Source organism: Phalangium opilio, unplaced genomic scaffold (assembly GCF_054372755.1).
Source record: "Phalangium opilio isolate 3A_F unplaced genomic scaffold, DU_Popi_V2 ptg000019l_1, whole genome shotgun sequence".
Taxonomy (NCBI): Eukaryota; Metazoa; Arthropoda; class Arachnida; order Opiliones; family Phalangiidae; genus Phalangium; species Phalangium opilio.
This window is the reverse complement of record NW_028324152.1, coordinates 7,595,780-7,739,958: the sequence shown is the minus strand read 5'-3', so window position 1 is coordinate 7,739,958 and position 144,179 is coordinate 7,595,780. Positions and strand designations below refer to the sequence as shown.

Below are 144,179 nucleotides of genomic sequence, written 5' to 3'. Positions count from 1 at the left end.
CATCCGGGAGCGGTGTTGTGAGGCCTCAGATGTGAAGTAAAAAGTCAAAGTTTTACCTCAATACCTGACGAAAATTTAATTTTTGGGCTTCAGTGGCGCAATGGTTAGCGCGTTCGGCTATTAACCAATAGGTTGGTGGTTCGAGCCCAATCGGGAGAAGTGTTGTGACGTCTCAGATGTAACGTAAAATGTCGGAGTTTTTCCACAATACCTGACGAACATTTAATTTTTGGGCTTCAGTGGCGCAATGGTCAGCGCGTTCAGCTGTTAACCGAAAGGTTGGTGGTTCGAGCCCGCCCGGAAGAGGTATTGTGTGGTCTCAGATGTAGCGTAAAAAGTCAAAACTTTTCCACAATACGTGACAACCATTTAATTTCTGAGCTTCCGTGGCTCAATGGTTAGCGCGTTCGGCTGTTAATCGAAAGGTTGGTGGTTCGAACCCATCCGGGAGCGATGTTGTGAGGTCTCAGATGTAGCGTGAAAAGTCAAACTTTTTCCATAATACGTGATAACCATTTATTTTCTGAGCTTCCGTGGCTCAATGGTTAGCGCGTTCGGCTGTTAACCAATAGGTTTGTGGTTCGAGCCCACCCGGGAGCGGTGTTTTTGGATCTCAAATGTAACGTAAATAGCCAAATTCTTTCCACAATACCTGACGACCATTTAATTTTTGGGCCTCAGTGGCGCAATGGTTAGCGCGTTCAGCTGTTAACCGAAAGGTTGGTGGTTCGAGCCCAAACGAGAGAGGATTTGTGGGGTCTCAGAAGTAGCGTGAAAAGTAACTTTTCAACAATACCTGACAACCATTTAATTATTGGGCGTCCGTGGCGCAATGGTTAGCGCGTTCGGCTGTTAACCAATAGGTTGGTGGTTCGAGCCCATCCGGGAGCGGTGTTGTGAGGTCTTAGATGTGACGTAAAAAGTCAAGGTTTTTACACAATATCTGACGAGCATCTAATTTTTGGGCTTCCGTGGCGCAATGGTTAGCGCGTTCAGCTGTTAATCGAAAGGTTGGTGGTTCGAGCCCACCCGGGAGAGGTGTTGTGGGGTCTCAAATGTAACGTAAATAGCCAAAGTTTTTCCACAATACCTGACGACCATTTAATTTTTGGGCCTCAGTGGCGAATGGTTAGCGCGTTCGGCTGTTAACCGAAAGGTTGGTGGTTCGAGCCCATCCGGGAGCGGTGTTGTGAGGTTTCAGATGTGAAGTAAAAAGTCAAGGTTTTACCTCAATACCTGACGAAAATTTAATTTTTGGGCTACAGTGGCGCAATGGTCAGCGCGTTCAGCTGTTAACCGAAAGGTTGGTGGTTCGAGCCCTCCCGGGAGCGGTGTGGTGACGTCTCAGATGTAACGTAAAATGTCAGAGTTTTTCCAAAACACCTGACGAACATTTAACTTTTGGGCTTCCGTGGCTCAATGGTTAGCGCGTTCGGCTGTTAATCGAAAGGTTGGTGGTTCGAGCCCATCCGGGAGCGGTGTTGTGAGGTCTCAGATGTAGCGTGAAAAGTCAAACTTTTCCAATAATACGTGATAACCATTTATTTTCTGAGCTTCCGTGGCTCAATGGTTAGCGCGTTCGGCTGTTAACCAATAGGTTGGTGGTTCGAGCCCAAACGAGAGAGGATTTGTGGGGTCTCAGAAGTAGCGTGAAAAGTTGTAACTTTTCAACAATACCTGACAACCATTTAATTATGGGGCGTCCGTGGCGCAATGGTTAGCGCGTTCGGCTGTTAACCAATAGGTTGGTGGTTCGAGCCTATCCGGGAGCGGTGTTGTGAGGTCTTAGATGTGACGTAAAAAGTCAAGGTTTTTACACAATATCTGACGAGCATCTAATTTTTGGGCTTCCGTGGCGCAATGGTTAGCGCGTTCAGCTGTTAATCGAAAGGTTGGTGGTTCGAGCCCACCAGGGAGAGGTGTTGTGGAGTCTCAAATGTAACGTAGAAAGCCAAAGTTTTTCCACAATACCTGACAACCGTTTAATTTCTGAGCTTCCGTGGCTCAATGGTTAGCGCGTTCAGCTGTTAACCAATAGGTTGGTGGTTCGAGCCCACCCGGGAGCGGTGTTGTGTGATCTCAAGTGTAACGTAGAAAGCCAAAGTTTTTCCACAATACCTGACGACCATTTAATTTTTGGGCTTCCGTGGCGCAGTAATTAGCGCGTCTAGCTCTTAATCGAAAGGTTGGTGGTTCGAGCCCACCCGGAAGAGGAGTTGTGGGGTCTCAGATGTAGCGTTAAAAGTCAAAACTTTTCCACAATACGTGACAACCATTTAATTTCTGATCTTCCGTGGCTCAATGGTTAGCGCGTTCGGCTGTTAACCAATAGGTTGGTGGTTCGAGCCCACCCGGGAGCGGTGTTTTTGGATCTCAAATGTAACGTAAATAGCCAAAGTTTTTCCACAATACCTGACGACCATTTAATTTTTGGGCCTCAGTGGCGAATGGTTAGCGCGTTCGGCTGTTAACCGAAAGGTTGGTGGTTCGAGCCCATCCGGGAGCGGTGTTGTGAGGTCTCAGATGTGAAGTAAAAAGTCAAGGTTTTACCTCAATACCTGACGAAAATTTAATTTTTGGGCTACAGTGGCGCAATGGTCAGCGCGTTCAGCTGTTAACCGAAAGGTTGGTGGTTCGAGCCCTCCTGGGAGCGGTGTGGTGACGTCTCAGATGTAACGTAAAATGTCAGAGTTTTTCCAAAACACCTGACGAACATTTAACTTTTGGGCTTCCGTGGCGCAATGGTTAGCGCGTTCAGCTGTTAATCGAAAGGTTGGTGGTTCGAGCCCGCCCGGAAGAGGTATTGTGTGGTCTCAGATGTAGCGTAAAAATCAAAACTTTTCCACAATACGTGACAACCATTTAATTTCTCAGCTTCCGTGGCTCAATGGTTAGCGCGTTCGGCTGTTAATCGAAAGGTTGGTGTTTCGAGCCCATCCGGGAGCGGTGTTGTGAGGTCTCAGATGTAGCGTGAAAAGTCAAACTTTTTCCATAATACGTGATAACCATTTATTTTCTGAGCTTCCGTGGCTCAATGGTTAGCGCGTTCGGCTGTTAACAAATAGGTTGGTGGTTCGAGCCCACCCGGGAGCGGTGTTTTGGGATCTCAAATGTAACGTAAATAGCCAAAGTTTTTCCACAATACCTGACGACCATTTAATTTTTGGGCCTCAGTGGCGCAATGGTTAGCGCGTTCAGCTGTTAACCGAAAGGTTGGTGGTTCGAGCCCACCCGGGAGAGGTGTTGTGGGGTCTCAAATGTAACGTAGAAAGCCAAAGTTTTTCCACAATACCTGACAACCGTTTAATTTCTGAGCTTCCGTGGCTCAATGGTTAGCGCGTTCAGCTGTTAACCAATAGGTTGGTGGTTCGAGCCCAAACGAGACAGGATTTGTGGGGTCTCAGAAGTAGCGTGAAAAGTCGTAACTTTTCAACAATACCTGAAAACCATTTAATTATTGGGCGTCCGTGGCGCAATGGTTAGCGCGTTCGGCTGTTAACCAATAGGTTGGTGGTTCGAGCCTATCCGGGAGCGGTGTTGTGGGGTCTTAGATGTGACGTAAAAAGTCAAGGTTTTTACACAATATCTGACGAGCATCTAATTTCTGGGCTTCCGTGGCGCAATGGTTAACGCGTTCAGCTGTTAATCGAAAGGTTGGTGGTTCGAGCCCACCAGGGAGAGGTGTTGTGGGGTCTCAAATGTAACGTAGAAAGCCAAAGTTTTTCCACAATACCTGACAACCGTTTAATTTCTGAGCTTCCGTGGCTCAATGGTTAGCGCGTTCAGCTGTTAACCAATAGGTTGGTGGTTCGAGCCCACCCGGGAGCGGTGTTGTGTGATATCAAGTGTAACGTAGAAAGCCAAAGTTTTTCCACAATACCTGACGACCATTTAATTTTTGGGCTTCCGTGGCGCAATGGTTAGCGCGTTCGGCTGTTAACCAATAGGTTGGTGGTTCGAGCCCATCCGGGAGCGGTGTTGTGAGGTCTCAGATGTGACGTAAAAAGTCAAGGTTTTTACACAATACCTGACGAGCATTTAATTTTTGGGCTCCCGTGGCTCAATGGTTAGCGCGTTCGGCTGTTAACCAATAGGTTGGTGGTTCGAGCCCATCCGGGAGCGGTGTTGTGTGATCTCAAATGTAACGTAGAAAGCCAAAGTTTTTCCACAATACCTGACAACAATTTAATTTCTGAGCTTCAGTGGCTCAATGGTTAGCGCGTTCGGCTGTTAACCAATAGGTTGGTGGTTCGAGCCCATCCGGGAGCGGTGTTGTGAGGTCTCAGATGTGACGTAAAAAGTCAAGGTTTTTACACAATACCTGACGAGCATTTAACTTTTGGGCTTCCGTGGCGCAATGGTTAGCGCGTTCGGCTGTTAACCAATAGGTTGGTGGTTCAAGCCCATCCGGGAGCGGTGTTGTGAGGTCTCAGATGTGACGTAAAAAGTCAAGGTTTTTGCACAATACCTGACGAGCATTTAGCTTTTGGGCTTCCGTGGCGCAATGGTTAGCGCGTTCGGCTGTTAACCAATAGGTTGGTGGTTCAAGCCCACCCGGGAGCGGTGTTGTGTGATCTCAAATGTAACGTAGAAAGCCAAAGTTTTTCCACAATACCTGACAACCATTTAATTTCTGAGCTTCCGTGGCTCAATGGTTAGCGCGTTCGGCTGTTAACCAATAGGTTGGTGGTTCGAGCCCACCCGGGAGCGGTGTTGTGGGATCTCAAATGTAACGTAGAAAGCCAAAGTTTTTGCACAATAAATGACGACCATTTAATTTTTGGGCTTTCGTGGCGCAATGGTTAGCGCGTTCGGCTGTTAACCAATAGGTTGGTGGTTCGACCCCATCCGGGAGCGGTGTTTTGAGGTCTCAGATTTGACGTAAAAAGTCAAGGTTTTACCTCAATACCTGACGAAAATTTAATTTTTGGGCTACAGTGGCGCAATGGTCAGCGCGTTCAGCTGTTAACCGAAAGGTTGGTGGTTCGAGCCCTCCTGGGAGCGGTGTGGTGACGTCTCAGATGTAACGTAAAATGTCAGAGTTTTTCCAAAACACCTGACGAACATTTAACTTTTGGGCTTCCGTGGCGCAATGGTTTGCGCGTTCAGCTGTTAATCGAAAGGTTGGTGGTTCGAGCCCGCCCGGAAGAGGTATTGTGTGGTCTCAGATGTAGCGTAAAAATCAAAACTTTTCCACAATACGTGACAACCATTTAATTTCTCAGCTTCCGTGGCTCAATGGTTAGCGCGTTCGGCTGTTAATCGAAAGGTTGGTGTTTCGAGCCCATCCGGGAGCGGTGTTGTGAGGTCTCAGATGTAGCGTGAAAAGTCAAACTTTTTCCATAATACGTGATAACCATTTATTTTCTGAGCTTCCGTGGCTCAATGGTTAGCGCGTTCGGCTGTTAACCAATAGGTTGGTGGTTCGAGCCCACCCGGGAGCGGTGTTTTGGGATCTCAAATGTAACGTAAATAGCCAAAGTTTTTCCACAATACCTGACGACCATTTAATTTTTGGGCCTCAGTGGCGCAATGGTTAGCGCGTTCAGCTGTTAACCGAAAGGTTGGTGGTTCGAGCCCACCCGGGAGAGGTGTTGTGGGGTCTCAAATGTAACGTAGAAAGCCAAAGTTTTTCCACAATACCTGACAACCGTTTAATTTCTGAGCTTCCGTGGCTCAATGGTTAGCGCGTTCAGCTGTTAACCAATAGGTTGGTGGTTCGAGCCCAAACGAGACAGGATTTGTGGGGTCTCAGAAGTAGCGTGAAAAGTCGTAACTTTTCAACAATACCTGACAACCATTTAATTATTGGGCGTCCGTGGCGCAATGGTTAGCGCGTTCGGCTGTTAACCAATAGGTTGGTGGTTCGAGCCTATCCGGGAGCGGTGTTGTGGGGTCTTAGATGTGACGTAAAAAGTCAAGGTTTTTACACAATATCTGACGAGCATCTAATTTCTGGGCTTCCGTGGCGCAATGGTTAGCGCGTTCAGCTGTTAATCGAAAGGTTGGTGGTTCGAGCCCACCAGGGAGAGGTGTTGTGGGGTCTCAAATGTAACGTAGAAAGCCAAAGTTTTTCCACAATACCTGACAACCGTTTAATTTCTGAGCTTATGTGGCTCAATGGTTAGCGCGTTCAGCTGTTAACCAATAGGTTGGTGGTTCGAGCCCACCCGGGAGCGGTGTTGTGTGATATCAAGTGTAACGTAGAAAGCCAAAGTTTTTCCACAATACCTACCGACCATTTAATTTTTGGGCTTCCGTGGCGCAATGGTTAGCGCGTTCGGCTGTTAACCAATAGGTTGGTGGTTCGAGCCCATCCGGGAGCGGTGTTGTGAGGTCTCAGATGTGACGTAAAAAGTCAAGGTTTTTACACAATACCTGACGAGCATTTAATTTTTGGGCTCCCGTGGCTCAATGGTTAGCGCGTTCGGCTGTTAACCAATAGGTTGGTGGTTCGAGCCCATCCGGGAGCGGTGTTGTGTGATCTCAAATGTAACGTAGAAAGCCAAAGTTTTTCCACAATACCTGACAACAATTTAATTTCTGAGCTTCAGTGGCTCAATGGTTAGCGCGTTCGGCTGTTAACCAATAGGTTGGTGGTTCGAGCCCATCCGGGAGCGGTGTTGTGAGGTCTCAGATGTGACGTAAAAAGTCAAGGTTTTTACACAATACCTGACGAGCATTTAACTTTTGGGCTTCCGTGGCGCAATGGTTAGCGCGTTCGGCTGTTAACCAATAGGTTGGTGGTTCGAGCCCATCCGGGAGCGGTGTTGTGAGGTCTCAGATGTGACGTAAAAAGTCAAGTTTTTTGCACAATACCTGACGAGCATTTAGCTTTTGGGCTTCCGTGGCGCAATGGTTAGCGCGTTCGGCTGTTAACCAATAGGTTGGTGGTTCAAGCCCACCCGGGAGCGGTGTTGTGTGATCTCAAATGTAACGTAGAAAGCCAAAGTTTTTCCACAATACCTGACAACCATTTAATTTCTGAGCTTCCGTGGCTCAATGGTTAGCGCGTTCGGCTGTTAACCAATAGGTTGGTGGTTCGAGCCCACCCGGGAGCGGTGTTGTGGGATCTCAAATGTAACGTAGAAAGCCAAAGTTTTTGCACAATAAATGACGACCATTTAATTTTTATGCTTCCGTGGCGCAATGGTTAGCGCGTTCGGCTGTTAACCAATAGGTTGGTGGTTCGACCCCATCCGGGAGCGGTGTTTTGAGGTCTCAGATTTGACGTAAAAAGTCAAGGTTTTTACACAATACCTGACGAGCATTTAACTTTTGGGCTTCCGTGGCGCAATGGTTAGCGCGTTCGGCTGTTAACCAATAGGTTGGTGGTTCGAGCCCATCCGGGAGCGGTGTTGTGAGGTCTCAGATGTGACGTAAAAAGTCAAGGTTTTACACAATACCTGACGAGCATTTAACTTTTGGGCTTCCGTGGCGCTATGTTTAGCTGAATTCGGTCAAAAATTTCTCCAGAAAAAAATTCATTCAAAAAAGTACCGAAAAAATCGCAGGTTTTTCTTCTTCAAGACACAAAATCCGTGAATACGATTTCTTATTGAAAATTGAATTTTAACAGTTTTTTGAATGAATATCGTTACATTGCTTGAATTAAAGCAAAAAGTATAAAAATAATGGTTTCAATGAATATATTTGAAAATAGTGAAGAAATACTCAAAGTATGCTTCTTTGGCCGTGAAACGTCGATTTTGAAAATGTTATTAAAAAGCGAGGTAAATTTTTAATTATTGTTCAATCGAGATGAAATCACTTTTAATGAGTGTTTTATAGGGAATTAAGCTGAATTTGGTCAAAAATTTCTCCTGAAAAAAATGCATTCAAAAAAGTACCGAAAAAATCGCATGTTTTTCTTTTTCAAGATACAAAATCCGTGAAAACGATTTCTTATTGAAAAATTTAATTTTAACAGTTTTTTGATTTAATATCGTTACATTTGCTTGAATTAAAGCAAAAAGTATAAAAATAATGGTTTCAGTGAACATATTTGAAAATAGTGAAGAAATACTCAAAGTATGCTTCTTTGGCCGTGAAACGTCGATTTTGAAAATGCTATTAAAAATCGAGGTACATTTTTATTTATTGTTCAATCGAGATGAAATCACTTTTAATGAGTGTTTTATAGGGAATTAAGCTGAATTTGGTCAAAAATTTCTCCTGAAAAAAATGCATTCAAAAAAGTACCGAAAAAATCGCATGTTTTTCTTCTTCAAGATACAAAATCCGTGACAACGATTTCTTATTGAAAAATTTAATTTTAACAGTTTTTTGATTGAATATCGTTACATTTGCTTGAATTGAAGCAAAAAGTATAAAAATAATGGTTTCAGTGAACATATTTGAAAATAGTGAAGAAATACTCAAAGTATGCTTCTTTGGCCGTGAAACGTCGATTTTGAAAATGTTATTAAAAATCGAGGTAAATTTTAAATTATTGGACAATCGAGATGAAATCACTTTCAATGAGTGTTTTATAGGGAATTAAGCTGAATTCGGTCAAAAATTTCTCCAGAAAAAAATGCATTCAAAAAAGTACCGAAAAAAATCGCATGTTTTTCTTCTTCAAGATAAAAAATCCGTGACAACGATTTCTTATTGAAAAATTGAATTTTAACAGTTTTTTGAATGAATATCGTTACATTTGCTTGAATTAAAGCAAAAAGTATAAAAATAATGGTTTCAGTGAACATATTTGAAAATAGTGAAGAAATACTCAAAGTATGCTTCTTTGGCCGTGAAACGTCGATTTTGAAAATGCTATTAAAAATCGAGGTACATTTTTATTTATTGTTCAATCGAGATGAAATCACTTTTAATGAGTGTTTTATAGGGAATTAAGCTGAATTTGGTCAAAAATTTCTCCTGAAAAAAATGCATTCAAAAAAGTACCGAAAAAATCGCATGTTTTTCTTCTTCAAGATACAAAATCCGTGACACGATTTCTTATTGAAAAATTTAATTTTAACAGTTTTTTGATTGAATATCGTTACATTTGCTTGAATTAAAGCAAAAAGTATAAAAATAATGCTTTCAGTGAACATATTTGAAAATAGTGAAGAAATACTCAAAGTATGCTTCTTTGGCCGTTAAACGTCGATTTTGAAAATGTTATTAAAAATCGAGGTAAATTTTTAATTATTGTTCAATCGAGATGAAATCACTTTCAATGAGTGTTTTATAGGGAATTAAGCTGAATTCGGTCAAAAATTTCTCCAGAAAAAAATTCATTCAAAAAAGTACCGAAAAAATCGCATGTTTTTCTTCTTCAAGATACAAAATCCGTGACACGATTTCTTATTGAAAAATTTAATTTTAACAGTTTTTTGATTGAATATCGTTACATTTGCTTGAATTAAAGCAAAAAGTATAAAAATAATGCTTTCAGTGAACATATTTGAAAATAGTGAAGAAATACTCAAAGTATGCTTCTTTGGCCGTTAAACGTCGATTTTGAAAATGTTATTAAAAATCGAGGTAAATTTTTAATTATTGTTCAATCGAGATGAAATCACTTTCAATGAGTGTTTTATAGGGAATTAAGCTGAATTCGGTCAAAAATTTCTCCAGAAAAAAATTCATTCAAAAAAGTACCGAAAAAAACGCATGTTTTTCTTCTTCAAGATACAAAATCCGTGACAACGATTTCTTATTGAAAAATTTAATTTTAACAGTTTTTTGATTGAATATCGTTACATTTGCTTGAATTAAAGCAAAAAGTATAAAAATAATGCTTTCAGTGAACATATTTGAAAATAGTGAAGAAATACTCAAAGTATGCTTCTTTGGCCGTTAAACGTCGATTTTGAAAATGTTATTAAAAATCGAGGTAAATTTTTAATTATTGTTCAATCGAGATGAAATAGCTTTCAATGAGTGTTTTATAGGGAATTAAGCTGAATTCGGTCAAAAATTTCTCCAGAAAAAAATTCATTCAAAAAAGTACCGAAAAAATCGCATGTTTTTCTTCTTCAAGATACAAAATCCGTGACAACGATTTCTTATTGAAAAATTTAATTTTAACAGTTTTTTGATTGAATATCGTTACATTTGCTTGAATTAAAGCAAAAAGTATAAAAATAATGGTTTCAGTGAACATATTTGAAAATAGTGAAGAAATACTCAAAGTATGCTTCTTTGGCCGGGAAACGTCGATTTTGAAAATGCTATTAAAAATCGAGGTACATTTTTATTTATTGTTCAATCGAGATGAAATCACTTTTAATGAGTGTTTTATAGGGAATTAAGCTGAATTTGGTCAAAAATTTCTCCTGAAAAAAATGCATTCAAAAAAGTACCGAAAAAATCGCATGTTTTTCTTCTTCAAGATACAAAATCCGTGACAACGATTTCTTATTGAAAAATTTAATTTTAACAGTTTTTTGATTGAATATCGTTACATTTGCTTGAATTAAAGCAAAAAGTATAAAAATAATGGTTTCAGTGAACATATTTGAAAATAGTGAAGAAATACTCAAAGTATGCTTCTTTGGCCGTGAAACGTCGATTTTGAAAATGCTATTAAAAATCGAGGTACATTTTTATTTATTGTTCAATCGAGATGAAATCACTTTTAATGAGTGTTTTATAGGGAATTAAGCTGAATTTGGTCAAAAATTTCTCCGGAAAAAAATGCATTCAAAAAAGTACCGAAAAAATCGCATGTTTTTCTTCTTCAAGATACAAAATCCGTGACAACGATTTCTTATTGAAAAATTGAATTTTAACAGTTTTTTGAATGAATATCGTTACATTTGCTTGAATTAAAGCAAAAAGTATAAAAATAATGGTTTCAGTGAACATATTTGAAAATAGTGAAGAAATACTCAAAGTATGCTTCTTTGGCCGTGAAACGTCGATTTTGAAAATGCTATTAAAAATCGAGGTACATTTTTATTTATTGTTCAATCGAGATGAAATCACTTTTAATGAGTGTTTTATAGGGAATTAAGCTGAATTTGGTCAAAAATTTCTCCTGAAAAAAATGCATTCAAAAAAGTACCGAAAAAATCGCATGTTTTTCTTCTTCAAGATACAAAATCCGTGACACGATTTCTTATTGAAAAATTTAATTTTAACAGTTTTTTGATTGAATATCGTTACATTTGCTTGAATTAAAGCAAAAAGTATAAAAATAATGCTTTCAGTGAACATATTTGAAAATAGTGAAGAAATACTCAAAGTATGCTTCTTTGGCCGTTAAACGTCGATTTTGAAAATGTTATTAAAAATCGAGGTAAATTTTTAATTATTGTTCAATCGAGATGAAATCACTTTCAATGAGTGTTTTATAGGGAATTAAGCTGAATTCGGTCAAAAATTTCTCCAGAAAAAAATTCATTCAAAAAAGTACCGAAAAAATCGCATGTTTTTCTTCTTCAAGATACAAAATCCGTGACACGATTTCTTATTGAAAAATTTAATTTTAACAGTTTTTTGATTGAATATCGTTACATTTGCTTGAATTAAAGCAAAAAGTATAAAAATAATGCTTTCAGTGAACATATTTGAAAATAGTGAAGAAATACTCAAAGTATGCTTCTTTGGCCGTTAAACGTCGATTTTGAAAATGTTATTAAAAATCGAGGTAAATTTTTAATTATTGTTCAATCGAGATGAAATCACTTTCAATGAGTGTTTTATAGGGAATTAAGCTGAATTCGGTCAAAAATTTCTCCAGAAAAAAATTCATTCAAAAAAGTACCGAAAAAATCGCATGTTTTTCTTCTTCAAGATACAAAATCCGTGACACGATTTCTTATTGAAAAATTTAATTTTAACAGTTTTTTGATTGAATATCGTTACATTTGCTTGAATTAAAGCAAAAAGTATAAAAATAATGCTTTCAGTGAACATATTTGAAAATAGTGAAGAAATACTCAAAGTATGCTTCTTTGGCCGTTAAACGTCGATTTTGAAAATGTTATTAAAAATCGAGGTAAATTTTTAATTATTGTTCAATCGAGATGAAATCACTTTCAATGAGTGTTTTATAGGGAATTAAGCTGAATTCGGTCAAAAATTTCATTCAAAAAAGTACCGAAAAAATCGCATGTTTTTCTTCTTCAAGATACAAAATCCGTGACACGATTTCTTATTGAAAAATTTAATTTTAACAGTTTTTTGATTGAATATCGTTACATTTGCTTGAATTAAAGCAAAAAGTATAAAAATAATGCTTTCAGTGAACATATTTGAAAATAGTGAAGAAATACTCAAAGTATGCTTCTTTGGCCGTTAAACGTCGATTTTGAAAATGTTATTAAAAATCGAGGTAAATTTTTAATTATTGTTCAATCGAGATGAAATCACTTTCAATGAGTGTTTTATAGGGAATTAAGCTGAATTCGGTCAAAAATTTCTCCAGAAAAAAATTCATTCAAAAAAGTACCGAAAAAATCGCAGGTTTTTCTTCTTCAAGACACAAAATCCGTGAATACGATTTCTTATTGAAAATTGAATTTTAACAGTTTTTTGAATGAATATCGTTACATTGCTTGAATTAAAGCAAAAAGTATAAAAATAATGCTTTCAGTGAACATATTTGAAAATAGTGAAGAAATACTCAAAGTATGCTTCTTTGGCCGTGAAACGTCGATTTTGAAAATGCTATTAAAAATCGAGGTACATTTTTATTTATTGTTCAATCGAGATGAAATCACTTTTAATGAGTGTTTTATAGGGAATTAAGCTGAATTTGGTCAAAAATTTCTCCTGAAAAAAATGCATTCAAAAAAGTACCGAAAAAATCGCATGTTTTTCTTCTTCAAGATACAAAATCCGTGACACGATTTCTTATTGAAAAATTTAATTTTAACAGTTTTTTGATTGAATATCGTTACATTTGCTTGAATTAAAGCAAAAAGTATAAAAATAATGCTTTCAGTGAACATATTTGAAAATAGTGAAGAAATACTCAAAGTATGCTTCTTTGGCCGTTAAACGTCGATTTTGAAAATGTTATTAAAAATCGAGGTAAATTTTTAATTATTGTTCAATCGAGATGAAATCACTTTCAATGAGTGTTTTATAGGGAATTAAGCTGAATTCGGTCAAAAATTTCTCCAGAAAAAAATTCATTCAAAAAAGTACCGAAAAAATCGCATGTTTTTCTTCTTCAAGATACAAAATCCGTGACACGATTTCTTATTGAAAAATTTAATTTTAACAGTTTTTTGATTGAATATCGTTACATTTGCTTGAATTAAAGCAAAAAGTATAAAAATAATGCTTTCAGTGAACATATTTGAAAATAGTGAAGAAATACTCAAAGTATGCTTCTTTGGCCGTTAAACGTCGATTTTGAAAATGTTATTAAAAATCGAGGTAAATTTTTAATTATTGTTCAATCGAGATGAAATCACTTTCAATGAGTGTTTTATAGGGAATTAAGCTGAATTCGGTCAAACATTTCTCCAGAAAAAAATTCATTCAAAAAAGTACCGAAAAAATCGCAGGTTTTTCTTCTTCAAGACACAAAATCCGTGAATACGATTTCTTATTGAAAATTGAATTTTAACAGTTTTTTGAATGAATATCGTTACATTGCTTGAATTAAAGCAAAAAGTATAAAAATAATGGTTTCAATGAATATATTTGAAAATAGTGAAGAAATACTCAAAGTATGCTTCTTTGGCCGTGAAACGTCGATTTTGAAAATGTTATTAAAAATCGAGGTAAATTTTAAATTATTGTTCAATCGAGATGAAATCACTTTCAATGAGTGTTTTATAGGGAATTAAGCTGAATTCGGTCAAAAATTTCTCCAGAAAAAAATTCATTCAAAAAAGTACCGAAAAAATCGCATGTTTTTCTTCTTCAAGATACAAAATCCGTGACACGATTTCTTATTGAAAAATTTAATTTTAACAGTTTTTTGATTGAATATCGTTACATTTGCTTGAATTAAAGCAAAAAGTATAAAAATAATGCTTTCAGTGAACATATTTGAAAATAGTGAAGAAATACTCAAAGTATGCTTCTTTGGCCGTGAAACGTCGATTTTGAAAATGCTATTAAAAATCGAGGTACATTTTTATTTATTGTTCAATCGAGATGAAATCACTTTTAATGAGTGTTTTATAGGGAATTAAGCTGAATTTGGTCAAAAATTTCTCCTGAAAAAAATGCATTCAAAAAAGTACCGAAAAAATCGCATGTTTTTCTTCTTCAAGATACAAAATCCGTGACACGATTTCTTATTGAAAAATTTAATTTTAACAGTTTTTTGATTGAATATCGTTACATTTGCTTGAATTAAAGCAAAAAGTATAAAAATAATGCTTTCAGTGAACATATTTGAAAATAGTGAAGAAATACTCAAAGTATGCTTCTTTGGCCGTTAAACGTCGATTTTGAAAATGTTATTAAAAATCGAGGTAAATTTTTAATTATTGTTCAATCGAGATGAAATCACTTTCAATGAGTGTTTTATAGGGAATTAAGCTGAATTCGGTCAAAAATTTCTCCAGAAAAAAATTCATTCAAAAAAGTACCGAAAAAATCGCATGTTTTTCTTCTTCAAGATACAAAATCCGTGACACGATTTCTTATTGAAAAATTTAATTTTAACAGTTTTTTGATTGAATATCGTTACATTTGCTTGAATTAAAGCAAAAAGTATAAAAATAATGCTTTCAGTGAACATATTTGAAAATAGTGAAGAAATACTCAAAGTATGCTTCTTTGGCCGTTAAACGTCGATTTTGAAAATGTTATTAAAAATCGAGGTAAATTTTTAATTATTGTTCAATCGAGATGAAATCACTTTCAATGAGTGTTTTATAGGGAATTAAGCTGAATTCGGTCAAAAATTTCTCCAGAAAAAAATTCATTCAAAAAAGTACCGAAAAAATCGCAGGTTTTTCTTCTTCAAGACACAAAATCCGTGAATACGATTTCTTATTGAAAATTGAATATTAACAGTTTTTTGAATGAATATCGTTACATTGCTTGAATTAAAGCAAAAAGTATAAAAATAATGGTTTCAATGAATATATTTGAAAATAGTGAAGAAATACTCAAAGTATGCTTCTTTGGCCGTGAAACGTCGATTTTGAAAATGTTATTAAAAATCGAGGTAAATTTTAAATTATTGTTCAATCGAGATGAAATCACTTTCAATGAGTGTTTTATAGGGAATTAAGCTGAATTCGGTCAAAAATTTCTCCAGAAAAAAATGCATTCAAAAAAGTACCGAAAAAAATCGCAAGTTTTTCTTCTTCAAGATACAAAATCCGTGACAACGATTTCTTATTGAAAAATTGAATTTTAACAGTTTTTTGAATGAATATCGTTACATTTGCTTGAATTAAAGCAAAAAGTATAAAAATAATGCTTTCAGTGAACATATTTGAAAATAGTGAAGAAATACTCAAAGTATGCTTCTTTGGCCGTTAAACGTCGATTTTGAAAATGTTATTAAAAATCGAGGTAAATTTTTAATTATTGTTCAATCGAGATGAAATCACTTTCAATGAGTGTTTTATAGGGAATTAAGCTGAATTCGGTCAAAAATTTCTCCAGAAAAAAATTCATTCAAAAAAGTACCGAAAAAATCGCATGTTTTTCTTCTTCAAGATACAAAATCCGTGACACGATTTCTTATTGAAAAATTTAATTTTAACAGTTTTTTGATTGAATATCGTTACATTTGCTTGAATTAAAGCAAAAAGTATAAAAATAATGCTTTCAGTGAACATATTTGAAAATAGTGAAGAAATACTCAAAGTATGCTTCTTTGGCCGTGAAACGTCGATTTTGAAAATGCTATTAAAAATCGAGGTACATTTTTATTTATTGTTCAATCGAGATGAAATCACTTTTAATGAGTGTTTTATAGGGAATTAAGCTGAATTTGGTCAATAATTTCTCCTGAAAAAAATGCATTCAAAAAAGTACCGAAAAAATCGCATGTTTTTCTTCTTCAAGATACAAAATCCGTGACACGATTTCTTATTGAAAAATTTAATTTTAACAGTTTTTTGATTGAATATCGTTACATTTGCTTGAATTAAAGCAAAAAGTATAAAAATAATGCTTTCAGTGAACATATTTGAAAATAGTGAAGAAATACTCAAAGTATGCTTCTTTGGCCGTTAAACGTCGATTTTGAAAATGTTATTAAAAATCGAGGTAAATTTTTAATTATTGTTCAATCGAGATGAAATCACTTTCAATGAGTGTTTTATAGGGAATTAAGCTGAATTCGGTCAAAAATTTCTCCAGAAAAAAATTCATTCAAAAAAGTACCGAAAAAATCGCATGTTTTTCTTCTTCAAGATACAAAATCCGTGACACGATTTCTTATTGAAAAATTTAATTTTAACAGTTTTTTGATTGAATATCGTTACATTTGCTTGAATTAAAGCAAAAAGTATAAAAATAATGCTTTCAGTGAACATATTTGAAAATAGTGAAGAAATACTCAAAGTATGCTTCTTTGGCCGTGAAACGTCGATTTTGAAAATGCTATTAAAAATCGAGGTACATTTTTATTTATTGTTCAATCGAGATGAAATCACTTTTAATGAGTGTTTTATAGGGAATTAAGCTGAATTTGGTCAAAAATTTCTCCTGAAAAAAATGCATTCAAAAAAGTACCGAAAAAATCGCATGTTTTTCTTCTTCAAGATACAAAATCCGTGACACGATTTCTTATTGAAAAATTTAATTTTAACAGTTTTTTGATTGAATATCGTTACATTTGCTTGAATTAAAGCAAAAAGTATAAAAATAATGCTTTCAGTGAACATATTTGAAAATAGTGAAGAAATACTCAAAGTATGCTTCTTTGGCCGTTAAACGTCGATTTTGAAAATGTTATTAAAAATCGAGGTAAATTTTTAATTATTGTTCAATCGAGATGAAATCACTTTCAATGAGTGTTTTATAGGGAATTAAGCTGAATTCGGTCAAAAATTTCTCCAGAAAAAAATTCATTCAAAAAAGTACCGAAAAAATCGCATGTTTTTCTTCTTCAAGATACAAAATCCGTGACACGATTTCTTATTGAAAAATTTAATTTTAACAGTTTTTTGATTGAATATCGTTACATTTGCTTGAATTAAAGCAAAAAGTATAAAAATAATGCTTTCAGTGAACATATTTGAAAATAGTGAAGAAATACTCAAAGTATGCTTCTTTGGCCGTGAAACGTCGATTTTGAAAATGCTATTAAAAATCGAGGTACATTTTTATTTATTGTTCAATCGAGATGAAATCACTTTTAATGAGTGTTTTATAGGGAATTAAGCTGAATTTGGTCAAAAATTTCTCCTGAAAAAAATGCATTCAAAAAAGTACCGAAAAAATCGCATGTTTTTCTTCTTCAAGATACAAAATCCGTGACACGATTTCTTATTGAAAAATTTAATTTTAACAGTTTTTTGATTGAATATCGTTACATTTGCTTGAATTAAAGCAAAAAGTATAAAAATAATGCTTTCAGTGAACATATTTGAAAATAGTGAAGAAATACTCAAAGTATGCTTCTTTGGCCGTTAAACGTCGATTTTGAAAATGTTATTAAAAATCGAGGTAAATTTTTAATTATTGTTCAATCGAGATGAAATCACTTTCAATGAGTGTTTTATAGGGAATTAAGCTGAATTCGGTCAAAAATTTCTCCAGAAAAAAATTCATTCAAAAAAGTACCGAAAAAATCGCATGTTTTTCTTCTTCAAGATACAAAATCCGTGACACGATTTCTTATTGAAAAATTTAATTTTAACAGTTTTTTGATTGAATATCGTTACATTTGCTTGAATTAAAGCAAAAAGTATAAAAATAATGCTTTCAGTGAACATATTTGAAAATAGTGAAGAAATACTCAAAGTATGCTTCTTTGGCCGTTAAACGTCGATTTTGAAAATGTTATTAAAAATCGAGGTAAATTTTTAATTATTGTTCAATCGAGATGAAATCACTTTCAATGAGTGTTTTATAGGGAATTAAGCTGAATTCGGTCAAAAATTTCATTCAAAAAAGTACCGAAAAAATCGCATGTTTTTCTTCTTCAAGATACAAAATCCGTGACACGATTTCTTATTGAAAAATTTAATTTTAACAGTTTTTTGATTGAATATCGTTACATTTGCTTGAATTAAAGCAAAAAGTATAAAAATAATGCTTTCAGTGAACATATTTGAAAATAGTGAAGAAATACTCAAAGTATGCTTCTTTGGCCGTTAAACGTCGATTTTGAAAATGTTATTAAAAATCGAGGTAAATTTTTAATTATTGTTCAATCGAGATGAAATCACTTTCAATGAGTGTTTTATAGGGAATTAAGCTGAATTCGGTCAAAAATTTCTCCAGAAAAAAATTCATTCAAAAAAGTACCGAAAAAATCGCAGGTTTTTCTTCTTCAAGACACAAAATCCGTGAATACGATTTCTTATTGAAAATTGAATTTTAACAGTTTTTTGAATGAATATCGTTACATTGCTTGAATTAAAGCAAAAAGTATAAAAATAATGGTTTCAATGAATATATTTGAAAATAGTGAAGAAATACTCAAAGTATGCTTCTTTGGCCGTGAAACGTCGATTTTGAAAATGTTATTAAAAATCGAGGTAAATTTTAAATTATTGTTCAATCGAGATGAAATCACTTTCAATGAGTGTTTTATAGGGAATTAAGCTGAATTCGGTCAAAAATTTCTCCAGAAAAAAATGCATTCAAAAAAGTACCGAAAAAAATCGCAAGTTTTTCTTCTTCAAGATACAAAATCCGTGACAACGATTTCTTATTGAAAAATTGAATTTTAACAGTTTTTTGAATGAATATCGTTACATTTGCTTGAATTAAAGCAAAAAGTATAAAAATAATGGTTTCAGTGAACATATTTGAAAATAGTGAAAATTTCGGTACACTTTTAAATGCATTTTTTTCTGGAGAAATGTTTGACCGAATTCAGCTTAATTCCCTCTAAAACACTCAATAAAAGTGATTTCATCTCGATTGAACAATAATTAAAAATGTACCTCGATTTTTAATAACATTTTCAAAATCGACGTTTCACCGCCAACGAAGCATATTTTGAGTATTTCTTCACTATTTACAAATATATTCACTGAAACCATTATTTTTATACTTTTTGCTTTAATTCAAGCAAATGTAACGATATTCAATCAAAAAACTGTTAAAATTAAATTTTTCAATAGGAAATCGTTGTCACGGATTTTGTATCTTGAAGAAGAAAAACATGCGATTTTTTCGGTACTTTTTTGAATGCATTTTTTTCTCGAGAAATTTTTGACCGAATTCTGTTTAATTCCCTATAAAACACTCATTGAAAGTGATTTCATCTCGATTGAACAATAATTAAAAATTTACCTCGATTTTTAATAACATTTTCAAAATCGACGTTTCACGGCCAAAGAAGCATACTTTGAGTATTTCTTCACTATTTTCAAATATGTTCACTGAAACCATTATTTTTATACTTTTTGCTTTAATTCAAGCAAATGTAACGATATTCAATCAAAAAACTGTTAAAATTAAATTTTTCAATAAGAAATCGTTGTCACGGATTTTGTATCTTGAAGAAGAAAAACATGCGATTTTTTCGGTACTTTTTTGAATGCATTTTTTTCTGGAGAAATTTTTGACCGAATTCAGCTTAATTCCCTGTAAAACACTCATTAAAAGTGATTTCATCTCGATTGAACAATAAATAAAAATGTACCTCGATTTTTAATAACATTTTCAAAATCGACGTTTCACGGCCAAAGAAGCATATTTTGAGTATTTCTTCACTATTTTCAAATATAACCACTGAAACCATTATTTTTATACTTTTTGCTTTAATTCAAGCAAATGTAACGATATTCATTCAAAAAACTGTTAAAATTCAATTTTTCAATAAGAAATCGTTGTGACGGATTTTGTATCTTGAAGAAGAAAAACATGCGATTTTTTCGGTACACTTTTGAATGCATTTTTTTCTGGAGAAATGTTTGACCGAATTCAGCTTAATTCCCTATAAAACACTCATTGAAAGTGATTTCATCTCGATTGAACAATAATTAAAAATGTACCTCGATTTTTAATAACATTTTCAAAATCGTTGAGCCCTCCCGGGAGCGGTGTTGTGACGTCTCAGATGTAACGTAAAATGTCAGAGTTTTTCCACAATCCCTGACAAACATTTAATTTTTTGGCTTCCGTGGCGCAATGGTTAGCGCGTTCGGCTGTTAACCCATAGGGTGGTGGTTCGACCCCATCCGGGAGCGGTGTTGTGAGGTCTCAGATGTGACGTAAAAAATCAAGGTTTTTACATAATACCTGACGAGCGTTTAACTTTTGGGCTTCCGTGGCACAATGGTTAGCGCGTTCGGCTGTTAACCAATAGGTTGGTGGTTCGAGCCCATCCGGGAGAGGTGTTGTGAGGTCTCAGATGTGACGTAAAAAGTCAAGGTTTTTACACAATACCTGACGAGCATTTAACTTTTGGGCTTCCGTGGCGCAATGGTTAGCGCGTTCGGCTGTTAACCAATAGGTTGGTGGTTCGACCCCATCCGGGAGCGGTGTTGTGAGGTCTCAGATGTGACGTAAAAAATCAAGGTTTTTACATAATACCTGACGAGCGTTTAAATTTTGGGCTTCCGTGGCGCAATGGTTAGCGCGTTCGGCTGTTAACCAATAGGTTGGTGGTTCGAGCCCATCCGGGAGCGGTGTTGTGAGGTCTCAGATGTGACGTAAAAAGTCAAGGTTTTTACACAATACCTGACGAGCATTTAACTTTTGGGCTTCCGTGGCGCAATGGTTAGCGCGTTCGGCTGTTAACCAATAGGTTGGTGGTTCGAGCCCATCCGGGAGAGGTGTTGTGAGGTCTCAGATGTGACGTAAAAAGTCAAGGTTTTTACACAATACCTGACGAGCATTTAACTTTTGGGCTTCCGTGGCGCAATGGTTAGCGCGTTCGGCTGTTAACCAATAGGATGGTGGTTCGAGCCCATCCGGGAGCGGTGTTGTGAGGTCTCAGATGTGACGTAAAAAGTCATGGTTTTTGCACAATACCTGACGGGCATTTAGCTTTTGTGCTTCCGTGGCGCAATGGTTAGCGCGTTCGGCTGTTAACCAATAGGTTGGTGGTTCGAGCCCATCCGGGAGCGGTGTTGTGGGATCTCAAATGTAACGTAGAAAGCCAAAGTTTTTCCACAATACGTGACGACCATTTAATTTCTGAGCTTCCGTGGCTCAATGGTTAGCGCGTTCGGCAGTTAACCAATAGGTTGGTGGTTCGAGCCCATCCGGGAGCGGTGTTGTCAGGTCTCAGAAGTGACGTAAAAAGTCAAGGTTTTTCCACAATACCTGACGAACATTTAATTTTTGGGCTTCCTTGGCGCAATGGTTAGCGCGTTCGGCTGTTAACCGAAAGGTTGGTGGTTCGAGCCCATCCGGGAGCGGTGTTGTGACGTCTCAGATGTAACGTAAAATGTCAGAGCTTTTCCACAATACCTGACGAACATTTAATTTTTGGGCTTCCTTGGCGCAATTATTAGCGCGTTCAACTGTTAATCGAAAGGCTGGTGGTTCAAGCCCACCCGGAAGAGGTGTTGTGGGGTCTCAGATGTAGCGTAAAAAGTCAAAACTTATCCACAATACGTGACAACCATTTAATTTCTGAGCTTTCGTGGCTCAATGGTTAGCGCGTTCGGCTGTTAACCAATAGGTTGGTGGTTCGAGCCCACCCGGAAGCGGTGGTGTGGGATCTCAAATGTAACGTAGAAAGCCAAAGTTTTGCCACAATACCTGACGACCATTAAATTTTTGGGCTTCCTTGGCGCAATTGTTAGTGCGTTCGGCTGTTAACCGAAAGGTTGGTGGTTCGAGCCCAACCGGGAGCGGTGTTGTGAGGTCTCAGTTGTAACGTAAAATGTCAGAGTTTTTCCACAATACCTGACGAACATTTAATTTTTGGGCTTCCGTGGCGCAATGATTAGCGCGTTCAGCTGTTAATCGAAAGGTTGAAGGTTCGAGCCCACCCGGGAGAGGTGTTGTAGGGTCTCAGATGTAACGTAAAAAGTCATAACTTATCAACAATACCTGACAACCATTTAATTTCTGAGCTTCCGTGGCTCAAAGGTTAGCGCGTTCGGCTGTTAACCAATAGGTGTGTGGTTCGAGCCCATCCGGGAGCGGTGTTGAGACGTCTCAGATGTGACGTAAAAAGTCAAGGTTTTTTCCACAACACCTGACGACCATTTAAAATCTGAGCTTCCGTGGCTCAATGGTTAGCGAATTCGGCTGCTAACAAATAGGTTGGTGGTTCGAGCCCACCCGGGAGCGGTGTTTTGGAATCTCAAATGTAACGTTGAAAGCCAAAATTTTTCCACAATAACTGACGACCATTTAATTTTTGGGCTTCCGTGGCGCAATGGTCAGCGCGTTCAGCTGTTAACCGAAAGGTTGGTGGTTCGAGCCCATCCGGGAGCGGTGTTGTGACGTCTCAGATGTAACGTAAAATGTCAGAGTTTTTCCACAATACCTGACGAACATTTAATTTTTGGGCTTCCGTGGCGCAATTATTAGCGCGTTCAACTGTTAATCGAAAGGCTGGTGGTTCAAGCGCACCCGGAAGAGGTGTTGTGGGGTCTCAGATGTAGCGTAAAAAGTCAAAACTTATCCACAATACGTGACAACCATTTAATTTCTGAGCTTCCGTGGCTCAATGGTTAGCGCGTTCGGCTGTTAACCAATAGGTTGTTGGTTCGAGCCCACCCGGGAGCGGTTGGTGTAGGATCTCAAATGTAACGTAGAAAGCCAAAGTTTTGCCACAATACCTGACGACCATTAAATTTTTGGGCTTCCGTGGCGCAATTATTAGCGCGTTCAACTGTTAATCGAAAGGCTGGTGGTTCGAGCCCAACCGGAAGAGGTGTTGTAGGGTCTCAGATGTAACGTAAAAAGTCATAACTTATCCACAATACCTGACAACCATTTAATTTCTGAGCTTCCGTGGCTCAAAGGTTAGCGCGTTCGGCTGTTAACCAATAGGTGTGTGGCTCGAGCCCATCCGGGAGCGGTGTTGTGACGTCTCAGATGTGACGTAAAAAGTCAAGGTTTTTTCCACAACACCTGACAACCATTTAATTTTTTGGCTTCCGTGGCGCAATGGTTAGCGCGTTCGGCTGTTAACCCATAGGGTGGTGGTTCGACCCCATCCGGGAGCGGTGTTGTGAGGTCTCAGATGTGACGTAAAAAATCAAGGTTTTTACATAATACCTGACGAGCGTTTAACTTTTGGGCTTCCGTGGCGCAATGGTTAGCGCGTTCGGCTGTTAACCAATAGGTTGGTGGTTCGAGCCCATCCGGGAGCGGTGTTGTGAGGTCTCAGATGTGACGTAAAAAGTCAAGGTTTTTACACAATACCTGACGAGCATTTAACTTTTGGGCTTCCGTGGCGCAATGGTTAGCGCGTTCGGCTGTTAACCAATAGGTTGGTGGTTCGACCCCATCCGGGAGCGGTGTTGTGAGGTCTCAGATGTGACGTAAAAAATCAAGGTTTTTACATAATACCTGACGAGCGTTTAAATTTTGGGCTTCCGTGGCGCAATGGTTAGCGCGTTCGGCTGTTAACCAATAGGTTGGTGGTTCGAGCCCATCCGGGAGCGGTGTTGTGAGGTCTCAGATGTGACGTAAAAAGTCAAGGTTTTTACACAATACCTGACGAGCATTTAACTTTTGGGCTTCCGTGGCGCAATGGTTAGCGCGTTCGGCTGTTAACCAATAGGTTGGTGGTTCGAGCCCATCCGGGAGAGGTGTTGTGAGGTCTCAGATGTGACGTAAAAAGTCAAGGTTTTTACACAATACCTGACGAGCATTTAACTTTTGGGCTTCCGTGGCGCAATGGTTAGCGCGTTCGGCTGTTAACCAATAGGATGGTGGTTCGAGCCCATCCGGGAGCGGTGTTGTGAGGTCTCAGATGTGACGTAAAAAGTCATGGTTTTTGCACAATACCTGACGGGCATTTAGCTTTTGTGCTTCCGTGGCGCAATGGTTAGCGCGTTCGGCTGTTAACCAATAGGTTGGTGGTTCGAGCCCATCCGGGAGCGGTGTTGTGGGATCTCAAATGTAACGTAGAAAGCCAAAGTTTTTCCACAATACGTGACGACCATTTAATTTCTGAGCTTCCGTGGCTCAATGGTTAGCGCGTTCGGCTGTTAACCAATAGGTTGGTGGTTCGAGCCCATCCGGGAGCGGTGTTGTCAGGTCTCAGAAGTGACGTAAAAAGTCAAGGTTTTTCCACAATACCTGACGAACATTTAATTTTTGGGCTTCCTTGGCGCAATGGTTAGCGCGTTCGGCTGTTAACCGAAAGGTTGGTGGTTCGAGCCCATCCGGGAGCGGTGTTGTGACGTCTCAGATGTAACGTAAAATGTCAGAGCTTTTCCACAATACCTGACGAACATTTAATTTTTGGGCTTCCTTGGCGCAATTATTAGCGCGTTCAACTGTTAATCGAAAGGCTGGTGGTTCAAGCCCACCCGGAAGAGGTGTTGTGGGGTCTCAGATGTAGCGTAAAAAGTCAAAACTTATCCACAATACGTGACAACCATTTAATTTCTGAGCTTTCGTGGCTCAATGGTTAGCGCGTTCGGCTGTTAACCAATAGGTTGGTGGTTCGAGCCCACCCGGAAGCGGTGGTGTGGGATCTCAAATGTAACGTAGAAAGCCAAAGTTTTGCCACAATACCTGACGACCATTAAATTTTTGGGCTTCCTTGGCGCAATTGTTAGTGCGTTCGGCTGTTAACCGAAAGGTTGGTGGTTCGAGCCCAACCGGGAGCGGTGTTGTGAGGTCTCAGTTGTAACGTAAAATATCAGAGTTTTTCCACAATACCTGACGAACATTTAATTTTTGGGCTTCCGTGGCGCAATGATTAGCGCGTTCAGCTGTTAATCGAAAGGTTGAAGGTTCGAGCCCACCCGGGAGAGGTGTTGTAGGGTCTCAGATGTAACGTAAAAAGTCATAACTTATCAACAATACCTGACAACCATTTAATTTCTGAGCTTCCGTGGCTCAAAGGTTAGCGCGTTCGGCTGTTAACCGATAGGTGTGTGGTTCGAGCCCATCCGGGAGCGGTGTTGAGACGTCTCAGATGTGACGTAAAAAGTCAAGGTTTTTTCCACAACACCTGACGACCATTTAAAATCTGAGCTTCCGTGGCTCAATGGTTAGCGAATTCGGCTGCTAACAAATAGGTTGGTGGTTCGAGCCCACCCGGGAGCGGTGTTTTGGAATCTCAAATGTAACGTTGAAAGCCAAAATTTTTCCACAATAACTGACGACCATTTAATTTTTGGGCTTCCGTGGCGCAATGGTCAGCGCGTTCAGCTGTTAACCGAAAGGTTGGTGGTTCGAGCCCATCCGGGAGCGGTGTTGTGACGTCTCAGATGTAACGTAAAATGTCAGAGTTTTTCCACAATACCTGACGAACATTTAATTTTTGGGCTTCCGTGGCGCAATTATTAGCGCGTTCAACTGTTAATCGAAAGGCTGGTGGTTCAAGCGCACCCGGAAGAGGTGTTGTGGGGTCTCAGATGTAGCGTAAAAAGTCAAAACTTATCCACAATACGTGACAACCATTTAATTTCTGAGCTTCCGTGGCTCAATGGTTAGCGCGTTCGGCTGTTAACCAATAGGTTGGTGGTTCGAGCCCACCCGGGAGCGGTTGGTGTAGGATCTCAAATGTAACGTAGAAAGCCAAAGTTTTGCCACAATACCTGACGACCATTAAATTTTTGGGCTTCCGTGGCGCAATTATTAGCGCGTTCAACTGTTAATCGAAAGGCTGGTGGTTCGAGCCCAACCGGAAGAGGTGTTGTAGGGTCTCAGATGTAACGTAAAAAGTCATAACTTATCCACAATACCTGACAACCATTTAATTTCTGAGCTTCCGTGGCTCAAAGGTTAGCGCGTTCGGCTGTTAACCAATAGGTGTGTGGCTCGAGCCCATCCGGGAGCGGTGTTGTGACGTCTCAGATGTGACGTAAAAAGTCAAGGTTTTTTCCACAACACCTGACGACCATTTAATTTTTGGGCTTCCGTGGCGCAATGGTTAGCGCGTTCGGCTGTTAACCAATAGGTTGGTGGTTCGAGCCCATCCGGGAGCGGTGTTGTGAGGTCTCAGATGTAACGTAAAATGTGAGAGTTTTTCCACAATACCTGACGAACATTTAATTTTTGGGCTTCCGTGGCGCAATGATTAGCGCGTTCAGCTGTTAATCGAAAGGTTGAAGGTTCGAGCCCACCCGGGAGAGGTGTTGTGGGGTCTCAGATGTAACGTAAAATGTCAGAGTTTTTCCACAATACCTGACGAACATTTAATTTTTGGGCTTCCGTGGCGCAATTATTAGCGCGTTCAACTGTTAATCGAAAGGCTGGTGGTTCAAGCGCACCCGGAAGAGGTGTTGTGGGGTCTCAGATGTAGCGTAAAAAGTCAAAACTTATCCACAATACGTGACAACCATTTAATTTCTGAGCTTCCGTGGCTCAATGGTTAGCGCGTTCGGCTGTTAACCAATAGGTTGGTGGTTCGAGCCCACCCGGGAGCGGTTGGTGTAGGATCTCAAATGTAACGTAGAAAGCCAAAGTTTTGCCACAATACCTGACGACCATTAAATTTTTGGGCTTCCGTGGCGCAATTATTAGCGCGTTCAACTGTTAATCGAAAGGCTGGTGGTTCGAGCCCAACCGGAAGAGGTGTTGTAGGGTCTCAGATGTAACGTAAAAAGTCATAACTTATCCACAATACCTGACAACCATTTAATTTCTGAGCTTCCGTGGCTCAAAGGTTAGCGCGTTCGGCTGTTAACCAATAGGTGTGTGGCTCGAGCCCATCCGTGAGCGGTGTTGTGACGTCTCAGATGTGACGTAAAAAGTCAAGGTTTTTTCCACAACACCTGACGACCATTTAATTTTTGGGCTTCCGTGGCGCAATGGTTAGCGCGTGCGGCTGTTAACCAATAGGTTGGTGGTTCGAGCCCATCCGGGAGCGGTGTTGTGAGGTCTCAGATGTAACGTAAAATGTCAGAGTTTTTCCACAATACCTGACGAACATTTAATTTTTGGGCTTCCGTGGCGCAATGATTAGCGCGTTCAGCTGTTAATCGAAAGGTTGAAGGTTCGAGCCCACCCGGGAGAGGTGTTGTGGGGTCTCAGATGTAGCGTAAAAAGTCAAAACTTTTCCACAATACGTGACAACCATTTAATTTCTGAGCTTCCGTGGGTCAATGGTTAGCGCGTTCGGCTGTTAACCAATAGGTTGGTGGTTCGAGCCCATCCGGGAGCGGTGTTGTGAGGTCTCAGATGTGACGTAAAAAGTCAAGGTTTTTACACAATACCTGACGAGCATTTAACTTTGGGCTTCCGTGGCTCAATGGTTAGCGCGTTCGGCTGTTAACCAATAGGTTGGTGGTTCGAGACCATCCGGGAGCGGTGTTGTGACGTCTCAGATGTAGCGTAAAAAGTCAAAACTTTTCCACAATACGTGACAACCATTTAATTTCTGAGCTTCCGTGGCGCAATGGTTATCGCGTTCAGCTGCTATTCAAAAAACTGGTGGTTTGAGCCCTCCCGGGAGCGGTGTTGTGACGTCTCAAATGTAACATAAAATGTCAGAGTCTTTCCACAATACCTGTCGAACATTGAATTTTTGGGCTTCCGTGGCGCAATGGTTAGCGCGTTCAGCTGTTAATCGAAAGGTTGGTGGTACGAGCCCACCCGGGAGAGGTGTTGTGGGGTCTCAGATGTAGCGTAAAAAGTCAAAACTTTTCCACAATACGTGACAACCATTTAATTTCTGAGCTTCCGTGGCTCAATGATTAGCGCGTTCGGCTGTTAACCAATAGGTTGGTGGTTCGAGCCCACCCGGGAGCGGTGTTGTGGGATCTCAAATGTAACGTAAAAATTCAAGGTTTTTCCACAATACCTGACGAACATTTAATTTTTGGGGTTCCTTGGGGCAATGGTTAGCTCGTTCGGCTGTTAACCGAAAGGTTGGTGGTTCGATGCCAACCGGGAGAGGTGTTGTAGGGTATCAGATATAACGTAATAAGTCATAACTTATCCACAATACCTGACAACCATTTAATTTCTGAGCTTCCGTGGCTCAATGGTTATCGCGTTCGGCTGTTAACCAATAGATTTGTGGTTCGAGCCCATCCGGGATGCGGTGTTGTGAGGTCTCAGATGTAACGTAAAATGTCAGAGTTTTTCACAATACCTGACGAACATTTAATTTTTGGGCTTCCGTGGCGCAATGATTAGCGCGTTCAGCTGTTAATCGAAAGGTTGAAGGTTCGAGCCCACCCGGGAGAGGTGTTGTGGGGTCTCAGATGTAGCGTAAAAAGTCAAAATTTTCCACAATACGTGACAACCATTTAATTTCTGAGCTTCCGTGGCTCAATGGTTAGCGCGTTCGGCTGTTAACCAATAGGTTGGTGGTTCGAGCCCATCCGGGAGCGGTGTTGTGAGGTCTCAGATGTGACGTAAAAAGTCAAGGTTTTTACACAATACCTGACGAGCATTAAACTTTGGGCTTCCGTGCCTCAATGGTTAGCGCGTTCGGCTGTTAACCAATAGGTTGGTGGTTCGACCCCATCCGGGAGCGGTGTTGTGAGGTCTCAGATGTAACGTAAAATGTCAGAGTTTTTCCACAATACCTGACGAACATTTAATTTTTGGGTTTCCGTGACGCAATGATTAGCGCGTTCAGCTGTTAATCGAAAGGTTGAAGGTTCGAGCCCACCCGGGAGAGGTGTTGTGGGGTCTCAGATGTAGCGTAAAAAGTCAAAACTTTTCCACAATACGTGACAACCATTTAGTTTCTGAGCTTCCGTGGCTCAATGGTTAGCGCGTTCAGCTGTTAACCAATAGGTTGGTGGTTCGAGCCCATCCGGGAGCGGTATATTGACGTCTCAGATGTGACGTTAAAAGTCAAGGTTTTTCCAAAATACATGACGACCATTTAATTTTTGGGCTTCCGTGGCGCAATGGTTAGCGCGTTCAGCTGCTATTCAAAAGACTGGTGGTTTGAGCCCTCCCGGGAGCGGTGTTGTGACGTCTCAAATGTAACATAAAATGTCAGAGTTTTTCCACAATACCTGTCGAACATTGAATTTTTGGGCTTCCGTGCGCAATGATTAGCGCGATCAGCTGTTAATCGAAAGGTTGGTACGAGCCCACCCGGGAGAGGTGTTGTGGGGTCTCAGATGTAGCGTAAAAGGTCATAACTTTTCCACAATACGTGACAACCATTTAATTTCTGAGCTTCCGTGGCTCAATGGTTAGCGCGTTCGGCTGTTAACCAATAGGTTAGTGGTTCGAGCCCATCCGGGAACGGTGTTGTGAGGTCTCAGATGTGACGTAAAAAGTCAAGGTTTTTACACAATACCTGACGAGCATTTTATTTTTGGGCTTCCGTGGCGCAATGGTTAGCGCGTTCGGCTGTTAACCAATAGGTTGGTGGTTCGGCCCCTGTTTGTCGTAGAGCCGAGATATTAAGCAAAATGTTCGTCAACTTTGGTATCGTCTCACTTATTTTTATTATGTTACTTATGATTTTTGCACTAAACTTTGGAGGCTCATAACTCTTGTTCTACAAGAGATACTGGGATCTCCTTTGGATATGTTATAGTACTCTTTGCTCCCCATACAAGGATACTTTAAACTTGAGGCTACCGCAATATCGTCGTCAACTTATTTTTTGTCTCACTTATTGTTAGAAGGTTACTTTTGATTTTTGAAAATAAATTTTGCAGGCTCGTAACTCTGTTTCTACTGGAGATACGGGGATGTCCTTTGAGTATGTTATAGACCAATTTGTCCTTCATATAGCCATACCAAGTATTAGGGCTACGACAAACAGTAGTCGAGTAATTAAGCTAATCGTAAACAAACAAACCCCCTCCATAGGAAATACATTAGACTAAATTCTGGAGGCTCGTAACTCTGGTTCTACCAGAGATACGGGGATGTAAATAATGTGACCTTGACACAAATGTTCGGATAATTATAAAAAAAACTTCGCGGTTTCGAACCTGTGGCCTTCCGGGAGAGAGGCGGATGCGATAACCGCTACACTAAAGATATGTTATTATTTTTAATCGAAAGAACAGGGTCAAGTAATTAAGCAATACGTGAAAAAACAAACCCCTCCATAGAAAATGCATTAGACTATACTTTGCAGGCTCCTAACTCTGTTTCTACTGGAGATACGGGGATGTCCTTTGAGTATTTTATAGTCCAATTTGTCCCCCATCTAACCATACTAAAAACATTGAGCTACGACAAACATTGGCCGAGATATTAAGCAAAATGTTCGTCAACTTTGGTATCGTCTCACTTATTTTTATTATGTTACTTATGATTTTTGCACTAAACTTTGGAGGCTCATAACTCTTGTTCTACAAGAGATACTGGGATCTCCTTTGGATATGTTATAGTACTCTTTGCTCCCCATACAAGGATACTTTAAACTTGAGGCTACCTCAATATCGTCGTCAACTTATTTTTTGTCTCACTTATTGTTAGAAGGTTACTTTTGATTTTTGAAAATAAACTTTGCAGGCTCGTAACTCTGGTTCTACCAGAGATACGGGGATGTAAATAATGTGACCTTGACACAAATGTTCGGATAATTATAAAGGTCTTTGCATGTTCCAAGCAAAAAAAAAACTTCGCGGTTTCGAACCTGTGGCCTTCCGAGAGTGAGGCGGATGCGATAACCGCTACACTAAAGATATGTTATTATTTTTAATCGAAAGAACAGGGTCAAGTAATTAAGTAATACGTGAACAAACAAACCCCTCCATAGAAAATGCATTAGACTATACTTTGCAGGCTCGTAACTCTGTTTCTACTGGAGATACGGGGATGTCCTTTGAGTATGTTATAGTCCAATTTGTCCCCCATCTAACCATACTAAAAACATTGAGCTACGACAAACAGCAGTCGAGTAATTAAGCTAATCGTAAACAAACAAACCCCTCCATAGGAAATGCATTAGACTATACTTTGCAGGCCCATAACTCTGTGTCTACTAGAGATACGGGGATGTCCTTAGGATATGTTATAGTCCAAATTGTCCCCCAATAACCTTACTAAAAACTTTGGGCTACGACAAACAGGGGCCGAGTACTTAAGCAAAACGTAACGAAACAAACCCCCTCCATAGGAAATGCATTAGACTATACTTTGCAGGCTCGTAAATCTGTTTCTACTGGAGATACGGGGATGTCCTTTGAGTATGTTATAGTCCAATATGTCTCCCATCTAACCATACTACAAATAATGAGCTACGACAAACAAGGGCCGAGTAATTAAGCTAAACGTAAACAAACAACCCGTCCATAGGAAATGCATCAGACTATATTTTGCAGGCCCATAACTCTGTGTCTACTAGAGATACGGGGATGTCCTTAGGATATGTTATAGTCCAAATTGTCCCCCATCTAACCATACTAAAAACATTGAGCTACGACAAACATTGGCCGAGATATTAAGCAAAATGTTCGTCAACTTTGGTATCGTCTCACTTATTTTTATTATGTTACTTATGATTTTTGCACTAAACTTTGGAGGCTCATAACTCTTGTTCTACAAGAGATACTGGGATCTCCTTTGGATATGTTATAGTACTCTTTGCTCCCCATACAAGGATACTTTAAACTTGAGGCTACCTCAATATCGTCGTCAACTTATTTTTTGTCTCACTTATTGTTAGAAGGTTACTTTTGATTTTTGAAAATAAAGTTTGCAGGCTCGTAACTCTGGTTCTACCAGAGATACGGGGATGTAAATAATGTGACCTTGACACAAATGTTCGGATAATTATAAAGGTCTTTGCATGTTCCAAGCAAAAAAAAAACTTCGCGGTTTCGAACCTGTGGCCTTCCGAGAGTGAGGCGGATGCGATAACCGCTACACTAAAGATATGTTATTATTTTTAATCGAAAGAACAGGGTCAAGTAATTAAGTAATACGTGAACAAACAAACCCCTCCATAGAAAATGCATTAGACTATACTTTGCAGGCTCGTAACTCTGTTTCTACTGGAGATACGGGGATGTCCTTTGAGTATGTTATAGTCCAATTTGTCCCCCATCTAACCATACTAAAAACATTGAGCTACGACAAACAGCAGTCGAGTAATTAAGCTAATCGTAAACAAACAAACCCCTCCATAGGAAATGCATTAGACTATACTTTGCAGGCCCATAACTCTGTGTCTACTAGAGATACGGGGATGTCCTTAGGATATGTTATAGTCCAAATTGTCCCCCAATAACCTTACTAAAAACTTTGGGCTACGACAAACAGGGGCCGAGTACTTAAGCAAAACGTAACGAAACAAACCCCCTCCATAGGAAATGCATTAGACTATACTTTGCAGGCTCGTAAATCTGTTTCTACTGGAGATACGGGGATGTCCTTTGAGTATGTTATAGTCCAATATGTCTCCCATCTAACCATACTACAAATAATGAGCTACGACAAACAAGGGCCGAGTAATTAAGCTAAACGTAAACAAACAACCCGTCCATAGGAAATGCATCAGACTATATTTTGCAGGCCCATAACTCTGTGTCTACTAGAGATACGGGGATGTCCTTAGGATATGTTATAGTCCAAATTGTCCCCCATCTAACCATACTAAAAACATTGAGCTACGACAAACATTGGCCGAGATATTAAGCAAAATGTTCGTCAACTTTGGTATCGTCTCACTTATTTTTATTATGTTACTTATGATTTTTGCACTAAACTTTGGAGGCTCATAACTCTTGTTCTACAAGAGATACTGGGATCTCCTTTGGATATGTTATAGTACTCTTTGCTCCCCATACAAGGATACTTTAAACTTGAGGCTACCTCAATATCGTCGTCAACTTATTTTTTGTCTCACTTATTGTTAGAAGGTTACTTTTGATTTTTGAAAATAAAGTTTGCAGGCTCGTAACTCTGGTTCAACCAGAGATACGGGGATGTAAATAATGTGACCTTGACACAAATGTTCGGATAATTATAAAGGTCTTTGCATGTTCCAAGCAAAAAAAAAAACTTCGCGGTTTCGAACCTGTGGCCTTCCGAGAGTGAGGCGGATGCGATAACCGCTACACTAAAGATATGTTATTATTTTTAATCGAAAGAACAGGGTCAAGTAATTAAGTAATACGTGAACAAACAAACCCCTCCATAGAAAATGCATTAGACTATACTTTGCAGGCTCGTAACTCTGTTTCTACTGGAGATACGGGGATGTCCTTTGAGTATGTTATAGTCCAATTTGTCCCCCATCTAACCATACTAAAACATTGAGCTACGACAAACAGCAGTCGAGTAATTAAGCTAATCGTAAACAAACAAACCCCTCCATAGGAAATGCATTAGACTATACTTTGCAGGCCCATAACTCTGTGTCTACTAGAGATACGGGGATGTCCTTAGGATATGTTATAGTCCAAATTGTCCCCCATCTAACCTTACTAAAAACTTTGGGCTACGACAAACAGGGGCCGAGTACTTAAGCAAAACGTAACGAAACAAACCCCCTCCATAGGAAATGCATTAGACTATACTTTGCAGGCTCGTAAATCTGTTTCTACTGGAGATACGGGGATGTCCTTTGAGTATGTTATAGTCCAATATGTCTCCCATCTAACCATACTACAAATAATGAGCTACGACAAACAAGGGCCGAGTAATTAAGCTAAACGTAAACAAACAACCCGTCCATAGGAAATGCATTAGACTATATTTTGCAGGCCCATAACTCTGTGTCTACTAGAGATACGGGGATGTCCTTAGGATATGTTATAGTCCAAATTGTCCCCCATCTAACCATACTAAAAACATTGAGCTACGACAAACATTGGCCGAGATATTAAGCAAAATGTTCGTCAACTTTGGTATCGTCTCACTTATTTTTATTATGTTACTTATGATTTTTGCACTAAACTTTGGAGGCTCATAACTCTTGTTCTACAAGAGATACTGGGATCTCCTTTGGATATGTTATAGTACTCTTTGCTCCCCATACAAGGATACTTTAAACTTGAGGCTACCTCAATATCTTCGTCAACTTATTTTTTGTCTCACTTATTGTTAGAAGGTTACTTTTGATTTTTGAAAATAAACTTTGCAGGCTCGTAACTCTGGTTCTACCAGAGATACGGGGATGTAAATAATGTGACCTTGACACAAATGTTCGGATAATTATAAAGGTCTTTGCATGCTCCAAGCAAAAAAAAAACTTCGCGGTTTCGAACCTGTGGCCTTCCGAGAGTGAGGCGGATGCGATAACCGCTACACTAAAGATATGTTATTATGTTTAATCGAAAGAACAGGGTCAAGTAATTAAGTAATACGTGAACAAACAAACCCCTCCATAGAAAATGCATTAGACTATACTTTGCAGGCTCGTAACTCTGTTTCTACTGGAGATACGGGGATGTCCTTTGCGTATGTTATAGTCCAATTTGTCCCCCATCTAACCATACTAAAAACATTGAGCTACGACAAACAGCAGTCGAGTAATTAAGCTAATCGTAAACAAACAAACCCCTCCATAGGAAATGCATTAGACTATACATACTAAAAACATTGAGCTACGACAAACAGGGGCCGAGATATTAAGCAAAATGTTCGTCAACTTTGGTATCGTCTCACTTATTTTTATTATGTTACTTATGATTTTTGCACTAAACTTTGGAGGCTCATAACTCTTGTTCTACAAGAGATACTGGGATCTCCTTTGGATATGTTATAGTACTCTTTGCTCCCCATACAAGGATACTTTAAACTTGAGGCTACCTCAATATCGTCGTCAACTTATTTTTTGTCTCACTTATTGTTAGAAGGTTACTTGCATTTCCTTTGGACGGGTTGTTTGTTTTAGTGTAGCGGTTATCGCATCCGCCTCACTCCCGGAAGGCCACAGGTTCGAAACCTCGAAGTTTTTTTTTATAATTATCCGAACATTTGTGTCAAGGTCACATTATTTACATCCCCGTATCTCTGGTAGAACCAGAGTTACGAGCCTCCAGAATTTAGTCTAATGGATTTCCTATGGAGGGGTTTGTTTGTTTACGATTAGCTTAATTACTCGACTACTGTTTGTCGTAGCTCAATGTTTTTAGTATGGTTAGATGGGGGACAAATTGGACTATAACATACTCAAAGGACATCCCCGTATCTACAGTAGAAACAGATTTACGAGCCTGCAAAATATAGTCTAATGCATTTTCTATGGAGGGGTTTGTTTGTTCGCGTATTGCTTAATTACTTGACCCTGTTCTTTCGATTAAAAATAATAACATATCTTTAGTGTAGCGGTTATCGCATCCGCCTCACTCCCGGAAGGCCACAGGTTCGAAACCGCGAGGTTTTTTTTTTTTGCTTGGAACATGCAAAGACCTTTATAATTATCCGAACATTTGTGTCAAGGTCACATTATTTACATCCCCGTATCTCTGGTAGAACCAGAGTTACGAGCCTCCAGAATTTAGTCTAATGTATTTCCTATGGAGGGGTTTGTTTGTTTACGATTAGCTTAATTACTCGACTACTGTTTGTCGTAGCCCTAATTCTTAGTATGGCTAGATGGGGGACAAATAGGTCTATAACATACTCAAAGGACATCCCCGTATCTCCAGTAGAAACAGAGTTACGAGCCTGCAAAGTTTATTTTCAAAAATCAAAAGTAACCTTCTAACAATAAGTGAGACAAAAAGTAAGTTGACGACGATATTGAGGTAGCCTCAAGTTTAAAGTATCCTTGTATGGGGAGCAAAGAGTACTATAACATATCCAAAGGAGATCCCAGTATCTCTTGTAGAACAAGAGTTATGAGCCTCCAAAGTTTAGTGCAAAAATCATAAGTAACATAATAAAAATAAGTGAGACGATACCAAAGTTGACGAACATTTTGCTTAATATCTCGGCCCCTGTTTGTTGTAGCTCAATGTTTTTAGTATGGTTAGATGGGGGACAATTTGGACTATAACATATCCTAAGGACATCCCCGTATCTCTAGTAAACACAGAGTTATGGGCCTGCAAAGCATAGTCTAATGCATTTCCTTTGGACGGGTTGTTTGTTTACGTTTAGCTTAATTACTCGGCCCCTGTTTTTCGTAGCTCAATGTTTTTAGTATGGTTAGATGGGGGACAAATTGGAATATAACATACTCAAAGGACATCGCCGTATCTACAGTAGAAACAGAGTTACGAGCCTCCAGAATTTAGTCTAATGTATTTCCTATAATCCAATTTGTCCCCCATCTAACCGTACTAAAAACATTGAGCTACGACAAACAGTAGTCGAGTAATTAAGCTAATCGTAAACAAACAAACCCCTCATAGGAAATACATTAGACTAAATTCTGGAGGCTCGTAACTCTGGTTCTACCAGAGATACGGGGATGTAAATAATGTGACCTTGACACAAATGTTCGGATAATTATAAAAAAAAACTTCGCGGTTTCGAACCTGTGGCCTTCCGGGAGTGAGGCGGATGCGATAACCGCTACACTAAAGATATGTTATTATTTTTCATTGAAAGAACAGGGTCAAGTAATTAAGCAATACGTGAACAAACAAACCCCTCCATAGAAAATGCATTAGACTATACTTTGCAGGCTCGTAACTCTGTTTCTACTGGAGATACGGGGATGTCCTTTGAGTATGTTATATTCCAATTTGTCCCCCATCTAACCATACTAAAAACATTGAGCTACGAAAAACAGGGGCCGAGTAATTAAGCTAAACGTAAACAAACAACCCGTCCATAGGAAATACATTAGACTAAATTCTAAAGGCTCGTAACTCTGGTTCTACCAGAGATACGGGGATGTAAATAATGTGACCTTGACACAAATGTTCGGATAATTATAAAAAAAAACTTCGCGGTTTCGAACCTGTGGCCTTCCGGGAGTGAGGCGGATGCGATAACCGCTACACTAAAGATATGTTATTATTTTTAATCGAAAGAACAGGGTCAAGTAATTAAGCAATACATGAACAAACAAACCCCTCCATAGAAAATGCATTAGAGTATACTTTGCAGGCTCGTAACTCTGTTTCTACTGTAGATACGGCGATGTCCTTTGAGTATGTTATATTCCAATTTGTCCCCCATCTAACCATACTAAAAACATTGAGCTACGAAAAACAGGGGCCGAGTAATTAAGCTAAACGTAAACAAACAACCCGTCCAAAGGAAATGCCTTAGACTATGCTTTGCAGGCCCATAACTCTGTGTTTACTAGAGATACGGGGATGTCCTTAGGATATGTTATAGTCCAAATTGTCCCCCATCTAACCATACTAAAAACATTGAGCTAGGACAAACAGGGGCCGAGAAATTAAGCAAAATGTTCGTCAACTTGGTATCGTCTCACTTATTTTTATTATGTTACTTATGATTTTTGCACTAAACTTTGGAGGCTCATAACTCTTTTTCTACAAGAGATACTGGGATCTCCTTTGGATATGTTATAGTACTCTTTGCTCCCCATACAAGGATACTTTAAACTTGAGGCTACCTCAATATCGTCGTCAACTTATTTTTTGTCTCACTTATTGTTAGAAGGTTACTTTTGATTTTTGAAAATAAACTTTGCAGGCTCGTAACTCTGGTTCTACCAGAGATACGGGGATGTAAATAATGTGACCTTGACACAAATGTTCGGATAATTATAAAGGTCTTTGCATGCTCCAAGCAAAAAAAAAACTTCGCGGTTTCGAACCTGTGGCCTTCCGAGAGTGAGGCGGATGCGATAACCGCTACACTAAAGATATGTTATTATTTTTAATCGAAAGAACAGGGTCAAGTAATTAAGTAATACGTGAACAAACAAACCCCTCCATAGAAAATGCATTAGACTATACTTTGCAGGCTCGTAACTCTGTTTCTACTGGAGATACGGGGATGTCCTTTGCGTATGTTATAGTCCAATTTGTCCCCCATCTAATTATACTAAAAACATTGAGCTACGACAAACAGCAGTCGAGTAATTAAGCTAATCGTAAACAAACAAACCCCTCCATAGGAAATGCATTAGACTATACATACTAAAAACATTGAGCTACGACAAACAGGGGCCGAGATATTAAGCAAAATGTTCGTCAACTTTGGTATCGTCTCACTTATTTTTATTATGTTACTTATGATTTTTGCACTAAACTTTGGAGGCTCATAACTCTTGTTCTACAAGAGATACTGGGATCTCCTTTGGATATGTTATAGTACTCTTTGCTCCCCATACAAGGATACTTTAAATTGAGGCTACCTCAATATCGTCGTCAACTTATTTTTTGTCTCACTTATTGTTAGAAGGTTACTTGCATTTCCTTTGGACGGGTTGTTTGTTTTAGTGTAGCGGTTATCGCATCCGCCTCACTCCCGGAAGGCCACAGGTTCGAAACCGCGAAGTTTTTTTTTATAATTATCCGAACATTTGTGTCAAGGTCACATTATTTACATCCCCGTATCTCTGGTAGAACCAGAGTTACGAGCCTCCAGAATTTAGTCTAATGGATTTCCTATGGAGGGGTTTGTTTGTTTACGATTAGCTTAATTACTCGACTACTGTTTGTCGTAGCTCAATGTTTTTAGTATGGTTAGATGGGGGACAAATTGGACTATAACATACTCAAAGGACATCCCCGTATCTACAGTAGAAACAGATTTACGAGCCTGCAAAATATAGTCTAATGCATTTTCTATGGAGGGGTTTGTTTGTTCGCGTATTGCTTAATTACTTGACCCTGTTCTTTCGATTAAAAATAATATCATATCTTTAGTGTAGCGGTTATCGCATCCGCCTCACTCCCGGAAGGCCACAGGTTCGAAACCGCGAGGTTTTTTTTTTTGCTTGGAACATGCAAAGACCTTTATAATTATCCGAACATTTGTGTCAAGGTCACATTATTTACATCCCCGTATCTCTGGTAGAACCAGAGTTACGAGCCTCCAGAATTTAGTCTAATGTATTTCCTATGGAGGGGTTTGTTTGTTTACGATTAGCTTAATTACTCGACTACTGTTTGTCGTAGCCCTAATTCTTAGTATGGCTAGATGGGGGACAAATTGGTCTATAACATACTCAAAGGACATCCCCGTATCTCCAGTAGAAACAGAGTTACGAGCCTGCAAAGTTTATTTTCAAAAATCAAAAGTAACCTTCTAACAATAAGTGAGACAAAAAGTAAGTTGACGACGATATTGAGGTAGCCTCAAGTTTAAAGTATCCTTGTATGGGGAGCAAAGAGTACTATAACATATCCAAAGGAGATCCCATTATCTCTTGTAGAACAAGAGTTATGAGCCTCCAAAGTTTAGTGCAAAAATCATAAGTAACATAATAAAAATAAGTGAGACGATACCAAAGTTGACGAACATTTTGCTTAATATCTCGGCCCCTGTTTGTTGTAGCTCAATATTTTTAGTATGGTTAGATGGGGGACAATTTGGACTATAACATATCCTAAGGACATCCCCGTATCTCTAGTAAACACAGAGTTATGGGCCTGCAAAGCATAGTCTAATGCATTTCCTTTGGACGGGTTGTTTGTTTACGTTTAGCTTAATTACTCGGCCCCTGTTTTTCGTAGCTCAATGTTTTTAGTATGGTTAGATGGGGGACAAATTGGAATATAACATACTCAAAGGACATCGCCGTATCTACAGTAGAAACAGAGTTACGAGCCTCCAGAATTTAGTCTAATGTATTTCCTATAATCCAATTTGTCCCCCATCTAACCGTACTAAAAACATTGAGCTACGACAAACAGTAGTCGAGTAATTAAGCTAATCGTAAACAAACAAACCCCTCATAGGAAATCCATTAGACTAAATTCTGGAGGCTCGTAACTCTGGTTCTACCAGAGATACGGGGATGTAAATAATGTGACCTTGACACAAATGTTCGGATAATTATAAAAAAAACTTCGCGGTTTCGAACCTGTGGCCTTCCGGGAGTGAGGCGGATGCGATAACCGCTACACTAAAGATATGTTATTATTTTTAATTGAAAGAACAGGGTCAAGTAATTAAGCAATACGTGAACAAACAAACCCCTCCATAGAAAATGCATTAGACTATACTTTGCAGGCTCGTAACTCTGTTTCTACTGGAGATACGGGGATGTCCTTTGAGTATGATATAGTCCAATTTGTCCCCCATCTAACCATGCTAAAAACATTGAGCTACGACAAACAGTAGTCGAGTAATTAAGCTAATCGTAAACAAACAAACCCCTCCATAGGAAATACATTAGACTAAATTCTGGAGGCTCGTAACTCTGGTTCTACCAGAGATACGGGGATGTAAATAATGTGACCTTGACACAAATGTTCGGATAATTATAAAAAAAAACTTCGCGGTTTCGAACCTGTGGCCTTCCGGGAGTGAGGCGGATGCGATAACCGCTACACTAAAGATATGTTATTATTTTTAATTGAAAGAACAGGGTCAAGTAATTAAGCAATACGTGAACAAACAAACCCCTCCATAGAAAATGCATTAGACTATACTTTGCAGGCTCGTAACTCTGTTTCTACTGGAGATACGGGGATGTCCTTTGAGTATGATATAGTCCAATTTGTCCTTCATCTAACCATGCTAAAAACATTGAGCTACGACAAACAGTAGTCGAGTAATTAAGCTAATCGTAAACAAACAAACCCCTCCATTGGAAATACATTAGACTAAATTCTGGAGGCTCGTAACTCTGGTTCTACCAGAGATACGGGGATGTAAATAATGTGACCTTGACACAAATGTTCGGATAATTATAAAAAAAAACTTCGCGGTTTCGAACCTGTGGCCTTCCGGGAGTGAGGCGGATGCGATAACCGCTACACTAAAGATATGTTATTATTTTTAATCGAAAGAACAGAGTCAAGTAATTAAGCAATACATGAACAAACAAACCCCTCCATAGAAAATGCATTAGACTATACTTTGCAGGCTCGTAACTCTGTTTCTACTGTAGATACGGCGATGTCCTTTGAGTATGTTATATTCCAATTTGTCCCCCATCTAACCATACTAAAAACATTGAGCTACGAAAAACAGGGGCCGAGTAATTAAGCTAAACGTAAACAAACAACCCGTCCATAGGAAATACATTAGACTAAATTCTGGAGGCTCGTAACTCTGGTTCTACCAGAGATACGGGGATGTAAATAATGTGACCTTGACACAAATGTTCGGATAATTATAAAAAAAAACTTCGCGGTTTCGAACCTGTGGCCTTCCGGGAGTGAGGCGGATGCGATAACCGCTACACTAAAGATATGTTATTATTTTTAATCGAAAGAACAGGGTCAAGTAATTAAGCAATACATGAACAAACAAACCCCTCCATAGAAAATGCATTAGAGTATACTTTGCAGGCTCGTAACTCTGTTTCTACTGTAGATACGGCGATGTCCTTTGAGTATGTTATATTCCAATTTCTCCCCCATCTAACCATACTAAAAACATTGAGCTACGAAAAACAGGGGCCGAGTAATTAAGCTAAACGTAAACAAACAACCCGTCCATAGGAAATACATTAGACTAAATTCTGGAGGCTCGTAACTCTGGTTCTACCAGAGATACGGGGATGTAAATAATGTGACCTTGACACAAATGTTCGGATAATTATAAAAAAAACTTCGCGGTTTCGAACCTGTGGCCTTCCGGGAGTGAGGCGGATGCGATAACCGCTACACTAAAGATATGTTATTATTTTTAATCGAAAGAACAGGGTCAAGTAATTAAGCAATACATGAACAAACAAACCCCTCCATAGAAAATGCATTAGAGTATACTTTGCAGGCTCGTAACTCTGTTTCTACTGTAGATACGGCGATGTCCTTTGAGTATGTTATATTCCAATTTGTCCCCCATCTAACCATACTAAAAACATTGAGCTACGAAAAACAGGGGCCGAGTAATTAAGCTAAACGTAAACAAACAACCCGTCCATAGGAAATACATTAGACTAAATTCTGGAGGCTCGTAACTCTGGTTCTACCAGAGATACGGGGATGTAAATAATGTGACCTTGACACAAATGTTCGGATAATTATAAAAAAAACTTCGCGGTTTCGAACCTGTGGCCTTCCGGGAGTGAGGCGGATGCGATAACCGCTACACTAAAGATATGTTATTATTTTTAATCGAAAGAACAGGGTCAAGTAATTAAGCAATACATGAACAAACAAACTCCTCCATAGAAAATGCATTAGAGTATACTTTGCAGGCTCGTAACTCTGTTTCTACTGTAGATACGGCGATGTCCTTTGAGTATGTTATATTCCAATTTGTCCCCCATCTAACCATACTAAAAACATTGAGCTACGAAAAACAGGGGCCGAGTAATTAAGCTAAACGTAAACAAACAACCCGTCCATAGGAAATACATTAGACTAAATTCTGGAGGCTCGTAACTCTGGTTCTACCAGAGATACGGGGATGTAAATAATGTGACCTTGACACAAATGTTCGGATAATTATAAAAAAAAACTTCGCGGTTTCGAACCTGTGGCCTTCCGGGAGTGAGGCGGATGCGATAACCGCTACACTAAAGATATGTTATTATTTTTAATCGAAAGAACAGGGTCAAGTAATTAAGCAATACATGAAGAAACAAACCCCTCCATAGAAAATGCATTAGACTATACTTTGCAGGCTCGTAACTCTGTTTCTACTGTAGATACGGCGATGTCCTTTGAGTATGTTATATTCCAATTTGTCCCCCATCTAACCATACTAAAAACATTGAGCTACGAACAGCAGGGGCCGAGTAATTAAGCTAAACGTAAACAAACAACCCGTCCATAGGAAATACATTAGACTAAATTCTGGAGGCTCGTAACTCTGGTTCTACCAGAGATACGGGGATGTAAATAATGTGACCTTGACACAAATGTTCGGATAATTATAAAAAAAAACTTCGCGGTTTCGAACCTGTGGCCTTCCGGGAGTGAGGCGGATGCGATAACCGCTACACTAAAGATATGTTATTATTTTTAATCGAAAGAACAGGGTCAAGTAATTAAGCAATACATGGACAAACAAACCCCTCCATAGAAAATGCATTAGAGTATACTTTGCAGGCTCGTAACTCTGTTTCTACTGTAGATACGGCGATGTCCTTTGAGTATGTTATATTCCAATTTGTCCCCCATCTAACCATACTAAAAACATTGAGCTACGAAAAACAGGGGCCGAGTAATTAAGCTAAACGTAAACAAACAACCCGTCCAAAGGAAATGCCTTAGACTATGCTTTGCAGGCCCATAACTCTGTGTTTACTAGAGATACGGGGATGTCCTTAGGATATGTTATAGTCCAAATTGTCCCCCATCTAACCATACTAAAAACATTGAGCTAGGACAAACAGGGGCCGAGATATTAAGCAAAATGTTCGTCAACTTGGTATCGTCTCACTTATTTTTATTATGTTACTTATGATTTTTGCACTAAACTTTGGAGGCTCATAACTCTTTTTCTACAAGAGATACTGGGATCTCCTTTGGATATGTTATAGTACTCTTTGCTCCCCATACAAGGATACTTTAAACTTGAGGCTACCTCAATATCGTCGTCAACTTACTTTTTGTCTCACTTATTGTTAGAAGGTTACTTTTGATTTTTGAAAATAAAATTTGCAGGCTCGTAACTCTGTTTCTACTGGAGATACGGGGATGTCCTTTGAGTATGTTATAGACCAATTTGTCCCCCATCTAGCCATACTTAGAATTAGGGCTACGACAAACAGTAGTCGAGTAATTAAGCTAATCGTAAACAAACAAACCCCTCCATAGGAAATACATTAGACTAAATTCTGGAGGCTCGTAAATCTGGTTCTACCAGAGATACGGGGATGTAAATAATGTGACCTTGACACAAATGTTCGGATAATTATAAAAAAAACTTCGCGGTTTCGAACCTGTGGCCTTCCGGGAGTGAGGCGGATGCAATAACCGCTACACTAAAGATATGTTATTATTTTTAATCGAAAGAACAGGGTCAAGTAATTAAGCAATACATGAACAAACAAACAGCCGAACGCGCTAACCTTTGAGCCACGGAAGCTCAGAAATTAAATGGTTGTCAGGTATTGTAGATAAGTTATGACTTTTTACGTTACATCTGAGACCCTACAACACCTCTTCCAGTTGGGCTCGAACCACCAACCTTTCGGTTAACAGCCGAACGCACTAACAATTGCGCCAAGAAGGCCCAAAAATTTAATGGTCGTCAGGTATTGTGGCAAAACTTTGGCTTTCTACGTTACATATGAGATCCCACACCACCGCTCCCGGGTGGGCTCGAACCACCAACCTATTGGTTAACAGCCGAACGCGCTAACCATTGAGCCACGGAAGCTCAGAAATTAAATGTTTGTCACGTATTGTGGATAAGTTTTGACTTTTTACGCTACATCTGAGACCCCACAACACCTCTTCCGGGTGGGCTTGATCCACCAGCCTTTCGATTAACAGTTGAACGCGCTAATAATTGCGCCAAGGAAGCCCAAAAATTAAATGTTCGTCATTTATTGTGGAAAAACTCTGACATTTTACGTTACATCTGAGACGTCACAACACCGCTCCCGGATGGGCTCGAACAACCCACCTATTGGTTAACAGCCGAACGCGCTAACCATTGCGCCACGGAAGCCCAAAAATTAACTGTTCGTCAGGTATTGTGGAAAAACTCTGACATTTTACGTTAAATCTGAGACTTCACAACACCGCTCCCGAATGGGCTCGAACCACCAACCTATTGGTTAACAGCCGAACGCGCTAACCATTGAGCCACGGAAGCTCAGAAATTAAATGGTTGTCAGGTATTGTGGATAAGTTATGACTTATTACGTTACATCTGAGACCCTACAACACCTCTCCCGGTTGGGCTCGAACCACCAACCTTTCGGTTAACAGCCGAACGCGCTAACCGTTGCGCCAAGGAAGCCCAAAATTAAATGTTCGTCAGGTATTGTGGAAAAACCTTGACTTTTTACGTCACTTCTGAGACCTCACAACACCGCTCCCGGATGGGCTCGAACCACCAACCTATTGGTTACCAGCCGAACGCGCTAACCATTGAGCCACGGAAGCTCAGAAATTAAATGGTCGTCACGTATTGTGGAAAAACTTTGGCTTTCTACGTTACATTTGAGATCCCACAACACCGCTCCCGGGTGGGCTCGAACCACCAACCTATTGGCTAGCAGCCGAACGCGTTAACCATTGCGCCACGGAAGCCCAAAAATTAAATGGTCGTCAGGTATTGTGGAAAAACTTTGGCTTTCTACGTTACGTTTGAGATCCCACAACGCCGCTCCCGGGTGGGCTCGAACCACTAACCTATTTGTTAACTGCTGAACGCGCTAACCATTGCGCCAAGGAAGCCCAAAAATTAAATGTTCGTCAGGTATTGTGGAAAAACCTTGACTTTTTACGTCACTTCTGAGACCTCACAACACCGCTCCCGGATGGGCTCGAACCACCAACCTATTGGTTAACAGCCGAACGCGCTAACCATTGAGCCACGGAAGCTCAGAAATTAAATGGTCGTCACGTATTGTGGAAAAACTTTGGCTTTCTACGTTACATTTGAGATCCCACAACACCGCTCCCGGGTGGGCTCGAACCACCAACCTATTGGTTAACAGCCGAACGCGTTAACCATTGCGCCACGGAAGCCCAAAAATTAAATGGTTGTCAGGTATTGTGGAAAAACTTTGGCTTTCTACGTTACGTTTGAGATCCCACAACGCCGCTCCCGGGTGGGCTCGAACCACTAACCTATTTGTTAACTGCTGAACGCGCTAACCATTGCGCCACGGAAGCCCAAAAATTAAATGCTCGTCAGGTATTGTGTAAAAACCTTGACTTTTTACGTCACATCTGAGACCTCACAACACCGCTCCCGGATGGGCTCGAACCACCAACCTATTGGTTAACAGCCGAAAGCGCTAACCATTGAGCCACGGAAGCTCAGAAATTAAATGGTTGTCACGTATTGTGGAAAAGTTTTGAATTTTTACGCTACATCTGAGACCCCACAACACCTCTCCCGGGTGGGCTCGAACCTTCAACCTTTCGATTAACAGCTGAACGCGCTAATCATTGCGCCACGGAAGCCCAAAAATTAAATGGTCGTCAGGTATTGTGGAAAAACTTTGGCTTTCTACGTTACGTTTGAGATCCCACATCACCGCGCCCGGGAGGGCTCGAACCACCAACCTATTGGTTAACAGCTGAACGCCCTAACCATTGCGCCACGGAAGCCCAAAAATTAAATGATCGTCAGGTATTGTGGAAAAACTTTAGCTTTCTACGTTACATTTGAGATCCCACAACGCCGCTCCCGGGTGGGCTCGAACCACTAACCTATTGGTTAACAGCCGAACGCGCTAACCATTGAGCCACGGAGGCTCAGAAATTAAATGGTTGTCACGTATTGTGGAAACGTTTTGACTTTTTACGCTACATCTGAGACCCCACAACACCTCTCCCGGGTGGGCTCGAACCACCAACCTTTCGATTAACAGCTGAACGCGCTAACCATTGCGCCACGGAAGCCCAAAAATTAAATGGTCGTCAGGTATTGTGGAAAAACTTTGGCTTTCTACGTTACGTTTGAGATCCCACAACGCCGCTCCCGGGTGGGCTCGAACCACTAACCTATTTGTTAACTGCTGAACGCGCTAACCATTGCGCCACGGAAGCCCAAAAATTAAATGCTCGTCAGGTATTGTGTAAAAACCTTGACTTTTTACGTCACATCTGAGACCTCACAACACCGCTCCCGGATGGGCTCGAACCACCAACCTTTCGATTAACAGCTGAACGCGCTAACCATTGCGCCACGGAAGCCCAAAAATTCAATGTTCGTCAGGTATTGTGGAAAAACTCTGACATTTTATGTTACATCTGAGACGTCACAACACCGCTCCCGGGAGGGCTCAAACCACCAGTCTTTTGAACAGCAGCTGAACGCGCTAACCATTGCGCAACGGAAGCCCAAAAATTAAATGGTCGTCCGGTGTTGTGGAAAAACTTTGACTTTTTACGTCACATCTGAGACGTCACAACACCGCTCCCGGATGGGCTCGAACCACCAACCTATTGGTTAACAGGCGAACGCGCTAACCATTGAGCCACGGAAGCTCAGAATTTAAATGGTTGTCACGTATTGTGGAAAAGTTTTGACTTTTTACGCTACATCTGAGACCCCACAACACCTCTCTCGGGTGGGCTCGAACCTTCAACCTTTCGATTAACAGCTGAACGCGCTAATCATTGCGCCACGGAAGCCCAAAAATTAAATGGTCGTCAGGTGCTGTGGAAAAAACCTTGACTTTTTACGTCACATCTGAGACGTCACAACACCGCTCCCGGATGGGCTCGAACCACACACCTATTCGTTAACAGCCGAACGCGCTAACCTTTGAGCCAAGGAAGCCCAAAAATTTAATGGTTGTCACGTATTGTGGATAGGTTTTGACTTTTTACACTACATCTGAGACCCCACAACACCTCTTCCGGGTTGGCTTGAACCGCCAGCCTTTCGATTAACAGTTGAACGCGCTAATAATTGCGCCACGGAAGCCCAAAAATTAAATGTTCGTCAGGTATTGTGGAAAAACTCTGACATTTTACGTTACATCTGAGACGTCACAACACCGCTCCCGGATGGGCTCGAACCACCAACCTTTCGGTTAACAGCTGAACGCGCTGACCATTGCGCCACGGAAGCCCAAAAATTAAATGGTCGTCAGGTATTGTGGAAAAATTTTGGCTTTCAACGTTACATTTGAGATTCCAAAATACCGCTCCCGGGTGGGCTCGAACCACCAACCTATTGGTTAACAGCCGAATTCGCTAACCATTGAGCCACGGAAGCTCAGAATTTAAGTGGTTGTCACATATTGTGGAAAAGTTTTGACATTTTACGTTACATATGAGACGTCACAACACCGCTCCCGGATGGGCTCGAACCACCAACCTTTCGGTTAACAGCTGAACGCGCTAATCATTGCGCCACGGAAGCCCAAAAATTAAATGTTCGTCAGGTATTGTGGAAAAACTCTGACATTTTACGTTACATCTGAGACCTCACAACACCGCTCCCGGATGGGCTCGAACCACCAACCTATTGGTTAACAGCCGAACGCGCTAACCATTGCGCCACGGAAGACCAAAAATTAAATGGTCGTCAGGTGTTGTGGAAAAAACCTTGACTTTTTACGTCACATCTGAGACGTCACAAAACCGCTCCTGGATGGGCTCGAACCACACACCTATTGGTTAACAGCCGAACGCGCTAACCTTTGAGCCACGGAAGCTCAGAAATTAAATGGTTGTCAGGTATTGTGGATAAGTTATGACTTTTTACGTTACATGTGTGACCCTACAACACCTCTTCCGGTTGGGCTCGAACCACCAACCTTTCGGTTAACAGCCGAACGCGCTAACCATTGCGCCAAGGAAGCCCAAAAATTTAATGGTCGTCAGGTATTGTGGCAAAACTTTGGCTTTCTACGTTACATTTGAGATCCTACACCACCGCTCCCGGGTGGGCTCGAACCACCAACCTATTGGTTAACAGCCGAACGCGCTAACCATTGAGCCACGGAAGCTCAGAAATTAAATGGTTGTCACGTATTGTGGATAAGTTTTGACTTTTTACGCTACATCTGAGACCCCACAACACCTCTTCCGGGTGGGCCTGAACCACCAGCCTTTCGATTAACAGTTGAACGCGCTAATAATTGCGCCACGGAAGCCCAAAATTAAATGTTCGTCAGGTATTGTGGAAAAACTCTGACATTTTACGTTACATCTGAGATCTCACAACACCGCTCCCGGATGGGCTCTAACCACCAACCTATTGGTTAACAGCCGAACGCGCTAACCATTCAGCCACGGAAGCTCAGAAATTAAATGGTTGTCACGTATTGTGGAAAAGTTTTGACTTTTTACGCTACAACTGAGACGTCACAACACCGCTCCCGGATGGGCTCGAACCACCAACCTATTGGTTAACAGGCGAACGCGCTAACCATTGAGCCACGGAAGCTCAGAATTTAAATGGTTGATTCTTTTTTTTTCCTCTTTTAAATTCCAATAGATATGAAAAAAGCAAACATATTTTCTTTTTTTTATTGTTTTAAAAAGATGAAGGTTAATTTGTCTCACTTAATTTAAATTCGAATTATTATCTAGCACTCTCGGCAACGGCCATATCACGCTGAGAACAACGGTTCTCGTCCGATCGCCGACGTTAGCAGCGTCGAGCGCAGTCAGTTCTTGGGAATACTGCGTGCCGTTGGCTTTTTCACTTTTGTTTTTCTCTTTTAAATTCCACCCGATATGACAAAAGCAAACATATCTTCTTTTTGTTATTGTTTTATAAAGATGAAAGTTAATTAAATTAAAATTATTAACCAGCACTCTCGGCAACGGCCATATCACGCTGAATACAGCGGTTCTCGTCCGATAACCGATGTTAAGCAGCGTCGAGCGCAGTCACTACTTGGGAGGGAGACCACTTAGGAACACTGCGTGCCGTTGGCTTTTTCACTTTTTTTTCCTCTTTTAAATTTTAATAGATATGAAAAAAGCAAACATGTTTTCATTTTGTTATTGTTTTAAAATGATGAAGGTTAATTTGTCTCACTTAATTTAAATTCGAATTATTAACTAGCACTCTCGGCAACGACCATATCACGCTGAATACAGCGGTTCTCGTCCGATCACCGAAGTTAAGCAGCGTCGAGCGCAGTCAGTACTTGGGAGGGAGACCACTTAGGAACACTGCGTGCCGTTGGCTTATTCACTTTTTTTCCTCTTTTAAATTTTAATAGATATGAAAAAAGCAAACATGTTTTTTTGTTATTGTTTTAAAATGATGAAGGTTAATTTGTCTCACTTAATTTAAATTCGAATTATTAACTAGCACTCTCGGCCATATCACGCTGAGAACACCGGTTCTCGTCCGATCGCCCTGGTAGCAGCGTCGAGCGCAGTCAGTACTTGGGAATACTGCGTGCCGTTGGTTTTTCACTTTTGTTTCCTCTTTTAAATTCCACCCGAATTGAAAAAAGCACACATATGTTCTTTTTGTTATTGTTTTATAAAGATGAAAGTTAATTTAATTCAAATTATTAACTAGCACTATCGGCAACGGCCATAACACGCTGAATACACCGGTTCTCGTACGATAACCGAAGTTAAGCAGCGTCGAGCGCAGTCAGTATTTGGGAGGGCGACCACTTAGGAACACTGCGTGCCGTTAGCTTTTTCACTTTTTTTTCCTCTTTTAAATTCCAATAGATATGAAAAAAGCAAACATATCTTCTTTTTGTTATTGTTTTAGAAAGATGAGGGTTAATTTGTCTCACTTAATTTAAATTCGAATTTTTAACTAGCACTCTCGGAAACGGCCATATCACGCTGAGAACACCGGTTCTCGTCCGATCGCCGACGTTAGCAGCGTCGAGCGCAGTCAGTACTTGGGAATATTGCGTGCCGTTGGTTTTTCACTATTGTTTCCTCTTTTAAATTCCACCCGATTTGAAAAAAGCACACATATCTTCATTTTGTTATTGTTTTATAAAGATGAAAGTTAATTAAATTCAAATTATTAACTAGCACTCTCGGCAACGGCCATATCACGCTGAATACACCGGTTCTCGTCCGATAACCGGAGTTAAGCAGCGTCGAGCGCAGTCACTACTTGGGAGGGAGACCACTTAGGAACACTGCGTGCCGTTGGCTTTTTCACTTTTTTTTCCTCTTTTAAATTCCAGTAGATTTGAAAAAAGCAAACTTATTTTCTTTTTGTTATTGTTTTAAAAAGATGATGGTTAATTTGTCTCACTTAATTTAAATTCGAATTATTACCTAGCACTCTCGGCAACGGCCATATCACGCTGAATACACCGGTTCTCGTCCGATAACCGAAGTTAAGCAGCGTCGAGCGCATACAGTACTTGGGAATACTGCGTGCCGTCGGCTTTTTCACTTTTGTTTCCTCTTTCAAATTCCACCAAATATGAAAAAAGCAAACATATCTTCTTTTTGTTATTGTTTTATAAAGATGAAAGTTAATTAAATTAAAATTATTAACCAGCACTCTCGGCAACGGCCATATCACGCTGAATACAGCGGTTCTCGTCCGATAACCGATGTTAAGCAGCGTCGAGCGCAGTCACTACTTGGGAGGGAGACCACTTAGGAACACTGCGTGCCGTTGGCTTTTTCACTTTTTTTTCCTCTTTTAAATTTTAATAGATATGAAAAAAGCAAACATGTTTTCATTTTGTTATTGTTTTAAAATGATGAAGGTTAATTTGTCTCACTTAATTTAAATTCGAATTATTAACTAGCACTCTCGGCAACGACCATATCACGCTGAATACAGCGGTTCTCGTCCGATCACCGAAGTTAAGCAGCGTCGAGCGCAGTCAGTACTTGGGAGGGAGACCACTTAGGAACACTGCGTGCCGTTGGCTTATTCACTTTTTTTCCTCTTTTAAATTTTAATAGATATGAAAAAAGCAAACATGTTTTTTTGTTATTGTTTTAAAATGATGAAGGTTAATTTGTCTCACTTAATTTAAATTCGAATTATTAACTAGCACTCTCGGCCATATCACGCTGAGAACACCGGTTCTCGTCCGATCGCCCTGGTAGCAGCGTCGAGCGCAGTCAGTACTTGGGAATACTGCGTGCCGTTGGTTTTTCACTTTTGTTTCCTCTTTTAAATTCCACCCGAATTGAAAAAAGCACACATATGTTCTTTTTGTTATTGTTTTATAAAGATGAAAGTTAATTTAATTCAAATTATTAACTAGCACTATCGGCAACGGCCATAACACGCTGAATACACCGGTTCTCGTACGATAACCGAAGTTAAGCAGCGTCGAGCGCAGTCAGTATTTGGGAGGGCGACCACTTAGGAACACTGCGTGCCGTTAGCTTTTTCACTTTTTTTTCCTCTTTTAAATTCCAATAGATATGAAAAAAGCAAACATATCTTCTTTTTGTTATTGTTTTAGAAAGATGAGGGTTAATTTGTCTCACTTAATTTAAATTCGAATTTTTAACTAGCACTCTCGGAAACGGCCATATCACGCTGAGAACACCGGTTCTCGTCCGATCGCCGACGTTAGCAGCGTCGAGCGCAGTCAGTACTTGGGAATATTGCGTGCCGTTGGTTTTTCACTATTGTTTCCTCTTTTAAATTCCACCCGATTTGAAAAAAGCACACATATCTTCATTTTGTTATTGTTTTATAAAGATGAAAGTTAATTAAATTCAAATTATTAACTAGCACTCTCGGCAACGGCCATATCACGCTGAATACACCGGTTCTCGTCCGATAACCGGAGTTAAGCAGCGTCGAGCGCAGTCACTACTTGGGAGGGAGACCACTTAGGAACACTGCGTGCCGTTGGCTTTTTCACTTTTTTTTCCTCTTTTAAATTCCAGTAGATTTGAAAAAAGCAAACTTATTTTCTTTTTGTTATTGTTTTAAAAAGATGATGGTTAATTTGTCTCACTTAATTTAAATTCGAATTATTACCTAGCACTCTCGGCAACGGCCATATCACGCTGAATACACCGGTTCTCGTCCGATAACCGAAGTTAAGCAGCGTCGAGCGCATACAGTACTTGGGAATACTGGCGTGCCGTCGGCTTTTTCACTTTTGTTTCCTCTTTCAAATTCCACCAAATATGAAAAAAGCAAACATATCTTCTTTTTGTTATTGTTTTATAAAGATGAAAGTTAATTTAATTCAAATTATTAACTAGCACTCTCGAGAAACGGCCATAACACGCTGAATACACCGGTTCTCGTCCGATAACCGAAGTTAAGAAGCGTCGAGCGCAGTCAGTACTTGGGAGGGAGACCACTTTGAGTATTTCTTCACTATTTTCAAATATAACCACTGAAACCATTATTTTTATACCTTTTGCTTTAATTCAAGCAAATTTAACGATATTCATTAAAAAAACTGTTAAAATTAAATTTTTCAATAAGAAATCGTTGTCACGGATTTTGTATCTTGAAGAAGAAAAACATGCGATTTTTTCGGTACACTTTTGAATGCATTTTTTTCTGGAGAAATGTTTGACCGAATTCAGCTTAATTCCCTATAAAACACCCATAAAAAGTGATTTCATCTCGATTGAACATAATTAAAAATTTACCTCGATTTTTAATAACATTTTCAAAATCGGCGTTTCACGGCCAAAGAAGCATATTTTGAGTAGTTCTTCTCTATTTTCAAATATATTCATTGAATCCATTATTTTTATACTTTTTGCTTTAATTCAAGCAATGTAACGATATTCATTCAAAAAACTGTTAAAATTCAATTTTCAATAAGAAATCGTATTCACGGATTTTGTGTCTTGAAGAAGAAAAACATGCGATTTTTTCGGTACTTTTTTGAATGCATTTTTTTCTGGTGAAATTTTTGACCGAATTCAGCTTAATTCCCTATAAAACACTCATTAAAAGTGATTTCATCTCGATTGAACAATAAATAAAAATGTACCTCGATTTTTAATAACATTTTCAAAATCGACGTAACTCGGCAAAGAAAAACATTTTGAGTATTTCTTCACTATTTTCAAATATAACCACTGAAACCATTATTTTTGTAATTTTTGCGTTAATTCAAGCAAATGTAACGATATTCATTCAACAACCTGTTAAAATTCAATTTTAAATAAGAAATCGTTGTAACGGATTTTGTATCTTGAAGAGAAAAAACATGCGATTTTTTCGGTACACTTTTAAATGCATTTTTTTCTGGAGAAATGTTTGACCGAATTCAGCTTAATTCCCTATAAAACACTCATTAAAAGTGATTTCATCTCGATTGAACAATAATTAAAAATGTACCTCGATTTTTAATAACATTTTCAAAATCGACGTTTCACCGCCAACGAAGCATATTTTGAGTATTTCTTCACTATTTACAAATATATTCACTGAAACCATTATTTTTATACTTTTTGCTTTAATTCAAGCAAATGTAACGATATTCAACCAAAAAACTGTTAAAATTAAATTTTTCAATAAGAAATCGTTGTCACGGATTTTGTATCTTGAAGAAGAAAAACATGCGATTTTTTAGGTACTTTTTTGAATGCATTTTTTTCTGGAGAAATTTTTGACCGAATTCTGTTTAATTCCCTATAAAACACTCATTGAAAGTGATTTCATCTCGATTGAACAATAATTAAAAATTTACCTCGATTTTTAATAACATTTTCAAAATCGACGTTTCACGGCCAAAGAAGCATACTTTGAGTATTTCTTCACTATTTTCAAATATGTTCACTGAAACCATTATTTTTATACTTTTTGCTTTAATTCAAGCAAATGTAACGATATTCAATCAAAAAACTGTTAAAATTAAATTTTTCAATAAGAAATCGTTGTCACGGATTTTGTGTCTTGAAGAAGATAAACATGCGATTTTTTCGGTACTTTTTTGAATGCATTTTTTTCTGGAGAAATTTTTGACCGAATTCAGCTTAATTCCCTATAAAACACTCATTAAAAGTGATTTCATCTCGATTGAACAATAAATAAAAATGTACCTCGATTTTTAATAACATTTTCAAAATCGACGTAACTCGGCCAAAGAAAAACATTTTGAGTATTTCTTCACAATTTTCAAATATAACCACTGAAACCATTATTTTTGTAATTTTTGCGTTAATTCAAGCAAATGTAACGATATTCATTCAACAACCTGTTAAAATTCAATTTTAAATAAGAAATCGTTGTCACGGATTTTGTATCTTGAAGAGAAAAAACATGCGATTTTTTCGGTACACTTTTAAATGCATTTTTTTCTGGAGAAATGTTTGACCGAATTCAGCTTAATTCCCTCTAAAACACTCAATAAAAGTGATTTCATCTCGATTGAACAATAATTAAAAATGTACCTCGATTTTTAATAACATTTTCAAAATCGACGTTTCACCGCCAACGAAGCATATTTTGAGTATTTCTTCACTATTTACAAATATATTCACTGAAACCATTATTTTTATACTTTTTGCTTTAATTCAAGCAAATGTTACGATATTCAATCAAAAAACTGTTAAAATTAAATTTTTCAATAGGAAATCGTTGTCACGGATTTTGTATCTTGAAGAAGAAAAACATGCGATTTTTTCGGTACTTTTTTGAATGCATTTTTTTCTCGAGAAATTTTTGACCGAATTCTGTTTAATTCCCTATAAAACACTCATTGAAAGTGATTTCATCTCGATTGAACAATAATTAAAAATTTACCTCGATTTTTAATAACATTTTCAAAATCGACGTTTCACGGCCAAAGAAGCATATTTTGAGTATTTCTTCACTATTTTCAAATATAACCACTGAAACCATTATTTTTGTAATTTTTGCGTTAATTCAAGCAAATGTAACGATATTCATTCAACAACCTGTTAAAATTCAATTTTAAATAAGAAATCGTTGTCACGGATTTTGTATCTTGAAGAGAAAAAACATGCGATTTTTTCGGTACACTTTTAAATGCATTTTTTTCTGGAGAAATGTTTGACCGAATTCAGCTTAATTCCCTCTAAAACACTCAATAAAAGTGATTTCATCTCGATTGAACAATAATTAAAAATGTACCTCGATTTTTAATAACATTTTCAAAATCGACGTTTCACCGCCAACGAAGCATATTTTGAGTATTTCTTCACTATTTACAAATATATTCACTGAAACCATTATTTTTATACTTTTTGCTTTAATTCAAGCAAATGTTACGATATTCAATCAAAAAACTGTTAAAATTAAATTTTTCAATAGGAAATCGTTGTCACGGATTTTGTATCTTGAAGAAGAAAAACATGCGATTTTTTCGGTACTTTTTTGAATGCATTTTTTTCTCGAGAAATTTTTGACCGAATTCTGTTTAATTCCCTATAAAACACTCATTGAAAGTGATTTCATCTCGATTGAACAATAATTAAAAATTTACCTCGATTTTTAATAACATTTTCAAAATCGACGTTTCACGGCCAAAGAAGCATACTTTGAGTATTTCTTCACTATTTTCAAATATGTTCACTGAAACCATTATTTTTATACTTTTTGCTTTAATTCAAGCAAATGTAACGATATTCAATCAAAAAACTGTTAAAATTAAATTTTTCAATAAGAAATCGTAGTCACGGATTTTGTATCTTGAAGAAGAAAAACATGCGATTTTTTCGGTACTTTTTTGAATGCATTTTTTTCTGGAGAAATTTTTGACCGAATTCAGCTTAATTCCCTATAAAACACTCATTAAAAGTGATTTCATCTCGATTGAACAATAAATAAAAATGTACCTCGATTTTTAATAACATTTTCAAAATCGACGTTTCACGGCCAAAGAAGCATATTTTGAGTATTTCTTCACTATTTTCAAATATAACCACTGAAACCATTATTTTTATACTTTTTGCTTTAATTCAAGCAAATGTAACGATATTCAATCAAAAAACTGTTAAAATTAAATTTTTCAATAAGAAATCGTTGTCACGGATTTTGTATCTTGAAGAAGAAAAACATGCGATTTTTTCGGTACTTTTTTGAATGCATTTTTTTCTGGAGAAATTTTTGACCGAATTCAGCTTAATTCCCTATAAAACACTCATTGAAAGTGATTTCATCTCGATTGAACAATAATTAAAAATGTACCTCGATTTTTAATAACATTTTCAAAATCGTTGAGCCCTCCCGGGAGCGGTGTTGTGACGTCTCAGATGTAACGTAAAATGTCAGAGTTTTTCCACAATCCCTGACGAACATTTAATTTTTTGGCTTCCGTGGCGCAATGGTTAGCGCGTTCGGCTGTTAACCCATAGGGTGGTGGTTCGACCCCATCCGGGAGCGGTGTTGTGAGGTCTCAGATGTGACGTAAAAAATCAAGGTTTTTACATAATACCTGACCAGCGTTTAACTTTTGGGCTTCCGTGGCGCAATGGTTAGCGCGTTCGGCTGTTAACCAATAGGTTGGTGGTTCGAGCCCATCCGGGAGCGGTGTTGTGAGGTCTCAGTTGTGACGTAAAAAGTCAAGGTTTTTACACAATACCTGACGAGCATTTAACTTTTGGGCTTCCGTGGCGCAATGGTTAGCGCGTTCGGCTGTTAACCAATAGGTTGGTGGTTCGACCCCATCCGGGAGCGGTGTTGTGAGGTCTCAGATGTGACGTAAAAAATCAAGGTTTTTACATAATACCTGACGAGCGTTTAACTTTTGGGCTTCCGTGGCGCAATGGTTAGCGCGTTCGGCTGTTAACCAATAGGTTGGTGGTTCGAGCCCATCCGGGAGCGGTGTTGTGAGGTCTCAGATGTGACGTAAAAAGTCAAGGTTTTTACACAATACCTGACGAGCATTTAACTTTTGGGCTTCCGTGGCGCAATGGTTAGCGCGTTCGGCTGTTAACCAATAGGTTGGTGGTTCGAGCCCATCCGGGAGAGGTGTTGTGAGGTCTCAGATGTGACGTAAAAAGTCAAGGTTTTTACACAATACCTGACGAGCATTTAACTTTTGGGCTTCCGAGGCGCAATGGTTAGCGCGTTCGGCTGTTAACCAATAGGATGGTGGTTCGAGCCCATCCGGGAGCGGTGTTGTGAGGTCTCAGATGTGACGTAAAAAGTCATGGTTTTTGCACAATACCTGACGGGCATTTAGCTTTTGTGCTTCCGTGGCGCAATGGTTAGCGCGTTCGGCTGTTAACCAATAGGTTGGTGGTTCGAGCCCATCCGGGAGCGGTGTTGTGGGATCTCAAATGTAACGTAGAAAGCCAAAGTTTTTCCACAATACGTGACGACCATTTAATTTCTGAGCTTCCGTGGCTCAATGGTTAGCGCGTTCGGCTGTTAACCAATAGGTTGGTGGTTCGAGCCCATCCGGGAGCGGTGTTGTCAGGTCTCAGAAGTGACGTAAAAAGTCAAGGTTTTTCCACAATACCTGACGAACATTTAATTTTTGGGCTTCCTTGGCGCAATGGTTAGCGCGTTCGGCTGTTAACCGAAAGGTTGGTGGTTCGAGCCCATCCGGAAGAGGTGTTGTAGGGTCTCAGATGTAGCGTAAAAAGTCATAACTAATCTACAATACCTGACAACCATTTAATTTCTGAGCTTCCGTGGCTCAAAGGTTAGCGCGTTCGGCTGTTAACCAATAGGTGTGTGGTTCGAGCCCATCCGGGAGCGGTGTTGAGACGTCTCAGATGTGACGTAAAAAGTCAAGGTTTTTTCCACAACACCTGACGACCATTTAAAATCTGAGCTTCCGTGGCTCAATGGTTAGCGTATTCGGCTGCTAACAAATAGGTTGGTGGTTCGAGCCCACCCGAGAGCGGTGTTTTGGGATCTCAAATGTAACGTTGAAAGCCAAAATTTTTCCACAATAACTGACGACCATTTAATTTTTGGGCTTCCGTGGCGCAATGGTCAGCGCGTTCAGCTGTTAACCGAAAGGTTGGTGGTTCGAGCCCATCCGGGAGCGGTGTTGTGACGTCTCAGATGTAACGTAAAATGTCAGAGTTTTTCCACAATACCTGACGAACATTTAATTTTTGGGCTTCCGTGGCGCAATTTTTAGCGCGTTCAACTGTTAATCGAAAGGCTGGTGGTTCAAGCGCACCCGGAAGAGGTGTTGTGGGGTCTCAGATGTAGCGTAAAAAGTCAAAACTTATCCACAATACGTGACAACCATTTAATTTCTGAGCTTCCGTGGCTCAATGGTTAGCGCGTTCGGCTGTTAACCAATAGGTTGGTGGTTCGAGCCCACCCGGGAGCGGTTGGTGTAGGATCTCAAATGTAACGTAGAAAGCCAAAGTTTTGCCACAATACCTGACGACCATTAAATTTTTGGGCTTCCGTGGCGCAATGGTTAGCGCGTTCGGCTGTTAACCAATAGGTTGGTGGTTCGAGCCCATCCGGGAGCGGTGTTGTGAGATCTCAGATGTAACGTAAAATGTCAGTATTTTTCCACAATACCTGACGAACATTTAATTTTTGGGCTTCCGTGGCGCAATGATTAGCGCGTTCAGCTGTTAATCGAAAGGTTGAAGGTTCGAGCCCACCCGGGAGAGGTGTTGTGGGGTCTCAGATGTAGCGTAAAAAGTCAAAACTTTTCCACAATACGTGACAATCATTTAATTTCTGAGCTTCCGTGGCTCAATGGTTAGCGCGATCGGCTGTTAACCAATAGGTTGGTGGTTCGAGCCCATCCGGGAGCGGTGTTGTGAGGTCTCAGATGAGACGTAAAAAGTCAAGGTTTTTACACAATACCTGACGAGCATTTAACTTTGGGCTTCCGTGGCTCAATGGTTAGCGCGTTCGGCTGTTAACCAATAGGTTGGTGGTTCGAGACCATCCGGGAGCGGTGTTGTGACGTCTCAGATGTAGCGTAAAAAGTCAAAACTTTTCCACAATACGTGACAACCATTTAATTTCTGAGCTTCCGTGGCGCAATGGTTATCGCGTTCAGCTGCTATTCAAAAAACTGGTGGTTTGAGCCCTCCCGGGAGCGGTGTTGTGACGTCTCAAATGTAACATAAAATGTCAGAGTTTTTCCACAATACCTGTCGAACATTGAATTTTTGGGCTTCCGTGGCGCAATGCTTAGCGCGTTCAGCTGTTAATCGAAAGGTTGGTGGTACGAGCCCACCCGGGAGAGGTGTTGTGGGGTCTCAGATGTAGCGTAAAAAGTCAAAACTTTTCCACAATACGTGACAACCATTTAATTTCTGAGCTTCCGTGGCTCAATGATTAGCGCGTTCGGCTGTTAACCAATAGGTTGGTGGTTCGAGCCCACCCGGGAGCGGTGTTGTGGGATCTCAAATGTAACGTAAAAATTCAAGGTTTTTCCACAATACCTGACGAACATTTAATTTTTGGGGTTCCTTGGGGCAATGGTTAGCTCGTTTGGCTGTTAACCGAAAGGTTGGTGGTTCGATGCCAACCGGGAGAGGTGTTGTAGGGTATCAGATATAACGTAATAAGTCATAACTTATCCACAATACCTGACAACCATTTAATTTCTGAGCTTCCGTGGCTCAATGGTTATCGCGTTCGGCTGTTAACCAATAGATTTGTGGTTCGAGCCCATCCGGGATGCGGTGTTGTGAGGTCTCAGATGTAACGTAAAATGTCAGAGTTTTTCACAATACCTGACGAACATTTAATTTTTGGGCTTCCGTGGCGCAATGATTAGCGCGTTTAGCTGTTAATCGAAAGGTTGAAGGTTCGAGCCCACCCGGGAGAGGTGTTGTGGGGTCTCAGATGTAGCGTAAAAAGTCAAAACTTTTCCACAATACGTGACAACCATTTAATTTCTGAGCTTCCGTGGCTCAATGGTTAGCGCGTTCGGCTGTTAACCAATAGGTTGGTGGTTCGAGCCCATCCGGGAGCGGTGTTGTGAGGTCTCAGATGTTTCGTAAAAAGTCAAGGTTTTTACACAATACCTGACGAGCATTTAACTTTGGGCTTCCGTGGCTCAATGGTTAGCGCGTTCGGCTGTTAACCAATAGGTTGGTGGTTCGACCCCATCCGGGAGCGGTGTTGTGAGGTCTCAGATGTAACGTAAAATGTCAGAGTTTTTCCACAATACCTGACGAACATTTAATTTTTGGGTTTCCGTGACGCAATGATTAGCGCGTTCAGCTGTTAATCGAAAGGTTGAAGGTTCGAGCCCACCCGGGAGAGGTGTTGTGGGGTCTCAGATGTAGCGTAAAAAGTCAAAACTTTTCCACAATACGTGACAACCATTTAATTTCTGAGCTTCCGTGGCTCAATGGTTAGCGCGTTCAGCTGTTAACCAATAGGTTGGTGGTTCGAGCCCATCCGGGAGCGGTATATTGACGTCTCAGATGTGACGTTAAAAGTCAAGGTTTTTCCAAAATACATGACGACCATTTAATTTTTGGGCTTCCGTGGCGCAATGGTTAGCGCGTTCAGCTGCTATTCAAAAGACTGGTGGTTTGAGCCCTCCCGGGAGCGGTGTTGTGACGTCTCAAATGTAACATAAAATGTCAGAGTTTTTCCACAATACCTGTCGAACATTGAATTTTTGGGCTTCCGTGCGCAATGATTAGCGCGATCAGCTGTTAATCGAAAGGTTGGTGGTACGAGCCCACCCGGGAGAGGTGTTGTGGGGTCTCAGATGTAGCGTAAAAGGTCATAACTTTTCCACAATACGTGACAACCATTTAATTTCTGAGCTTCCGTGGCTCAATGGTTAGCGCGTTCGGCTGTTAACCAATAGGTTGGTGGTTCGAGCCCATCCGGGAGCGGTGTTGTGAGGTCTCAGATGTGACGTAAAAAGTCAAGGTTTTTACACAATACCTGACGAGCATTTAACTTTGGGCTTCCGTGGCTCAATGGTTAGCGCGTTCGGCTGTTAACCAATAGGTTGGTGGTTCGACCCCATCCGGGAGCGGTGTTGTGAGGTCTCAGATGTAACGTAAAATGTCAGAGTTTTTCCACAATACCTGACGAACATTTAATTTTTGGGTTTCCGTGACGCAATGATTAGCGCGTTCAGCTGTTAATCGAAAGGTTGAAGGTTCGAGCCCACCCGGGAGAGGTGTTGTGGGGTCTCAGATGTAGCGTAAAAAGTCAAAACTTTTCCACAATACGTGACAACCATTTAATTTCTGAGCTTCCGTGGCTCAATGGTTAGCGCGTTCAGCTGTTAACCAATAGGTTGGTGGTTCGAGCCCATCCGGGAGCGGTATATTGACGTCTCAGATGTGACGTTAAAAGTCAAGGTTTTTCCAAAATACATGACGACCATTTAATTTTTGGGCTTCCGTGGCGCAATGGTTAGCGCGTTCAGCTGCTATTCAAAAGACTGGTGGTTTGAGCCCTCCCGGGAGCGGTGTTGTGACGTCTCAAATGTAACATAAAATGTCAGAGTTTTTCCACAATACCTGTCGAACATTGAATTTTTGGGCTTCCGTGCGCAATGATTAGCGCGATCAGCTGTTAATCGAAAGGTTGGTGGTACGAGCCCACCCGGGAGAGGTGTTGTGGGGTCTCAGATGTAGCGTAAAAGGTCATAACTTTTCCACAATACGTGACAACCATTTAATTTCTGAGCTTCCGTGGCTCAATGGTTAGCGCGTTCGGCTGTTAACCAATAGGTTAGTGGTTCGAGCCCATCCGGGAACGGTGTTGTGAGGTCTCAGATGTGACGTAAAAAGTCAAGGTTTTTACACAATACCTGACGAGCATTTAATTTTTGGGCTTCCGTGGCGCAATGGTTAGCGCGTTCGGCTGTTAACCAATAGGTTGGTGGTTCGGCCCCTGTTTGTCGTAGAGCCGAGATATTAAGCAAAATGTTCGTCAACTTTGGTATCGTCTCACTTATTTTTATTATTTTACTTATGATTTTTGCACTAAACTTTGGAGGCTCATAACTCTTGTTCTACAAGAGATACTGGGATCTCCTTTGGATATGTTATAGTACTCTTTGCTCCCCATACAAGGATACTTTAAACTTGAGGCTACCGCAATATCGTCGTCAACTTATTTTTTGTCTCACTTATTGTTAGAAGGTTACTTTTGATTTTTGAAAATAAATTTTGCAGGCTCGTAACTCTGTTTCTACTGGAGATACGGGGATGTCCTTTGAGTATGTTATAGACCAATTTGTCCTTCATCTAGCCATACCAAGTATTAGGGCTACGACAAACAGAAGTCGAGTAATTAAGCTAATCGTAAACAAACAAACCCCCTCCATAGGAAATACATTAGACTAAATTCTGGAGGCTCGTAACTCTGGTTCTACCAGAGATACGGGGATGTAAATAATGTGACCTTGACACAAATGTTCGGATAATTATAAAAAAAAACTTCGCGGTTTCGAACCTGTGGCCTTCCGGGAGTGAGGCGGATGCGATAACCGCTACACTAAAGATATGTTATTATTTTTAATCGAAAGAACAGGGTCAAGTAATTAAGCAATACGTGAACAAACAAACCCCTCCATAGGAAATGCATTAGACTATACTTTGCAGGCTCGTAAGTCTGTTTCTACTGGAGATACGGGGATTTCCTTTGAGTATGTTATAGTCCAATTTGTCCCCCATCTAACCATACTAAAAACATTGAGCTACGACAAACAAGGGCCGAGATATTAAGCAAAATGTTCGTCAACTTTGGTATCGTCTCACTTATTTTTATTATGTTACTTATGATTTTTGCACTAAACTTTGGAGGCTCATAACTCTTGTTCTACAAGAGATACTGGGATCTCCTTTGGATATGTTATAGTACTCTTTGCTCCCCATACAAGGATACTTTAAACTTGAGGCTACCTCAATATCGTCGTCAACTTATTTTTTGTCTCACTTATTGTTAGAAGGTTACTTGCATTTCCTTTGGACGGGTTGTTTGTTTTAGTGTAGCGGTTATGGCATCCGCCTCACTCCCGGAAGGCCACAGGTTCGAAACCGCGAAGTTTTTTTTTATAATTATCCGAACATTTGTGTCAAGGTCACATTATTTACATCCCCGTATCTCTGGTAGAACCAGAGTTACGAGCCTCCAGAATTTAGTCTAATGTATTTCCTATGGAGGGGTTTGTTTGTTTACGATTAGCTTAATTACTCGACTACTGTTTGTCGTAGCTCAATGTTTTTAGTATGGTTAGATGGGGGACAAATTGGACTATAACATACTCAAAGGACATCCCCGTATCTACAGTAGAAACAGATTTACGAGCCTGCAAAATATAGTCTAATGCATTTTCTATGGAGGGGTTTGTTTGTTCGCGTATTGCTTAATTACTTGACCCTGTTCTTTCGATTAAAAATAATAACATATCTTTAGTGTAGCGGTTATCGCATCCGCCTCACTCCCGGAAGGCCACAGGTTCGAAACCGCGAGGTTTTTTTTTTTGCTTGGAACATGCAAAGACCTTTATAATTATCCGAACATTTGTGTCAAGGTCACATTATTTACATCCCCGTATCTCTGGTAGAACCAGAGTTACGAGCCTCCAGAATTTAGTCTAATGTATTTCCTATGGAGGGGTTTGTTTGTTTACGATTAGCTTAATTACTCGACTACTGTTTGTCGTAGCCCTAATTCTTAGTATGGCTAGATGGGGGACAAATTGGTCTATAACATACTCAAAGGACATCCCCGTATCTCCAGTAGAAACAGAGTTACGAGCCTGCAAAGTTTATTTTCAAAAATCAAAAGTAACCTTCTAACAATAAGTGAGACAAAAAGTAAGTTGACGACGATATTGAGGTAGCCTCAAGTTTAAAGTATCCTTGTATGGGGAGCAAAGAGTACTATAACATATCCAAAGGAGATCCCAGTATCTCTTGTAGAACAAGAGTTATGAGCCTCCAAAGTTTAGTGCAAAAATCATAAGTAACATAATAAAAATAAGTGAGACGATACCAAAGTTGACGAACATTTTGCTTAATATCTCGGCCCCTGTTTGTCGTAGCTCAATGTTTTTAGTATGGTTAGATGGGGGACAATTTGGACTATAACATATCCTAAGGACATCCCCGTATCTCTAGTAAACACAGAGTTATGGGCCTGCAAAGCATAGTCTAATGCATTTCCTTTGGACGGGTTGTTTGTTTACGTTTAGCTTAATTACTCGGCCCCTGTTTTTCGTAGCTCAATGTTTTTAGTATGGTTAGATGGGGGACAAATTGGAATATAACATACTCAAAGGACATCGCCGTATCTACAGTAGAAACAGAGTTACGAGCCTCCAGAATTTAGTCTAATGTATTTCCTATAATCCAATTTGTCCCCCATCTAACCGTACTAAAAACATTGAGCTACGACAAACAGTAGTCGAGTAATTAAGCTAATCGTAAACAAACAAACCCCTCATAGGAAATCCATTAGACTAAATTCTGGAGGCTCGTAACTCTGGTTCTACCAGAGATACGGGGATGTAAATAATGTGACCTTGACACAAATGTTCGGATAATTATAAAAAAAAACTTCGCGGTTTCGAACCTGTGGCCTTCCGGGAGTGAGGCGGATGCGATAACCGCTACACTAAAGATATGTTATTATTTTTAATCGAAAGAACAGGGTCAAGTAATTAAGCAATACATGAACAAACAAACCCCTCCATAGAAAATGCATTAGACTATACTTTGCAGGCTCGTAACTCTGTTTCTACTGTAGATACGGCGATGTCCTTTGAGTATGTTATATTCCAATTTGTCCCCCATCTAACCATACTAAAAACATTGAGCTACGAAAAACAGGGGCCGAGTAATTAAGCTAAACGTAAACAAACAACCCGTCCATAGGAAATACATTAGACTAAATTCTGCAGGCTCGTAAATCTGTTTCTACTGTAGATACGGGGATGTCCTTTGAGTATTTTATAGTCCAATTTGTCCCCCATCTAACCATACTAAAAACATTGAGCTACGAAAAACAGGGGCCGAGTAATTAAGCTAAACGTAAACAAACAACCCGTCCAAAGGAAATGCATTAGACTATGCTTTGCAGGCCCATAACTCTGTGTTTACTAGAGATACGGGGATGTCCTTAGGATATGTTATAGTCCAAATTGTCCCCCATCTAACCATACTAAAAACATTGAGCTACGACAAACAGGGGCCGAGATATTAAGCAAAATGTTCGTCAACTTGGTATCGTCTCACTTATTTTTATTATGTTACTTATGATTTTTGCACTAAACTTTGGAGGCTCATAACTCTTGTTCTACAAGAGATACTGGGATCTCCTTTGGATATGCTATAGTACTGTTTGCTCCCCATACAAGGATACTTTAAACTTGAGGCTACCTCAATATCGTCGTCAACTTACTTTTTGTCTCACTTATTGTTAGAAGGTTACTTTTGATTTTTGAAAATAAACTTTGCAGGCTCGTAACTCTGTTTCTACTGGAGATACGGGGATGTCCTTTGAGTATGTTATAGACCAATTTGTCCCCCATCTAGACATACTAAGAATTAGGGCTACGACAAACAGTAGTCGAGTAATTAAGCTAATCGTAAACAAACAAACCCCTCATAGGAAATCCATTAGACTAAATTCTGGAGGCTCGTAACTCTGGTTCTACCAGAGATACGGGGATGTAAATAATGTGACCTTGACACAAATGTTCGGATAATTAAAAAAAACTTTAGCTTTCTACGTTACATTTGAGATCCCACAACGCCGCTCCCGGGTGGGCTCGAACCACTAACCTATTGGTTAACAGCCGAACGCGCTAACCATTGAGCCACGGAGGCTCAGAAATTAAATGGTTGTCACGTATTGTGGAAACGTTTTGACTTTTTACGCTACATCTGAGACCCCACAACACCTCTCCCGGGTGGGCTCGAACCACCAACCTTTCGATTAACAGCTGAACGAGCTAACCATTGCGCCACGGAAGCCCAAAAATTAAATGGTCGTCAGGTATTGTGGAAAAACTTTGGCTTTCTACGTTACGTTTGAGATCCCACAACGCCGCTCCCGGGTGGGCTCGAACCACTAACCTATTTGTTAACTGCTGAACGCGCTAACCATTGCGCCACGGAAGCCCAAAAAATAAATGCTCGTCAGGTATTGTGTAAAAACCTTGACTTTTTACGTCACATCTGAGACCTCACAACACCGCTCCCGGATGGGCTCGAACCACCAACCTATTGGTTAACAGCCGAAAGCGCTAACCATTGAGCCACGGAAGCTCAAACTTAAATGGTTGTCACGTATTGTGGAAAAGTTTTGAATTTTTACGCTACATCTGAGACCCCACAACACCTCTCCCGGGTGGGCTCGAACCTTCAGCCTTTCGATTAACAGCTGAACGCGCTAATCATTGCGCCACGGAAGCCCAAAAATTAAATGGTCGTCAGGTATTGTGGAAAAACTTTGGCTTTCTACGTTACGTTTGAGATCCCACAACACTGCGCCCGGGAGGGCTCGAACCACCAACCTATTGGTTAACAGCCGAACGCCCTAACCATTGCGCCACGGAAGCCCAAAAATTAAATGATCGTCAGGTATTGTGGAAAAACTTTGGCTTTCTACGTTACATTTGAGATCCCACAACGCCGCTCCCGGGTGGGCTCGAACCACTAACCTATTGGTTAACAGCCGAACGCGCTAACCATTGAGCCACGGAGGCTCAGAAATTAAATGGTTGTCACGTATTGTGGAAACGTTTTGACTTTTTACGCTACATCTGAGACCCCACAACACCTCTCCCGGGTGGGCTCGAACCACCAACCTTTCGATTAACAGCTGAACGCGCTAACCATTGCGCCACGGAAGCCCAAAAATTCAATGTTCGTCAGGTATTGTGGAAAAACTCTGACATTTTATGTTACATCTGAGACGTCACAACACCGCTCCCGGGAGGGCTCAAACCACCAGTCTTTTGAACAGCAGCTGAACGCGCTAACCATTGCGCAACGGAAGCCCAAAAATTAAATGGTCGTCCGGTGTTGTGGAAAAACTTTGACTTTTTACGTCACATCTGAGACGTCACAACACCGCTCCCGGATGGGCTCGAACCACCAACCTATTGGTTAACAGGCGAACGCGCTAACCATTGAGCCACGGAAGCTCAGAATTTAAATGGTTGTCACGTATTGTGGAAAAGTTTTGACTTTTTACGCTACATCTGAGACCCCACAACACCTCTCTCGGGTGGGCTCGAACCTTCAACCTTTCGATTAACAGCTGAACGCGCTAATCATTGCGCCACGGAAGCCCAAAAATTAAATGGTCGTCAGGTGCTGTGGAAAAAACCTTGACTTTTTACGTCACATCTGAGACGTCACAACACCGCTCCCGGATGGGCTCGAACCACCAACCTTTCGGTTAACAGCCGAACGCGCTAACCATTGCGCCAAGGAAGCCCAAAAATTTAATGGTCGTCAGGTATTGTGGCAAAACTTTGGCTTTCTACGTTACATTTGAGATCCTACACCACCGCTCCCGGGTGGGCTCGAACCACCAACCTATTGGTTAACAGCCGAACGCGCTAACCATTGAGCCACGGAAGCTCAGAAATTAAATGGTTGTCACGTATTGTGGATAAGTTTTGACTTTTTACGCTACATCTGAGACCCCACAACACCTCTTCCGGGTGGGCCTGAACCACCAGCCTTTCGATTAACAGTTGAACGCGCTAATAATTGCGCCACGGAAGCCCAAAAATTAAATGTTCGTCAGGTATTGTGGAAAAACTCTGACATTTTACGTTACATCTGAGATCTCACAACACCGCTCCCGGATGGGCTCTAACCACCAACCTATTGGTTAACAGCCGAACGCGCTAACCATTCAGCCACGGAAGCTCAGAAATTAAATGGTTGTCACGTATTGTGGAAAAGTTTTGACTTTTTACGCTACAACTGAGACGTCACAACACCGCTCCCGGATGGGCTCGAACCACCAACCTATTGGTTAACAGGCGAACGCGCTAACCATTGAGCGACGGAAGCTTAGAATTTAAATGGTTGATTCTTTTTTTTTCCTCTTTTAAATTCCAATAGATATGAAAAAAGCAAACATATTTTCTTTTTGTTATTGTTTTAAAAAGATGAAGGTTAATTTGTCTCACTTAATTTAAATTCGAATTATTATCTAGCACTCTCGGCAACGGCCATATCACGCTGAGAACAACGGTTCTCGTCCGATCGCCGACGTTAGCAGCGTCGAGCGCAGTCAGTACTTGGGAATACTGCGTGCCGTTGGCTTTTTCACTTTTGTTTCCTCTTTTAAATTCCACCCGATATGACAAAAGCAAACATATCTTCTTTTTGTTATTGTTTTATAAAGATGAAAGTTAATTAAATTAAAATTATTAACCAGCACTCTCGGCAACGGCCATATCACGCTGAATACAGCGGTTCTCGTCCGATAACCGATGTTAAGCAGCGTCGAGCGCAGTCACTACTTGGGAGGGAGACCACTTAGGAACACTGCGTGCCGTTGGCTTTTTCACTTTTTTTTTCCTCTTTTAAATTTTAATAGATATGAAAAAAGCAAACATGTTTTCATTTTGTTATTGTTTTAAAATGATGAAGGTTAATTTGTCTCACTTAATTTAAATTCGAATTATTAACTAGCACTCTCGGCAACGACCATATCACGCTGAATACAGCGGTTCTCGTCCGATCACCGAAGTTAAGCAGCGTCGAGCGCAGTCAGTACTTGGGAGGGAGACCACTTAGGAACACTGCGTGCCGTTGGCTTATTCACTTTTTTTCCTCTTTTAAATTTTAATAGATATGAAAAAAGCAAACATGTTTTTTTGTTATTGTTTTAAAATGATGAAGGTTAATTTGTCTCACTTAATTTAAATTCGAATTATTAACTAGCACTCTCGGCAACGGCCATATCACGCTGAGAACACCGGTTCTCGTCCGATCGCCGACGTTAGCAGCGTCGAGCGCAGTCAGTACTTGGGAATACTGCGTGCCGTTGGCTTTTTCACTTTTGTTTCCTCTTTTAAATTCCACCCGATATGAAAAAAGCAAACATATTTTCTTTTTGTTAATGTTTTATAAAGATGAAGGTTAATTTGTCTCACTTAATTTAAATTCGAATTTTTAACTAGCACTCTCGGCAACGGCCATATCACGTTGAGAACACCGGTTCTCGTCCGATCGCCCTGGTAGCAGCGTCGAGCGCAGTCAGTACTTGGGAATACTGCGTGCCGTTGGTTTTTCACTTTTGTTTCCTCTTTTAAATTCCACCCGAATTGAAAAAAGCACACATATCTTTTTTTGTTATTGTTTTATAAAGATGAAAGTTAATTTAATTCAAATTATTAACTAGCACTATCGGCAACGGCCATAACACGCTGAATACACCGGTTCTCGTACGATAACCGAAGTTAAGCAGCGTCGAGCGCAGTCAGTATTTGGGAGGGCGACCACTTAGGAACACTGCGTGCCGTTAGCTTTTTCACTTTTTTTTCCTCTTTTAAATTCCAATAGATATGAAAAAAGCAAACATATCTTCTTTTTGTTATTGTTTTAGAAAGATGAGGGTTAATTTGTCTCACTTAATTTAAATTCGAATTTTTAACTAGCACTCTCGGAAACGGCCATATCACGCTGAGAACACCGGTTCTCGTCCGATCGCCGACGTTAGCAGCGTCGAGCGCAGTCAGTACTTGGGAATATTGCGTGCCGTTGGTTTTTCACTATTGTTTCCTCTTTTAAATTCCACCCGATTTGAAAAAAGCACACATATCTTCATTTTGTTATTGTTTTATAAAGATGAAAGTTAATTAAATTCAAATTATTAACTAGCACTCTCGGCAACGGCCATATCACGCTGAATACACCGGTTCTCGTCCGATAACCGAAGTTAAGCAGCGTCGAGCGCAGTCACTACTTGGGAGGGAGACCACTTAGGAACACTGCGTGCCGTTGGCTTTTTCACTTTTTTTTCCTCTTTTAAATTCCAGTAGATTTGAAAAAAGCAAACTTATTTTCTTTTTGTTATTGTTTTAAAAAGATGATGGTTAATTTGTCTCACTTAATTTAAATTCGAATTATTACCTAGCACTCTCGGCAACGGCCATATCACGCTGAATACACCGGTTCTCGTCCGATAACCGAAGTTAAGCAGCGTCGAGCGCATACAGTACTTGGGAATACTGCGTGCCGTCGGCTTTTTCACTTTTGTTTCCTCTTTCAAATTCCACCAAATATGAAAAAAGCAAACATATCTTCTTTTTGTTATTGTTTTATAAAGATGAAAGTTAATTTAATTCAAATTATTAACTAGCACTCTCGAGAAACGGCCATAACACGCTGAATACACCGGTTCTCGTCCGATAACCGAAGTTAAGAAGCGTCGAGCGCAGTCAGTACTTGGGAGGGAGACCACTTTGAGTATTTCTTCACTATTTTCAAATATAACCACTGAAACCATTATTTTTATACCTTTTGCTTTAATTCAAGCAAATGTAACGATATTCATTAAAAAAACTGTTAAAATTAAATTTTTCAATAAGAAATCGTTGTCACGGATTTTGTATCTTGAAGAAGAAAAACATGCGATTTTTTCGGTACACTTTTGAATGCATTTTTTTCTGGAGAAATGTTTGACCGAATTCAGCTTAATTCCCTATAAAACACTCATTGAAAGTGATTTCATCTCGATTGAACATAATTAAAAATTTACCTCGATTTTTAATAACATTTTCAAAATCGGCGTTTCACGGCCAAAGAAGAATATTTTGAGTAGTTCTTCTCTATTTTCAAATATATTCATTGAATCCATTATTTTTATACTTTTTGCTTTAATTCAAGCAATGTAACGATATTCCTTCAAAAAACTGTTAAAATTCAATTTTCAATAAGAAATCGTATTCACGGATTTTGTGTCTTGAAGAAGAAAAACATGCGATTTTTTCGGTACTTTTTTGAATGCATTTTTTTCTGGAGACATTTTTGACCGAATTCAGCTTAATTCAATATAAAACACTCATTAAAAGTGATTTCATCTCGATTGAACAATAAATAAAAATGCACCTCGATTTTTGATAACATTTTCAAAATCGACGTAACTCGGCCAAAGAAAAACATTTTGAGTATTTCTTCACTATTTTCAAATATAACCACTGAAACCATTATTTTTGTAATTTTTGCGTTAATTCAAGCAAATGTAACGATATTCATTCAACAACCTGTTAAAATTCAATTTTAAATAAGAAATCGTTGTCACGGATTTTGTATCTTGAAGAGAAAAAACATGCGATTTTTTCAGTACACTTTTAAATGCATTTTTTTCTGGAGAAATGTTTGACCGAATTCAGCTTAATTCCCTATAAAACACTCATTAAAAGTGATTTCATCTCGATTGAACAATAATTAAAAATGTACCTCGATTTTTAATAACATTTTCAAAATCGACGTTTCACCGCCAACGAAGCATATTTTGAGTATTTCTTCACTATTTACAAATATATTCACTGAAACCATTATTTTTATACTTTTTGCTTTAATTCAAGCAAATGTAACGATATTCAATCAAAATACTGTTAAAATTAAATTTTTCAATAAGAAATCGTTGTCACGGATTTTGTATCTAGAAGAAGAAAAACATGCGATTTTTTCGGTACTTTTTTGAATGCATTTTTTTCTGGAGAAATTTTTGACCGAATTCTGTTTAATTCCCTATAAAACACTCATTGAAAGTGATTTCATCTCGATTGAACAATAATTAAAAATTTACCTCGATTTTTAATAAGATTTTAAAAATCGACGTTTCACGGCCAAAGAAGCATACTTTGAGTATTTCTTCACTATTTTCAAATATGTTCACTGAAACCATTATTTTTATACTTTTTGCTTTAATTCAAGCAAATGTAACGATATTCAATCAAAAAACTGTTAAAATTAAATTTTTCAATAAGAAATCGTTGTCACGGATTTTGTGTCTTGAAGAAGAAAAACATGCGATTTTTTCGGTACTTTTTTGAATGCATTTTTTTCTGGAGAAATGTTTGACCGAATTCAGCTTAATTCCCTATAAAACACTCATTAAAAGTGATTTCATCTCGATTGAACAATAATTAAAAATGTACCTCGATTTTTAATAACATTTTCAAAATCGACGTTTCACCGCCAACGAAGCATATTTTGAGTATTTCTTCACTATTTACAAATATATTCACTGAAACCATTATTTTTATACTTTTTGCTTTAATTCAAGCAAATGTAACGATATTCAATCAAAATACTGTTAAAATTAAATTTTTCAATAAGAAATCGTTGTCACGGATTTTGTATCTAGAAGAAGAAAAACATGCGATTTTTTCGGTACTTTTTTGAATGCATTTTTTTCTGGAGAAATTTTTGACCGAATTCTGTTTAATTCCCTATAAAACACTCATTGAAAGTGATTTCATCTCGATTGAACAATAATTAAAAATTTACCTCGATTTTTAATAAGATTTTAAAAATCGACGTTTCACGGCCAAAGAAGCATACTTTGAGTATTTCTTCACTATTTTCAAATATGTTCACTGAAACCATTATTTTTATACTTTTTGCTTTAATTCAAGCAAATGTAACGATATTCAATCAAAAAACTGTTAAAATTAAATTTTTCAATAAGAAATCGTTGTCACGGATTTTGTGTCTTGAAGAAGAAAAACATGCGATTTTTTCGGTACTTTTTTGAATGCATTTTTTTCTGGAGAAATTTTTGACCGAATTCAGCTTAATTCCCTATAAAACACTCATTAAAAGTAATTTCATCTCGATTGAACAATAAATAAAAATGTACCTCGATTTTTAATAACATTTTCAAAATCGACGTAACTCGGCCAAGGAAAAACATTTTGAGTATTTCTTCACTATTTTCAAATATAACCACTGAAACCATTATTTTTGTAATTTTTGCGTTAATTCAAGCAAATGTAACGATATTCATTCAACAACCTGTTAAAATTCAATTTTAAATAAGAAATCGTTGTCACGGATTTTGTATCTTGAAGAGAAAAAACATGCGATTTTTTCGGTACACTTTTAAATGCATTTTTTTCTGGAGAAATGTTTGACCGAATACAGCTTAATTCCCTCTAAAACACTCAATAAAAGTGATTTCATCTCGATTGAACAATAATTAAAAATGTAGCTCGATTTTTAATAACATTTTCAAAATCGACGTTTCACCGCCAACGAAGCATATTTTGAGTATTTCTTCACTATTTACAAATATATTCACTGAAACCATTATTTTTATACTTTTTGCTTTAATTCAAGCAAATGTAACGATATTCAATCAAAAAACTGTTAAAATTAAATTTTTCAATAAGAAATCGTTGTCACGGATTTTTTATCTTGAAGAAGAAAAACATGCGATTTTTTCGGTACTTTTTTGAATGCATTTTTTTCTGGAGAAATTTTTGACCGAATTCTGTTTAATTCCCTATAAAACACTCATTGAAAGTGATTTCATCTCGATTGAACAATAATTAAAAATTTACCTCGATTTTTAATAACATTTTCAAAATCGTCGTTTCACGGCCAAAGAAGCATACTTTGAGTATTTCTTCACTATTTTCAAATATGTTCACTGAAACCATTATTTTTATACTTTTTGCTTTAATTCAAGCAAATGTAACGATATTCAATCAAAAAACTGTTAAAATTAAATTTTTCAATAAGAAATCGTTGTCACGGATTTTGTATCTTGAAGAAGAAAAACATGCGATTTTTTCGGTACTTTTTTGAATGCATTTTTTTCTGGAGAAATTTTTGACCGAATTCAGCTTAATTCCCTATAAAACACTCATTAAAAGTGATTTCATCTCGATTGAACAATAAATAAAAATGTACCTCGATTTTTAATAACATTTTCAAAATCGACGTTTCACGGCCAAAGAAGCATATTTTGAGTATTTCTTCACTATTTTCAAATATAACCACTGAAACCATTATTTTTATACTCTTTGCTTTAATTCAAGCAAATGTAACGATATTCATTCAAAAAACTTTTAAAATTCAATTTTTCAATAAGAAATCGTTGTCACGGATTTTGTATCTTGAAGAAGAAAAACATGCGATTTTTTTGGTACACTTTTGAATGCATTTTTTTCTGGAGAAATGTTTGACCGAATTCAGCTTAATTCCCTATAAAACACTCATTGAAAGTGATTTCATCTCGATTGAACAATAATTAAAAATGTTCCTCGATTTTTAATAAGATTTTAAAAATCGACGTTTCACGGCCAAAGAAGCATACTTTGAGTATTTCTTCACTATTTTCAAATATGTTCACTGAAACCATTATTTTTATACTTTTTGCTTTAATTCAAGCAAATGTAACGATATTCAATCAAAAAACTGTTAAAATTTTCAAAATCGTTGAGCCCTCCCGGGAGCGGTGTTGTGACGTCTCAGATGTAACGTAAAATATCAGAGTTTTTCCACAATACCTGACGAACATTTAATTTTTGGGCTTCCGTGGCGCAATGGTTAGCGCGTTCAGCTGTTAATCGAAAGATTGGTGGTTCGAGCACACCCGGGAGAGGTGTTGTGTGGTCTCAGATGTAGCGTAAAAAGTCAAAACTTTTCCACAATACGTGACAACCATTTAATTTCTGAGCTTCCGTGGCTCAATGGTTAGCGCGTTCGGCTGTTAACAAATAGGTTGGTGGTTCGAGCCCATCCGGGAGCGGTGTTGTGACGTCTCAGATGTGACGTAAAAAGTTAAGGTTTTTCCAAAATACCTGACGACCATTTAATTTTTGGGCTTCCGTGGCGCAATGGTTAGCGCGTTCAGCTGCTATTCAGAAGACTGGTGGTTTGAGCCCTCCCGGGAGCGTTGTGGTGACGTCTCAGATGTAACGTAAAATGTCAGAGTTTTTCCACAATCCCTGACGAACATTCAATTTTTTGGCTTCCGTGGCGCAATGGTTAGCGCGTTCAGCTGTTAATCGAAAGGTTGGTGGTTCGAGCCCACCCGGGAGAGGTGTTGTACGGTCTCAGATGTAGCGGAAAAAGTCAAAACATTTCCACAATACGTGACAACCATTTAATTTCAGAGCTTCCGTGGCTCAATGGTTAGCGCGTTCGGCTGTTAACAAATACGTTGGTGGTTCGAGCCCATCCGGGAGCGGTGTTGTGTGATCTCAAATGTAACGTAGAAAGCCAAAGTTTTTCCACAATACCTGACGACCATTTAATTTTTGGGCGTCCGTGGCGCAATTGGATAGCGCGTTCAGCTGTTAATCGAAAGGTTGGTGGTTCGAGCCCATCCGGGAGAGGTGTTGTGTGGTCTCAGATGTAGCGTAAAAAGTCAAAACTTTTCCACAATACTTGACAACCATTTAATTTCAGAGCTTCCGTGGCTCAATGGTTAGCGCGTTCGGCTGTTAACAAATAGGTTGGTGGTTCGAGCCCATCCGGGAGCGGTGTTGTGACGTCTCAAGACGACGTCAAAAGTCAAGGTTTTTCCACAATACCTGACGACCATTTAATTTTTGGGCTTCCGTGGCGCAATGGTTAGCAAGTTCAGCTGCTATTCAAAAGACTGGTGGTTTGAGCCCACCCGGGAGCGGTGTTGTGACGTCTCAGATGTAACGTAAAATGTTAGAGTTTTTCCAAAATACCTGACGAACATTTAATTTTTGGGCGTCCGTGGCTCAATGGTTAGCGCGTTCGGCTGTTAACCGAAAGATTGGTGGTTCGAGCCCATCCGGGAGAGGTGTTGTGAGGTCTCAGATGTAACGTAAAAAGTCAAGGTTTTTCCACAATACCTGACGACCATTTAATTTATGGGCTTCCGTGGCGCAATGGTTAGCGCGTTCAGCTGCTATTCCGAAGACTGGTTGTTTGAGCCCTCCCTGGAGCGGTGTTGTGACGTCTCAGATGTAACGTAAAATGTCAAGGTTTTTCCACAATACCTGACAACGATTTAATTTCTGAGCTTCCGTGGCTCAATGGTTAGCGCGTTCGGCTGTTAACCAATAGGTTGGTGGTTCGAGCCCATCCGGGAGCGGTGTTGTGACGTCTCAATGTGAAGTAAAATCAAGGTTTTTCCACAATACCTGACGAATATTTTATTTTTGGGCTTCCGTGGTGCAATGGTTAGCGCGCTCAGCTGTTATTCAAAAGGCTGGTGGTTCGAGCCCACCCGGGAGCGGTGTTGTGTGATCTCAAATGTAACGTAGAAAGGCAAAGTTTTTCCACAATACCTGACGACCATTTAATTTTTGGGCTTCCGTGGCGCAATGGTTAGCACGTTCGGCTGTTAACGAATAGGTTGGTGGTTCGAGCCCATCCGGGAGCGGTGTTGTGGGATCTCAAATGTAACGTAGAAAGCCAAAGTTTTTGCACAATAAATGACGACCATTTAATTTTTGGGCTTCCGTGGCGCAATGGTTAGCGCGTTCGGCTGTTAACCGACTGAAAGGTTGGTGGTTCGAGCCCATCTGGGAGCGGTGTTGTGAGGTCTCAGATGTAACGTAAAAAGTCAAGGTTTTTCCACAATACCTGACGACCATTTAATTTATGGGCTTCCGTGGCGCAATGGTTAGCACGTTCAGCTGCTATTCAGAAGACTGGTTGTTTGAGCCCTCCCTGGAGCGGTGTTGTGACGTCTCAGACGTAGCGTGAAAAGTCAAAACTTTTCCACAATACCTGACAACCTTTTAATTTCTTGGCTTCCGTGGCGCAATGGTTAGCGCGTTCGGCTGTTAACCAATAGGTTGGTGGTTCGAGCCCACCCGGGAGCGGTGTTGTGTGATCTCAAATGTAACGTAGAAAGCCAAAGTTTTTCCACAATACCTGACGACCATTTATTTTTTGGGCTTCCGTGGCGCAATGGTTAGCACGTTCGGCTGTTAACGAATAGGTTGGTGGTTCGAGCCCATCCAGGAGCGGTGTTGTGGGATCTCAAATGTAACGTAGAAAGCCAAAGTTTTTGCACAATAAATGACGACCATTTAATTTTTGGGCTTCCGTGGCGCAATAGTTAGCGCGTTCGGCTGTTAACCAATAGGTTGGTGGTTCGACCCCATCCGGGAGCGGTGTTGTGAGGTCTCAGATGTGACGTAAAAAGTCAAGGTTTTTACACAATACCTGACGAGCATTTAACTTTTGGGCTTCCGTGGCGCAATGGTTAGCGCGTTCGGCTGTTAACCAATAGGTTGGTGGTTCGAGCCCATCCGGGAGCGGTGTTGTGAGGTCTCAGATGTGACGTAAAAAGTCAAGGTTTTTACACAATACCTAACGAGCATTTAACTTTTGGGCTTCCGTGGCGCAATGGTTAGCGCGTTCGGCTGTTAACCAATAGGTTGGTGGTTCGAGCCCATCCGGGAGCGGTGTTGTGAGGTCTCAGATGTGACGTAAAAAGTCAAGGTTTTTACACAATACCTGACGAGCATTTAACTTTTGTGCTTCCGTGGCGCAATGGTTAGCGCGTTCGGCTGTTAACCAATAGGTTGGTGGTTCGAGCCCATCCGGGAGCGGTGTTGTGAGGTCTCAGATGTAACGTAAGAAGTCAAGGTTTTTACACAATACCTGACGAGTATTTAACTTTTGGGCTTCCGTGGCGCAATGGTTAGCGCGTTCGGCTGTTAACCAATAGGTTGGTGGTTCGAGCCCATCCGGGAGCGGTGTTGTGAGGTCTCAGATGTGACGTAAAAGGTCAAGGTTTTTACACAATACCTGACGAGCATTTAATTTTTGAGATTCCGTGGCGCAATGGTTAGCGCGTTCAGCTGGTAATCGAAAGGTTGGTGGTTCGAGCCCACCCGGGAAAGGTGTTGTGGGGTCTCAAATGTAACGTAGAAAGCCAAAGTTTTTCCACAACACCTGACAACCATTTAATTTCTGAGCTTCCGTGGCTCAATGGTTAGCGCGTTCGGCTGTTAACCAATAGGTTGGTGGTTCGAGCCCATCCGGGAGCGGTGTTGTGAGGTCTCAGATGTGACGTAAAAAGTCAAGGTTTTTACACAATACCTGACGAGCATTTAACTTTTTGGCTTCCGTGGCGCAATGGTTAGCGCGTTCGGCTGTTAACCAATAGGTTGGTGGTTCGAGCCCATCCGGGAGCGGTGTTGTGAGGTCTCAGATGTGACGTAAGAAGTCAAGGTTTTTACACAATACCTGACGAGTATTTAACTTTTGGGCTTCCGTGGCGCAATGGTTAGCGCGTTCGGCTGTTAACCAATAGGTTGGTGGTTCGAGCCCATCCGGGAGCGGTGTTGTGAGGTCTCAGATGTGACGTAAAAAGTCAAGGTTTTTACATAATACCTGACGAGCATTTAACTTTTGGGTTTCCGTGGCGCAATGGTTAGCGCGTTCGGCTGTTAACCAATAGGTTGGTGGTTCGAGCCCATCCGGGAGCGGTGTTGTGAGGTCTCAGATGTGACGTAAAAAGTCAAGGTTTTTACACAATACCTGACGAGCATTTAATTTTTGGGATTCCGTGGCGCAATGGTTAGCGCGTTCAGCTGTTAAAGGAAAGGTTGGTGGTTCGAGCCCATCCGGGAGAGGTGTTGTGGGGTCTCAAATGTAACGTAGAAAGCCAAAGTTTTTCCACAACACCTGACAACCATTTAATTTCTGAGCTTCCGTGGCTCAATGGTTAGCGCGTTCGGCTGTTAACCAATAGGTTGGTGGTTCGAGCCCATCCGGGAGCGGTGTTGTGAGGTCTCAGATGTGACGTAAAAAGTCAAGGTTTTGACACAATACCTGACGAGCATTTAACTTTTGGGCTTCCGTGGCGCAATGGGTAGCGCGTTCGGCTGTTAACCAATAGGTTGGTGGTTTGAGCCCATCCGGGAGCGGTGTTGTGAGGTCTCAGATGTGACGTAAGTAGTCAAGGTTTTTACATAATACCTGACGAGTTATAACTTTTGGGCTTCCGTGGCGCAATGGTTAGCGCGTTCGGCTGTTAACCAATAGGTTGGTGGTTCGAGCCCATCCGGGAGCGGTGTTGTGAGGTCTCAGATGTGACGTAAAAAGTCAAGTTTTTTGCACAATACCTGACGAGCATTTAGGTTTTGGGCTTCCGTGGCGCAATGGTTAGCGCGTTCGGCTGTTAAGCAATAGGTTGGTGGTTCGAGCCCATCCGGGAAAGGTGTTGTGGGGTCTCAAATGTAACGTACAAAGCCAAAGTTTTTCCACAATACCTGACAACCATTTAATTTCTGAGCTTCCGTGGATCAATGGTTAGCGCGTTCGGCTGTTAACCAATAGGTTGGTGGTTCGAGCCCATCCGGGAGCGGTGTTGTGTGATCTCAAATGTAACGTAGAAAGCCAAAGTTTTTCCACAATACCTGACGACCATTTAATTTTTGGGCTTCCGTGGCGCAATGGTTAGCGCGTTCGGCTGTTAACCAATAGGTTGGTGGTTCGAGCCCATCCGGGAGCGGTGTTGTGAGGTCTCAGATGTGACGTAAAAAGTCAAGGTTTTTACACAATACCTGACGAGCATTTAATTTTTGGGATTCCGTGGCGCAATGGTTAGCGCGTTCGGCTGTTAACCAATAGGTTGGTGGTTCGAGCCCATCCGGGAGCGGTGTTGTGTGATCTCAAATGTAACGTAGAAAGCCAAAGTTTTTCCACAATACCTGACGACCATTTAATTTTTGGGCTTCCGTGGCGCAATGGTTAGCACGTTCGGCTTTTAACCAATAGATTGGTGGTTCGAGCCCATCCGGGAGCGGTGTTGTGAGGTCTCAGATGTGACGTAAAAAGTCAAGGTTTTCCACAATACCTGACAACCATTTAATTTCTGAGCTTCCGTGGCTCAATGGTTAGCGCGTTCGGCTGTTAACCAATAGGTTGGTGGTTCGACCCCATCCGGGAGCGGTGTTGTGTGATCTCAAATGTAACGTAGAAAGCCAAAGTTTTTCCACAATACCTGACGACCATTTAATTTTTGGGCTTCCGTGGCGCAATGGTTAGCACGTTCGGCTTTTAACCAATAGATTGGTGGTTCGAGCCCATCCGGGAGCGGTGTTGTGAGGTCTCAGATGTGACGTAAAAAGTCAAGGTTTTCCACAATACCTGACAACCATTTAATTTCTGAGCTTCCGTGGCTCAATGGTTAGCGCGTTCGGCTGTTAACCAATAGGTTGGTGGTTCGACCCCATCCGGGAGCGGTGTTGTGAGGTCTCAGATGTGACGTAAAAAGTCAAGGTTTTTACATAATACCTGACGAGCATTTAACCTTTGGGCTTCCGTGGCGCAATGGTTAGCACGTTCGGCTTTTAACCAATAGATTGGTGGTTCGAGCCCATCCGGGAGCGGTGTTGTGAGGTCTCAGATGTGACGTAAAAAGTCAAGGTTTTCCACAATACCTGACAACCATTTAATTTCTGAGCTTCCGTGGCTCAATGGTTAGCGCGTTCGGCTGTTAACCAATAGGTTGGTGGTTCGACCCCATCCGGGAGCGGTGTTGTGTGATCTCAAATGTAACGTAGAAAGCCAAAGTTTTTCCACAATACCTGACGACCATTTAATTTTTGGGCTTCCGTGGCGCAATGGTTAGCACGTTCGGCTGTTAACCAATAGGTTGGTGGTTCGAGCTCATCCGGGAGCGGTGTTGTGAGGTCTCAGATGTGACGTAAAAAGTCAAGGTTTTCCACAATACCTGACAACCATTTAATTTCTGAGCTTCCGTGGCTCAATGGTTAGCGCGTTCGGCTGTTAACCAAAAGGTTGGTGGTTCGAGCCCACCCGGGAGCGGTGTTGTGGGATCTGAAATGTAACGTAGAAAGCCAAAATTTTTGCACAATAAATGACGACCATTTAATTTTTGGGCTTCCGTGGCGCAATGGTTAGCGCGTTCGGCTGTTAACCCATAGGGTGGTGGTTCGACCCCATCCGGGAGCGGTGTTGTGAGGTCTCAGATGTGACGTAAAAAATCAAGGTTTTTACATAATACCTGACGAGCGTTTAACTTTTGGGCTTCCGTGGCGCAATGGTTAGCGCGTTCGGCTGTTAACCAATAGGTTGGTGGTTCGAGCCCATCCGGGAGCGGTGTTGTGAGGTCTCAGATGTGACGTAAAAAGTCAAGGTTTTTACACAATACCTGACGAGCATTTAACTTTTGGGCTTCCGTGGCGCAATGGTTAGCGCGTTCGGCTGTTAACCAATAGGTTGGTGGTTCGAGCCCATCCGGGAGCGGTGTTGTGGGATCTCAAATGTAACGTAGAAAGCCAAAGTTTTTGCACAATAAATGACGACCATTTAATTTTTGGGCTTCCGTGGCGCAATGGTTAGCGCGTTCGGCTGTTAACCAGTAGGTTGGTGGTTCGACCCCATCCGGGAGCGGTGTTGTGAGGTCTCAGATGTGACGTAAAAAGTCAAGGTTTTTACACAATACCTGACGAGCATTTAACTTTTGGGCTTCCGTGGCGCAATGGTTAGCGCATTCGGCTGTTAACCAATAGGTTGGTGGTTCGAGCCCATCCGGGAGCGGTGTTGTGAGGTCTCAGATGTGACGTAACAAGTTGGGAAAACCAAAATATTACCTCTCCGAGTCAAGAGAAGGACTACCTTAAAACTTATTTACCCAGTTATGTAAATGTTTCTTTTTTTTTATGAACAAATACTGAAGTTAAAATTTATGAAATATTAAAGCAGTATACAAAGCATAGAAAATATACTGTAAATCAGACGACATTTTACATCCAATAAGGATATACTTGTACACATTAAAATCATCCGATGGGGGAAAAACGGGAAATGAAGAGATAAAACTTTGGAGGGATATTACCTTTACGTGTTTGTAAAGGCCCAATTTGCTACTCCTCAACTGTATACCCTCTATGTTCAAAGCCATATTCACAACAGGGTTGCCATGTAAACACTATCCTCTCCTTTCACCTCAACAATTTTCTTAGTTTGTCAACATGACGATTAAAGTTACATAACACCAAAGCTAATTTGTGGCTACACACACTGAAAGTAAACGTGCACCATTAAAATCATGATAACACGAAGCTATAATCCGATTACGATCAGACCTTTCACTGATCTGGGCTGCGTTCAGCAGAGCTCACCAAAAAAGACAGCGGATTTTGGAAAACGTTTACCGGTGAGATCTGTCGTCATAGCTTTTCTCCGGTCATCGGTGTTTTAAAAATGAAGCTAGCGCAATAAAGCGTGCACGGTACAAAGGCTTAACAAAAATTGTATGATAACATATTTATGGAGATAGATAAGAACAACTTTTATAATTAAACATAGAAACTAACATGTCTCTTAAAATTCTCGCGTGATCAACTGGTTTCACGTCAAATAAATAGCTATAGTCCCATCAGAACATAGAGACTAGAAACCCCAAGGAGTGGCAGGTCCCCCGCTCTACAAGCGCAAATAATATGTTGCTCATAAATTGGTATATGAGAGCTTCCGGCCCGTTTAATTTTGCTTAGCGGAAGTCGCCGTGTACCCATTGCGTGTACCATGAAAAAGGGCAACAAGTTGAGGCATTCCTGCCACTCCTTGGGGTTTCTAGTCTCTATGATCAGAATCAGCAAGAGCTATTTGTATTAATTCCTCCATGTTTTTTTCGCCAAGCTGAGAACTACGCGTTTTACGTCACGTTATCCAAAAACCTGACTATTTTCATTGCTGACCGCGCTGGCTCAACGCTGAGCACCGTGCCGTCAAAATTCATAACCAAAATCCCGTTCTGTAGGACACTGCTAACAGCGCTGAGCTCTGCTCAACGCGGCCCAGACTTCCACCATGATTATAAAATCTTAGCCTGATTATTTAAAAGTGTAATTAACTTTCGGCTCACTCTGAACCGTTAATGTCTCTGCATTACAGAAACGAAAACCTAGCGTTTACTTTATGGTTCACTAGGCCTATTGACAGATGAAAGTTCATTTGACCAATATAGTGGCGTTCTTCTTGAAATCACTTTAGAAAGGATTATGCTATAAACAGATGTAGTATAGCTTAAGTAATATATAAACATCGATTTCAAATAATAATATTAAAAAAAGTTCTTGGGATATCAAAATGAAACAGAGCTTTATAGCTACAAAACCACTAAAGGCATCGAAATTACGAAAAATATTTCCATATATTAATTATACATTATGAGAAAACCAAATATTAAGGTTTTGTAGGATTTCTTTCCACAAAACAAAGCGAACTGCTAACGCGATGCACTAACGGACGGACATACACAGACTAAAACATAGACTGCTTTTTAACTCTTTCCGTTTTAATTTTGAGTTGAGAAACAAGATTATCTTAAATATTAAAATAAATATAATTAATATTAAATATTTTCTTCGTTAGTTGTTCGCCTTATTGAGCGTTACATCGCGTTGATAAAGAACAATTAGACATTCTTGAGAGACTTGACTAATATTGGCGTTTGAAATGAAGCATACGCCGGTTGCATTACCTTACTCAAATAGGTAGTATATAAGGGTGTCGAACTACAGCTAAAAGCAAGAACAACCGCAATTGCGAAAACCTTTGGTGGACAACCCACCCTAGGGAGGCTAGACGTTTCTCGTAACCCTAGCTGATCGCCGCGAATGTCTTAAACCCAACGATGACGATGGAGTAGAAGCCAGGTGTACAGACTGGTGTCCAAGTGGAATGGACGAAGACCAGAAGATGGTGGTGATTAGAAGCCAGTATGTACAGACTGGTGTCCATGTGGGATGGACGAAGACCAGAAGATGGTGGTGATTAGAAGCCAGTATGTACAGACTGGTGTCCATGTGGGATGGACGAAGACCAAAAGATGGTGGTGATTAGAAGCCAGTATGTACAGACTGGTGTCCATGTGGGATGGACGAAGACCAAAAGATGGTGGTGATTAGAAGCCAGTATGTACAGACTGGTGTCCAAGTGGAATGGACGAAGACGAGAAGATGGTGGTGTGAGAACTCAAGTAAAGGAGCCATTTCCGTGACTGTGAAAGCAGTTCGGAAATGGCGAACACGTTTGCTCCGATTTGGAAACTGCGAACGCGGTCACGTGGGTGTAACAAAAGACACACACACACACAGACACACACACACGTCGAAATTAGAACCTCTCCGTGACATACGTCACTCGGAGAGGTAAAAAGTCAAGGTTTTTACACAATACCTAACGAGCATTTAACTTTTGGGCTTCCGTGGCGCAATGGTTAGCGCGTTCGGCTGTTAACCAATAGGTTGGTGGTTCGAGCCCATTCGGGAGCGGTGTTGTGAGGTCTCAGATGTGACGTAAAAAGTCATGGTTTTTGCACAATACCTGACGGGCATTTAGCTTTTGGGCTTCCGTGGCGCAATGGTTAGCGCGTTCGGCTGTTAACCAATAGCTTGGTGGTTCGAGCCCATCCGGGAGCGGTGTTGTGAGGTCTCAGATGTGACGTAAAAAGTCAAGGTTTTTACACAATACCTGACGGGCATTTAACTTTTGGGCTTCCGTGGCGCAATGGTTAGCGCGTTCGGCTCTTAACCAATAGGTTGGTGGTTCGAGCCCATCCGGGAGCGGTGTTGTGAGGTCTCAGATGTGACGTAAAAAGTCATGGTTTTTGCACAATACCTGACGGGCATTTAGCTTTTGGGCTTCCGTGGCGCAATGGTTAGCGCGTTCGGCTGTTAACCAATAGGTTGGTGGTTCGAGCCCATCCGGGAGCGGTGCTGTGAGGTCTCAGATGTGACGTAAAAAGTCAAGGTTTTTACACAATACCTGACGGGCATTTAGCTTTTGGGCTTCCGTGGCGCAATGGTTAGCGCGTTCGGCTGTTAACCAATAGGTTGGTGGTTCGAGCCCACCCGGGAGCGGTGTTGTGGGATCTCAAATGTAACGTAGAAAGCCAAAGTTTTTCCACAATACCTGACGACCATTTATTTTTTGGGCTTCCTTGGCGCAATCGTTAGCGCGTTCGGCTGTTAACCGAAAGGTTGGTGGTTCGAGCCCAACCGAGAGAGGTGTTGTAGGGTCTCAGATGTAACGTAATAAGTCATAACTTATCCACAATACCTGACAACCATTTAATTTCTGAGCTTCCGTGGCTGAATGGTTAGCGCGTTCGGCTCTTAGCCAATAGGTTGGTGGTTCGAGCCCATCCGGGAGCGGTGTTGTGAGGTCTCAGATGTGACGTAAAAAGCCAAGGTTTTTACACAATACCTGACGAGCATTTAATTTTTGGGCTTCCGTGGCGCAATGGTTAGCGCGTTCGGCTGTGAACCAATAGGTTGGTGGTTCGAGCCCATCCGGGAGCGGTGTTGTGAGGTCTCAGATGTAACGTAAAAAGTCAAGGTTTTTCCACAATACCTGACGACCATTTAATTTATGGGCTTCCGTGGCGCAATGGTTAGCACGTTCAGCTGCTATTCAGAAGACTGGTTGTTTGAGCCCTCCCTGGAGCGGTGTTGTGACGTCTCAGACGTAGCGTGAAAAGTCAAAACTTTTCCACAATACCTGACAACCTTTTAATTTCTTGGCTTCCGTGGCGCAATGGTTAGCGCGTTCGGCTGTTAACCAATAGGTTGGTGGTTCGAGCCCACCCGGGAGCGGTGTTGTGTGATCTCAAATGTAACGTAGAAAGCCAAAGTTTTTCCACAATACCTGACGACCATTTATTTTTTGGGCTTCCGTGGCGCAATGGTTAGCACGTTTGGCTGTTAACGAATAGGTTGGTGGTTCGAGCCCATCCAGGAGCGGTGTTGTGGGATCTCAAATGTAACGTAGAAAGCCAAAGTTTTTGCACAATAAATGACGACCATTTAATTTTTGGGCTTCCGTGGCGCAATAGTTAGCGCGTTCGGCTGTTAACCAATAGGTTGGTGGTTCGACCCCATCCGGGAGCGGTGTTGTGAGGTCTCAGATGTGACGTAAAAAGTCAAGGTTTTTACACAATACCTGACGAGCATTTAACTTTTGGGCTTCCGTGGCGCAATGGTTAGCGCGTTCGGCTGTTAACCAATAGGTTGGTGGTTCGAGCCCATCCGGGAGCGGTGTTGTGAGGTCTCAGATGTGACGTAAAAAGTCAAGGTTTTTACACAATACCTAACGAGCATTTAACTTTTGGGCTTCCGTGGCGCAATGGTTAGCGCGTTCGGCTGTTAACCAATAGGTTGGTGGTTCGAGCCCATCCGGGAGCGGTGTTGTGAGGTCTCAGATGTGACGTAAAAAGTCAAGGTTTTTACACAATACCTGACGAGCATTTAACTTTTGTGCTTCCGTGGCGCAATGGTTAGCGCGTTCGACTGTTAACCAATAGGTTGGTGGTTCGAGCCCATCCGGGAGCGGTGTTGTGAGGTCTCAGATGTAACGTAAGAAGTCAAGGTTTTTACACAATACCTGACGAGTATTTAACTTTTGGGCTTCCGTGGCGCAATGGTTAGCGCGTTCGGCTGTTAACCAATAGGTTGGTGGTTCGAGCCCATCCGGGAGCGGTGTTGTGAGGTCTCAGATGTGACGTAAAAGGTCAAGGTTTTTACACAATACCTGACGAGCATTTAATTTTTGGGATTCCGTGGCGCAATGGTTAGCGCGTTCAGCTGTTAATCGAAAGGTTGGTGGTTCGAGCCCACCCGGGAAAGGTGTTGTGGGGTCTCAAATGTAACGTAGAAAGCCAAAGTTTTTCCACAACACCTGACAACCATTTAATTTCTGAGCTTCCGTGGCTCAATTATTAGCGCGTTCGGCTGTTAACCAATAGGTTGGTGGTTCGAGCCCATCCGGGAGCGGTGTTGTGAGGTCTCAGATGTGACGTAAGAAGTCAAGGTTTTTACACAATACCTGACGAGTATTTAGGTTTTGGGCTTCCGTGGCGCAATGGTTAGCGCGTTCGGCTGTTAAGCAATAGGTTGGTGGTTCGAGCCCATCCGGGAGCGGTGTTGTGAGGTCTCAGATGTGACGTAAAAAGTCAAGGTTTTTACACAATACCTGACGAGCATTTAAATTTTGGGCTTCCTTGGCGCAATGGTTAGCGCGTTCGGCTGTTAACCAATAGGTTGGTGGTTCGAGCCCATCCGGGAGCGGTGTTGTGAGGTCTCAGATGTGACGTAAAAAGTCAAGTTTTTTGCACAATACCTGACGAGTATTTAGGTTTTGGGCTTCCGTGGCGCAATGGTTAGCGCGTTCGGCTGTTATGCAATAGGTTGGTGGTTCGAGCCCATCCGGGAGCGGTGTTGTGAGGTCTCAGATGTGACGTAAAAAGTCAAGGTTTTTACACAATACCTGACGAGCATTTAAATTTTGGGCTTCCTTGGCGCAATGGTTAGCGCGTTCGGCTGTTAACCAATAGGTTGGTGGTTCGAGCCCACCCGGGAGCGGTGTTGTGTGATCTCAAATGTAACGTAGAAAGCCAAAGTTTTTCCACAATACCTGACGACCATTTAATTTTTGGGCTTCCGTGGCGCAATGGTTAGCACGTTCGGCTGTTAACCAATAGGTTGGTGGTTCGAGCCCATCCGGGAGCGGTGTTGTGAGGTCTCAGATGTGACGTAAAAAGTCAAGGTTTTTGCACAATACCTGACGAGTATTTAGGTTTTGGGCTTCCGTGGCGCAATGGTTAGCGCGTTCGGCTGTTAAGCAATAGGTTGGTGGTTCGAGCCCATCCGGGAGCGGTGTTGTGAGGTCTCAGATGTGACGTAAAAAGTCAAGGTTTTTACACAATACCTGACGAGCATTTAAATTTTGGGCTTCCTTGGCGCAATGGTTAGCGCGTTCGGCTGTTAACCAATAGGTTGGTGGTTCGAGCCCACCCGGGAGCGGTGTTGTGTGATCTCAAATGTAACGTAGAAAGCCAAAGTTTTTCCACAATACCTGACGACCATTTAATTTTTGGGCTTCCGTGGCGCAATGGTTAGCACGTTCGGCTGTTAACCAATAGGTTGGTGGTTCGAGCCCATCCGGGAGCGGTGTTGTGAGGTCTCAGATGTGACGTAAAAAGTCAAGGTTTTTACATAATACCTGACGAGCATTTAACTTTTGGGCTTCCGTGGCGCAATGGTTAGCGCGTTCGGCTGTTAACCAATAGGTTGGTGGTTCGAGCCCATCCGGGAGCGGTGTTGTGAGGTCTCAGATGTGACGTAAAAAGTCAAGGTTTTTACACAATACCTGACGAGCATTTAATTTTTGGGATTCCGTGGCGCAATGGTTAGCGCGTTCAGCTGTTAATCGAAAGGTTGGTGGTTCGAGCCCATCCGGGAGAGGTGTTGTGGGGTCTCAAATGTAACGTAGAAAGCCAAAGTTTTTCCACAACACCTGACAACCATTTAATTTCTGAGCTTCCGTGGCTCAATGGTTAGCGCGTTCGGCTGTTAACCAATAGGTTGGTGGTTCGAGCCCATCCGGGAGCGGTGCTGTGAGGTCTCAGATGTGACGTAAAAAGTCAAGGTTTTTACACAATACCTGACGGGCATTTAGCTTTTGGGCTTCCGTGGCGCAATGGTTAGCGCGTTCGGCTGTTAAACAATAGGTTGGTGGTTCGAGCCCACCCGGGAGCGGTGTTGTGTGATCTCAAATGTAACGTAGAAAGCCAAAGTTTTTCCACAATACCTGACGACCATTTATTTTTTGGGCTTCCGTGGCGCAATGGTTAGCACGTTTGGCTGTTAACGAATAGGTTGGTGGTTCGAGCCCATCCAGGAGCGGTGTTGTGGGATCTCAAATGTAACGTAGAAAGCCAAAGTTTTTGCACAATAAATGACGACCATTTAATTTTTGGGCTTCCGTGGCGCAATAGTTAGCGCGTTCGGCTGTTAACCAATAGGTTGGTGGTTCGACCCCATCCGGGAGCGGTGTTGTGAGGTCTCAGATGGGACGTAAAAAGTCAAGGTTTTTACACAATACCTAACGAGCATTTAACTTTTGGGCTTCCGTGGCGCAATGGTTAGCGCGTTCGGCTGTTAACCAATAGGTTGGTGGTTCGAGCCCATCCGGGAGCGGTGTTGTGAGGTCTCAGATGTGACGTAAAAAGTCAAGGTTTTTACACAATACCTGACGAGCATTTAACTTTTGTGCTTCCGTGGCGCAATGGTTAGCGCGTTCGGCTGTTAACCAATAGGTTGGTGGTTCGAGCCCATCCGGGAGCGGTGTTGTGAGGTCTCAGATGTAACGTAAGAAGTCAAGGTTTTTACACAATACCTGACGAGTATTTAACTTTTGGGCTTCCGTGGCGCAATGGTTAGCGCGTTCGGCTGTTAACCAATAGGTTGGTGGTTCGAGCCCATCCGGGAGCGTTGTTGTGAGTACTCAGATGTGACGTAAAAGGTCAAGGTTTTTACACAATACCTGACGAGCATTTAATTTTTGGGATTCCGTGGCGCAATGGTTAGCGCGTTCAGCTGTTAATCGAATGGTTGGTGGTTCGAGCCCACCCGGGAAAGGTGTTGTGGGGTCTCAAATGTAACGTAGAAAGCCAAAGTTTTTCCACAACACCTGACAACCATTTAATTTCTGAGCTTCCGTGGCTCAATGGTTAGCGCGTTCGGCTGTTAACCAATAGGTTGGTGGTTCGAGCCCATCCGGGAGCGGTGTTGTGAGGTCTCAGATGTGACGTAAGAAGTCAAGGTTTTTACACAATACCTGACGAGTATTTAACTTTTGGGCTTCCGTGGCGCAATGGTTAGCGCGTTCGGCTGTTAACCAATAGGTTGGTGGTTCGAGCCCATCCGGGAGCGGTGTTGTGAGGTCTCAGATGTGACGTAAGTAGTCAAGGTTTTTACATAATACCTGACGAGTTATAACTTTTGGGCTTCCGTGGCGCAATGGTTAGCGCGTTCGGCTGTTAACCAATAGGTTGGTGGTTCGAGCCCATCCGGGAGCGGTGTTGTGAGGTCTCAGATGTGACGTAAAAAGTCAAGTTTTTTGCACAATACCTGACTAGCATTTAGGTTTTGGGCTTCCGTGGCGCAATGGTTAGCGCGTTCGGCTGTTAAGCAATAGGTTGGTGGTTCGAGCCCATCCGGGAAAGGTGTTGTGGGGTCTCAAATGTAACGTACAAAGCCAAAGTTTTTCCACAATACCTGACAACCATTTAATTTCTGAGCTTCCGTGGATCAATGGTTAGCGCGTTCGGCTGTTAACCAATAGGTTGGTGGTTCGAGCCCATCCGGGAGCGGTGTTGTGTGATCTCAAATGTAACGTAGAAAGCCAAAGTTTTTCCACAATACCTGACGACCATTTAATTTTTGGGCTTCCGTGGCGCAATGGTTAGCGCGTTCGGCTGTTAACCAATAGGTTGGTGGTTCGAGCCCATCCGGGAGCGGTGTTGTGAGGTCTCAGATGTGACGTAAAAAGTCAAGGTTTTTACACAATACCTGACGAGCATTTAATTTTTGGGATTCCGTGGCGCAATGGTTAGCGCGTTCGGCTGTTAACCAATAGGTTGGTGGTTCGAGCCCATCCGGGAGCGGTGTTGTGTGATCTCAAATGTAACGTAGAAAGCCAAAGTTTTTCCACAATACCTGACGACCATTTAATTTTTAGGCTTCCGTGGCGCAATGGTTAGCACGTTCGGCTTTTAACCAATAGATTGGTGGTTCGAGCCCATCCGGGAGCGGTGTTGTTAGGTCTCAGATGTGACGTAAAAAGTCAAGGTTTTCCACAATACCTGACAACCATTTAATTTCTGAGCTTCCGTGGCTCAATGGTTAGCGCGTTCGGCTGTTAACCAATAGGTTGGTGGTTCGACCCCATCCGGGAGCGGTGTTGTGTGATCTCAAATGTAACGTAGAAAGCCAAAGTTTTTCCACAATACCTGACGACCATTTAATTTTTGGGCTTCCGTGGCGCAATGGTTAGCACGTTCGGCTTTTAACCAATAGATTGGTGGTTCGAGCCCATCCGGGAGCGGTGTTGTGAGGTCTCAGATGTGACGTAAAAAGTCAAGGTTTTCCACAATACCTGACAACCATTTAATTTCTGAGCTTCCGTGGCTCAATGGTTAGCGCGTTCGGCTGTTAACCAATAGGTTGGTGGTTCGACCCCATCCGGGAGCGGTGTTGTGTGATCTCAAATGTAACGTAGAAAGTCAAGGTTTTTACATAATACCTGACGAGCATTTAACCTTTGGGCTTCCGTGGCGCAATGGTTAGCGCGTTCGGCTGTTAACCAATAGGTTGGTGGTTCGAGCCCATCCGGGAGCGGTGTTGTGAGGTCTCAGATGTGACGTAAAAAGTCAAGGTTTTTACACAATACCTAACGAGCATTTAACTTTTGGGCTTCCGTGGCGCAATGGTTAGTGCGTTCGGCTGTTAACCAATAGGTTGGTGGTTCGAGCCCATCCGGGAGCGGTGTTGTGAGGTCTCAGATGTGACGTAAAAGTCAAGGTTTTTACACAATACCTGACGAGCATTTAATTTTTGGGATTCCGTGGCGCAATGGTTAGCGCGTTCAGCTGCTAATCGAAAGGTTGGTGGTTCGAGCCCACCCGGGAGAGGTGTTGTGGGGTCTCAAATGTAACGTAGAAAGCCAAAGTTTTTACACAACACCTGACAACCATTAAATTTCTGAGCTTCCGTGGCTCAATGGTTAGCGCGTTCGGCTGTTAACCAATAGGTTGGTGGTTCGAGCCCATCCGGGAGCGGTGTTGTGAGGTCTCAGATGTAACGTAGAAAGCCAATGTTTTTACACAATACCTGACGAGCATTTAAATTTTGGGTTTCCTTGGCGCAATGGTTAGCGCGTTCGGCTGTTAACCAATAGGTTGGTGGTTCGAGCACACCCGGGAGCGGTGTTGTGTGATCTCAAATGTAACGTAGAAAGCCAATGTTTTTCCACAATACCTGACGACCATTTAATTTTTGGGCTTCCGTGGCGTAATGGTTAGCACGTTCGGCTGTTAACCAACAGGTTGGTGGTTCGAGCTCATCCGGGAGCGGTGTTGTGAGGTCTCAGATGTGACGTAAAAAGTCAAGGTTTTCCACAATACCTGACAACCATTTAATTTCTGAGCTTCCGTGGCTCAATGGTTAGCGCGTTCGGCTGTTAACCAAAAGGTTGGTGGTTCGAGCCCACCCGGGAGCGGTGTTGTGGGATCTGAAATGTAACGTAGAAAGCCAAAGTTTTTGCACAATAAATGACGACCATTTAATTTTTGGGCTTCCGTGGCGCAATGGTTAGCGCGTTCGGCTGTTAACCCATAGGGTGGTGGTTCGACCCCATCCGGGAGCGGTGTTGTGAGGTCTCAGATGTGACGTAAAAAATCAAGGTTTTTACATAATACCTGACGAGCGTTTAACTTTTGGGCTTCCGTGGCGCAATGGTTAGCGCGTTCGGCTGTTAACCAATAGGTTGGTGGTTCGAGCCCATCCGGGAGCGGTGTTGTGAGGTCTCAGATGTGACGTAAAAAGTCAAGGTTTTTACACAATACCTGACGAGCATTTAACTTTTGGGCTTCCGTGGCGCAATGGTTAGCGCGTTCGGCTGTTAACCAATAGGTTGGTGGTTCGAGCCCATCCGGGAGCGGTGTTGTGGGATCTCAAATGTAACGTAGAAAGCCAAAGTTTTTGCACAATAAATGACGACCATTTAATTTTTGGGCTTCCGTGGCGCAATGGTTAGCGCGTTCGGCTGTTAACCAGTAGGTTGGTGGTTCGACCCCATCCGGGAGCGGTGTTGTGAGGTCTCAGATGTGACGTAAAAAGTCAAGGTTTTTACACAATACCTGACGAGCATTTAACTTTTGGGCTTCCGTGGCGCAATGGTTAGCGCGTTCGGCTGTTAACCAATAGGTTGGTGGTTCGAGCCCATCCGGGAGCGGTGTTGTGAGGTCTCAGATGTGACGTAACAAGTTGGGAAAACCAAAATATTACCTCTCCGAGTCAAGAGAAGGACTACCTTAAAACTTATTTACCCAGTTATGGAAATGTTTCTTTTTTTTATGAACAAATACTGAAGTTAAAATTTATGAAATATTAAAGCAGTATACAAAGCATAGAAAATATACTGTAAATCAGACGACATTTTACATCCAATAAGGATATACTTGTACACATTAAAATCATCCGATGGGGGAAAAACGGGAAATGAAGAGATAAAACTTTGGAGGGATATTACCTTTACGTGTTTGTAAAGGCCCAATTTGCTACTCCTCAACTGTATACCCTCTATGTTCAAAGCCATATTCACAACAGGGTTGCCATGTAAACACTATCCTCTCCTTTCACCTCAACAATTTTCTTAGTTTGTCAACATGACGATTAAAGTTACATAACACCAAAGCTAATTTGTGGCTACACACACTGAAAGTAAACGTGCACCATTAAAATCATGATAACACGAAGCTATAATCCGATTACGATCAGACCTTTCACTGATCTGGGCTGCGTTCAGCAGAGCTCACCAAAAAAGACAGCGGATTTTGGAAAACGTTTACCGGTGAGATCTGTCGTCATAGCTTTTCTCCGGTCATCGGTGTTTTAAAAATGAAGCTAGCGCAATAAAGCGTGCACGGTACAAAGGCTTAACAAAAATTGTATGATAACATATTTATGGAGATAGATAAGAACAACTTTTATAATTAAACATAGAAACTAACATATCTCTTAAAATTCTCGCGTGATCAACTGGTTTCACGTCAAATAAATAGCTATAGTCCCATCAGAACATAGAGACTAGAAACCCCAAGGAGTGGCAGGTCCCCCGCTCTACAAGCGCAAATAATATGTTGCTCATAAATTGGTACATGAGAGCTTCCGGCCCGTTTAATTTTGCTTAGCGGAAGTCGCCGTGTACCCATTGCGTGTACCATGAAAAAGGGCAACAAGTTGAGGCATTCCTGCCACTCCTTGGGGTTTCTAGTCTCTATGATCAGAATCAGCAAGAGCTATTTGTATTAATTCCTCCATGTTTTTTTCGCCAAGCTGAGAACTACGCGTTTTACGTCACGTTATCCAAAAACCTGACTATTTTCATTGGTGACCGCGCTGGCTCAACGCTGAGCACCGTGCCGTCAAAATTCATAACCAAAATCCCGTTCTGTAGGACACTGCTAACAGCGCTGAGCTCTGCTCAACGCGGCCCAGACTTCCACCATGATTATAAAATCTTAGCCTGATTATTTAAAAGTGTAATTAACTTTCGGCTCACTCTGAACCGTTAATGTCTCTGCATTACAGAAACGAAAACCTAGCGTTTACTTTAAGGTTCACTAGGCCTATTGACAGATGAAAGTTCATTTGACCAATATAGTGGCGTTCTTCTTGAAATCACTTTAGAAAGGATTATGCTATAAACAGATGTAGTATAGCTTAAGTAATATATAAACATCGATTTCAAATAATAATATTAAAAAAAGTTCTTGGGATATCAAAATGAAACAGAGCTTTATAGCTACAAAACCACTAAAGGCATCGAAATTACGAAAAATATTTCCATATATTAATTATACATTATGAGAAAACCAAATATTAAGGTTTTGTAGGATTTCTTTCCACAAAACAAAGCGAACTGCTAACGCGATGCACTAACGGACGGACATACACAGACTTAAACATAGACTGCTTTTTAACTCTTTCCGTTTTAATTTTGAGTTGAGAAACAAGATTATCTTAAATATTAAAATAAATATAATTAATATTAAATATTTTCTTCGTTAGTTGTTCGCCTTATTGAGCGTTACATCGCGTTGATAAAGAACAATTAGACATTCTTGAGAGACTTGACTAATATTGGCGTTTGAAATGAAGCATACGCCGGTTGCATTACCTTACTCAAATAGGTAGTATATAAGGGTGTCGAACTACAGCTAAAAGCAAGAACAACCGCAATTGCGAAAACCTTTGGTGGACAACCCACCCTAGGGAGGCTAGACGTTTCTCGTAACCCTAGCTGGTCGCCGCGAATGTCTTAAACCCAACGATGACGATGGAGTAGAAGCCAGGTGTACAGACTGGTGTCCAAGTGGAATGGACGAAGACCAGAAGATGGTGGTGATTAGAAGCCAGTATGTACAGACTGGTGTCCATGTGGGATGGACGAAGACCAGAAGATGGTGGTGATTAGAAGCCAGTATGTACAGATTGTGTCCATGTGGGATGGACGAAGACCAAAAGATGGTGGTGATTAGAAGCCAGTATGTACAGACTGGTGTCCATGTGGGATGGACGAAGACCAAAAGATGGTGGTGATTAGAAGCCAGTATGTACAGACTGGTGTCCAAGTGGAATGGACGAAGACGAGAAGATGGTGGTGTGAGAACTCAAGTAAAGGAGCCATTTCCGTGACTGTGAAAGCAGTTCGGAAATGGCGATCACGTTTGCTCCGATTTGGAAACTGCGAACGCGGTCACGTGGGTGAAACAACAGACACACACACACACAGACACACACACACGTCGAAATTAGAACCTCTCCGTGACATACGTCACTCGGAGAGGTAAAAAGTCAAGGTTTTTACACAATACCTGACGAGCATTTAACTTTTGGGCTTCCGTGGCGCAATGGTTAGCGCGTTCGGCTGTTAACCAATAGGTTGGTGGTTCGAGCCCATCCGGGAGCGGTGTTGTGAGGTCTCAGATGTGACGTAAAAAGTCATGGTTTTTGAACAATACCTGACGGGCATTTAGCTTTTGGGCTTCCGTGGCGCAATGGTTAGCGCGTTCGGCTGTTAACCAATAGGTTGGTGGTTCGAGCCCATCCGGGAGCGGTGTTGTGAGGTCTCAGATGTGACGTAAAAAGTCAAGGTTTTTACACAATACCTGACGGGCATTTAGCTTTTGGGCTTCCGTGGCGCAATGGTTAGCGCGTTCGGCTGTTAACCAATAGGTTGGTGGTTCGAGCCCACCCGGGAGCGGTGTTGTGGGATCTCAAATGTAACGTAGAAAGCCAAAGTTTTTCCACAATACCTGACGACCATTTATTTTTTGGGCTTCCTTGGCGCAATGGTTAGCGCGTTCGGCTGTTAACCGAAAGGTTGGTGGTTCGAGCCCAACCGAGAGAGGTGCTGTAGGGTCTCAGATGTAACGTAATAAGTCATAACTTATCCACAATACCTGACAACCATTTAATTTCTGAGCTTCCGTGGCTGAATGGTTAGCGCGTTCGGCTCTTAGCCAATAGGTTGGTGGTTCGAGCCCATCCGGGAGCGGTGTTGTGAGGTCTCAGATGTGACGTAAAAAGCCAAGGTTTTTACACAATACCTGACGAGCATTTAATTTTTGGGCTTCCGTGGCGCAATGGTTAGCGCGTTCGGCTGTTAGCCAATAGGTTGGTGGTTCGAGCCCATCCGGGAGCGGTGTTGTGAGGTCTCAGATGTGAGGCAAAAAGTCAAGGTTTTTACACAATACCTGACGAGCATTTAATTTTTGGGCTTCCGTGGCTCAATGGTTAGCGCGTTCGGCTGTTAACCTAAAGGTTGGTGGTTCGAGCCCATCCTGGAGCGGTGTTGTGACGTCTCAGATGTAACGTAATATGTCAGAGTTTTTCCACAATACCTGACGAACATTTAATTTTTGGCTTCCTTGGCGCAATTATTAGCGCGTTCAACTGTTAATCGAAAGGCTGGTGGTTCAAGCGCACCCGGAAGAGGTGTTGTGGGGTCTCAGATGTAGCGTAAAAAGTCAAAACTTATCCACAATACGTGACAACCATTTAATTTCTGAGCTTCCGTGGCTCAATGGTTAGCGCGTTCGGCTGTTAACTGATAGGTTGGTGGTTCGAGCCCACCCGGGAGCGGTGGTGTGGGATCTCAAATGTAACGTAGAAAGACAAAGTTTTGCAACAATACCTGACGACCATTAAATTTTTGGGCTTCCTTGGCGCAATGGTTAGCGCGTTCGGCTGTTAACCGTAAGGTTGGTGGTTCGAGCCCAACCGGAAGAGGTGTTGTAGGGTCTCAGATGTAACGTAAAAAGTCATAACTTATACACAATACCTGACAACCATTTAATTTCTGAGCTTCCGTGGCTCAAAGGTTAGCGCGTTCGGCTGTTAACCAATAGGTGTGTGGCTCGAGCCCATCCGGGAGCGGTGTTGTGACGTCTCAGATGTGACGTAAAAAGTCAAGGTTTTTTCCACAACACCTGACGACCATTTAATTTTTGGGCTTCCGTGGCGCAATGGTTAGCGCGTTCGGCTGTTAACCAATAGGTTGGTGGTTCGAGCCCATCCGGGAGTGGTGTTGTGAGGTCTCAGATGTGACGCAAAAAGTCAAGGTTTTTACACAATACCTGACGAGCATTTAATTTTTGGGGTTCCGTGGCGCAATGGTTAGCGCGTTCAGCTGTTAATCGAAAGGATGGTGGTTCGAGCCCACCCGGGAGAGGTGTTGTGGGGTCTCAGATGTAGCGTAAAAAGTCAAAACTTTTCCACAATACCTGACGACCATTTAATTTTTGGGCTTCTGTGGCGCAATGTTTAGCGCGTTCGGCTGTTAAACAATAGGTTAGTGGTTCGAGCCCATCCGGGAACGGTGTTGTGAGGTCTCAGATGTGACGTAAAAAGTCAAGGTTTTTACACAATACCTGACGAGCATTTAATTTTTGGGCTTCCGTGGCGCAATGGTTAGCGCGTTCAGCTGTTATTCGAAAGGTTGGTGGTTCGAGCCCACCCGGGAGAGGTGTTGTAGGGTCTCAGATTGTTGAATCCGGCGATCCACAACGAGCCTGGTCATTTAGACCTAAATAATGATTGAAATTAATGGTTTTCCCCACTGGGGTTTTCCCAGGACCTTTTTTCCCATAAGCAGAAGTTATGGGTTTTTATGGTCCGAATTTAGTTTAGATACAGTTTAGTTAAGATTATTTAAGGTTTACTTATAATGAATACTTATGTTTGATATGTTTTTTATGTAAAGACCTTTAAGATAACATTTAACTCTAAACCAAAATAAGAACTGTCGTATGGCACGGCCTGTAATTGCTAAGAAATACTGTACAATTGTAAAGGCTATAGTAATGCATTTGAAAGGTTCGACGGATGGTTTTTGTTACTAGGATGTTAAAAGGCCCTCTGGCCCTGTAAAGTCATAAAACTTCGGAGTGACGAATATTGGGGATCGCTTTGTAACAATAATAGGGGGTAAAACTTGAACTTTGTGTTAAAACTAGCAAAAGCAAAGCCTGAGTAGAACGTATTGGACTCTTGATGGAAAAAGAGCGCTTGTTACCATCGGACAATATAGAAAGCAAACCGACTCTGCCGAGAGAGGTTGTAAAAGAAAGATTTAGAACTTTAGATAAACGGATGTGTTTTAAGGAAAATTAATGTAAAGATATGTTAATTTGAGTATGATTTGACAGACAATACAACAATTAAAGAAATTATTGACGATTGCATTTGGAGCTTCTTCGTTTTTGAATAAAGACACACAAATAAGTTAGGGATTTAGATCGGTGTTTCAGTCCGCCAATGTGATATCAGAAGGGTATCACAAACTCTTATGTTGGGATGGAAGTCGCAACATAAAATGGTGCCGAAACCCGGGACTAATTACGTGCTCGGGATTAATTACGCGCCCGGGACTAATTACGTGCTCGGGAAAAATTACGTTAATTGGACAATTTTGTGAAAATTGGACTTGGTTCGAGAACTTCGAAAAATTTTGGAAATCTTCAAGTCTCTAGTCAACTCCACGATGGATGCTTTTTGCCGATGCCTGAGAGAAAGGGAACATGAACGTGCCGCAAGAAGTCCAGCGGCGGAGAGCGACAAGGAGCGGGATAAAGGAGTCCCAGCCCAAAGACATCAGAGTCTACAGAAGCCGAAGGAGTGGTGTTTGTCAAGGTTGGATGCAACTATATGCAGTTTGGAAGCAACGAACAACCGTTACACTTCAGGTTGATAAAATTGATTCGCACTTCGCAATGAAGTTGGGTTCGTAGAAAAATTTGTATTAAGTGAAACGAAGGTTTGACACTAAGTTGACGTAAGATAGAAACTTGTGCTCTGGTTGAGCTTGGTTAAAGTTGTGCTCTGGTTGAGCTGAGTTAAAGTTGTGCTCTGGTTGAGCTGAGTTAAAGTTGTGCTCTGGTTGAGCTGAGTTAAAGTTGTGCTCTGGTTGAGCTTGGTTAAAGTTGCGCTCTGGTTGAGCTGAGTTAAAGTTGTGCTCTGGTTGAGCTGAGTTAAAGTTGTGCTCTGGTTGAGCTTGGTTAAAGTTGTCCTCTGGTTGAACTTGGTTAAAGTTGTCCTCTGGTTGAGCTTGGTTAAAGTTGTGCTCTGGTTGAGATTGGTTAAAGGTGTTCTGGTTGAGCTTGGTTTAAGTGCTCTGGTTGAGCTTGGTATAAGGGTTTATTACCAATAGGTCGGTCTTGGCTTGTTGTGAAAGAGAGGTTGTATGATGGCGTGGCCACGGTAAGAAATTAGATGCCCCATAAAGAGCGAAAATAAGTAAATAACCTAGCCGGGTATCCCCTCCCATGCCCCAGCACGGGCATTAGACAAAGTCCATGAAAGGACAAAAAGCTCTTAATTGAGCACGAACCTTTTCCTAAAAGGATAAAAGGGTTAGCCAAGATAAAAGAGTTGCACATGGGCATTATTAAGACCTGATCGGGGCGTACCTAAGAAAAAGGCGACGCTTATTAGTTGGCTATTTCGATACACTTAGTAGCGCATTCACGATACGAGCGGCGCTGTAAGATTTATTTCGAACGGCGTCGACGAGTGATTAACAGGTGTACAGACCGAAGTTTGGATACTCCCTTTTTGGTGGTCCCTTCGCGAGTCCCTGGCTGACTTTGTCCAATCATTATTGCCGTTAACTAGGTTGTTTGGTAAAAGGTAAAATTACTATTTGTAAAAGGTAATGTTGGTATTTGTTAAAAGTATAAAGGGTGTATTGGTTTAAATGGAACACTTATAAGGTGATTGCATTACATGTATTTAGTGAAATATGGTAAAAAGAAAATTTGGTACAATGACATTGATACTGGTATAAGTAATTGCACTGTAAAAATTTCATCTCGATTGAACAATAAATAAAAATGTACCTCGATTTTTAATAACATTTTCAAAATCGACGTTTCACGGCCAAAGAAGCATATTTTGAGTATTTCTTCACTATTTTCAAAAATAACCACTGAAACCATTATTTTTATACTTTTTGCTTTAATTCAAGCAAATGTAACGATATTCATTCAACAAACTGTTAAAATTCAATTTTAAATAAGAAATCGTTGTCACGGATTTTGTATCTTGAAGAAAAAAAACATGCGATTTTTACGGTACACTTTTGAATGCATTTTTTTCTGTAGAATTTTTGACCGAATTCAGCTTAATTTCCTATAAAACACTCATTAAAAGTGATTTCATCTCGATTGAACAATAAATAAAAATCTACCTCGATTTTTAATAACATTTTCAAAATCGACGTAACTCGGCCTAAGAAAAACATTTTGAGTATTTGTTCACTATTTTCAAAAATAACCACTGAAAACCATTATTTTTATACTTTTTGCTTTAATTCAAGCAAATGTAACGATATTCATTCAACAAACTGTTAAAATTCAATTTTAAATAAGAAATCGTTGTCACGGATTTTGTATCTTGAAAAAAAAACATGCGATTTTTTCGGTACACTGTTAAATGCATTTTTTTCTGGAGAAATGTTTGACCGAATTCAGCTTAATTCCCTATAAAACACTCATTAAAAGTGATTTTATCTCGATTGAACAATAATTAAAAATTTACCTCGATTTTTAATAACATTTTCAAAATCGACGTTTCACGGCCAAAGAAGCATACTTTGAGTATTTCTTCACTATTTTCAAAAATGTTCACTGAAAGCATTATTTTTATACTTTTTGCTTTAATTCAAGCAAATGTAACGATATTCAATCAAAAAACTGTTAAAATTAAATTTTTCAATAAGAAATCGTTGTCACGGATTTTGTATCTTGAAGGAGAAAAACATGCGATTTTTTCGGTACTTTTTTGAATGCATTTTTTTCAGGAGAAATTTTTGACCGAATTCAGCTTAATTCCCTATAAAACACTCATTAAAAGTGATTTCATCTCGATTGAACAATAAATAAAAATGTACCTCGATTTTTAATAGCATTTTCAAAATCGACGTTTCACGGCCAAAGAAGCATATTTTGAGTATTTCTTCACTATTTTCAAAAATAACCACTGAAACCATTATTTTTATACTTTTTGCTTTAATTGAAGCAAATGTAACGATATTCAATCAAAAAACTGTTAAAATTAAATTTTTCAATAAGAAATCGTTGTCACGGATTTTGTATCTTGAAGAAGAAAAACATGCGATTTTTTCGGTACTTTTTTGAATGCATTTTTTTCAGGAGAAATTTTTGACCAAATTCAGCTTAATTCCCTATAAAACACTCATTAAAAGTGATTTTATCTCGATTGAACAATAAATAAAAATGTACCTCGATTTTTAATAACATTTTCAAAATCGACGTTTCACGGCCAAAGAAGCATATTTTGAGTATTTCTTCACTATTTTCAAATATAACCACTGAAACCATTATTTTTATACTTTTTGCTTTAATTCAAGCAATGTAACGATATTCATTCAAAAAACTGTTAAAATTCAATTTTCAATAAGAAATCGTTGTCACGGATATTGTATCTTGAAGAAAAAAAACATGCGATTTTTTCGGTACACTTTAGAATGCATTTTTTTTGGAGAAATGTTTGACCGAATTCAGCTTAATTCCCTATAAAACACTCTTTGAAAGTGATTTCATCTTGATTGAACAATAATTAAAAATTTACCTCGATTTTTAATAACATTTTCAAAATCGACGTTTCACGGCCAAAGAAGCTTACTTTGAGTATTTCTTCACTATTTTCAAATATGTTCACTGAAACCATTATTTTTATACTTTTTGCTTCAATTCAAGCAAATGTAACGATATTCAATCAAAAAACTGTTAAAATTAAATTTTTCAATTAGAAATCGTTGTCACGGATTTTGTATCTTGAAGAAGAAAAACATGCGATTTTTTCGGTACTTTTTTGAATGCATTTTTTTCAGGAGAAATTTTTGACCGAATTCAGCTTAATTTCCTATAAAACACTCATTAAAAGTGATTTCATCTCGATTGAACAATAAATAAAAATCTACCTCGATTTTTAATAACATTTTCAAAATCGACGTAACTCGGCCTAAGAAAAACATTTTGAGTATTTGTTCACTATTTTCAAAAATAACCACTGAAAACCATTATTTTTATACTTTTTGCTTTAATTCAAGCAAATGTAACGATATTCATTCAACAAACTGTTAAAATTCAATTTTAAATAAGAAATCGTTGTCACGGATTTTGTATCTTGAAAAAAAAACATGCGATTTTTTCGGTACACTTTTAAATGCATTTTTTTCTGGAGAAATGTTTGACCGAATTCAGCTTAATTCCCTATAAAACACTCATTAAAAGTGATTTTATCTCGATTGAACAATAAATAAAAATGTACCTCGATTTTTAATAACATTTTCAAAATCGACGTTTCACGGCCAAAGAAGCATATTTTGAGTATTTCTTCACTATTTTCAAAAATAACCACTGAAACCATTATTTTTATACTTTTTGCTTTAATTCAAGCAAATGTAACGATATTCATTCAACAAACTGTTAAAATTCAATTTTAAATAAGAAATCGTTGTCACGGATTTTGTATCTTGAAGAAAAAAAACATGCGATTTTTTCGGTACACTTTAGAATGCATTTTTTTTGGAGAAATGTTTGACCGAATTCAGCTTAATTCCCTATAAAACACTCTTTGAAAGTGATTTCATCTTGATTGAACAATAATTAAAAATTTACCTCGATTTTTAATAACATTTTCAAAATCGACGTTTCACGGCCAAAGAAGCATATTTTGAGTATTTCTTCACTATTTTCAAATATAACCACTGAAACCATTATTTTTATACTTTTTGCTTTAATTCAAGCAATGTAACGATATTCATTCAAAAAAGTGTTAAAATTCAATTTTCAGTAAGAAATCGTATTCACGGATTTTGTGTCTTGAAGAAGAAAAACCTGCGATTTTTTCGGTACTTTTTTGAATGAATTTTTTTCTGGAGAAATTTTTGACCGAATTCAGCTTAATTCCCTATAAAACACTCATTAAAAGTGATTTCATCTCGATTGAACAATAAATAAAAATGTACCTCGATTTTTAATAACATTTTCAAAATCGACGTTTCACGGCCAAAGAAGCATATTTTGAGTATTTCTTCACTATTTTCAAAAATAACCACTGAAACCATTATTTTTATACTTTTTGCTTTAATTCAAGCAAATGTAACGATATTCATTCAACAAACTGTTAAAATTCAATTTTAAATAAGAAATCGTTGTCACGGATTTTGTATCTTGAAGAAAAAAAACATGCGATTTTTTCGGTACACTTTTGAATGCATTTTTTTCTGTAGAATTTTTGACCGAATTCAGCTTAATTTCCTATAAAACACTCATTAAAAGTGATTTCATCTCGATTGAACAATAAATAAAAATCTACCTCGATTTTTAATAACATTTTCAAAATCGACGTTTCACGGCCAAAGAAGCATATTTTGAGTATTTCTTCACTATTTTCAAATATAACCACTGAAACCATTATTTTTATACTTTTTGCTTTAATTCAAGCAATGTAACGATATTCATTCAAAAAACTGTTAAAATTCAATTTTCAATAAGAAATCGTTGTCACGGATATTGTATCTTGAAGAAAAAAAACATGCGATTTTTTCGGTACACTTTAGAATGCATTTTTTTTGGAGAAATGTTTGACCGAATTCAGCTTAATTCCCTATAAAACACTCTTTGAAAGTGATTTCATCTTGATTGAACAATAATTAAAAATTTACCTCGATTTTTAATAACATTTTCAAAATCGACGTTTCACGGCCAAAGAAGCTTACTTTGAGTATTTCTTCACTATTTTCAAATATGTTCACTGAAACCATTATTTTTATACTTTTTGCTTTAATTCAAGCAATGTAACGATATTCATTCAAAAAAGTGTTAAAATTCAATTTTCAGTAAGAAATCGTATTCACGGATTTTGTGTCTTGAAGAAGAAAAACCTGCGATTTTTTCGGTACTTTTTTGAATGAATTTTTTTCTGGAGAAATTTTTGACCGAATTCAGCTTAATTCCCTATAAAACACTCATTAAAAGTGATTTCATCTCGATTGAACAATAAATAAAAATGTACCTCGATTTTTAATAACATTTTCAAAATCGACGTTTCACGGCCAAAGAAGCATATTTTGAGTATTTCTTCACTATTTTCAAAAATAACCACTGAAACCATTATTTTTATACTTTTTGCTTTAATTCAAGCAAATGTAACGATATTCATTCAACAAACTGTTAAAATTCAATTTTAAATAAGAAATCGTTGTCACGGATTTTGTATCTTGAAGAAAAAAAACATGCGATTTTTTCGGTACACTTTTGAATGCATTTTTTTCTGTAGAATTTTTGACCGAATTCAGCTTAATTTCCTATAAAACACTCATTAAAAGTGATTTCATCTCGATTGAACAATAAATAAAAATCTACCTCGATTTTTAATAACATTTTCATAATCGACGTTTCACGGCCAAAGAAGCATATTTTGAGTATTTCTTCACTATTTTCAAATATAACCACTGAAACCATTATTTTTATACTTTTTGCTTTAATTCAAGCAATGTAACGATATTCATTCAAAAAACTGTTAAAATTCAATTTTCAATAAGAAATCGTTGTCACGGATATTGTATCTTGAAGAAAAAAAACATGCGATTTTTTCGGTACACTTTAGAATGCATTTTTTTTGGAGAAATGTTTGACCGAATTCAGCTTAATTCCCTATAAAACACTCTTTGAAAGTGATTTCATCTTGATTGAACAATAATTAAAAATTTACCTCGATTTTTAATAACATTTTCAAAATCGACGTTTCACGGCCAAAGAAGCTTACTTTGAGTATTTCTTCACTATTTTCAAATATGTTCACTGAAACCATTATTTTTATACTTTTTGCTTCAATTCAAGCAAATGTAACGATATTCAATCAAAAAACTGTTAAAATTAAATTTTTCAATTAGAAATCGTTGTCACGGATTTTGTATCTTGAAGAAGAAAAACATGCGATTTTTTCGGTACTTTTTTGAATGCATTTTTTTCAGGAGAAATTTTTGACCGAATTCAGCTTAATTTCCTATAAAACACTCATTAAAAGTGATTTCATCTCGATTGAACAATAAATAAAAATCTACCTCGATTTTTAATAACATTTTCAAAATCGACGTAACTCGGCCTAAGAAAAACATTTTGAGTATTTGTTCACTATTTTCAAAAATAACCACTGAAAACCATTATTTTTATACTTTTTGCTTTAATTCAAGCAAATGTAACGATATTCATTCAACAAACTGTTAAAATTCAATTTTAAATAAGAAATCGTTGTCACGGATTTTGTATCTTGAAAAAAAAACATGCGATTTTTTCGGTACACTTTTAAATGCATTTTTTTCTGGAGAAATGTTTGACCGAATTCAGCTTAATTCCCTATAAAACACTCATTAAAAGTGATTTTATCTCGATTGAACAATAAATAAAAATGTACCTCGATTTTTAATAACATTTTCAAAATCGACGTTTCACGGCCAAAGAAGCATATTTTGAGTATTTCTTCACTATTTTCAAAAATAACCACTGAAACCATTATTTTTATACTTTTTGCTTTAATTCAAGCAAATGTAACGATATTCATTCAACAAACTGTTAAAATTCAATTTTAAATAAGAAATCGTTGTCACGGATTTTGTATCTTGAAGAAAAAAAACATGCGATTTTTTCGGTACACTTTAGAATGCATTTTTTTTGGAGAAATGTTTGACCGAATTCAGCTTAATTCCCTATAAAACACTCTTTGAAAGTGATTTCATCTTGATTGAACAATAATTAAAAATTTACCTCGATTTTTAATAACATTTTCAAAATCGACGTTTCACGGCCAAAGAAGCATATTTTGAGTATTTCTTCACTATTTTCAAATATAACCACTGAAACCATTATTTTTATACTTTTTGCTTTAATTCAAGCAATGTAACGATATTCATTCAAAAAAGTGTTAAAATTCAATTTTCAGTAAGAAATCGTATTCACGGATTTTGTGTCTTGAAGAAGAAAAACCTGCGATTTTTTCGGTACTTTTTTGAATGAATTTTTTTCTGGAGAAATTTTTGACCGAATTCAGCTTAATTCCCTATAAAACACTCATTAAAAGTGATTTCATCTCGATTGAACAATAAATAAAAATGTACCTCGATTTTTAATAACATTTTCAAAATCGACGTTTCACGGCCAAAGAAGCATATTTTGAGTATTTCTTCACTATTTTCAAAAATAACCACTGAAACCATTATTTTTATACTTTTTGCTTTAATTCAAGCAAATGTAACGATATTCATTCAACAAACTGTTAAAATTCAATTTTAAATAAGAAATCGTTGTCACGGATTTTGTATCTTGAAGAAAAAAAACATGCGATTTTTTCGGTACACTTTTGAATGCATTTTTTTCTGTAGAATTTTTGACCGAATTCAGCTTAATTTCCTATAAAACACTCATTAAAAGTGATTTCATCTCGATTGAACAATAAATAAAAATCTACCTCGATTTTTAATAACATTTTCAAAATCGACGTAACTCGGCCTAAGAAAAACATTTTGAGTATTTGTTCACTATTTTCAAAAATAACCACTGAAAACCATTATTTTTATACTTTTTGCTTTAATTCAAGCAAATGTAACGATATTCATTCAACAAACTGTTAAAATTCAATTTTAAATAAGAAATCGTTGTCACGGATTTTGTATCTTGAAAAAAAAACATGCGATTTTTTCGGTACACTTTTAAATGCATTTTTTTCTGGAGAAATGTTTGACCGAATTCAGCTTAATTCCCTATAAAACACTCATTAAAAGTGATTTCATCTCGATTGAACAATAATTAAAAATGTACCTCGATTTTTAATAACATTTTAAAAATCGACGTTTCACCGCCAACGAAGCATATTTTGAGTATTTCTTCACTATTTACAAATATATTCACTGAAACCATTATTTTTATACTTTTTGCTTTAATTCAAGCAAATGTAACGATATTCAATCAAAAAACTGTTAAAATTAAATTTTTCAATAAGAAATCGTTGTCACGGATTTTGTATCTTGAAGAAGAAAAACATGCGATTTTTTCGGTACTTTTTTGAATGCATTTTTTTCTGGAGAAATTTTTGACCGAATTCAGCTTAATTCCCTATAAAACACTCATTAAAAGTGATTTCATCTCGATTGAACAATAAATAAAAATGTACCTCGATTTTTAATAACATTTTCAAAATCGACGTTTCACGGCCAAAGAAGCATATTTTGAGTATTTCTTCACTATTTTCAAAAATAACCACTGAAACCATTATTTTTATACTTTTTGCTTTAATTCAAGCAAATGTAACGATATTCATTCAACAAACTGTTAAAATTCAATTTTAAATAAGAAATCGTTGTCACGGATTTTGTATCTTGAAGAAAAAAAACATGCGATTTTTTCGGTACACTTTTGAATGCATTTTTTTCTGTAGAATTTTTGACCGAATTCAGCTTAATTTCCTATAAAACACTCATTAAAAGTGATTTCATCTCGATTGAACAATAAATAAAAATCTACCTCGATTTTTAATAACATTTTCAAAATCGACGTAACTCGGCCTAAGAAAAACATTTTGAGTATTTGTTCACTATTTTCAAAAATAACCACTGAAAACCATTATTTTTATACTTTTTGCTTTAATTCAAGCAAATGTAACGATATTCATTCAACAAACTGTTAAAATTCAATTTTAAATAAGAAATCGTTGTCACGGATTTTGTATCTTGAAGAAGAAAAACATGCGATTTTTTCGGTACACTTTTGAATGCATTTTTTTCTGGAGAAATGTTTGACCGAATTCAGCTTAATTCCCTATAAAACACTCAATGAAAGTGATTTCATCTCGATTGAACAATATTTAAAAATTTACCTCGATTTTTAATAACATTTTCAAATTCGACGTTTCACGGCCAAAGAAGCATACTTTGAGTATTTCTTCACTATTTTCAAATATAACCACTGAAACCATTATTTTTATACTTTTTGCTTTAATTCAAGCAAATGTAACGATATTCATTCAAAAAACTGTTAAAATTCAATTTTCAATAAGAAATCGTATTCACGGATTTTGTGTCTTGAAGAAGAAAAACCTGCGATTTTTTCGTTACTTTTTTGAATGAATTTTTTTCTGGAGAAATTTTTGACCGAATTCATCTTAATTCCCTATAAAACACTCATTGAAAGTGATTTCATCTCGATTGAACAATAATTAAAATTTTACCTCGATTTTTAAAAACATTACTTTTTTGAATGCTTTTTTTTCTGGAGAAATTTTTTTTTTCTGGAGATGATATCACTTTTAATTAGTGTTTTATAGGGAATTAAGCTGAATTCGGTCAAAAATTTCTCCAGAAAAAAATGCATTCAAAAAAGTTCCGAAAAAATCGCAGGTTTTTCTTCTTCAAGACACAAAATCCGTGAATACGATTTCTTATTGAAAAATGATTTTTAACAGTTTTTTAATGAATATCGTTACATTGCTTGAATTAAAGCATAAAGTATAAAAATAATGGTTTCAGTGGTTATATTTGAAAATAGTGAAGAAATACTCAAAATATGCTTCTTTGGCCGTGAAACGTCGATTTTGAAAATGTTATTAAAAATCGAGGTACATTTTTATTTATTGTCCTGACGAACATTTAATTTTTGGGCTTCCGTGGCTCAAGGTTAGCGCGTTCGGCTGTTAATCGAAAGGTTGGTGGTTCGAGCCCATCCGGGAGCGGTGTTGTGAGGTCTCAGATGTAGCGTGAAAAGTCAAACTTTTTCCATAATACGTGATAACCATTTATTTTCTGAGCTTCCGTGGTTCAATGGTTAGCGCGTTCGGCTGTTAAGCAATAGGTTGGTGGTTCGAGCCCACCCGGGAGCGGTGTTTTGGGATCTCAAATGTAACGTAAATAGCCAGAGTTTTTCCACAATATCTGACGAACATTTAATTTTTGGGCTTGCGTGGCGCAATGGTTAGCGCGTTCAGCTGTTAATCGAAAGGTTGGTGGTTCGAGCCCACCCGGGAGAGGTGTTGTTGGGTCTCATATGTAGCGTAAAAAGACAAAACTTTTCCACAATACGTGACGACCATTTAATTTTTGGGCGTCCGTGGCGAATGGTTAGCGCGTCCGGCTGTTAACCGAAAGGTTGGTGGTTCGAGCCCATCCGGGAGCGGTGTTGTGAGGCCTCAGATGTGAAGTAAAAAGTCAAAGTTTTACCTCAATACCTGACGAAAATTTAATTTGTGGGCTTCAGTGGCGCAATGGTTAGCGCGTTCGGCTATTAACCAATAGGTTGGTGATTCGAGCCCATCCGGGAGAAGTGTTGTGACGTCTCAGATGTAACGTAAAATGTCAGAGTTTTTCCACAATACCTGACGAGCATTTAATTTTTGGGCTTCCGTGGCGCAATGGTTAGCGCGTTCAGCTGTTAATCGAAAGGTTGGTGGATCGAGTCCACCCGAGAGAGGTGTTGTGAGGTCTCAGATGTAGCGTGAAAAGTCAAACTTTTTCCATAATACGTGATAACCATTTATTTTCTGATCTTTCGTGGCTCAATGGTTAGCGCGTTCGGCTGTTAACCCATAGCTTGGTGGTTCGAGCCCACCCGGGAGCGGTGTTTTTGGATCTCAAATGTAACGTAAATAGCCAAGGTTTTTCCGCAATACCTGACGACCATTATTTTTTGGGCGTCCGTGGCGCAATGGTTAGCGCGTTCGGCTGTTAACCGAAAGGTTGGTGGTTCGAGCCCATCCGGGAGCGGTGTTGTGAGGCCTCAGATGTGAAGTAAAAAGTCAAAGTTTTACCTCAATACCTGACGAAAATTTAATTTTTGGGCTTCAGTGGTGCAATGGTTAGCGCGTTCGGCTATTAACCAATAGGTTGGTGGTTCGAGCCCAATCGGGAGAAGTGTTGTGACGTCTCAGATGTAACGTAAAATGTCGGAGTTTTTCCACAATACCTGACGAACATTTAATTTTTGGGCTTCAGTGGCGCAATGGTCAGCGCGTTCAGCTGTTAACCGAAAGGTTGGTGGTTCGAGCCCGCCCGGAAGAGGTATTGTGTGGTCTCAGATGTAGCGTAAAAAGTCAAAACTTTTCCACAATACGTGACAACCATTTAATTTCTGAGCTTCCGTGGCTCAATGGTTAGCGCGTTCGGCTGTTAATCGAAAGGTTGGTGGTTCGAACCCATCCGGGAGCGATGTTGTGAGGTCTCAGATGTAGCGTGAAAAGTCAAACTTTTTCCATAATACGTGATAACCATTTATTTTCTGAGCTTCCGTGGCTCAATGGTTAGCGCGTTCGGCTGTTAACCAATAGGTTTGTGGTTCGAGCCCACCCGGGAGCGGTGTTTTTGGATCTCAAATGTAACGTAAATAGCCAAATTCTTTCCACAATACCTGACGACCATTTAATTTTTTTGCCTCAGTGGCGCAATGGTTAGCGCGTTCAGCTGTTAACCGAAAGGTTGGTGGTTCGAGCCCAAACGAGAGAGGATTTGTGGGGTCTCAGAAGTAGCGTGAAAAGTAACTTTTCAACAATACCTGACAACCATTTAATTATTGGGCGTCCGTGGCGCAATGGTTAGCGCGTTCGGCTGTTAACCAATAGGTTGGTGGTTCGAGCCCATCCGGGAGCGGTGTTGTGAGGTCTTAGATGTGACGTAAAAAGTCAAGGTTTTTACACAATACCTGACGACCATTTAATTTTTGGGCCTCAGTGGCGAATGGTTAGCGCGTTCGGCTGTTAACCGAAAGGTTGGTGGTTCGAGCCCATCCGGGAGCGGTGTTGTGAGGTCTCAGATGTGAAGTAAAAAGTCAAGGTTTTACCTCAATACCTGACGAAAATTTAATTTTTGGGCTACAGTGGCGCAATGGTCAGCGCGTTCAGCTGTTAACCGAAAGGTTGGTGGTTCGAGCCCTCCCGGGAGCGGTGTGGTGACGTCTCAGATGTAACGTAAAATGTCAGAGTTTTTCCAAAACACCTGACGAACATTTAACTTTTGGGCTTCCGTGGCTCAATGGTTAGCGCGTTCGGCTGTTAATCGAAAGGTTGGTGGTTCGAGCCCATCCGGGAGCGGTGTTGTGAGGTCTCAGATGTAGCGTGAAAAGTCAAACTTTTCCAATAATACGTGATAACCATTTATTTTCTGAGCTTCCGTGGCTCAATGGTTAGCGCGTTCGGCTGTTAACCAATAGGTTGGTGGTTCGAGCCCAAACGAGAGAGGATTTGTGGGGTCTCAGAAGTAGCGTGAAAAGTTGTAACTTTTCAACAATACCTGACAACCATTTAATTATTGGGCGTCCGTGGCGCAATGGTTAGCGCGTTCGGCTGTTAACCAATAGGTTGGTGGTTCGAGCCTATCCGGGAGCGGTGTTGTGAGGTCTTAGATGTGACGTAAAAAGTCAAGGTTTTTACACAATATCTGACGAGCATCTAATTTTTGGGCTTCCGTGGCGCAATGGTTAGCGCGTTCAGCTGTTAATCGAAAGGTTGGTGGTTCGAGCCCACCAGGGAGAGGTGTTGTGGAGTCTCAAATGTAACGTAGAAAGCCAAAGTTTTTCCACAATACCTGACAACCGTTTAATTTCTGAGCTTCCGTGGCTCAATGGTTAGCGCGTTCAGCTGTTAACCAATAGGTTGGTGGTTCGAGCCCACCCGGGAGCGGTGTTGTGTGATCTCAAGTGTAGCGTAGAAAGCCAAAGTTTTTCCACAATACCTGACGACCATTTAATTTTTGGGCTTCCGTGGCGCAGTAATTAGCGCGTCAAGCTCTTAATCGAAAGGTTGGTGGTTCGAGCCCACCCGGAAGAGGAGTTGTGGGGTCTCAGATGTAGCGTTAAAAGTCAAAACTTTTCCACAATACGTGACAACCATTTAATTTCTGATCTTCCGTGGCTCAATGGTTAGCGCGTTCGGCTGTTAACCAATAGGTTGGTGGTTCGAGCCCACCCGGGAGCGGTGTTTTTGGATCTCAAATGTAACGTAAATAGCCAAAGTTTTTCCACAATACCTGACGACCATTTAATTTTTGGGCCTCAGTGGCGAATGGTTAGCGCGTTCGGCTGTTAACCGAAAGGTTGGTGGTTCGAGCCCATCCGGGAGCGGTGTTGTGAGGTCTCAGATGTGAAGTAAAAAGTCAAGGTTTTACCTCAATACCTGACGAAAATTTAATTTTTGGGCTACAGTGGCGCAATGGTCAGCGCGTTCAGCTGTTAACCGAAAGGTTGGTGGTTCGAGCCCTCCTGGGAGCGGTGTGGTGACGTCTCAGATGTAACGTAAAATGTCAGAGTTTTTCCAAAACACCTGACGAACATTTAACTTTTGGGCTTCCGTGGCGCAATGGTTAGCGCGTTCAGCTGTTAATCGAAAGGTTGGTGGTTCGAGCCCGCCCGGAAGAGGTATTGTGTGGTCTCAGATGTAGCGTAAAAATCAAAACTTTTCCACAATACGTGACAACCATTTAATTTCTCAGCTTCCGTGGCTCAATGGTTAGCGCGTTCGGCTGTTAATCGAAAGGTTGGTGTTTCGAGCCCATCCGGGAGCGGTGTTGTGAGGTCTCAGATGTAGCGTGAAAAGTCAAACTTTTTCCATAATACGTGATAACCATTTATTTTCTGAGCTTCCGTGGCTCAATGGTTAGCGCGTTCGGCTGTTAACAAATAGGTTGGTGGTTCGAGCCCACCCGGGAGCGGTGTTTTGGGATCTCAAATGTAACGTAAATAGCCAAAGTTTTTCCACAATACCTGACGACCATTTAATTTTTGGGCCTCAGTGGCGCAATGGTTAGCGCGTTCAGCTGTTAACCGAAAGGTTGGTGGTTCGAGCCCACCCGGGAGAGGTGTTGTGGGGTCTCAAATGTAACGTAGAAAGCCAAAGTTTTTCCACAATACCTGACAACCGTTTAATTTCTGAGCTTCCGTGGCTCAATGGTTAGCGCGTTCAGCTGTTAACCAATAGGTTGGTGGTTCGAGCCCAAACGAGACAGGATTTGTGGGGTCTCAGAAGTAGCGTGAAAAGTCGTAACTTTTCAACAATACCTGAAAACCATTTAATTATTGGGCGTCCGTGGCGCAATGGTTAGCGCGTTCGGCTGTTAACCAATAGGTTGGTGGTTCGAGCCTATCCGGGAGCGGTGTTGTGGGGTCTTAGATGTGACGTAAAAAGTCAGGGTTTTTACACAATATCTGACGAGCATCTAATTTCTGGGCTTCCGTGGCGCAATGGTTAGCGCGTTCAGCTGTTAATCGAAAGGTTGGTGGTTCGAGCCCACCAGGGAGAGGTGTTGTGGGGTCTCAAATGTAACGTAGAAAGCCAAAGTTTTTCCACAATACCTGACAACCGTTTAATTTCTGAGCTTCCGTGGCTCAATGGTTAGCGCGTTCAGCTGTTAACCAATAGGTTGGTGGTTCGAGCCCACCCGGGAGCGGTGTTGTGTGATATCAAGTGTAACGTAGAAAGCCAAAGTTTTTGCACAATACCTGACGACCATTTAATTTTTGGGCTTCCGTGGCGCAATGGTTAGCGCGTTCGGCTGTTAACCAATAGGTTGGTGGTTCGAGCCCATCCGGGAGCGGTGTTGTGAGGTCTCAGATGTGACGTAAAAAGTCAAGGTTTTTACACAATACCTGACGAGCATTTAATTTTTGGGCTCCCGTGGCTCAATGGTTAGCGCGTTCGGCTGTTAACCAATAGGTTGGTGGTTCGAGCCCATCCGGGAGCGGTGTTGTGTGATCTCAAATGTAACGTAGAAAGCCAAAGTTTTTCCACAATACCTGACAACAATTTAATTTCTGAGCTTCAGTGGCTCAATGGTTAGCGCGTTCGGCTGTTAACCAATAGGTTGGTGGTTCGAGCCCATCCGGGAGCGGTGTTGTGAGGTCTCAGATGTGACGTAAAAAGTCAAGGTTTTTACACAATACCTGACGAGCATTTAACTTTTGGGCTTCCGTGGCGCAATGGTTAGCGCGTTCGGCTGTTAACCAATAGGTTGGTGGTTCAAGCCCATCCGGGAGCGGTGTTGTGAGGTCTCAGATGTGACGTAAAAAGTCAAGTTTTTTGCACAATACCTGACGAGCATTTAGCTTTTGGGCTTCCGTGGCGCAATGGTTAGCGCGTTCGGCTGTTAACCAATAGGTTGGTGGTTCAAGCCCACCCGGGAGCGGTGTTGTGTGATCTCAAATGTAACGTAGAAAGCCAAAGTTTTTCCACAATACCTGACAACCATTTAATTTCTGAGCTTCCGTGGCTCAATGGTTAGCGCGTTCGGCTGTTAACCAATAGGTTGGTGGTTCGAGCCCACCCGGGAGCGGTGTTGTGGGATCTCAAATGTAACGTAGAAAGCCAAAGTTTTTGCACAATAAATGACGACCATTTAATTTTTGGGCTTCCGTGGCGCAATGGTTAGCGCGTTCGGCTGTTAACCAATAGGTTGGTGGTTCGACCCCATCCGGGAGCGGTGTTTTGAGGTCTCAGATTTGACGTAAAAAGTCAAGGTTTTACCTCAATACCTGACGAAAATTTAATTTTTGGGCTACAGTGGCGCAATGGTCAGCGCGTTCAGCTGTTAACCGAAAGGTTGGTGGTTCGAGCCCTCCTGGGAGCGGTGTGGTGACGTCTCAGATGTAACGTAAAATGTCAGAGTTTTTCCAAAACACCTGACGAACATTTAACTTTTGGGCTTCCGTGGCGCAATGGTTAGCGCGTTCAGCTGTTAATCGAAAGGTTGGTGGTTCGAGCCCGCCCGGAAGAGGTATAGTGTGGTCTCAGATGTAGCGTAAAAATCAAAACTTTTCCACAATACGTGACAACCATTTAATTTCTCAGCTTCCGTGGCTCAATGGTTAGCGCGTTCGGCTGTTAATCGAAAGGTTGGTGTTTCGAGCCCATCCGGGAGCGGTGTTGTGAGGTCTCAGATGTAGCGTGAAAAGTCAAACTTTTTCCATAATACGTGATAACCATTTATTTTCTGAGCTTCCGTGGCTCAATGGTTAGCGCGTTCGGCTGTTAACCAATAGGTTGGTGGTTCGAGCCCACCCGGGAGCGGTGTTTTGGGATCTCAAATGTAACGTAAATAGCCAAAGTTTTTCCACAATACCTGACGACCATTTAATTTTTGGGCCTCAGTGGCGCAATGGTTAGCGCGTTCAGCTGTTAACCAATAGGTTGGTGGTTCGAGCCCAAACGAGACAGGATTTGTGGGGTCTCAGAAGTAGCGTGAAAAGTCGTAACTTTTCAACAATACCTGACAACCATTTAATTATTGGGCGTCCGTGGCGCAATGGTTAGCGCGTTCGGCTGTTAACCAATAGGTTGGTGGTTCGAGCCTATCCGGGAGCGGTGTTGTGGGGTCTTAGATGTGACGTAAAAAGTCAAGGTTTTTACACAATATCTGACGAGCATCTAATTTCTGGGCTTCCGTGGCGCAATGGTTAGCGCGTTCAGCTGTTAATCGAAAGGTTGGTGGTTCGAGCCCACCAGGGAGAGGTGTTGTGGGGTCTCAAATGTAACGTAGAAAGCCAAAGTTTTTCCACAATACCTGACAACCGTTTAATTTCTGAGCTTATGTGGCTCAATGGTTAGCGCGTTCAGCTGTTAACCAATAGGTTGGTGGTTCGAGCCCACCCGGGAGCGGTGTTGTGTGATATCAAGTGTAACGTAGAAAGCCAAAGTTTTTCCACAATACCTGACGACCATTTAATTTTTGGGCTTCCGTGGCGCAATGGTTAGCGCGTTCGGCTGTTAACCAATAGGTTGGTGGTTCGAGCCCATCCGGGAGCGGTGTTGTGAGGTCTCAGATGTGACGTAAAAAGTCAAGGTTTTTACACAATACCTGACGAGCATTTAATTTTTGGGCTCCCGTGGCTCAATGGTTAGCGCGTTCGGCTGTTAACCAATAGGTTGGTGGTTCGAGCCCATCCGGGAGCGGTGTTGTGTGATCTCAAATGTAACGTAGAAAGCCAAAGTTTTTCCACAATACCTGACAACAATTTAATTTCTGAGCTTCAGTGGCTCAATGGTTAGCGCGTTCGGCTGTTAACCAATAGGGTGGTGGTTCGAGCCCATCCGGGAGCGGTGTTGTGAGGTCTCAGATGTGACGTAAAAAGTCAAGGTTTTTACACAATACCTGACGAGCATTTAACTTTTGGGCTTCCGTGGCGCAATGGTTAGCGCGTTCGGCTGTTAACCAATAGGTTGGTGGTTCGAGCCCATCCGGGAGCGGTGTTGTGAGGTCTCAGATGTGACGTAAAAAGTCAAGTTTTTTGCACAATACCTGACGAGCATTTAGCTTTTGGGCTTCCGTGGCGCAATGGTTAGCGCGTTCGGCTGTTAACCAATAGGTTGGTGGTTCAAGCCCACCCGGGAGCGGTGTTGTGTGATCTCAAATGTAACGTAGAAAGCTAAAGTTTTTCCACAATACCTGACAACCATTTAATTTCTGAGCTTCCGTGGCTCAATGGTTAGCGCGTTCGGCTGTTAACCAATAGGTTGGTGGTTCGAGCCCACCCGGGAGCGGTGTTGTGGGATCTCAAATGTAACGTAGAAAGCCAAAGTTTTTGCACAATAAATGACGACCATTTAATTTTTGGGCTTCCGTGGCGCAATGGTTAGCGCGTTCGGCTGTTAACCAATAGGTTGGTGGTTCGACCCCATCCGGGAGCGGTGTTTTGAGGTCTCAGATTTGACGTAAAAAGTCAAGGTTTTTACACAATACCTGACGAGCATTTAACTTTTGGGCTTCCGTGGCGCAATGTTTAGCGCGTTCGGCTGTTAACCAATAGGTTGGTGGTTCGAGCCCATCCGGGAGCGGTGTTGTGAGGTCTCAGATGTGACGTAAAAAGTCAAGGTTTTACACAATACCTGACGAGCATTTAACTTTTGGGCTTCCGTGGCGCTATGTTTAGCTGAATTCGGTCAAAAATTTCTCCAGAAAAAAATTCATTCAAAAAAGTACCGAAAAAATCGCAGGTTTTTCTTCTTCAAGACACAAAATCCGTGAATACGATTTCTTATTGAAAATTGAATTTTAACAGTTTTTTGAATGAATATCGTTACATTGCTTGAATTAAAGCAAAAAGTATAAAAATAATGGTTTCAATGAATATATTTGAAAATAGTGAAGAAATACTCAAAGTATGCTTCTTTGGCCGTGAAACGTCGATTTTGAAAATGTTATTAAAAATCGAGGTAAATTTTTAATTATTGTTCAATCGAGATGAAATCACTTTTAATGAGTGTTTTATAGGGAATTAAGCTGAATTTGGTCAAAAATTTCTCCTGAAAAAAATGCATTCAAAAAAGTACCGAAAAAATCGCATGTTTTTCTTCTTCAAGATACAAAATCCGTGACAACGATTTCTTATTGAAAAATTTAATTTTAACAGTTTTTTGATTGAATATCGTTACATTTGCTTGAATATCGTTACATTTGCTTGAATTAAAGCAAAAAGTATAAAAATAATGCTTTCAGTGAACATATTTGAAAATAGTGAAGAAATACTCAAAGTATGCTTCTTTGGCCGTTAAACGTCGATTTTGAAAATGTTATTAAAAATCGAGGTAAATTTTTAATTATTGTTCAATCGAGATGAAATCACTTTCAATGAGTGTTTTATAGGGAATTAAGCTGAATTCGGTCAAAAATTTCTCCAGAAAAAAATGCATTCAAAAAAGTACCGAAAAAAATCGCATGTTTTTCTTCTTCAAGATACAAAATCCGTGACAACGATTTCTTATTGAAAAATTGAATTTTAACAGTTTTTTGAATGAATATCGTTACATTGCTTGAATTAAAGCAAAAAGTATAAAAATAATGGTTTCAGTGGTTATTTTTGAAAATAGTGAAGAAATACTCAAAGTATGCTTCTTTGGCCGTGAAACGTCGATTTTGAAAATGTTATTAAAAATCGAGGTAAATTTTTAATTATTGTTCAATCGAGATGAAATCACTTTCAATGAGTGTTTTATAGGGAATTAAGCTGAATTCGGTCAAAAATTTCTCCAGAAAAAAATGCATTCAAAAAAGTACCGAAAAAATCGCATGTTTTTCTTCTTCAAGATACAAAATCCGTGACAACGATTTCTTATTGAAAAATTTAATTTTAACAGTTTTTTGATTGAATATCGTTACATTTGCTTGAATTAAAGCAAAAAGTATAAAAATAATGGTTTCAGTGAACATATTTGAAAATAGTGAAGAAATACTCAAAGTATGCTTCTTTGGCCGTGAAACGTCGATTTTGAAAATGCTATTAAAAATCGAGGTACATTTTTATTTATTGTTCAATCGAGATGAAATCACTTTTAATGAGTGTTTTATAGGGAATTAAGCTGAATTTGGTCAAAAATTTCTCCTGAAAAAAATGCATTCAAAAAAGTACCGAAAAAATCGCATGTTTTTCTTCTTCAAGATACAAAATCCGTGACAACGATTTCTTATTGAAAAATTTAATTTTAACAGTTTTTTGATTGAATATCGTTACATTTGCTTGAATTAAAGCAAAAAGTATAAAAATAATGGTTTCAGTGAACATATTTGAAAATAGTGAAGAAATACTCAAAGTATGCTTCTTTGGCCGTGAAACGTCGATTTTGAAAATGTTATTAAAAATCGAGGTAAATTTTAAATTATTGGACAATCGAGATGAAATCACTTTCAATGAGTGTTTTATAGGGAATTAAGCTGAATTCGGTCAAAAATTTCTCCAGAAAAAAATGCATTCAAAAAAGTACCGAAAAAAATCGCATGTTTTTCTTCTTCAAGATACAAAATCCGTGACAACGATTTCTTATTGAAAAATTGAATTTTAACAGTTTTTTGAATGAATATCGTTACATTTGCTTGAATTAAAGCAAAAAGTATAAAAATAATGGTTTCAGTGAACATATTTGAAAATAGTGAAGAAATACTCAAAGTATGCTTCTTTGGCCGTGAAACGTCGATTTTGAAAATGCTATTAAAAATCGAGGTACATTTTTATTTATTGTTCAATCGAGATGAAATCACTTTTAATGAGTGTTTTATAGGGAATTAAGCTGAATTTGGTCAAAAATTTCTCCTGAAAAAAATGCATTCAAAAAAGTACCGAAAAAATCGCATGTTTTTCTTCTTCAAGATACAAAATCCGTGACACGATTTCTTATTGAAAAATTTAATTTTAACAGTTTTTTGATTGAATATCGTTACATTTGCTTGAATTAAAGCAAAAAGTATAAAAATAATGCTTTCAGTGAACATATTTGAAAATAGTGAAGAAATACTCAAAGTATGCTTCTTTGGCCGTTAAACGTCGATTTTGAAAATGTTATTAAAAATCGAGGTAAATTTTTAATTATTGTTCAATCGAGATGAAATCACTTTCAATGAGTGTTTTATAGGGAATTAAGCTGAATTCGGTCAAAAATTTCTCCAGAAAAAAATTCATTCAAAAAAGTACCGAAAAAATCGCATGTTTTTCTTCTTCAAGATACAAAATCCGTGACACGATTTCTTATTGAAAAATTTAATTTTAACAGTTTTTTGATTGAATATCGTTACATTTGCTTGAATTAAAGCAAAAAGTATAAAAATAATGCTTTCAGTGAACATATTTGAAAATAGTGAAGAAATACTCAAAGTATGCTTCTTTGGCCGTTAAACGTCGATTTTGAAAATGTTATTAAAAATCGAGGTAAATTTTTAATTATTGTTCAATCGAGATGAAATCACTTTCAATGAGTGTTTTATAGGGAATTAAGCTGAATTCGGTCAAAAATTTCTCCAGAAAAAAATTCATTCAAAAAAGTACCGAAAAAAACGCATGTTTTTCTTCTTCAAGATACAAAATCCGTGACAACGATTTCTTATTGAAAAATTTAATTTTAACAGTTTTTTGATTGAATATCGTTACATTTGCTTGAATTAAAGCAAAAAGTATAAAAATAATGCTTTCAGTGAACATATTTGAAAATAGTGAAGAAATACTCAAAGTATGCTTCTTTGGCCGTTAAACGTCGATTTTGAAAATGTTATTAAAAATCGAGGTAAATTTTTAATTATTGTTCAATCGAGATGAAATCACTTTCAATGAGTGTTTTATAGGGAATTAAGCTGAATTCGGTCAAAAATTTCTCCAGAAAAAAATTCATTCAAAAAAGTACCGAAAAAATCGCATGTTTTTCTTCTTCAAGATACAAAATCCGTGACAACGATTTCTTATTGAAAAATTTAATTTTAACAGTTTTTTGATTGAATATCGTTACATTTGCTTGAATTAAAGCAAAAAGTATAAAAATAATGGTTTCAGTGAACATATTTGAAAATAGTGAAGAAATACTCAAAGTATGCTTCTTTGGCCGGGAAACGTCGATTTTGAAAATGCTATTAAAAATCGAGGTACATTTTTATTTATTGTTCAATCGAGATGAAATCACTTTTAATGAGTGTTTTATAGGGAATTAAGCTGAATTTGGTCAAAAATTTCTCCTGAAAAAAATGCATTCAAAAAAGTACCGAAAAAATCGCATGTTTTTCTTCTTCAAGATACAAAATCCGTGACAACGATTTCTTATTGAAAAATTTAATTTTAACAGTTTTTTGATTGAATATCGTTACATTTGCTTGAATTAAAGCAAAAAGTATAAAAATAATGGTTTCAGTGAACATATTTGAAAATAGTGAAGAAATACTCAAAGTATGCTTCTTTGGCCGTGAAACGTCGATTTTGAAAATGCTATTAAAAATCGAGGTACATTTTTATTTATTGTTCAATCGAGATGAAATCACTTTCAATGAGTGTTTTATAGGGAATTAAGCTGAATTCGGTCAAAAATTTCTCCAGAAAAAAATTCATTCAAAAAAGTACCGAAAAAATCGCATGTTTTTCTTCTTCAAGATACAAAATCCGTGACAACGATTTCTTATTGAAAAATTTAATTTTAACAGTTTTTTGATTGAATATCGTTACATTTGCTTGAATTAAAGCAAAAAGTATAAAAATAATGGTTTCAGTGAACATATTTGAAAATAGTGAAGAAATACTCAAAGTATGCTTCTTTGGCCGGGAAACGTCGATTTTGAAAATGCTATTAAAAATCGAGGTACATTTTTATTTATTGTTCAATCGAGATGAAATCACTTTTAATGAGTGTTTTATAGGGAATTAAGCTGAATTTGGTCAAAAATTTCTCCTGAAAAAAATGCATTCAAAAAAGTACCGAAAAAATCGCATGTTTTTCTTCTTCAAGATACAAAATCCGTGACAACGATTTCTTATTGAAAAATTTAATTTTAACAGTTTTTTGATTGAATATCGTTACATTTGCTTGAATTAAAGCAAAAAGTATAAAAATAATGGTTTCAGTGAACATATTTGAAAATAGTGAAGAAATACTCAAAGTATGCTTCTTTGGCCGTGAAACGTCGATTTTGAAAATGCTATTAAAAATCGAGGTACATTTTTATTTATTGTTCAATCGAGATGAAATCACTTTTAATGAGTGTTTTATAGGGAATTAAGCTGAATTTGGTCAAAAATTTCTCCGGAAAAAAATGCATTCAAAAAAGTACCGAAAAAATCGCATGTTTTTCTTCTTCAAGATACAAAATCCGTGACAACGATTTCTTATTGAAAAATTGAATTTTAACAGTTTTTTGAATGAATATCGTTACATTTGCTTGAATTAAAGCAAAAAGTATAAAAATAATGGTTTCAGTGAACATATTTGAAAATAGTGAAGAAATACTCAAAGTATGCTTCTTTGGCCGTGAAACGTCGATTTTGAAAATGCTATTAAAAATCGAGGTACATTTTTATTTATTGTTCAATCGAGATGAAATCACTTTTAATGAGTGTTTTATAGGGAATTAAGCTGAATTTGGTCAAAAATTTCTCCTGAAAAAAATGCATTCAAAAAAGTACCGAAAAAATCGCATGTTTTTCTTCTTCAAGATACAAAATCCGTGACACGATTTCTTATTGAAAAATTTAATTTTAACAGTTTTTTGATTGAATATCGTTACATTTGCTTGAATTAAAGCAAAAAGTATAAAAATAATGCTTTCAGTGAACATATTTGAAAATAGTGAAGAAATACTCAAAGTATGCTTCTTTGGCCGTTAAACGTCGATTTTGAAAATGTTATTAAAAATCGAGGTAAATTTTTAATTATTGTTCAATCGAGATGAAATCACTTTCAATGAGTGTTTTATAGGGAATTAAGCTGAATTCGGTCAAAAATTTCTCCAGAAAAAAATTCATTCAAAAAAGTACCGAAAAAATCGCATGTTTTTCTTCTTCAAGATACAAAATCCGTGACACGATTTCTTATTGAAAAATTTAATTTTAACAGTTTTTTGATTGAATATCGTTACATTTGCTTGAATTAAAGCAAAAAGTATAAAAATAATGCTTTCAGTGAACATATTTGAAAATAGTGAAGAAATACTCAAAGTATGCTTCTTTGGCCGTGAAACGTCGATTTTGAAAATGCTATTAAAAATCGAGGTACATTTTTATTTATTGTTCAATCGAGATGAAATCACTTTTAATGAGTGTTTTATAGGGAATTAAGCTGAATTTGGTCAAAAATTTCTCCTGAAAAAAATGCATTCAAAAAAGTACCGAAAAAATCGCATGTTTTTCTTCTTCAAGATACAAAATCCGTGACACGATTTCTTATTGAAAAATTTAATTTTAACAGTTTTTTGATTGAATATCGTTACATTTGCTTGAATTAAAGCAAAAAGTATAAAAATAATGCTTTCAGTGAACATATTTGAAAATAGTGAAGAAATACTCAAAGTATGCTTCTTTGGCCGTTAAACGTCGATTTTGAAAATGTTATTAAAAATCGAGGTAAATTTTTAATTATTGTTCAATCGAGATGAAATCACTTTCAATGAGTGTTTTATAGGGAATTAAGCTGAATTCGGTCAAAAATTTCTCCAGAAAAAAATTCATTCAAAAAAGTACCGAAAAAATCGCATGTTTTTCTTCTTCAAGATACAAAATCCGTGACACGATTTCTTATTGAAAAATTTAATTTTAACAGTTTTTTGATTGAATATCGTTACATTTGCTTGAATTAAAGCAAAAAGTATAAAAATAATGCTTTCAGTGAACATATTTGAAAATAGTGAAGAAATACTCAAAGTATGCTTCTTTGGCCGTTAAACGTCGATTTTGAAAATGTTATTAAAAATCGAGGTAAATTTTTAATTATTGTTCAATCGAGATGAAATCACTTTCAATGAGTGTTTTATAGGGAATTAAGCTGAATTCGGTCAAAAATTTCTCCAGAAAAAAATTCATTCAAAAAAGTACCGAAAAAATCGCAGGTTTTTCTTCTTCAAGACACAAAATCCGTGAATACGATTTCTTATTGAAAATTGAATTTTAACAGTTTTTTGAATGAATATCGTTACATTGCTTGAATTAAAGCAAAAAGTATAAAAATAATGGTTTCAATGAATATATTTGAAAATAGTGAAGAAATACTCAAAGTATGCTTCTTTGGCCGTGAAACGTCGATTTTGAAAATGTTATTAAAAATCGAGGTAAATTTTAAATTATTGTTCAATCGAGATGAAATCACTTTCAATGAGTGTTTTATAGGGAATTAAGCTGAATTCGGTCAAAAATTTCTCCAGAAAAAAATGCATTCAAAAAAGTACCGAAAAAAATCGCAAGTTTTTCTTCTTCAAGATACAAAATCCGTGACAACGATTTCTTATTGAAAAATTGAATTTTAACAGTTTTTTGAATGAATATCGTTACATTTGCTTGAATTAAAGCAAAAAGTATAAAAATAATGCTTTCAGTGAACATATTTGAAAATAGTGAAGAAATACTCAAAGTATGCTTCTTTGGCCGTTAAACGTCGATTTTGAAAATGTTATTAAAAATCGAGGTAAATTTTTAATTATTGTTCAATCGAGATGAAATCACTTTCAATGAGTGTTTTATAGGGAATTAAGCTGAATTCGGTCAAAAATTTCTCCAGAAAAAAATTCATTCAAAAAAGTACCGAAAAAATCGCATGTTTTTCTTCTTCAAGATACAAAATCCGTGACACGATTTCTTATTGAAAAATTTAATTTTAACATTTTTTTGATTGAATATCGTTACATTTGCTTGAATTAAAGCAAAAAGTATAAAAATAATGCTTTCAGTGAACATATTTGAAAATAGTGAAGAAATACTCAAAGTATGCTTCTTTGGCCGTGAAACGTCGATTTTGAAAATGCTATTAAAAATCGAGGTACATTTTTATTTATTGTTCAATCGAGATGAAATCACTTTTAATGAGTGTTTTATAGGGAATTAAGCTGAATTTGGTCAATAATTTCTCCTGAAAAAAATGCATTCAAAAAAGTACCGAAAAAATCGCATGTTTTTCTTCTTCAAGATACAAAATCCGTGACACGATTTCTTATTGAAAAATTTAATTTTAACAGTTTTTTGATTGAATATCGTTACATTTGCTTGAATTAAAGCAAAAAGTATAAAAATAATGCTTTCAGTGAACATATTTGAAAATAGTGAAGAAATACTCAAAGTATGCTTCTTTGGCCGTTAAACGTCGATTTTGAAAATGTTATTAAAAATCGAGGTAAATTTTTAATTATTGTTCAATCGAGATGAAATCACTTTCAATGAGTGTTTTATAGGGAATTAAGCTGAATTCGGTCAAAAATTTCTCCAGAAAAAAATTCATTCAAAAAAGTACCGAAAAAATCGCATGTTTTTCTTCTTCAAGATACAAAATCCGTGACACGATTTCTTATTGAAAAATTTAATTTTAACAGTTTTTTGATTGAATATCGTTACATTTGCTTGAATTAAAGCAAAAAGTATAAAAATAATGCTTTCAGTGAACATATTTGAAAATAGTGAAGAAATACTCAAAGTATGCTTCTTTGGCCGTGAAACGTCGATTTTGAAAATGCTATTAAAAATCGAGGTACATTTTTATTTATTGTTCAATCGAGATGAAATCACTTTTAATGAGTGTTTTATAGGGAATTAAGCTGAATTTGGTCAAAAATTTCTCCTGAAAAAAATGCATTCAAAAAAGTACCGAAAAAATCGCATGTTTTTCTTCTTCAAGATACAAAATCCGTGACACGATTTCTTATTGAAAAATTTAATTTTAACAGTTTTTTGATTGAATATCGTTACATTTGCTTGAATTAAAGCAAAAAGTATAAAAATAATGCTTTCAGTGAACATATTTGAAAATAGTGAAGAAATACTCAAAGTATGCTTCTTTGGCCGTTAAACGTCGATTTTGAAAATGTTATTAAAAATCGAGGTAAATTTTTAATTATTGTTCAATCGAGATGAAATCACTTTCAATGAGTGTTTTATAGGGAATTAAGCTGAATTCGGTCAAAAATTTCTCCAGAAAAAAATTCATTCAAAAAAGTACCGAAAAAATCGCATGTTTTTCTTCTTCAAGATACAAAATCCGTGACACGATTTCTTATTGAAAAATTTAATTTTAACAGTTTTTTGATTGAATATCGTTACATTTGCTTGAATTAAAGCAAAAAGTATAAAAATAATGCTTTCAGTGAACATATTTGAAAATAGTGAAGAAATACTCAAAGTATGCTTCTTTGGCCGTTAAACGTCGATTTTGAAAATGTTATTAAAAATCGAGGTAAATTTTTAATTATTGTTCAATCGAGATGAAATCACTTTCAATGAGTGTTTTATAGGGAATTAAGCTGAATTCGGTCAAAAATTTCTCCAGAAAAAAATTCATTCAAAAAAGTACCGAAAAAATCGCAGGTTTTTCTTCTTCAAGACACAAAATCCGTGAATACGATTTCTTATTGAAAATTGAATTTTAACAGTTTTTTGAATGAATATCGTTACATTGCTTGAATTAAAGCAAAAAGTATAAAAATAATGGTTTCAATGAATATATTTGAAAATAGTGAAGAAATACTCAAAGTATGCTTCTTTGGCCGTGAAACGTCGATTTTGAAAATGTTATTAAAAATCGAGGTAAATTTTAAATTATTGTTCAATCGAGATGAAATCACTTTCAATGAGTGTTTTATAGGGAATTAAGCTGAATTCGGTCAAAAATTTCTCCAGAAAAAAATGCATTCAAAAAAGTACCGAAAAAAATCGCAAGTTTTTCTTCTTCAAGATACAAAATCCGTGACAACGATTTCTTATTGAAAAATTGAATTTTAACAGTTTTTTGAATGAATATCGTTACATTTGCTTGAATTAAAGCAAAAAGTATAAAAATAATGGTTTCAGTGAACATATTTGAAAATAGTGAAAATTTCGGTACACTTTTAAATGCATTTTTTTCTGGAGAAATGTTTGACCGAATTCAGCTTAATTCCCTCTAAAACACTCAATAAAAGTGATTTCATCTCGATTGAACAATAATTAAAAATGTACCTCGATTTTTAATAACATTTTCAAAATCGACGTTTCACCGCCAACGAAGCATATTTTGAGTATTTCTTCACTATTTACAAATATATTCACTGAAACCATTATTTTTATACTTTTTGCTTTAATTCAAGCAAATGTAACGATATTCAATCAAAAAACTGTTAAAATTAAATTTTTCAATAGGAAATCGTTGTCACGGATTTTGTATCTTGAAGAAGAAAAACATGCGATTTTTTCGGTACTTTTTTGAATGCATTTTTTTCTCGAGAAATTTTTGACCGAATTCTGTTTAATCCCTATAAAACACTCATTGAAAGTGATTTCATCTCGATTGAACAATAATTAAAAATTTACCTCGATTTTTAATAACATTTTCAAAATCGACGTTTCACGGCCAAAGAAGCATACTTTGAGTATTTCTTCACTATTTTCAAATATGTTCACTGAAACCATTATTTTTATACTTTTTGCTTTAATTCAAGCAAATGTAACGATATTCAATCAAAAAACTGTTAAAATTAAATTTTTCAATAAGAAATCGTTGTCACGGATTTTGTATCTTGAAGAAGAAAAACATGCGATTTTTTCGGTACTTTTTTGAATGCATTTTTTTCTGGAGAAATTTTTAACCGAATTCAGCTTAATTCCCTGTAAAACACTCATTAAAAGTGATTTCATCTCGATTGAACAATAAATAAAAATGTACCTCGATTTTTAATAACATTTTCAAAATCGACGTTTCACGGCCAAAGAAGCATATTTTGAGTATTTCTTCACTATTTTCAAATATAACCACTGAAACCATTATTTTTATACTTTTTGCTTTAATTCAAGCAAATGTAACGATATTCATTCAAAAAACTGTTAAAATTCAATTTTTCAATAAGAAATCGTTGTGACGGATTTTGTATCTTGAAGAAGAAAAACATGCGATTTTTTCGGTACACTTTTGAATGCATTTTTTTCTGGAGAAATGTTTGACCGAATTCAGCTTAATTCCCTATAAAACACTCATTGAAAGTGATTTCATCTCGATTGAACAATAATTAAAAATGTACCTCGATTTTTAATAACATTTTCAAAATCGTTGAGCCCTCCCGGGAGCGGTGTTGTGACGTCTCAGATGTAACGTAAAATGTCAGAGTTTTTCCACAATCCCTGACGAACATTTAATTTTTTGGCTTCCGTGGCGCAATGGTTAGCGCGTTCGGCTGTTAACCCATAGGGTGGTGGTTCGACCCCATCCGGGAGCGGTGTTGTGAGGTCTCAGATGTGACGTAAAAAATCAAGGTTTTTACATAATACCTGACGAGCGTTTAACTTTTGGGCTTCCGTGGCGCAATGGTTAGCGCGTTCGGCTGTTAACCAATAGGTTGGTGGTTCGAGCCCATCCGGGAGCGGTGTTGTGAGGTCTCAGATGTGACGTAAAAAGTCAAGGTTTTTACACAATACCTGACGAGCATTTAACTTTTGGGCTTCCGTGGCACAATGGTTAGCGCGTTCGGCTGTTAACCAATAGGTTGGTGGTTCGAGCCCATCCGGGAGAGGTGTTGTGAGGTCTCAGATGTGACGTAAAAAGTCAAGGTTTTTACACAATACCTGACGAGCATTTAACTTTTGGGCTTCCGTGGCGCAATGGTTAGCGCGTTCGGCTGTTAACCAATAGGTTGGTGGTTCGACCCCATCCGGGAGCGGTGTTGTGAGGTCTCAGATGTGACGTAAAAAATCAAGGTTTTTACATAATACCTGACGAGCGTTTAAATTTTGGGCTTCCGTGGCGCAATGGTTAGCGCGTTCGGCTGTTAACCAATAGGTTGGTGGTTCGAGCCCATCCGGGAGCGGTGTTGTGAGGTCTCAGATGTGACGTAAAAAGTCAAGGTTTTTACACAATACCTGACGAGCATTTAACTTTTGGGCTTCCGTGGCGCAATGGTTAGCGCGTTCGGCTGTTAACCAATAGGTTGGTGGTTCGAGCCCATCCGGGAGAGGTGTTGTGAGGTCTCAGATGTGACGTAAAAAGTCAAGGTTTTTACACAATACCTGACGAGCATTTAACTTTTGGGCTTCCGTGGCGCAATGGTTAGCGCGTTCGGCTGTTAACCAATAGGATGGTGGTTCGAGCCCATCCGGGAGCGGTGTTGTGAGGTCTCAGATGTGACGTAAAAAGTCATGGTTTTTGCACAATACCTGACGGGCATTTAGCTTTTGTGCTTCCGTGGCGCAATGGTTAGCGCGTTCGGCTGTTAACCAATAGGTTGGTGGTTCGAGCCCATCCGGGAGCGGTGTTGTGGGATCTCAAATGTAACGTAGAAAGCCAAAGTTTTTCCACAATACGTGACGACCATTTAATTTCTGAGCTTCCGTGGCTCAATGGTTAGCGCGTTCGGCTGTTAACCAATAGGTTGGTGGTTCGAGCCCATCCGGGAGCGGTGTTGTCAGGTCTCAGAAGTGACGTAAAAAGTCAAGGTTTTTCCACAATACCTGACGAACATTTAATTTTTGGGCTTCCTTGGCGCAATGGTTAGCGCGTTCGGCTGTTAACCGAAAGGTTGGTGGTTCGAGCCCATCCGGGAGCGGTGTTGTGACGTCTCAGATGTAACGTAAAATGTCAGAGCTTTTCCACAATACCTGACGAACATTTAATTTTTGGGCTTCCTTGGCGCAATTATTAGCGCGTTCAACTGTTAATCGAAAGGCTGGTGGTTCAAGCCCACCCGGAAGAGTTGTTGTGGGGTCTCAGATGTAGCGTAAAAAGTCAAAACTTATCCACAATACGTGACAACCATTTAATTTCTGAGCTTTCGTGGCTCAATGGTTAGCGCGTTCGGCTGTTAACCAATAGGTTGGTGGTTCGAGCCCACCCGGAAGCGGTGGTGTGGGATCTCAAATGTAACGTAGAAAGCCAAAGTTTTGCCACAATACCTGACGACCATTAAATTTTTGGGCTTCCTTGGCGCAATTGTTAGTGCGTTCGGCTGTTAACCGAAAGGTTGGTGGTTCGAGCCCAACCGGGAGCGGTGTTGTGAGGTCTCAGTTGTAACGTAAAATGTCAGAGTTTTTCCACAATACCTGACGAACATTTAATTTTTGGGCTTCCGTGGCGCAATGATTAGCGCGTTCAGCTGTTAATCGAAAGGTTGAAGGTTCGAGCCCACCCGGGAGAGGTGTTGTAGGGTCTCAGATGTAACGTAAAAAGTCATAACTTATCAACAATACCTGACAACCATTTAATTTCTGAGCTTCCGTGGCTCAAAGGTTAGCGCGTTCGGCTGTTAACCAATAGGTGTGTGGTTCGAGCCCATCCGGGAGCGGTGTTGAGACGTCTCAGATGTGACGTAAAAAGTCAAGGTTTTTTCCACAACACCTGACGACCATTTAAAATCTGAGCTTCCGTGGCTCAATGGTTAGCGAATTCGGCTGCTAACAAATAGGTTGGTGGTTCGAGCCCACCCGGGAGCGGTGTTTTGGAATCTCAAATGTAACGTTGAAAGCCAAAATTTTTCCACAATAACTGACGACCATTTAATTTTTGGGCTTCCGTGGCGCAATGGTCAGCGCGTTCAGCTGTTAACCGAAAGGTTGGTGGTTCGAGCCCATCCGGGAGCGGTGTTGTGACGTCTCAGATGTAACGTAAAATGTCAGAGTTTTTCCACAATACCTGACGAACATTTAATTTTTGGGCTTCCGTGGCGCAATTATTAGCGCGTTCAACTGTTAATCGAAAGGCTGGTGGTTCAAGCGCACCCGGAAGAGGTGTTGTGGGGTCTCAGATGTAGCGTAAAAAGTCAAAACTTATCCACAATACGTGACAACCATTTAATTTCTGAGCTTCCGTGGCTCAATGGTTAGCGCGTTCGGCTGTTAACCAATAGGTTGTTGGTTCGAGCCCACCCGGGAGCGGTTGGTGTAGGATCTCAAATGTAACGTAGAAAGCCAAAGTTTTGCCACAATACCTGACGACCATTAAATTTTTGGGCTTCCGTGGCGCAATTATTAGCGCGTTCAACTGTTAATCGAAAGGCTGGTGGTTCGAGCCCAACCGGAAGAGGTGTTGTAGGGTCTCAGATGTAACGTAAAAAGTCATAACTTATCCACAATACCTGACAACCATTTAATTTCTGAGCTTCCGTGGCTCAAAGGTTAGCGCGTTCGGCTGTTAACCAATAGGTGTGTGGCTCGAGCCCATCCGGGAGCGGTGTTGTGACGTCTCAGATGTGACGTAAAAAGTCAAGGTTTTTTCCACAACACCTGACGACCATTTAATTTTTTGGCTTCCGTGGCGCAATGGTTAGCGCGTTCGGCTGTTAACCCATAGGGTGGTGGTTCGACCCCATCCGGGAGCGGTGTTGTGAGGTCTCAGATGTGACGTAAAAAATCAAGGTTTTTACATAATACCTGACGAGCGTTTAACTTTTGGGCTTCCGTGGCGCAATGGTTAGCGCGTTCGGCTGTTAACCAATAGGTTGGTGGTTCGAGCCCATCCGGGAGCGGTGTTGTGAGGTCTCAGATGTGACGTAAAAAGTCAAGGTTTTTACACAATACCTGACGAGCATTTAACTTTTGGGCTTCCGTGGCGCAATGGTTAGCGCGTTCGGCTGTTAACCAATAGGTGTGTGGCTCGAGCCCATCCGGGAGCGGTGTTGTGACGTCTCAGATGTGACGTAAAAAGTCAAGGTTTTTTCCACAACACCTGACGACCATTTAATTTTTTGGCTTCCGTGGCGCAATGGTTAGCGCGTTCGGCTGTTAACCCATAGGGTGGTGGTTCGACCCCATCCGGGAGCGGTGTTGTGAGGTCTCAGATGTGACGTAAAAAATCAAGGTTTTTACATAATACCTGACGAGCGTTTAACTTTTGGGCTTCCGTGGCGCAATGGTTAGCGCGTTCGGCTGTTAACCAATAGGTTGGTGGTTCGAGCCCATCCGGGAGCGGTGTTGTGAGGTCTCAGATGTGACGTAAAAAGTCAAGGTTTTTACACAATACCTGACGAGCATTTAATTTTTGGGCTTCCGTGGCGCAATTATTAGCGCGTTCAACTGTTAATCGAAAGGCTGGTGGTTCAAGCGCACCCGGAAGAGGTGTTGTGGGGTCTCAGATGTAGCGTAAAAAGTCAAAACTTATCCACAATACGTGACAACCATTTAATTTCTGAGCTTCCGTGGCTCAATGGTTAGCGCGTTCGGCTGTTAACCAATAGGTTGTTGGTTCGAGCCCACCCGGGAGCGGTTGGTGTAGGATCTCAAATGTAACGTAGAAAGCCAAAGTTTTGCCACAATACCTGACGACCATTAAATTTTTGGGCTTCCGTGGCGCAATTATTAGCGCGTTCAACTGTTAATCGAAAGGCTGGTGGTTCGAGCCCAACCGGAAGAGGTGTTGTAGGGTCTCAGATGTAACGTAAAAAGTCATAACTTATCCACAATACCTGACAACCATTTAATTTCTGAGCTTCCGTGGCTCAAAGGTTAGCGCGTTCGGCTGTTAACCAATAGGTGTGTGGCTCGAGCCCATCCGGGAGCGGTGTTGTGACGTCTCAGATGTGACGTAAAAAGTCAAGGTTTTTTCCACAACACCTGACGACCATTTAATTTTTTGGCTTCCGTGGCGCAATGGTTAGCGCGTTCGGCTGTTAACCCATAGGGTGGTGGTTCGACCCCATCCGGGAGCGGTGTTGTGAGGTCTCAGATGTGACGTAAAAAATCAAGGTTTTTACATAATACCTGACGAGCGTTTAACTTTTGGGCTTCCGTGGCGCAATGGTTAGCGCGTTCGGCTGTTAACCAATAGGTTGGTGGTTCGAGCCCATCCGGGAGCGGTGTTGTGAGGTCTCAGATGTGACGTAAAAAGTCAAGGTTTTTACACAATACCTGACGAGCATTTAACTTTTGGGCTTCCGTGGCGCAATGGTTAGCGCGTTCGGCTGTTAACCAATAGGTTGGTGGTTCGACCCCATCCGGGAGCGGTGTTGTGAGGTCTCAGATGTGACGTAAAAAATCAAGGTTTTTACATAATACCTGACGAGCGTTTAAATTTTGGGCTTCCGTGGCGCAATGGTTAGCGCGTTCGGCTGTTAACCAATAGGTTGGTGGTTCGAGCCCATCCGGGAGCGGTGTTGTGAGGTCTCAGATGTGACGTAAAAAGTCAAGGTTTTTACACAATACCTGACGAGCATTTAACTTTTGGGCTTCCGTGGCGCAATGGTTAGCGCGTTCGGCTGTTAACCAATAGGTTGGTGGTTCGAGCCCATCCGGGAGAGGTGTTGTGAGGTCTCAGATGTGACGTAAAAAGTCAAGGTTTTTACACAATACCTGACGAGCATTTAACTTTTGGGCTTCCGTGGCGCAATGGTTAGCGCGTTCGGCTGTTAACCAATAGGATGGTGGTTCGAGCCCATCCGGGAGCGGTGTTGTGAGGTCTCAGATGTGACGTAAAAAGTCATGGTTTTTGCACAATACCTGACGGGCATTTAGCTTTTGTGCTTCCGTGGCGCAATGGTTAGCGCGTTCGGCTGTTAACCAATAGGTTGGTGGTTCGAGCCCATCCGGGAGCGGTGTTGTGGGATCTCAAATGTAACGTAGAAAGCCAAAGTTTTTCCACAATACGTGACGACCATTTAATTTCTGAGCTTCCGTGGCTCAATGGTTAGCGCGTTCGGCTGTTAACCAATAGGTTGGTGGTTCGAGCCCATCCGGGAGCGGTGTTGTCAGGTCTCAGAAGTGACGTAAAAAGTCAAGGTTTTTCCACAATACCTGACGAACATTTAATTTTTGGGCTTCCTTGGCGCAATGGTTAGCGCGTTCGGCTGTTAACCGAAAGGTTGGTGGTTCGAGCCCATCAGGGAGCGGTGTTGTGACGTCTCAGATGTAACGTAAAATGTCAGAGCTTTTCCACAATACCTGACGAACATTTAATTTTTGGGCTTCCTTGGCGCAATTATTAGCGCGTTCAACTGTTAATCGAAAGGCTGGTGGTTCAAGCCCACCCGGAAGAGGTGTTGTGGGGTCTCAGATGTAGCGTAAAAAGTCAAAACTTATCCACAATACGTGACAACCATTTAATTTCTGAGCTTTCGTGGCTCAATGGTTAGCGCGTTCGGCTGTTAACCAATAGGTTGGTGGTTCGAGCCCACCCGGAAGCGGTGGTGTGGGATCTCAAATGTAACGTAGAAAGCCAAAGTTTTGCCACAATACCTGACGACCATTAAATTTTTGGGCTTCCTTGGCGCAATTGTTAGTGCGTTCGGCTGTTAACCGAAAGGTTGGTGGTTCGAGCCCAACCGGGAGCGGTGTTGTGAGGTCTCAGTTGTAACGTAAAATGTCAGAGTTTTTCCACAATACCTGACGAACATTTAATTTTTGGGCTTCCGTGGCGCAATGATTAGCGCGTTCAGCTGTTAATCGAAAGGTTGAAGGTTCGAGCCCACCCGGGAGAGGTGTTGTAGGGTCTCAGATGTAACGTAAAAAGTCATAACTTATCAACAATACCTGACAACCATTTAATTTCTGAGCTTCCGTGGCTCAAAGGTTAGCGCGTTCGGCTGTTAACCAATAGGTGTGTGGTTCGAGCCCATCCGGGAGCGGTGTTGAGACGTCTCAGATGTGACGTAAAAAGTCAAGGTTTTTTCCACAACACCTGACGACCATTTAAAATCTGAGCTTCCGTGGCTCAATGGTTAGCGAATTCGGCTGCTAACAAATAGGTTGGTGGTTCGAGCCCACCCGGGAGCGGTGTTTTGGAATCTCAAATGTAACGTTGAAAGCCAAAATTTTTCCACAATAACTGACGACCATTTAATTTTTGGGCTTCCGTGGCGCAATGGTCAGCGCGTTCAGCTGTTAACCGAAAGGTTGGTGGTTCGAGCCCATCCGGGAGCGGTGTTGTGACGTCTCAGATGTAACGTAAAATGTCAGAGTTTTTCCACAATACCTGACGAACATTTAATTTTTGGGCTTCCGTGGCGCAATTATTAGCGCGTTCAACTGTTAATCGAAAGGCTGGTGGTTCAAGCGCACCCGGAAGAGGTGTTGTGGGGTCTCAGATGTAGCGTAAAAAGTCAAAACTTATCCACAATACGTGACAACCATTTAATTTCTGAGCTTCCGTGGCTCAATGGTTAGCGCGTTCGGCTGTTAACCAATAGGTTGGTGGTTCGAGCCCACCCGGGAGCGGTTGGTGTAGGATCTCAAATGTAACGTAGAAAGCCAAAGTTTTGCCACAATACCTGACGACCATTAAATTTTTGGGCTTCCGTGGCGCAATTATTAGCGCGTTCAACTGTTAATCGAAAGGCTGGTGGTTCGAGCCCAACCGGAAGAGGTGTTGTAGGGTCTCAGATGTAACGTAAAAAGTCATAACTTATCCACAATACCTGACAACCATTTAATTTCTGAGCTTCCGTGGCTCAAAGGTTAGCGCGTTCGGCTGTTAACCAATAGGTGTGTGGCTCGAGCCCATCCGGGAGCGGTGTTGTGACGTCTCAGATGTGACGTAAAAAGTCAAGGTTTTTTCCACAACACCTGACGACCATTTAATTTTTGGGCTTCCGTGGCGCAATGGTTAGCGCGTTCGGCTGTTAACCAATAGGTTGGTGGTTCGAGCCCATCCGGGAGCGGTGTTGTGAGGTCTCAGATGTAACGTAAAATGTCAGAGTTTTTCCACAATACCTGACGAACATTTAATTTTTGGGCTTCCGTGGCGCAATGATTAGCGCGTTCAGCTGTTAATCGAAAGGTTGAAGGTTCGAGCCCACCCGGGAGAGGTGTTGTGGGGTCTCAGATGTAACGTAAAATGTCAGAGTTTTTCCACAATACCTGACGAACATTTAATTTTTGGGCTTCCGTGGCGCAATTATTAGCGCGTTCAACTGTTAATCGAAAGGCTGGTGGTTCAAGCGCACCCGGAAGAGGTGTTGTGGGGTCTCAGATGTAGCGTAAAAAGTCAAAACTTATCCACAATACGTGACAACCATTTAATTTCTGAGCTTCCGTGGCTCAATGGTTAGCGCGTTCGGCTGTTAACCAATAGGTTGGTGGTTCGAGCCCACCCGGGAGCGGTTGGTGTAGGATCTCAAATGTAACGTAGAAAGCCAAAGTTTTGCCACAATACCTGACGACCATTAAATTTTTGGGCTTCCGTGGCGCAATTATTAGCGCGTTCAACTGTTAATCGAAAGGCTGGTGGTTCGAGCCCAACCGGAAGAGGTGTTGTAGGGTCTCAGATGTAACGTAAAAAGTCATAACTTATCCACAATACCTGACAACCATTTAATTTCTGAGCTTCCGTGGCTCAAAGGTTAGCGCGTTCGGCTGTTAACCAATAGGTGTGTGGCTCGAGCCCATCCGTGAGCGGTGTTGTGACGTCTCAGATGTGACGTAAAAAGTCAAGGTTTTTTCCACAACACCTGACGACCATTTAATTTTTGGGCTTCCGTGGCGCAATGGTTAGCGCGTGCGGCTGTTAACCAATAGGTTGGTGGTTCGAGCCCATCCGGGAGCGGTGTTGTGAGGTCTCAGATGTAACGTAAAATGTCAGAGTTTTTCCACAATACCTGACGAACATTTAATTTTTGGGCTTCCGTGGCGCAATGATTAGCGCGTTCAGCTGTTAATCGAAAGGTTGAAGGTTCGAGCCCACCCGGGAGAGGTGTTGTGGGGTCTCAGATGTAACGTAAAATGTCAGAGTTTTTCCACAATACCTGACGAACATTTAATTTTTGGGCTTCCGTGGCGCAATTATTAGCGCGTTCAACTGTTAATCGAAAGGCTGGTGGTTCAAGCGCACCCGGAAGAGGTGTTGTGGGGTCTCAGATGTAGCGTAAAAAGTCAAAACTTATCCACAATACGTGACAACCATTTAATTTCTGAGCTTCCGTGGCTCAATGGTTAGCGCGTTCGGCTGTTAACCAATAGGTTGGTGGTTCGAGCCCACCCGGGAGCGGTTGGTGTAGGATCTCAAATGTAACGTAGAAAGCCAAAGTTTTGCCACAATACCTGACGACCATTAAATTTTTGGGCTTCCGTGGCGCAATTATTAGCGCGTTCAACTGTTAATCGAAAGGCTGGTGGTTCGAGCCCAACCGGAAGAGGTGTTGTAGGGTCTCAGATGTAACGTAAAAAGTCATAACTTATCCACAATACCTGACAACCATTTAATTTCTGAGCTTCCGTGGCTCAAAGGTTAGCGCGTTCGGCTGTTAACCAATAGGTGTGTGGCTCGAGCCCATCCGGGAGCGGTGTTGTGACGTCTCAGATGTGACGTAAAAAGTCAAGGTTTTTTCCACAACACCTGACGACCATTTAATTTTTGGGCTTCCGTGGCGCAATGGTTAGCGCGTTCGGCTGTTAACCAATAGGTTGGTGGTTCGAGCCCATCCGGGAGCGGTGTTGTGAGGTCTCAGATGTAACGTAAAATGTCAGAGTTTTTCCACAATACCTGACGAACATTTAATTTTTGGGCTTCCGTGGCGCAATGATTAGCGCGTTCAGCTGTTAATCGAAAGGTTGAAGGTTCGAGCCCACCCGGGAGAGGTGTTGTGGGGTCTCAGATGTAACGTAAAATGTCAGAGTTTTTCCACAATACCTGACGAACATTTAATTTTTGGGCTTCCGTGGCGCAATTATTAGCGCGTTCAACTGTTAATCGAAAGGCTGGTGGTTCAAGCGCACCCGGAAGAGGTGTTGTGGGGTCTCAGATGTAGCGTAAAAAGTCAAAACTTATCCACAATACGTGACAACCATTTAATTTCTGAGCTTCCGTGGCTCAATGGTTAGCGCGTTCGGCTGTTAACCAATAGGTTGGTGGTTCGAGCCCACCCGGGAGCGGTTGGTGTAGGATCTCAAATGTAACGTAGAAAGCCAAAGTTTTGCCACAATACCTGACGACCATTAAATTTTTGGGCTTCCGTGGCGCAATTATTAGCGCGTTCAACTGTTAATCGAAAGGCTGGTGGTTCGAGCCCAACCGGAAGAGGTGTTGTAGGGTCTCAGATGTAACGTAAAAAGTCATAACTTATCCACAATACCTGACAACCATTTAATTTCTGAGCTTCCGTGGCTCAAAGGTTAGCGCGTTCGGCTGTTAACCAATAGGTGTGTGGCTCGAGCCCATCCGTGAGCGGTGTTGTGACGTCTCAGATGTGACGTAAAAAGTCAAGGTTTTTTCCACAACACCTGACGACCATTTAATTTTTGGGCTTCCGTGGCGCAATGGTTAGCGCGTGCGGCTGTTAACCAATAGGTTGGTGGTTCGAGCCCATCCGGGAGCGGTGTTGTGAGGTCTCAGATGTAACGTAAAATGTCAGAGTTTTTCCACAATACCTGACGAACATTTAATTTTTGGGCTTCCGTGGCGCAATGATTAGCGCGTTCAGCTGTTAATCGAAAGGTTGAAGGTTCGAGCCCACCCGGGAGAGGTGTTGTGGGGTCTCAGATGTAGCGTAAAAAGTCAAAACTTTTCCACAATACGTGACAACCATTTAATTTCTGAGCTTCCGTGGGTCAATGGTTAGCGCGTTCGGCTGTTAACCAATAGGTTGGTGGTTCGAGCCCATCCGGGAGCGGTGTTGTGAGGTCTCAGATGTGACGTAAAAAGTCAAGGTTTTTACACAATACCTGACGAGCATTTAACTTTGGGCTTCCGTGGCTCAATGGTTAGCGCGTTCGGCTGTTAACCAATAGGTTGGTGGTTCGAGACCATCCGGGAGCGGTGTTGTGACGTCTCAGATGTAGCGTAAAAAGTCAAAACTTTTCCACAATACGTGACAACCATTTAATTTCTGAGCTTCCGTGGCGCAATGGTTATCGCGTTCAGCTGCTATTCAAAAAACTGGTGGTTTGAGCCCTCCCGGGAGCGGTGTTGTGACGTCTCAAATGTAACATAAAATGTCAGAGTCTTTCCACAATACCTGTCGAACATTGAATTTTTGGGCTTCCGTGGCGCAATGGTTAGCGCGTTCAGCTGTTAATCGAAAGGTTGGTGGTACGAGCCCACCCGGGAGAGGTGTTGTGGGGTCTCAGATGTAGCGTAAAAAGTCAAAACTTTTCCACAATACGTGACAACCATTTAATTTCTGAGCTTCCGTGGCTCAATGATTAGCGCGTTCGGCTGTTAACCAATAGGTTGGTGGTTCGAGCCCACCCGGGAGCGGTGTTGTGGGATCTCAAATGTAACGTAAAAATTCAAGGTTTTTCCACAATACCTGACGAACATTTAATTTTTGGGGTTCCTTGGGGCAATGGTTAGCTCGTTCGGCTGTTAACCGAAAGGTTGGTGGTTCGATGCCAACCGGGAGAGGTGTTGTAGGGTATCAGATATAACGTAATAAGTCATAACTTATCCACAATACCTGACAACCATTTAATTTCTGAGCTTCCGTGGCTCAATGGTTATCGCGTTCGGCTGTTAACCAATAGATTTGTGGTTCGAGCCCATCCGGGATGCGGTGTTGTGAGGTCTCAGATGTAACGTAAAATGTCAGAGTTTTTCACAATACCTGACGAACATTTAATTTTTGGGCTTCCGTGGCGCAATGATTAGCGCGTTCAGCTGTTAATCGAAAGGTTGAAGGTTCGAGCCCACCCGGGAGAGGTGTTGTGGGGTCTCAGATGTAGCGTAAAAAGTCAAAACTTTTCCACAATACGTGACAACCATTTAATTTCTGAGCTTCCGTGGCTCAATGGTTAGCGCGTTCGGCTGTTAACCAATAGGTTGGTGGTTCGAGCCCATCCGGGAGCGGTGTTGTGAGGTCTCAGATGTGACGTAAAAAGTCAAGGTTTTTACACAATACCTGACGAGCATTAAACTTTGGGCTTCCGTGCCTCAATGGTTAGCGCGTTCGGCTGTTAACCAATAGGTTGGTGGTTCGACCCCATCCGGGAGCGGTGTTGTGAGGTCTCAGATGTAACGTATAATGTCAGAGTTTTTCCACAATACCTGACGAACATTTAATTTTTGGGTTTCCGTGACGCAATGATTAGCGCGTTCAGCTGTTAATCGAAAGGTTGAAGGTTCGAGCCCACCCGGGAGAGGTGTTGTGGGGTCTCAGATGTAGCGTAAAAAGTCAAAACTTTTCCACAATACGTGACAACCATTTAATTTCTGAGCTTCCGTGGCTCAATGGTTAGCGCGTTCAGCTGTTAACCAATAGGTTGGTGGTTCGAGCCCATCCGGGAGCGGTATATTGACGTCTCAGATGTGACGTTAAAAGTCAAGGTTTTTCCAAAATACATGACGACCATTTAATTTTTGGGCTTCCGTGGCGCAATGGTTAGCGCGTTCAGCTGCTATTCAAAAGACTGGTGGTTTGAGCCCTCCCGGGAGCGGTGTTGTGACGTCTCAAATGTAACATAAAATGTCAGAGTTTTTCCACAATACCTGTCGAACATTGAATTTTTGGGCTTCCGTGCGCAATGATTAGCGCGATCAGCTGTTAATCGAAAGGTTGGTGGTACGAGCCCACCCGGGAGAGGTGTTGTGGGGTCTCAGATGTAGCGTAAAAGGTCATAACTTTTCCACAATACGTGACAACCATTTAATTTCTGAGCTTCCGTGGCTCAATGGTTAGCGCGTTCGGCTGTTAACCAATAGGTTAGTGGTTCGAGCCCATCCGGGAACGGTGTTGTGAGGTCTCAGATGTGACGTAAAAAGTCAAGGTTTTTACACAATACCTGACGAGCATTTTATTTTTGGGCTTCCGTGGCGCAATGGTTAGCGCGTTCGGCTGTTAACCAATAGGTTGGTGGTTCGGCCCCTGTTTGTCGTAGAGCCGAGATATTAAGCAAAATGTTCGTCAACTTTGGTATCGTCTCACTTATTTTTATTATGTTACTTATGATTTTTGCACTAAACTTTGGAGGCTCATAACTCTTGTTCTACAAGAGATACTGGGATCTCCTTTGGATATGTTATAGTACTCTTTGCTCCCCATACAAGGATACTTTAAACTTGAGGCTACCGCAATATCGTCGTCAACTTATTTTTTGTCTCACTTATTGTTAGAAGGTTACTTTTGATTTTTGAAAATAAATTTTGCAGGCTCGTAACTCTGTTTCTACTGGAGATACGGGGATGTCCTTTGAGTATGTTATAGACCAATTTGTCCTTCATCTAGCCATACCAAGTATTAGGGCTACGACAAACAGTAGTCGAGTAATTAAGCTAATCGTAAACAAACAAACCCCCTCCATAGGAAATACATTAGACTAAATTCTGGAGGCTCGTAACTCTGGTTCTACCAGAGATACGGGGATGTAAATAATGTGACCTTGACACAAATGTTCGGATAATTATAAAAAAAACTTCGCGGTTTCGAACCTGTGGCCTTCCGGGAGAGAGGCGGATGCGATAACCGCTACACTAAAGATATGTTATTATTTTTAATCGAAAGAACAGGGTCAAGTAATTAAGCAATACGTGAAAAAACAAACCCCTCCATAGAAAATGCATTAGACTATACTTTGCAGGCTCCTAACTCTGTTTCTACTGGAGATACGGGGATGTCCTTTGAGTATTTTATAGTCCAATTTGTCCCCCATCTAACCATACTACAAATAATGAGCTACGACAAACAAGGGCCGAGTAATTAAGCTAAACGTAAACAAACAACCCGTCCATAGGAAATGCATCAGACTATATTTTGCAGGCCCATAACTCTGTGTCTACTAGAGATACGGGGATGTCCTTAGGATATGTTATAGTCCAAATTGTCCCCCATCTAACCATACTAAAAACATTGAGCTACGACAAACATTGGCCGAGATATTAAGCAAAATGTTCGTCAACTTTGGTATCGTCTCACTTATTTTTATTATGTTACTTATGATTTTTGCACTAAACTTTGGAGGCTCATAACTCTTGTTCTACAAGAGATACTGGGATCTCCTTTGGATATGTTATAGTACTCTTTGCTCCCCATACAAGGATACTTTAAACTTGAGGCTACCTCAATATCGTCGTCAACTTATTTTTTGTCTCACTTATTGTTAGAAGGTTACTTTTGATTTTTGAAAATAAACTTTGCAGGCTCGTAACTCTGGTTCTACCAGAGATACGGGGATGTAAATAATGTGACCTTGACACAAATGTTCGGATAATTATAAAGGTCTTTGCATGTTCCAAGCAAAAAAAAAACTTCGCGGTTTCGAACCTGTGGCCTTCCGAGAGTGAGGCGGATGCGATAACCGCTACACTAAAGATATGTTATTATTTTTAATCGAAAGAACAGGGTCAAGTAATTAAGTAATACGTGAACAAACAAACCCCTCCATAGAAAATGCATTAGACTATACTTTGCAGGCTCGTAACTCTGTTTCTACTGGAGATACGGGGATGTCCTTTGAGTATGTTATAGTCCAATTTGTCCCCCATCTAACCATACTAAAAACATTGAGCTACGACAAACAGCAGTCGAGTAATTAAGCTAATCGTAAACAAACAAACCCCTCCATAGGAAATGCATTAGACTATACTTTGCAGGCCCATAACTCTGTGTCTACTAGAGATACGGGGATGTCCTTAGGATATGTTATAGTCCAAATTGTCCCCCAATAACCTTACTAAAAACTTTGGGCTACGACAAACAGGGGCCGAGTACTTAAGCAAAACGTAACGAAACAAACCCCCTCCATAGGAAATGCATTAGACTATACTTTGCAGGCTCGTAAATCTGTTTTTACTGGAGATACGGGGATGTCCTTTGAGTATGTTATAGTCCAATATGTCTCCCATCTAACCATACTACAAATAATGAGCTACGACAAACAAGGGCCGAGTAATTAAGCTAAACGTAAACAAACAACCCGTCCATAGGAAATGCATCAGACTATATTTTGCAGGCCCATAACTCTGTGTCTACTAGAGATACGGGGATGTCCTTAGGATATGTTATAGTCCAAATTGTCCCCCATCTAACCATACTAAAAACATTGAGCTACGACAAACATTGGCCGAGATATTAAGCAAAATGTTCGTCAACTTTGGTATCGTCTCACTTATTTTTATTATGTTACTTATGATTTTTGCACTAAACTTTGGAGGCTCATAACTCTTGTTCTACAAGAGATACTGGGATCTCCTTTGGATATGTTATAGTACTCTTTGCTCCCCATACAAGGATACTTTAAACTTGAGGCTACCTCAATATCGTCGTCAACTTATTTTTTGTCTCACTTATTGTTAGAAGGTTACTTTTGATTTTTGAAAATAAACTTTGCAGGCTCGTAACTCTGGTTCTACCAGAGATACGGGGATGTAAATAATGTGACCTTGACACAAATGTTCGGATAATTATAAAGGTCTTTGCATGTTCCAAGCAAAAAAAAAACTTCGCGGTTTCGAACCTGTGGCCTTCCGAGAGTGAGGCGGATGCGATAACCGCTACACTAAAGATATGTTATTATTTTTAATCGAAAGAACAGGGTCAAGTAATTAAGTAATACGTGAACAAACAAACCCCTCCATAGAAAATGCATTAGACTATACTTTGCAGGCTCGTAACTCTGTTTCTACTGGAGATACGGGGATGTCCTTTGAGTATGTTATAGTCCAATTTGTCCCCCATCTAACCATACTAAAACATTGAGCTACGACAAACAGCAGTCGAGTAATTAAGCTAATCGTAAACAAACAAACCCCTCCATAGGAAATGCATTAGACTATACTTTGCAGGCCCATAACTCTGTGTCTACTAGAGATACGGGGATGTCCTTAGGATATGTTATAGTCCAAATTGTCCCCCATCTAACCTTACTAAAAACTTTGGGCTACGACAAACAGGAGCCGAGTACTTAAGCAAAACGTAACGAAACAAACCCCCTCCATAGGAAATGCATTAGACTATACTTTGCAGGCTCGTAAATCTGTTTCTACTGGAGATACGGGGATGTCCTTTGAGTATGTTATTGTCCAATATGTCTCCCATCTAACCATACTACAAATAATGAGCTACGACAAACAAGGGCCGAGTAATTAAGCTAAACGTAAACAAACAACCCGTCCATAGGAAATGCATTAGACTATATTTTGCAGGCCCATAACTCTGTGTCTACTAGAGATACGGGGATGTCCTTAGGATATGTTATAGTCCAAATTGTCCCCCATCTAACCATACTAAAAACATTGAGCTACGACAAACATTGGCCGAGATATTAAGCAAAATGTTCGTCAACTTTGGTAT

General features: G+C 39.9%; 4 non-coding genes and 12 pseudogenes across 4 annotated transcripts; 15 read left to right on the top strand and 1 right to left on the bottom strand.

The window, feature by feature from the left end:
- Nucleotides 1-45,073: 45,073 nt before the first annotated feature.
- Nucleotides 45,074-45,146, bottom strand: TRNAT-GGU (transfer RNA threonine (anticodon GGU)). Its single transcript has one exon. It is a non-coding gene; the product is annotated as a tRNA-Thr (tRNA).
- A 4,348-nt stretch (nt 45,147-49,494) lies between these two features.
- LOC149701494 (5S ribosomal RNA) lies at nt 49,495-49,613 on the top strand (annotated as a pseudogene).
- Nucleotides 49,614-49,750: 137 nt separating this feature from the next.
- Nucleotides 49,751-49,869, top strand: LOC149701493 (5S ribosomal RNA; annotated as a pseudogene).
- A 349-nt stretch (nt 49,870-50,218) lies between these two features.
- On the top strand, nt 50,219-50,337 carry LOC149701492 (5S ribosomal RNA; annotated as a pseudogene).
- A 360-nt stretch (nt 50,338-50,697) lies between these two features.
- Nucleotides 50,698-50,816, top strand: LOC149701491 (5S ribosomal RNA; annotated as a pseudogene).
- Nucleotides 50,817-51,178: 362 nt separating this feature from the next.
- Nucleotides 51,179-51,297, top strand: LOC149701490 (5S ribosomal RNA; annotated as a pseudogene).
- A 137-nt stretch (nt 51,298-51,434) lies between these two features.
- Nucleotides 51,435-51,553, top strand: LOC149701489 (5S ribosomal RNA; annotated as a pseudogene).
- A 349-nt stretch (nt 51,554-51,902) lies between these two features.
- LOC149701488 (5S ribosomal RNA) lies at nt 51,903-52,021 on the top strand (annotated as a pseudogene).
- Nucleotides 52,022-52,381: 360 nt separating this feature from the next.
- On the top strand, nt 52,382-52,500 carry LOC149701487 (5S ribosomal RNA; annotated as a pseudogene).
- A 16,414-nt stretch (nt 52,501-68,914) lies between these two features.
- On the top strand, nt 68,915-69,033 carry LOC149701486 (5S ribosomal RNA; annotated as a pseudogene).
- A 138-nt stretch (nt 69,034-69,171) lies between these two features.
- Nucleotides 69,172-69,290, top strand: LOC149701485 (5S ribosomal RNA; annotated as a pseudogene).
- A 593-nt stretch (nt 69,291-69,883) lies between these two features.
- LOC149701484 (5S ribosomal RNA) lies at nt 69,884-70,002 on the top strand (annotated as a pseudogene).
- Nucleotides 70,003-70,362: 360 nt separating this feature from the next.
- On the top strand, nt 70,363-70,481 carry LOC149701483 (5S ribosomal RNA; annotated as a pseudogene).
- Nucleotides 70,482-78,257: 7,776 nt separating this feature from the next.
- On the top strand, nt 78,258-78,328 carry TRNAT-GGU (transfer RNA threonine (anticodon GGU)). Its single transcript has one exon. It is a non-coding gene; the product is annotated as a tRNA-Thr (tRNA).
- Nucleotides 78,329-84,960: 6,632 nt separating this feature from the next.
- TRNAK-CUU (transfer RNA lysine (anticodon CUU)) lies at nt 84,961-85,033 on the top strand. Its single transcript has one exon. It is a non-coding gene; the product is annotated as a tRNA-Lys (tRNA).
- A 662-nt stretch (nt 85,034-85,695) lies between these two features.
- On the top strand, nt 85,696-85,768 carry TRNAH-GUG (transfer RNA histidin (anticodon GUG)). Its single transcript has one exon. It is a non-coding gene; the product is annotated as a tRNA-His (tRNA).
- Nucleotides 85,769-144,179: the final 58,411 nt, after the last annotated feature.